This window comes from Mya arenaria, chromosome 15, assembly GCF_026914265.1.
Source record: "Mya arenaria isolate MELC-2E11 chromosome 15, ASM2691426v1".
In the NCBI taxonomy this organism is placed as follows: Eukaryota; Metazoa; Mollusca; class Bivalvia; order Myida; family Myidae; genus Mya; species Mya arenaria.
The window spans coordinates 15,792,325-15,936,503 of record NC_069136.1 but is presented as its reverse complement, the minus strand read 5'-3'; the positions used below and the strand labels follow the sequence as shown (position 1 = coordinate 15,936,503).

At 34.8% G+C, this 144,179-nt stretch overlaps 6 protein-coding genes across 9 annotated transcripts; 1 reads left to right on the top strand and 5 right to left on the bottom strand.

Annotated features, from left to right (window-relative positions):
- Positions 1 to 24,247: 24,247 nt before the first annotated feature.
- LOC128220146 (uncharacterized) lies at positions 24,248 to 29,442 on the bottom strand. Its single transcript, XM_052928424.1, has 3 exons — positions 29,367 to 29,442; positions 27,304 to 27,480; positions 24,248 to 24,767 (listed from the first exon to the last, which is right to left on the bottom strand). Exons 1-3 carry the CDS (start codon positions 29,383 to 29,385, stop codon positions 24,601 to 24,603), a joined length of 363 nt encoding a protein of 120 aa, XP_052784384.1. The 5' UTR covers positions 29,386 to 29,442; the 3' UTR covers positions 24,248 to 24,600.
- A 2,016-nt stretch (positions 29,443 to 31,458) lies between these two features.
- Positions 31,459 to 39,938, bottom strand: LOC128220144 (uncharacterized). 4 transcript variants are annotated; one of them, XM_052928418.1, is made up of 3 exons: positions 39,788 to 39,938; positions 32,920 to 33,099; positions 31,459 to 31,801 (listed from the first exon to the last, which is right to left on the bottom strand). In XM_052928418.1, exons 1-3 carry the CDS (start codon positions 39,849 to 39,851, stop codon positions 31,635 to 31,637), a joined length of 411 nt encoding a protein of 136 aa, XP_052784378.1. In that variant the 5' UTR covers positions 39,852 to 39,938; the 3' UTR covers positions 31,459 to 31,634. The 4 variants fall into 4 exon arrangements, with proteins under 4 accessions (XP_052784378.1, XP_052784381.1, XP_052784379.1 ...); XM_052928421.1 differs by lacking the exon at positions 39,788 to 39,938 and adding an exon at positions 37,468 to 37,624; XM_052928419.1 differs by lacking the exon at positions 39,788 to 39,938 and adding an exon at positions 37,104 to 37,327.
- A 752-nt stretch (positions 39,939 to 40,690) lies between these two features.
- Positions 40,691 to 41,800, bottom strand: LOC128219149 (uncharacterized). The gene has a single exon (XM_052926968.1). The coding sequence runs from the start codon at positions 41,798 to 41,800 to the stop codon at positions 40,691 to 40,693; it is 1,110 nt and encodes a 369-aa protein (XP_052782928.1).
- Positions 41,801 to 47,897: 6,097 nt separating this feature from the next.
- LOC128220145 (uncharacterized) lies at positions 47,898 to 55,312 on the bottom strand. Its single transcript, XM_052928423.1, has 3 exons — positions 55,189 to 55,312; positions 52,224 to 52,400; positions 47,898 to 48,446 (listed from the first exon to the last, which is right to left on the bottom strand). Exons 1-3 carry the CDS (start codon positions 55,247 to 55,249, stop codon positions 48,280 to 48,282), a joined length of 405 nt encoding a protein of 134 aa, XP_052784383.1. The 5' UTR covers positions 55,250 to 55,312; the 3' UTR covers positions 47,898 to 48,279.
- Positions 55,313 to 76,528: 21,216 nt separating this feature from the next.
- Positions 76,529 to 82,410, top strand: LOC128218903 (uncharacterized). The gene is made up of 4 exons (XM_052926669.1): positions 76,529 to 76,743; positions 77,795 to 77,934; positions 79,686 to 79,865; positions 81,703 to 82,410. The coding sequence occupies exons 1-4, from the start codon at positions 76,653 to 76,655 to the stop codon at positions 81,850 to 81,852; spliced, it is 561 nt and encodes a 186-aa protein (XP_052782629.1). The 5' UTR covers positions 76,529 to 76,652; the 3' UTR covers positions 81,853 to 82,410.
- Positions 82,411 to 99,581: 17,171 nt separating this feature from the next.
- On the bottom strand, positions 99,582 to 135,944 carry LOC128219853 (F-box-like/WD repeat-containing protein TBL1X). Its single transcript, XM_052927972.1, has 15 exons — positions 135,662 to 135,944; positions 134,965 to 135,066; positions 133,983 to 134,128; positions 131,126 to 131,276; positions 124,298 to 124,433; positions 122,744 to 122,882; positions 118,940 to 119,003; positions 117,188 to 117,285; positions 116,115 to 116,175; positions 115,226 to 115,347; positions 111,721 to 111,795; positions 110,003 to 110,130; positions 107,375 to 107,540; positions 105,887 to 105,988; positions 99,582 to 105,223 (listed from the first exon to the last, which is right to left on the bottom strand). The coding sequence occupies exons 2-15, from the start codon at positions 135,020 to 135,022 to the stop codon at positions 105,197 to 105,199; spliced, it is 1,473 nt and encodes a 490-aa protein (XP_052783932.1). The 5' UTR covers positions 135,023 to 135,066; positions 135,662 to 135,944; the 3' UTR covers positions 99,582 to 105,196.
- Positions 135,945 to 144,179: the final 8,235 nt, after the last annotated feature.

Sequence of the window (144,179 nt, the reverse complement as noted above, 5' to 3'; positions counted from 1 at the left end):
AAAACTAAGTATTTAAGATAAATTAAAAAAAAAACAACAACAGAGAAGCCAGGAAAATGTCACCGACCAGTGTGGACGGAATGAACTTTAACCAGAAAAACGTCACCGATCAGTGTGGGCAGAATGAACTTTAACCAGGAAAGCGTCACCGATCAGTGTGGACAGAACGAACTATAACCAGGAAAGCGTCACCGATCAGTGTGGGCAGAATGAACTTTAACCAGGAAAGCGTCACCGATCAGTGTGGACAGAACGAACTATAACCAGGAAAGCGTCACCGATCAGTGTGGGCAGAATGAACTTTAACCAGGAAAGCGTCACCGATCAGTGTGGACAGAACGTGCATCAGCATGAGATTTTTCGTGTTGGTTTAAAGCGGATTGTATGTAATAAGTTTTTCCACACACAGAGCAGTTTGATCCTTCATTGTTATGAATATTCATGTGTCTTTTCAGACTTGCTTTAAGAGTATATCTTTTTTCGCACATTGTACACTCAAAAGGTTTTTGATTTGTGGTCACAGTTACTTCTCCTATTTCCGTTATCTCCGTAACTGTGGGTCTTACAACCTGACTGGAAGTCTCGTCTCTTTCATCACGTTTTTCCTCTTGCACTTCAAAAGCAACCGCTTCAAATCTGTCAACAGTTTCTTCCTCATGTACTTCAATAACATTGTCAACACTTTCTTCCCCGAGTTCTTCAAAAACACTCTCTTCGATTCTATTTACTATTCCTTCATCCTGCACTTTATTTTAACTTTATTTCGTGAGCACTAAACAAATACCTGTTTCGTTTGCATTTACACTCTCTTCTTCATGCACTTCGTCTGCTACAACTGCAGATTCAGCTACCACCTGGGATAAAATTACATCTTGTACGTCAGGAAAGCTAAATTATTATTGTGGTCAGTTTCGTTTTCAGCCAATGGCTTGAATCCGCAGATGTTGAACCATAGATAGCAATAGCAGTTAAGTCCTGCTACTAGGATGACCGTTTTGCCTGATATTAAGGTAGTTCTGCATACTTGATACCAATACGATATAAAACGTTTTTAATCGTGTATACCCTTTCAAAGCACCACTGTATCCGAAGAAAATTTATCCAATTTAAAGGAAATAATTTTCCCCCACACTTATTTGAAAATACATTCTCTGTTACGTAAAATAAATGCGCTTAAATGTGTGATTCGATTTTATCTATGTTAAAATGCGCTCTATACTTAAGCAAACAAACCATTTCCAAAAACTGTTCCTTTGTATCTGGCGCTCTTGTATGATTAACTCGTATATCTGAAACAAGAAAATACTTAGTACAAAATATTTCCGATAACTACGGTGCTCCATGTGGGTCGTCATGGTATTGTGTTGTCGTGGTAACACAATGCAACAGGACAGCATTACAATGCGAAAGCCGGAGAAAAAGCTGGCATAGTATGACAACGATGACGATTCGATGACAAGATACCAAGATATAATGCACCAGTCAGTTGTAAACACGCCCCCCCCTAATTCTGGGGATAGCCGGGAGAAAGGGCCGTGTTTTTACTTTTCAGGTAGCCCCGTAGTGCCGGGTGACTGCGGTGGTTTTGTCTTCACGTCAAATTTAGCGGGATGTTGGCCTTATCTATGGTCCCTTGGGTGCGGGGGCATTTGGCGGGGGTTTTACCACCTCAGGGCGGAGACTTTGCCCGGGCTTGGTTGGACCGAAAGTCAAAGTCCCCGCTATTCCCCGGACCTGGGGGCGTGGTTACAACTACTGGTGCATAAATTGTTATTAATGTTATACTTAATGTTGCAGCATTTTGATTTGGTGGTATTATTTGTAGGAGCTTAACGCTGTCGGTTCGATTCACGAGGGGAGCGAATATTTTCATGTTAGTAAGCTAGCTTACGAAGGTCGGTTGTTTAACCCAGGCCCCGTGTTCACTAGGAAAAAATATGGATCAGGATCAAATGATTTGGATTTTATCTTCATTGCTATATGAAACTAAAATTAATCGTATCAGGCAAAGATAAAATGGTAGGTCTATATAAACAAATGATAGAAAGTGCAGATTCAAAAAGAAACAACCCTATTTTGAGATAAAATTGCTAGAACATGCTATTTCAGGTCTGTTTATTTAACTAAACATTGAAAACAAATCTGAGGATAAACAATGGAGAATGTTTTACTTTTTTAATTTTGGATCCTTTATATATAGGCCTTCTCTGTCACATATTAAACGATCAACGCAAAAATACGCTAACAAAGTAAAAACATATTAATTACTTTACTCGATACAGTGCTACGAGGGTACCTGTGCTAAAAAAAATCAATAGCAAAGAGGTATCCCGTGCCGCTGCAAAACCGAAAGTAGGTTTTTTTATGAATTTACCACATATTTAAGATTATTAATTGCCATCTGTATGAATATGTTATATAAATGAATACATGTCATATGTATGGGGTGTACATAACCAAACCCGTGGTTCATTTAAGCCCGCAGAAAATGCAAAGGCGGTGGGCGAGGCAAGACATATCGATATTGTTTAGCTTATTCTGGAGTTGCAGTAACTGAAAAATGGGCACATTACAAAAAAAGACATAGCTATAACATTCTAGTGTTCCGTAGTTTACTCCTTTAGCACATTACCTACCTCCTTTCACCAGTTGCAGGAGAATTTGATGGCTTCTTATCCATCCCCGATTTGTTTTCAGCAGAGAATGACCGGGGCTTGTGCAAAGAGGGTACCGTTTTAGTAGATTTCGCAAAGAGGGTACCGATATGGATATGCACCGTGATCTAACATCTGGAGTGTCTAACCGTTGTGTTGACGCGCGATCACCACCTCGGCAAAAACGATTGCAAAAGTGTAAGTTGGATTACTCTTGACATCCCTTTCTTATCTGTGTGGTCGTATAAATTCCCTTTTCATTACATTTTTGACAAACAAGGAAGAATTTTGTTAACCATAAAAGCCTGCAATTTTATTTTAATATTTGACCATTTTTTAACTATACCATTATTTTAAAAATGTACTTATAACATGATATATTACGTTATTATAAATGGGTATGATGCAACCTATTTATGTTAATATAAAGGACGCATTAATTTAAGACACTGAGGAATTTTGATTATCCTTATATGTAAATGTCGCAAGTTGTACAATTAACGACGGTGTTCATGCTGGTATATAAAGATACGTTTATCGTTCAAGAATGCGAGGTCCGGATGTATGTCAGGTTATATGTATACACAAGCAAAAACCGTATACTGCCAGTATTACTGGTATGCACGATCAAAAAACGTTACGGGAAATTACCTTGCGGTGGGCTACAGGATATATACTTAAGGTGTATTTCCTACGCCTGGCATATCGACTATCGACCTCCTTCTTTTTAGCATTTTGCACTGAAACTAATTTATGATTGATGTGAAACGTTCCCACGTTCATAGTGGTTTTGTGCGCTCATATACTGACACCAGTGGCACAGAGTGATGCGGAATAATATCACGATGCATTGCCAACTAGATATTACCTATCAATTGGTTACTTTACTATAGCCAATTCAGTTGTTTTTATTATTTATTTTGCTTGGTCAAAGTTTATCAAAATGATCATTGATTGGTCAATATGTATCCAATCATAACTATTCAATGACCAAATTATTTAGATTTGCAAATTAGCATAAATGCCCATATGAGAGATTTAGTAAGTTGGCTGCTGAGAATTGATCAAGTAAAGTCCTTTGATATTCTTCTGCAAGTTATAAATGATCGCTTGTGTCAGATAACCGCTTTACCTTATTATATAGCTTCTACTATGACTTGCTCCTGATAATCCCTTTGTTTGTCACGCACTTGAGCGTTCTGCCCTTTTCTATACATCGTATCTCATTTGTTTTCCCTTTCTCTACGCAGTCTACTACCTGTGAATCATACAATTGGAGTTCAATCATTGTATAAATTTTAGATTAATATGAATTTTATTGCACGATCCTTCATTACAAAGTGAATGGCTCCAAAGCTACTGCAAAAGACAATTGATGGAGATAGCAACCATTGTAAATGGAGACTATGTGCCACAGGGTTGGAGCTGCAATATGGTATCAGCTTGAACATGAAATACGAGAAAAGATCTTTGTAATGTTTTTATTTAAATTGTCCATTAGTGGCAATGGGGAACGGCATTACAAGCATGGTCATCATGTTTGCTTTTCAAACGAAGTTTATTTGGCAATGAAACATCTAAAAGTCATTTCTATTATGCATGTATATACAACTTTATTATGCCACCATGAGTTTTTCGGGGAAGCTAATTCACACGTATTTGCGTTTGTAACATGCTTTAAATAATGTTTAAGAGTTCGATAAGAGATCCAAATGTTTGGCCATGCAAGAAATCCTTTTTCCTACCCCAGATAAGTAGATCGAAATGTTTGGCCGTGCTGGAAATCCTTTTCTCCCACCTCAGATAAGTAGATCCAATAATTTAACCATGCTAGATATTCTTATCTTGCCCACGGGCGGAGATAAAATGCCCGTATGGAACTCCTTTTTAACGGTCGTCACATTATAATTACCTCCCTTGTTGAAGACTGTCGTCTGTGGCATCATGGAAACCTTGTCTTGTGGCAATATTTAGAACGCTAATTAATTATTTCTCGCTTCAAATGTCACTATAAAACAGTTTTCATGCATATTTCAAGAAATAATGCGTCACTCTCCTCGAAACTATTTCAAGATCGAATAGACTGTTAACATAACCCGAATCACTGCGCGCATATCCATGATAACCGCGTGCTATTACATATCCATACGCAATTATTTTCACAAAGCACAAAAGAGTTCCAGCAAAAAAAATACATTTTTACTTAATTTTGTTTAACTGAGGTGGGAGAAAAAGCATTTAACATAGCCGCTCGTGTAAGATAGTTTCATCCCGACCCTCGCGCAGGGTGTTTTGCGAAACCTCGTTTCCGCAAAACACCCTACGCTCGGGTCGGAATGAACCTATCTTACACTCTCGGCCATGGAAGATACTTATAATCTTGACCATGGGCAAAGTTAAAGAAGTACTTTTTATTGTCATAACGCAATTACCTCACTTGTTGAAAACTCTCGTCTGTAGCACCATGGAAACATTGTATTGTGGCAATATTTAAAATCAAAACAAATAATTTGGAACTTTAAGTTTCACTCTGCATTCAAGATATTATGCTGCACTCTCAGAACTATTTAATTAACGTTTTTAGTATTTGCATATTTTGTAAGTGTGCAAATCCATGACAAGTATAAATTATCACATATCTATTCGCGAATTATTTACACTACACACAAAAGAGATCCAGCAAAAACTAAATATTAAAATTGTATTTAGTTTCACTAATTTATGAGAAAAAGCATCTACCGTGGCGTCTCGGGTAAGATAGGCTAATAACAATTCTCGCGCGGGGTGTTCTGCGGTAAATTGGTAAACCTTGTTTGCCCTACGCTCGGGACGGGGTGAAAGTATATCTCTTAAACGACCGGCCATAAAAGATACTTATAATCTTGTCTACGGGCACCGATGAAAAAGTACCCATATGGAACTACTTTTTTCAATACTCACAAAAGAGTTCCAGCGAAATGGTTAAATTTATGTGTAACTGATGTTGACGAAAAAGCATCTACCATGACTGCCTTGAAAAGTAGGTTCATCATAGGCCTCGCGCAAGGTTGTTCGGTGTAAACGAGGTTTACCTCGTTTTCGAAAAAAAAACTACGCTCAGATTTGAATGAAACTATATTACAAATGGAATAACCTTAAACTTTTTTTGTTACAGAAATGTCATATCAATGTTATACAAAAGTATAAATGGTGTCGAAATTCGCCGTCACTATTTCGCTACATATATCATACAATGGAATCTGCATGGACAAGCCTGAAGAGCAGACAAACATTCAACTATGACCCTTCACGGTCACAATGTGTACGACTTTGCAGACATTCATTTAGGGACTCACAGCGCTCCACAAAAGGAGGAACATCTTTAAGGTTTAGAGACAAATCTCGTTTTAATAAATATGCATGTTTAAAAGTTACGTTACTGTACCGGGTTAGCTTGCGCAACGGTTTTACTCACACTAATTTGACCAATCGTTTAAATGATCGTTTAACTTGAATTGTAACTACTAGCATTTTACTATCGTATTATGCTCAATATCAATAAATTATTCATGCTACCGAAATATTATTCGAAATACTGTATCCCTGATAAGTTGTCAACTTCTTAATAAAAGTACATCTTTGATTAATTTCAACAAACCCTACTTTTTTAGTTAAATGTACTTGTATGTTATATTTTTCAACGTTGGCTTGAGGATCGATAAATACAATAGTTTTAGAAAAATAAACGCTTTAAAAATAACGATTTATCAAATTGATGACATTTTAGAAGAAAGCCTTTAGATGTTCATTGATCCTTAAAAAATTAAGTACAAATAAGTATATCAGTTTCATGAAATTCCACGGTTATATAGAAATAATAAGTGTTAGGGGGTTACTCTTGATAACGCTTTCTTATTAGTATCGTTGTATTAATTCCCTTTTCTTACACGTCATGTTTTGTTAGATAAGCAGGCATTCTTTTTTTTGTAGCCGTTTATAACCTGGAGCGTTAACTTAAACATGAAAGTCGTTTTTTTAGTAATATTCATTTATTTAAACTCTTTTAGTTATATCATGTTACATCACATTATAGTAAATGGCTACGATGCGAACTGGTTATATTGTAACAAAGCACGCATTCATTTTATACTCTTACTCAAGAGCTTTTATATGCCTAATATGTAAATATCGCACAGTTTTTAATGCATAACAGTGAACATGTAACTATATAAAGATACGTTTATCTCACAGGTATGCGAGGTCCGGATGGTAGTCAAATAATATGTATACTCGAGTGGTCTTACGTTATGCATTGGCAGGGGCTTGACGATCGTCTGATCCCGAGTCGCACCGCGGCGCAGCTCACACACCGGAAACGTTGACAAACGCATCTCACATCTGGAGTGTGTAAGCGGGGACCTAACCAATGACAACCGCTCCACGACCCGGTGTGTTGACACGTGATCTTCGAATCGGGCATGTGACGCCGCACGGCAGGTGATCTCAGAAGCGGGCCATCATCCCTCAATTAATGTATACAGTAATGCTACTCGCGATGGGCTACGGGATAAATACTTAAGGTGTATATCCTATATCTGGCGTATCTACGATCGACCTCCTTACTTTTCCCATTTTGACCTGAAACTAAATCAGGTTTCAGTTAAAATATACCCATCGTGGAATGATTCTGTGGCGGACGTTGCAAAGAACAGAACGATGCGAGATAATAGCAAGATTCATTGTCCACTCAAATAACACTGATCAATTCGTAACCTAGCTGCAATTCAATGCAACTGGTTATTATTATTGTTTTCAAAGTTAATGGTTGTTGATTAGTCCATATTTATCCAAAAGTTACTATTAATCAATTAAATCATTTAAGATTTAAAAACAACGATAACCTGAGGAGAAGTGGCTGCTGAAAACTGAGAAAGTTCAGCATACATTTGGCTATAGACTTTGTGGATTGGTCATATGCAGTCTGAAATATGCACCGTTCAGTCGTCATTTTAGGTTGTGTCACACTATTCTTTATTCTACAGCTTCTACCAAGACAGCACATGCTGCGGATACCTTTATTTCCTTTTCGCCCAATATTCTTTTCTTTATCGCCTTCCTGCTTTCCTATACCTTTATCTTTGTAGTCTTCTTTTTATATCTGTCAAAACTAAGTATTTAAGATAAATTTAAAAAAAAACAACAACAGAGAAGCCTGGAAAATGTCACCGACCAGTGTGGACGGAATGAACTTTAACCAGAAAAACGTCACCGATCAGTGTGGGCAGAATGAACTTTAACCAGGAAAACGTTACCGATCAGTGTGGACAGAATAAGCTATAAACAGAAAAACGTCACCGACCAGTGTGGTCAAAATAATCTACCACCAGGAAACGTCACCGCTCAGTGTGGGCAGAATAAGCTATAACCAGGTAAACGTCACCGATCAGTGTGGGCAGAATGAACTTTAACGAGGAAAACGTTACCGATCAGTGTGGACAGAATAAGCTATAAACAGAAAAACGACACCGACCAGCGTGGTCAAAATAATCTACCACCAGGTAAACGTCACCGACGAGTGTGGGCAGAATAAGCTATAACCAGGTAAACGTCACCGACGAGTGTGGGCAGAATAAGCTATAACCAGGTAAACGTCACCGATGAGTGTCGGCAGAATAAGCTATAACCAGGTAAACGTCACCGACGAGTGTCGGCAGAATAAGCTATAACCAGGTAAACGTCACCGACGAGTGTCGGCAGAATAAGCTATAACCAGGAATACACCGCCGTCAAACAAAAATAATAGCGGCATTGACCTAAGAACAACAACACATTTTATTCCTATTTATTGCTTAGGGAATTGTTCAAAACGATAAACAGTGTGAATTTTTCCCACTTCTTTGGACGATTTGTTGATTGCAGATTATCCTCTTCTTCTGTTTCTGAGCAATTTTAGATTCGGTGGATGTTTGACAGCATTGAGGCAGTATACCAAATTTCTGTCGCAGTGGCACCTCGCGAAAGAACAGTTTGATGTCACTCCGCCTGAAAGTTAAAACATGTTTTTTATGAAATATTTTGATGATGAACACAACTTATATTTCCGTCGAAAAACTGTATATACTAAGGTTTTATTATGTTCTGCTCCGTTTTATTAAGATTAGATGATTTCTTGAGTTTTAGTGAAATCAAAGAACATCAATAGACACCTACCAGTACCAATTGTTTTCCGGTTTTCCAAAGTTTGGCAATAACATAAGATAAGATATTACTTAAGACTCATAAACTTAGCCTTGGCTTTGGGCGTATCAGGCAACTGTAAACCCTAGTTGATGAGTTTGTTGTTGTGTGTAAGTAACGCTTTTCATGACTGCGTTCTTATTGTTTTAATATACTTCAAACCGTTTGATATTTGAACACATGAACAAGTGACAAATTGTATGCATAGTACCTGACAAAACATTCATATTCAACCACGAATGGGAATTTCATGGCCCTACGCATGTGGATTAATTTTCTGATAATTATACAATAGAGCTACAGCAATAAGTAAAAAAAAAATATATTCGACATTGCTCGAATTTTGAAATAAATAATTTGTATCTTTTTGTCTTGTCCTGCAAAATCCTCTATTTGGATTGATGTTGCATTTGGCATAGAATCAATTACTGTTGTATTTTAGTTTAAACTAGTTTTCAGCTTTTCCGTTGCCGTTGAAGAAACTAGCACTCGTGTTGTATTTTAGAGGCCAGGGTGCGACACGAACGAGCTCTAAGATGCGAGGGTGCGTACCTACACATCTCGATTACTTCCATTCAAAGTTGTTTTCATTAATGTTATAGAATATGTTTACCTCTAAGACACGTTACATGGCGCCCTTTTGTGAAAAACCTGTACGGCTGTGTGTACTGCAAACCAGGCATTAGGAACGTTAACAGCGGGCACGCCTTTCTGCTCGACACGCGGTAACATGAATCATGGAATTGGCAGCATCTGTACATGCGATGAAGGATGAATTCATTAGACGGGTACCAACAATCAGTAGACTATCTGTAATAATGTAAGGTCTAGATAGACCACTACCAATATTCACTAAAGCCCTTATGTCTAAGTTTGTGACTTAAGCTCAGAAAGGGAAGTATCAAATGTTTCAAAATAGCATCGATATCACTTTTGTGACAAAAGCTGCTAGCCTGATTATTCAATAGGGAATTGGTTCATATGTAGCCGCGCGGATTGCTGTAGAAAAGGTGGTTTTACCAAAAAAAAGAAAAAGGTTTATTTTTGTGTCATGAACCTCATATATTACAAAAATTCAAATTAATGTAAAATCTTGTGAATAATCTAAAAAGAAAGAAAACAAAATTGGCTGCTTTAAATTCGTATTTATATTTGTAAAAATATTCAAATGCGAAACTATTTGCATGGTTTGTGAATAAGGGCCTTGACTTTTTATCAGTTAGTTCCCCATTATTTGTGTTGCTTTAGAATAAATTATCTTCATAATATGGAGGAATAATGTTTTTCTGTATACACATTGGTGAATGGTCTTTAAACAGGTAAAACATCAATAATTTTGTATCCCGCCAAGCTGTTATGTTGAAAAAAATGAATTAAGCTTAAGATTGACTTAATGACTTAAGAAATTAGGACGAGCTATAACAAATGTACTCGTCTAAGTATTTATATTATAAATTATTTTTAAGGATCATTCAATGGATGCAGTTTACCGATTTTAGGAATCGAAATCAGGCCCCAATTTCTCGAAACTTAAGCTTAACAGAAGCTTATTTCAATTAGCCAAGTTACATACTTAAATTGAATTTTGATAAATGAAAAATGGTTTATTGTGATTATCATAGAGATAACTTCTATCTAAAATATAGAAACTCTTAAAGAAGTTAACATTATGCAATTCATTGAAAACCAAAAATAACGAGATTAGCTTGATCCTATTATAAGGGACATAAGAAGTTTCGAGAAATTGGGGCCAGGTATCGTGAGATCGACGTTTTGACATGACGCGTTTAAAGAATTGTCGGGATTACAGAATGGGACGTATGGTGTTTTGCGGTTTAAGATTAGTGCGGATCATAAGACTCCAACGTTAATGTGAATCTGAAAGCCAGTCGACAAACATTTGAAAATCTTAGTAAGGAGCGAAGGGGAAAAGATAATTATAGATGATTACGCAGAAACTGGAAATGTGTTATCTTAAAGCAAGGTGGACATTTTTTTTTCACAAAATAGCTAATTTCAGCAGAAAGACATTTATGTCAATGCTTTGAAAATGAAAAATGAGAGTATTTTATCTTCTTAGGAAATGGGGAATGTATATATTTCTATCATGATTAAATTTTGTACATTTAAAGATGTAATAGGATTCATCACCAAAGGCCTGTTTGAGCACAAGTGATATTATCTGTCATTACGTTCAATATCATTAAATCTAAAAAAAATAACTGCCTCATTTTACCAGATACTACAAATAGTCAAAATTTCTTCAGTCAACATCGGCTGCAAGTGAATATTTGCATTCGCAATATCCTCGCGGGATGAAAGCAATGTTCATTTATCCTAGTACATATATGTTTATCAGTTACTGTCATAAATCTAGCTATATGTATAAACTATCATACATCAACATTAATAGGAAAAGACAGGCGCTTATCGGTTACAGTTTGAGGCCACTCAAAATATGTTTTTATTCGATTTGAATTGCCTGTGAACAGTATTATAAAAAAATAAAATCAAGCTTGTAGAGCTAACAGCCTTTCAACGCCTTAAGCGCATTCATTAAGATTCTTAAATCAAATAGATCTGCCAAGTCTATGCCGCACCGTACACAAAAACATTTATCTTAGTGGCATTACACCAGCCAAAACCCTAAAGCCATTACTTGCCTTGCCTCTTCAGCAATCCGGGAATCAAATAGAATCTGGTATAACATACAAATACTTTATAAATGGGTAACTACTTATAAGTAATTCTGTTAATGAAAGGCGTTATTTTAGTTATGGTAGTTTGCTTGGTCAACAACATTTGGTTAATATCAATGAGAGAAAAGATGTTTGGGATGAAACTTTGAAGCGACAATAAAACTTATGCAAAAATATTAGACCTGCATTTAAACAACATTCCATGGTTCCATTTGAGATTGTGAATGTGTGTAAAATGTGGTAAAATGAATATATGTTCAGACGATCAAAAATAAAAGGATGTAAGGAAATACAGAAAGACATGGACAGTTAAACAGCATTTGGTATACAATAATTTGTTGAAGGTGGATTTTGTCCGGCATAATTATGTTAAGAAGCAAACTAGCACCTGTCATATCCATCTAGCGCAGGCCCGGGACCACTAACCCTGTACCCACAATAGTTTCCGTAGCCAAGTGCCATTTGTGCGGGCAGGTTGGTCGTCCGTGACAGCATCTCGAACATGCCAGGAAACAACATCTGCCCACCTTTTGATTTGAACAAAGATTTTGCATAGTTTTATTGATAATAATGATTGAAAATAAAGAAAATTTCATTTATGTGATTGACTAGAAGATGAATATAATTTTGTTCCTGAATGTAAATTGTATACTGATATAAGAAAATCGTACATGGATAAATATTAATATGCAAGACTTAATATGATTAAATTTATAGAATTATTCACCTCTCAAAATACTAATGTAAATAGAGTTGAGAAATATCTACTATAGCTATGACGGATAATATTTATATATTCCTATCGCTGTGTTGATGTTGTTCTATGGTACTGTGGTTGTTAAACCAATTTGTAACTGTGTGATTTGAAGATTGAATGATCATTGACAATGTTATCAGCATAAACGAATCTTAATGATTGTGTACGCTCTGAAATAAACTATAAACTCAATATTTATGAATATGTATACTACATCAGTCATATACGCTTATTAAATTTAAGGTCTATATTTCTAGAAAACTGTATGTATTAGACGAGGGACAACATTATTAAACAAAATTTGAACCTTAGATCTTTTATTTTAAATGAATGCCCTTGAAATAATGCAGTCCTACGAGAAAATGTTTCCTTTTTAACCTATACTCTAAGCTGTACTACGTACTATACATGTACATTATACAATTTAGTTGTTATAATGGTTATGGATACATTCCTACAGAGAAATAGATACATCCAAAGGTTTATAATTGCAGTCTTCGTCGAAAGTGAAATTTTCACGCACCAAAAGACCAGCTTATATCATACGAAAGGGACTCGTTCACATATTTTATGTTGTCAACGATGTTTTAAAAACTGTTTTTGGATTGAGTTCAGTTTTTATTTTTAAAGATACTTGTTGGAACACAATTTTGTATGTATAAGCATAAAATGTTTCAGTTTCAAAGAGCGTTGCAAACGCTTTTCTTTAAAATAGTGCATTTACGGTATTGTGCCAAAATAAATATTAACATGATTAACATATGGAATCATGCGTTTTCCTGACTTTTCACATTTTTTTTCGATGTTTGACCCTATCAAACATGAACGAGTCCCTATTAACCACGCCTAGAAAGATTGGATATCGAAAATTTGAAGACTGTACTACCTGCTTCTGGCAGGCAGAACAAGGTCAACAGCAACACTGCCCTCTAGAAAATAGATGGTAAAATGTATTAAGCATTTATGTGAGGTAAATATATATCGGAGGCATTTAAGATTCGATACACTTTATTAATGAATATATAACCATATCATTAATTGTGCACCGTAATAAGTAGTCTTTTACATTATCATTTAGAATATTTAAATCACGTTTCACATTTATGTTATGATATTAAATTCTACATTTGTCATGTATTCAATCACATATTGAAATGAGTTTTCATGTATACATATACGAAAGTGAAATAATATTCTTGTATTAACTTTGATAATTGCAATAGTACTTATTTCAGTTCAACCTTTATATGTCAATACTATTTGTCGCACACTGCATAGTTTAGTTGCAGTGTTAATATATTTATACGAAAACTTAACACAAAAATCTGTAAAGTTTACGTGTAATAAAATATGTACTGTATCAAGAATGAAACAGATGCTCGAAATTAGCATAATTTCTCTAATTATTTTCCAAAGAAGTATTAACCGTGAATCGGGCAAACGATGACATTTTATGATTTACATATATAAAGAGCCATTTTTGCGAAAATCTATTGAAGCAAGTAAAATAAGACTGTTGACAAAAAAAAACGCAGATTTTTATATATTTAAGTTCAAAAAATGATGTGTTAAGTATTTTCTTAAACCGTTAGTAGCGGTTTAGGCCATAAAACATTAATTTTCGAACGAAAACATGAAAATCTACGATCTGATTATTTGTCAGCAATCTTATATCATTGGTTTGTGGATATTAACGAACACATCTGCTCATTCCAAAACAAAAAATAAAAAAGTTGTGAAAGTTGTTATTCTGTGAGAGTGCAGCTTTGAATAAATGTTTTTTTTTCTGTTTTATTATATACGGACATAACAAATTTAATGAACCAACGCTGTTGTATAGACACTTACAAAGGATATTTATATAATGCTTCAATTTCTTTTTTATAATGTCGATAGTGACTTAAGTGTCTATAAATATTACAATTTCTTATTTTTATTGAAGTGCAGGTGCTCTGAATTAATGTATATGTTAAACTAAAATAATATATGTTTTTAATTTCTTCGGAAAATATCGCAACAACATACTGTTTAATCACACTGCGAACACAAAAATAATTCCTGTGTTAATAACTGAATGCCATATTTTTCAATATATGTATGAAAGTAATCTTGTAAAACGTGGAAATTGTTACATGTGTACTTAGATAACAAAAATAAAATTGATAGTAAAAAGCATACAAATACGGGTAATACGTATGCATATTTATTTTACATACTCACCATTTTAGGCCTTGTTTGTAACCAGAGTCATTTTCACAATGACGCTAAGTACAGAGGTACTGTTATTTGAACATAGTGTTGTATAACCATGGGTGAAATGGATTACTCTTCAAATTAAAATAAAACATACATCGATCTTTCAGGTGTCTCAAAACGATAGATCGTTTTTTATATAAAAATCAATTACAAAAATTAAGATGCATCTTGTTTCGTTGATCAATCAAGTCATCTAACGTACAATGTTCTAAAAAAAATTAAAAAGGCTCGACGTCAGTATTTAAAATTAATAACACGAATAAAAAATAGCCATGGTGATTAAATTAACTTTGATCAATCTCTGAACTAAAGTTCTTGTTTGATCTTTTTTCTTCCCTTTTGAACTACAATATGTATTGGTTTTGAATATCATTAAATTAGTCATAAAGCCACACCGTATTGATAGCTTCGATGGAGCTGCTGAGCCTATTTTTCAGAAAATGCCAAATAAGTACTAATAAATTATTGCATGGGTATTATGATCAAAACGTCTTTTATCAATACCATGTGCTCAATTTAGCAAATGTTTATTATCGACGAATATACGATAGTCATTTGTATTTTTTAGCACTCAGTTAAAGTCTTTATACACTAGCGTTTTCATCGTCCGTCGATTTCCACTAGTGGACTAGTATTCCGTTGAAACCGACGACAGCTCATCCGGTGCTTCAAAATAAAGTTTCAATTTATGCAAAGCAAATGATAAAACTGATGTTTCATTAATCTCAAACCGTAACATTATACAGTGTTCGAAACCGATTAAATACGAAACTAGTTTTTTACCAATAAAATGCCATAAATCAAACTTGCTTTAGGTAGGCACATTTTTTGTTTAATGAACCCTTGATCTCGGCTTTAAAGTTGATGAACACATGCCTGATGGAAAGGTTGGTTTCGTGTTCATTTGGTTATTTTTTATTGATCTACTTTACAATTAAATCTGCGTTTACAAATTATTCAATAACGTCGTTTTCTATTGATATATCATTTAGAAATGATGTTTAATTCTGAAATATTTCAAATTTTCCGGAAAAAAAATATTATTTTAGAGACGCGAAAAAAATATTATTATTTTGGACATTTTGTAATTTTCTAACCATTTTTATTTTCTATTTAGTATAATTAAACATGCAAGGATGATTTATATTGGCTAAACGAATTGTGAAATCGTGAAATGTTATATTAACATTGGAATAACATTTATCCTTAATGAGTCTCATTCTCTTCATTTTCAGTTGTTGGTAACAATGTTTGAATTCTTTGTTGAAATTAAGTTATTTTTATTTCCTTTTCAACAAACGCCAAACAGCAACTAGTTAGTGACTGGTTTATGAGATCGTACTGGAGACGGAAATGATTGATTTAAGCCTTTCGATTGTAAGTGTATGTACAGAAAAGTGTTGTTGAAAATTTAGAATTAGAGAATGGTACTATTTTGACTACTGAGTGATTTCGATTTATCTTTTGTGAAAATATTTTTCTTTTACCTAATTGACAAAAAGTGTAACAAAATAATGTAGTTTGTCGATTTCGAGGCGTATAAACAAAGTCCCGGAGGTCAATAACTCATTTCAATTTTTGAGCATGCCCAAAGCAATTCTACGCGACGTCGATGTAAGTTTGCGCGTTTGTTTGTAAACAAGAGCACGTTTTGACGCATTTCTCAGCAGCTATTTTACATTCTGATTGAAGAAGCTGAAACAAAGACGGGTATGTAATTAATGTTTTCTTTTACAGATTGAGTTATTGCGTTGTTTCGTCTATTTGTTGTAAACTGATGGCATGTGAGTACTAAACGTTCACCAGGTCTGACAACTGGCTTTCCTCCTGGCTCTCCATTTTTTCCCCTCTACAATTGCAGCTGCTGATCTACGGCCAATGTCGTTCGCGCCAACAACAAGCGCAATCGTCTGTATGGTATAAATAGACACAAGTTTGTCAGCAAACTTTGACTTTGAAAACATTCTTTTTCCGAATTAATTAAGGGCCGGCAGCGACGCAAAAGTGGTTGGGGAAGGTCAAAAACTAAAACGTTTAAAAATACATGTTTTATTAAACTTTGAGGAACGATCTTTTTTGGGAGTGAAACATTTATCCTTGGCGACATTGTTTTGGGTTTAGATAAGAGTTAAACAAATTTTATAAAAAAAGATTTTGGTCAAAAAAGCATTCACATTATTATCCTGGATGTACCAATTACCGTATTAAGCAATTATCCAATTGAATTTTGGCCAGGTAACATGCAAACTTCTTTAAATTTCACTGATATCTAAGAAAATTCATTTTGCCATCAGTAACAGTAAGTTTTGTATACCAGAAAACACCACTATCGATTTCTATTGCCTTTTGTTTACCGACCGTGGCCGCCATCTTGGATTTTTCAGTTACCAATTACCGGTGGAATGATGGGAAATGTAGCTACTGGATTAAACATCCAGTCAGTAAGCTAAAATTATTATGTCAGCAATGTTGGCAGGTCTGGGTATAGAATTGTAGTACACCTTGCAGAAATAAAGTATATATTTAACAAAATACCCCCCCCCCCCAATTGTTTGTTAGTGAAATCGTAGCTAACGCTTTGACAGTTTGTTCTGTCTAAATGTTAAATAATTAACATACATCTATTATTTGTTATTTGAACTTATGATGACGACCTATCATTAAAATACTCATTTTCTTCATTTATGACATGTTATATTTGTTTTCAGATTTCTGACCCTTTTCAGTCTTTACAATGCAGGAAATTGATATATGTTAAATAAACTGACAGTGTTATTAGTATAACTTTATAAACATGAAACCAATCACGTTTAAGAAAAGCATTTTAAGCTACTTGTCTAGAAAATAATTATGGTTGCCAAGCAAACTGATATACGTTTTTGCAAAACTGATTGCATTTAATTTGGTTTATAGTTAATTGAGCTTAATCAATTGAACCTTTTTTATAAAACTGAGACGATTTGTTTCTTACCAAAACTCTCGCTCTTTTCAATGTTCACCACATGAGTGGTTCGTTAACGCCCATTTTCTTTAGTCCACACCCTTTTTTATGTAAGCAAATGAGATTAAAATTGGGTTTCGAATAATTGTTAGTTTGGTTGTATTAGTGCATCTTTATTTAAATATAGTGTCATCTGTCGACACAGCGAGAAGTTAAAGTGATCGTTTTGTTTTTAAGATACATCATTGCCAATATGCCATAGCTTATTAAAGGGCAATGTATTGGCTATGACACTGCACTAGAGTCATTTCAATTAACAAAATCTAGGTCATTATCATTATTATTATTATTATTATTATTATTATTATTATTATTATTATTATTATTATTGTTGTTGTTGTTGTTGTTATTATTGTCAGTAATTGCTGAAATATTGCAAATAAAGACATTTTCAAGATATGACTGGTGTGTCTCATTGATATGATCCCTGACAATTGTAAAGTGAATAATACTATAGTCAACACATGTTTTGAGACTTTATTTTAAGGGTCAAAATATCTAGTTGAGGATGGAGAAAAGGTAACAAATAAATTAGCCTTGGATCTGTAGAATACATTTCTTCATATCAGAAACAGTTCAAGAATTGGTTTCTAGAAAAGTGCAAAAAGGTTGAATGGCCGGTTATAGAAAATTTTAAAAACTTGAAAACTTTTCTAGACCTTGCTGTTTTATAACCGGACATTAGCGTTCCTGTGATTTTAAGAAACATATTATTAAACCGCCCAGAAACTGTTGTTGTTTTTTAATTTCCCGTTGGGGTTTTGTTAATGTCTTTTGTCCCTTGTTGGCTTGCTGTTGTCTGTTTGGCATTTGTTTTTTGGCCCTTGTAGTATTGAATAACATATATCACAATAAAATTTTGTCTACTGGATAACGTGTACTTCCATTTGCATTGTCAACATTAATGAATAATAAGATACAGTGGTCACCCGCATAGAGCGTGCAAAGATTCAACATACAACTTAAAACAATACAGAAGAATACATTGATTGTTTGGATGTTTCTCGCTTTTCCATCCTCGTGGCTATTTGTTTGTTGTTTATTTCCTTCATAAAATTCCCAAAACTGGTCTTGGTCCATGATAAAGATTAAGTCAACTTTTAATGGTTATATAAGTTATGATGTGCTGATATATATGGGTAAAACAAGCAAAGCTCAATAAGTTGTCTCAATGAGTGTAAAAAGTACCGCAGATCACATATGTATTTTGAACAATCGACCCATGATATTATTTGATTTCATATAATTTGTGGGTTTTATAGTAATCATCTCATACCATTGGGGTGATAAAAGAATATACCAAATTAAGGAGCTAACAGACAGCATTCCGTGTTTATGACCTTGATGTTCAATATGTTACCAATGGTGTTTGTTTTTATTATGTTTGATATCTTACATATACCCATGTTCTTGTCGTGAATTCTGCACGCATTACCCCGGCAAAACTTTCAACAAAACAATTGTTGTTCCGTTTGTTAAGTAAAAACGTGAGGTCATACGAAATTGATTCTATATTTAGCGTCAGACTCCGATTTCAAACCCTTCCTAGGAAAACAAAGTATTTTAGACAAATACAATGAATATTATACTCTTTAATGAAAATGCCTTTGATTGTAGATTTCAACATTGAAATAAATACAAAATACATTTGCAGGTGATATATCTACAAAACGTGGAACTTTGCACTGTATATGGCATTATATAAATATCGCATGGCTTCCAGTGTGTCAGTACATATTGTTATACCTCACGTGACCTGCCCATGTTAAATTTGCATATACTTATCTTGTGCAATTCCATTATGCCACACACTGACAGTGCGGTATTGACCAGTTGACATGATACTGGCACGCGCGTCTCAAATTATTGTTTTGGTTTCCCAAGTCTGAGGTGGAAAACGCTTGATAAAATGTGTTGTCAATCTGTTAATTCAGGTGTTTGCATCTTTTCCAAACGAACTAATTACGGAATAAATTTATTTACCTTTAATGTTTTGCAATTGTGAAAGGACTTTTAGTAATTATGTTCAATGTAATAAAAATATTAATTGACTGAGATCAATCCAACTCTTAAAATGAATATTTATTTGCTACCTTAAGAATGCGGTAAATGTAGTTGTGTTTATTTTTTTATTCTGAATTTCTATCAATTTCGCGTGCCCTTTTTGCACTGACGCTTTCCAGACCCACTCAATTAAAAACTTGAAAGAAAATTTGTAACGATGTAAAACGTTTAGTTACGTTAGCTTCATCTGTAATCAATAACGGACTAATGACTTTCGAATCAAATAATTACTCTTTTGTTCAACAAGACATACATTTGTTTGACTCCGACCTATTTTGAGAGGACCGCCTGATTGTTGAACCGTTGAGTTCGTGAATGTATTAATTATCACAAAGAATGTTTTAATGGGAATTTGAAGATTCTAAACGACATGTTTTCGAAAATGAATTAACATCTTACCAATGTACAATTCATATCAATAAAAGTAATATATATATATATATATATATTTATATATATATATATATATATATATATATATATATATATATATATATATATATATATATATATATATATATATACATATTTCAACGAGTTCATAACTTTAATAGGAATAATTAAAAACAAAAAATATTTCATTAATATACTTATCAATAAAATTATAAGAACAGTTATTAAAATTTTATTTCTGAATGAAAAGTTCATTAAATATTTAAGAGTATTAAAAAAAACATTAAACTGAGTCCGATTATGTAAGAATTGTTGTTGTGTATGTTACTTTTTCTGTGTGCTGTTTTCCAAAGCAGTACTTAAAATGTTAGCAATATTGACACACATCATATTACTGGAAATTAAAATATAAATATATCAAATCATTTTCAATTACAAAAAAGGCAAAACAGTTCAATGTGAAAAGATAAAACACCTATAAATGGCACAATGTTTTTAAGTTTGATGGTATAAAAAAATGTGTACAGTAGATATATCGCTATTGATGAATGTTCACATTGGAACAGTTCGTTTAAAATATAAAAACAAAGCAAATACCTTTAGTAGCAGATAGCAGAAAAGATTTTATAAACCTGCACTTGATTTATCTAGAAAAAGTGAACTTTCTCTGTTCTTGGCACAAACATTGAATGAGAGCAATAAATCTCTAGAAAAGCTTATTACTTCGCTTACGTTAGAATTTGATTGTTGTTGTTTTTGTGGGTTTTTTTTGTTTTTCTGTGTGTTTTCTTTTACTCTGTAGGCAGGAGACATACCGCCAGATGATTCTAAACATAGAATCACTTTTTGAGACACATTGAATTGTTTCTATGTTAAACGTCAGGTTACAATTTTAAAACCTACCTTCTCAGCAGGAAACAAACAACAATTCTTACGCTACAATATGCCTTTGACTTGTCGATTTCCAATATTGAAAAGTAAATCATAAGGCTACCACCTACACGCTCGAAGACGCTAAACATACTACCCATTTTGCTTCGCCTTCGTTGATGCCGAAGATTTTATCCGACTCTCTCAAGAATGTTTGCAACGACCTTAAACACTTAGTAGCGTAAGCTTTATATGTAATCAATTACACTGTGATGGAATATTTCTCTCTTGTTTAACGAGCTATATATCTAATTCATTGCGTCCTGTTTTGTGAGCACCGCCTGATTGTTGAACCGTTGATTTCGTGAATGTATAATTCATCAGAAAGACTGTTTTAATGGGCATTTGTATATACTTAACAACATTTATACAGTAGATGTATCTCTGATAAGGTATTTCCACATAGGGAAAGTGGGTTTTAAGAATCAAAACAAAGCAAATACATTTGATAGCAGATATCACCATGAAATAAATATCATTAAGAAAGCATCCACCGTATACATTTGCAGGTAATAAATCTAGAAAAAAATGAAATTTGACTGCAAATGACTTATACATTGACTGAGAGCAATCAAGCACAGTGGTGATCACATGCACCCCTATGTACACTTACGCGGGTAGGATGAGCGCACCGCCTTACCTTTTAATGTCGAAAATGTTGTTGTTATTTGTTTATTTTGCCTTTTTTCTCAATGCTGGAGACTTATGTCACACCAAACTAATTTGTTTTATTTCATTTAAAAACCATATTTACTTTACAACGGTTGTAATGAAAGTTTTATAAACTTCGCACGATGCTGCGCGCGAGTTAGGTCTTGTGGTGGAGGAAAGTGGAGAATCCGGTGAAAACCCACTTGCACGGCTTGGTGACCATCAACCAAACTCAAATGCTCCCAGGCCGGGAATCGTACCTTGGTCGCCTTAGTGATATTCGAGTGCACAACCCACTGCGAAAACCGCAAAATTGCTCTTTGTTAAGCATTAGCTAGGTTATAATTTTAAAACATACCTGCTAAGCAGAAAGAACAAGAACTATTAAATCTTTACAACAAATACCTTTGTTAGCCGAATTCACTATTAAAATGAAAATCTTAAAGGCTGCAAGCATACCCGCCCGATGATGCAGAGAACATATCAGAATCAAATTTGCATGGTAATATAAATCGATGCTTAACCAGATTCACTCAATTAACAAGTTACAAAAAACGTTTTCAACTATTGTACACTCTTGGGTACATAGGTTTTACTTGTAAGGACTTATACAGTAATAACATTTGAATGCCGAGAGATATATGTTTGTGACTGCGTCCTATATTGAGATGAGCCTTTTAATTCAGGAACATACATAATTCACGACGGAGAATGGAGCCGTAGCATTCACGAAAATAATTGAGTAGTGGCGATCAATTTCGATGATAATATAATGCATTTTAGGAAATATCCATATTTTTTCCACTATGTGCATGGAATGTGCATTAATTAAATATTTCAATCGGTAACCTTTTTGTTGCTGAGAACAGCATCGCTAGGCCCTGAAAGGCGAAAAGGGTGTCGGGAATGAAAGATTGAAGGAGTGAAATTCACGAATCGACAGTCCAGAAACTATGTTCGACTTTCATGAACTAATGACACAATTCACAGCAATATTACAAAACACCGATTTATAGGTTTTAATAATATGTATTCCGTACACAGCATATTTGTTTAGCTAATTAAAACTTTTAAAAATACACAATTTACTTCTCGAGTTTGAACGCACCTCCTCCATTATAATCAGGGAAAGTACCGCTCGATATTCTCCATCGCGTTTTTTTTTCGCATCGCTTTTTCTCCATTACAATCAGGGAAAGTACCGCACGATTCTCCAACGTGTTTTTTTTTCGCAAATAATGTAATTATGTCATCAATGGCAAATGTGATATACGTAAATACATGTATGTAGTAGATGCATCTCTGTTGAGGAATTTCCACTCGCATAAGTTGGTTTCAAGGACCAAAAGAGAAAATCTTCAAAAGAGAAAATCTTTAAAAAGTCAAACTAAATGTATTTTTAACTTTCATCATTTGGCAGGAAAGATGTTTTGATAGCTGAGCGAATATTACAAAATATTATATTTTTCAAATATTGGCTAAAAACCAGTTTTATTTTCAAAATAATAGCAAAGTGTAACAATACTAGTAATGGGTCCATGTGTCAAAGTATTTGACCTTATCCTAGTAACTATGTCATAATCATCTGTAATGATTGTAACTTTATTAAGAAATATATTCGCCTTTTGTAATCGGGAAGTGAATTTAAGTCTGTAATTTTTACTATTTTATTAAATTATATTTTTTTTTTTTGAAAATATACCACCAAGAACCAAGATGATTTGTTGATTGGATAATCTGGAACATATTGACTCAAAAACATATTTTTATTTAGCAGGATTTTTCCGTAAACATGCAAATGACATTTTAACAAATGTCTAACAAAAAACATTTCTTCGAAAATCTGCTTCACTACATATTAATTAAAGGATGCATGTGGAGATTATGAGTTACTTTTGGAAAAGACTGTACATCAAAACTTAACGAAATAAATTTTGAATCGTTATAAGTATGCCCTTCCCATCCTCTTTGTATTGGGGAATTCCCTTAATAATATGATAAAATGACATTGAAAATAAATATATGTAAAGTAAATGATCTGTTTTGCAAAAGTATTGGGGTCAAAGATAGAACAGTCTATTTTAAAGGCAGAAAGGTTCTTACCGTTGTTTTGACTCTACATCCTAAAGAGAGACACACCTATCTTCACTTCCTGTCTTGATTTAAATGTTAGTTCGTCTTGAATTAAATCCCGAATAGTTCGCAAAATGTTATGCCAAGACAATTCCCTTGTGGGCTCTTATTGTTGTTTTTGTGTTTTTGTAATGCAAATGTTTATATGTTGATGTTTTGTTAAGATACATTCGACATTTTCATGAGTTTTTTGCTTTAGGTTTCAAAACATTTTATAGGAATAAACAGGCATACAATGAACTTTTGAATGGCCAGTATTTTATGATAAGTATTATGATTTTGTTACACAGATGTATTCTTACACGCAGGTAATTTCAGTACATCTAAATCAAAGTTTAACAACACCTGAATTTCACCTAATTATTGGTCTACCCTTAATATAAAAAGGTAAATACCTTTTATTTTAATTGAAATCTGTTTGGAAAGTAAAAAAGTAATAAAGTTACTGTTAAAAATGGTATTTAGCAATATAACAAAACACTACTTATTATATATTCAAAGTTAGAAACGGCAGAAAGGAAATACCAAATGTCTATTTCATACGTTGCTTAATTACAATAAAAAAACAAACTAATGAAATTGTTCTGGGCCAGTTTTCAACATTTATTTTATTCTTATCCTTAAACATGCCTCAGTGATTCCATTCAACCAGGCCAATCAAAACACTTAGTTTCTAGTTTCTTATATTTTAGTTCAATCTTAGTTGCTTAATGAATATGATCCCAGCTGAAGTTCATACTAAACAAAATATTTGAACGTGAGTGTCATTTGATGTTCAGAACATTTGACTAACAATTTTTGCATTTGGATTATTATACTCAATTTTTCTGTCATTCGAGCGTAGGTTCAACTGGTGAAATTTTGGATGTCGAGTTTTGCGTGATTCAATAGGTAATTGTCGATAGTTTGATCTTCGCCTTTCGGAACCTTTCCAGTAATGGTGTTCAGCAATAGAAGTTCAAAGTCTGGACGTGTGCATCGACCCACAGTGCTGGATCTGGACACCGTAGACCCTTTAAAAAGAATGTACAGTTACTAGAATGTGGCAGTCCTGACATTTGCACCGACCAACACTACTGGATCTGGACACCGTAGACCATTGAAAATTATATATGTACACTTAGTAAAAGCTTCTAGTCCTGACACTTCCGCCGACCCACAGTACTGGATCTAAACAGCGTAGATCCTTTGAAAATATATGAACAGTTAGTAAATGATCCAAGACCTGACACTGGCACCGACCCACAATACTGCATCTAGACAGTGTGGACCCTTTTAAAAATTGAATGTACAGTTAGTAAAAGCTCCAGATCTTGAAAAGTGCATGGAAGCACTTTGATCGATCTGGACTGTAGAGCCTTTTAAAACATGAATGTACAGTTAGTATAAGCTCAAGTCTTGACGAGTGAATGGCCTCACTTATTATGCATCTTGACTGGGTAGACCCTTTAAAAACTGAATAACCAATAAGTAAAACCTCTTAGTCTTGACGCGTGTATCGACACTTAGTGTTTTACCTAGAATATGTTAACCCTATTAAGTCAAGACGAATTTTTATGCAAGACATCAAAGACGCGGCTGAATATGTTTAAGTCTTAATATATATGTTTGCTATCATAATGACAGTAAACATACGTTTAAATATTCCAACAATTGTTGACATTCCGAATAAACACGGACATAGCCGAACTATGACGGTTTAATCAAATTTCTAGATCGTAGTTTGTTTTAAATCGTATGAATTACGCTTTGAACTTTCATTTTATATCAGTTAAATTTAAATTGTGTTAATTTCGTTATTGCGACTTATATTTGTCAGTAAAATCGTGTAAAAAAAGCTTTGTACTTCCGTTTTATATCACTTAAATTTAAAATAGTCAATTAATATCGTGTTAAGGCACTTATATTTGTTATCAAATGCATAATTTAAACTATTATTCACAATATGCCCGTAAATTCTCTCAGGCTTATTTACTACCACAGCGTGTATATAAATCGTTTTCATAGAAAGTAAATTTCTAAAATAACGAACTCGTATGACCGGCGACCAGTCAATACAAAAACACAGAGAATAACTTTTTTCAATTTCCTGTTTTAAACATTAGGCTTATTCGTTTTATATGACGTTTTGGAAGTTTTACACGCATCAAAACGGTTATTGACGACAAATTTCAAGTTGAATAAGAGTTGATTTCATTAACAAATCTTTTTTTTCTAAAATTTATCCGTATACACTTCCCCATTGACAATTGCAAACATGTATCCCTATAGACGCGGCCTCCAGGCCATGTCTAATGAATGTATAGGTAAAGCTTGAAGTCTTGACACGTGCATTGGACCACTGAGCTGGCTTTGGACTTTGTAGACCCTTTTAAATTGATTGTACAGTTGATGTTTCGAATGTTCAAATACCAAAGCTCGACGTCCAGACAGTTCTTGATCTGGACAGTGTATAGAAGCGAATGTAACCTACTGAGTTTTCTTCAAATTCGCCTATTTGCTACAAACATAACAGCCAGTTATATAAAAGCGAGTCAGATAGGTTTTAAATAAGTTATATATGAAAATAGTTTACACTGAACAAAATCTCGTTGATTTTGTTTTACTTTTTTCTGGTCATTGTGTCTTTGACAAGTTTATACCAATGTATGTAAAGATATCCAACTTAGCTTAATGAATTTGAATTTGAAGGACAGATGACTAGTCTAACCTTTAAAAATAATGTAATTATTGCTATTTTTTAAAACAGACCTTTGATTAAAAAGACATCTTGATGTTCGACACAAGTTAACAAATTATGTTCCATTTTCAAAACAGGAGTTGGAAATAATCTCATATTTTTCCAGATTACCTCCCTTTTAATTGAGTAATGACTTTCTTTCAAATGGTAAAGGCCAAGACAGATAACTTTTCACACATTATATAAAATAAATAACATAACATGGGCAAGTTTTTTTGAACGTAGAATATCATATTTCACACCAATATCAATGTTGTTAAAAGAACATGCTCAAAAGCAATTATAGTGAGTGCTATCTTTTGCACATGTAAACTTCGACAATAAAATACATACACATAGGGTCATTTTCTAAAAAGTTTACCTAAAATACCAATTTGCGCGTTTACTCAGTCTATATGAATATGCTGAATATGCTTTCTTTCGTTTTCAAATGTACTTAGAGCAAAGTGTGGCTTTATACGTTAAACAGACATATGACTTTTCATATACCATAATCTATTATGATCATCTAATCATAGGTCGTATTACAGACATTTGAGTCAAATATGAACGGAGTGCAATCAACCTATTTTACTTGCAACTTTTCATTTCACATTGCTTCAACTGACCAACAAAGTTGTTAGTTTTTAATTTTAGTATTGCAACATCTTTGAAATATCAATTCCAGAAGGTGTACACACGATACGTGCGTTGGCAAGATTGCGCCATCTTCCATAACTATACTAGATATATTTAGTAGAATGTCATTCATCATAAGTTATATCTGATAACAATATTGAGTCAATAGAATTTCAATGTCATGTAATTACCATGGTATTCCTTTATGGTAAAGCCTTTATAGCCAAGGACTGATGGCAATTTGGTACTCTGCTCGCTAGCCTTCTGCACTATGGCGTCATAATTGTCGTCATTTGAGTGAACAACGAACACGGGATCGGGCATTCCCGAAAACACATTGAGTGTCACTTCGACAGTTTTCGGCGAGCCTGGAGAAAATGAAATATGTGGGCACTATAAGAATCATATCAGCACAAGAAGACTCTTATTACATTCGAATAAGAGTGTGATAATTTGGATTTCTTTACAAAAGTTCATTTTCGATTTAGTTTTAAAGAACAGCCTTTCAAGAGTCAAACATACATCCTTTGCAACCTGTTTTGATGCAATAAGGGGTTGAGATAATTTAACGAACGACGATTTGATCAAAGTTTGGCTCAAAAGGCATTTAAAAAAATTAGTAAATATTTTCTTTCTGGCTAAAATTGTAAATATATTTCTTAAAATAAAAACAATATGAAATCAAAGTTACAAGACATTGTCGATTGGATGGACTTGGACATTTAGACGCAACAACATAATCATTTTACTAAAGAGACTTTTCCAAACGAGCGCAAATGTTTTGTGAGCTAAAATCTGATAACATATTCGATTGTTAAATGTGCCCAATGGCTTTTAAACGTATACATTTTGCAAAGAATGTATGTATTATGTTTGCTAAATATTGAACCTCAATACAAAATTAAAAAAAATGACATTTTGAAACATTTTACGTTTTATTCCTTAAATTCAACTCCTTAACACGATTTTAATTTAATGAATAAAACACTTGCAATCTAATAGGCAAAACAATATTAATTGAAGCATTGTTTAAGGTAACATTAAATTTAAAAGCATTCTAGTTATTTTGAACGAGGTGATGGTTTTCGTAACACAATAAATGCAATTGGAATAAAGCTGTGTTCTAAAGTCCCTAGCATTCAAAAACATGTGGATCTTTACATTTATAACTTTCAAACTTATAATTTATTAGGCGAAATCAAGTAAAGATCGGTTATTTCAGGTATTTTAATTAAAGGAACTCGCTCATGCTTTCGTAGAACGAAATACTTTTGTATGACTAAATAAAGTGTGGCAAATTATAAGGAGTGTAAAAACTAAGATACTGACGGCTTGAACGCTTTAAGATACGTTGATATATGCTTAATAGTGTCTTTTAAGTCCACTATTTTGAATGGCGTTAGTAACGCGATTCAATAAAAGGCGTAAAGCTTAAGTTATCCTTATGTTTGTGTATGAGTCCTTGTGGGCGTGCGGTTTGGATGTCAGTTTTCTAATTTTGCCTTGACTGTACCTCTTAAACCCGAATGCGTTTGTTACATTAAGTGTATTTTCTTATGCAATTTCGGTAATAAAGAGTAAAAAAAAATGATTACAGATGCTTTAGTTGTAAAGCAAAAATTGTGTCACAACATGAGCGAGTCCCTTTAAAATATAATACTTAAAAGTTGTCATTATGTCGTAAATGTTACATTTTGGCTCGTACTAGCAAAGTTACGTTTTAATGCAAATAACTGATAGTGTAATGTTTGAAATGGGCTTTAATGCAAGGTCATGTTATTAAGACTTGTCCAAAGTACATCATCCATAATAATTACCTTTCTTTAAACATCATGTCAATCTGTATATACAGCAGCTATATAATTATATGTTTTTCATTAAATTATGTTTGTTTCTAAATTAATTTTGGTCAAAATGTACATATGTTGAGACCAACGCGTTCAATACATATCTAAACCAACACGTTCAATACATATCTGTTTTTTTCCGATCTAGTTTACTACTATTACTGCAACGCGTTCAGTAAAGATGTTTGCGGCGAACGTTTGCTGTTTGGTTTCCCGCTTAACGTGTATGCGCTGCGTTGCAACAGAGATACAAAACAAAACGTTTGCGAGCGTTTTGTAAACGCTCGCCTTACGGGACGCACTGCTGGTATTGTGCATCAAATAAGCATGAAAACAGCTTATGTTTTGTAGTTATTAAACGGTCCTCAGGCTCAACATTAAACAATGCGTACGGTCCTTAACCTTACCTGCTAAGCCCAAAGTCATAATGATAAATCGTTGCAGGTCACTTCCTTTTTCCTTGGCAGTTATTTTCTATACGCCATTTTTAAGCATATGTGTGTGACTCAGTCGGAACGAAAGCTAACTGATATTTCAGATACAGTAATTTCTTACGCATTTATTTCCCTTCAACAAAACTCGTATGTAAATAGCTGAATACAATACCTACTTTGTAAAACCATTATAAGGGTTCGAAATCAGATCCCCTCCTGTCTGCAAAACTCCGTCCGATCCTCCCCGAGTTCCACAACATTTTGAAAATGCTTAAATGCTTCGTTTTTCTCAAGATCTCAAAGATTAGTTAGACTAGTTTAGGTTGAAGCAAGTTCCAGAAAAAGTTTATCAGAACAGTTTAAGAACAGGCCTATTAACGAAGTTCTCGAAGGGTTTGCTTTTGATGTCTTCGTTCCTTGATGGTTGCCCAGTGTCTGTTTGGCTTTGAATTGTGATCCTTGTAACATTTAATTACATGAATCACAGTAAGGTTTTGTCTTATGGATTTCGTGTAGTTCTATTTGCATTGATGTTATGAATGAGATAATGTGATTAACCGCTTAGATTCAATACTTTCGTTTCGCAAATTAAAACTGTTGTTGCGCTGTTCGTTCCTCTTGGCCATATGTTTTGATGCTGTTGTTGTTGTTGTTGTTGTTGTTGTTGTTTTGACATAAACTTACCAAACTTGGACTGGTATTTTATTTTAATCAAGAAAATAAAGAATACACGTGATGACATTTCATTTAATTAAATCGACTTGGAAAATAAAAAAATATTCGTTGTGACATTATATGACCTTTGAATTTTATCGTTCACAGCTCATATAGTTTTGTGGATACACGATTTATACCAAGCGGATGAGCTATCAGAGGAAATTCCCAACCTCAACATGTAACCAAAGATCATTGTTTTAATATATGTGCTATATATCCTGCATCATTGTCTTTGTCAAAACTGCACACATTACTTCGCCAAAACTTTCAACGCAAGAGTTGTTGTTCAATTTGGGATGGGTGAAATATTTGGACATATAAAATTAATTTTGTTTTAAGTATGAGGGTCCAAATTTCAAAAACTACTTAGCCGGAAGGGATAAACAACAAACAATAGAAATAGTAAAATGGATTCTTATACTCCTAACGATAAATGCCTTTGGTAGCCGATTTCCCGATTGAAATAAATATCTTAAAGTCTGCAAACATTGGCCGATAAAGCTTAAAAAAAGACTCAGTTTTGCATGGCATTCTCTTGCACTTACGCTTCACCAGATTCACTTAATTAGAATCTTGAAGGAAAGTTTGAAACGAAATTAGACACTTTGTTGCGTAATCTTAAGCTGTATTCACTCACGTGGTAATGACACTCGGTAAAAGTAATAACATTTTATTCTAATTACCAGAAATATATGTACTAGTATGTTACTGCGCACTATTTAAGAGGATCTTCTAATTGTTTAAGAAAAAACTATGCCTTACAAAACATGTTTTAATTGACATTGGGATATAGGTAACTACATGTATATAGTAGATGTTTTTTTAATTTTAAAACATGAGGCCAATATGCAAAATCTCAAGACACCTAATGACATCAAAAATGCTGCAAAGAATACAAGTGTTATGTTGACTTCTTCTCTTGAAAGTTAATGTGTTTAGAACTAAATAACAATACTGTTTGGAACGCTTGAATTATGGCCTTCCCATCCACTTTGTGTTAAGGACCCTTCACGATACGCTTAAAAAGCATGGAAAGTAAACATTGTAGAGAAAGAACGGCAGTGTGTTTCAACTTTAATGGGGTCTTGCGTACTGAATCCACCAAAACATCCCTTATGTTCTATACATTTGTTTGGCATTTAAATGTTATTGCAGTATGTTGTACAAAAATGTTTCTTTTCTAAACAATATAATTCTGATTTCAGCATAAACTTTAGACATTTAAAAAAACTCGTCTATAGTACAGCTTATTTAAGAGGTAAAAAGGGTTGTTGCCTTGTTAAACTCTTCATCCAGACCCGTATCCTTCATTTTAAGTGGTCCCAACTTTAAATAAACTAACATTGTCTTTTTATAAACAGTTTAATAACAATCAAACAAAAAAAACATCCGAGTTAGAATTAATGAAACGTTAAAGCGCAGTAGAGTACAATTCTCATGCAGTGCTTAACTAGGGTAAAAAAGTGTTCTAACAATTTTTGTTCCATTTCCTTTATTGACTTGTCTTTCATTCGATCGTAAGTCCTAACTGGCACATTTGTCTATGTCAGATTTTGCGTAGTTCAGCAAGCTATCGCTGATTGGTTGGTCATCGCCTTTCGGTACCTTTCCAGTAATGGAGTTCAGCAATAAAAGCTCGAAGTCCACACGTGTGCATCGACCTACAGTGCTGACTCTGGACACTTCAGACTCTAAACGAATAAACAGTTAATAGAAAGTAGTAGTCTAGACGCGTACATCAACCCACATTACATGATCTCGACATTGTAAACCCCTTAAAAAGAAATGTTCTGTTACAAAGAGGTTGATGTTTAGACGCGTGCATCAACCCGCAGTGCTGGATCTGGACAGTGTTAACCTAAAAAGAAATGTTCTGCTACTAACAGATCAATGTCAAAACGTGTGTATCAACCCACAGGTCTGGATCTGGAAAGTGTAGACCCTTTAAAAATGAATAAACAGTTACAAGAAAGTTGGAGTTTAGACGCGTGCATCAACCCACAGTGCTAGATCTATTCTGTAAAGATCATTAAAAAAGGAATGTTCAGTTCTAGAACGTCGAAGTCTAGACGCTTGCATCAACCACAGTTCTGGATCTGGACCGTGTAAACCATATCAAAAGGAATGTTTGGCTACTAGAAGTGGAAGTCTTGACGCGTGCGTTGACCCTCAGTGCTAGATTTGGACTGTGTAAATTCCTTAAAAAGAAGTGTACAGTCACTAGAAGATCGCAGCCTTGACGTGTACATCAACTCACATTACTGGATCTGGGCAGTGTAAACCTTTTAAAAAGGAACGTTTTGTTACTAGAAGGTCGAAGACTATACGCGTGCATAACCCTCAGTGCTTGATCCAGCCTGTGAAGACCCTGAAATAGGAATGTACAGTTAGTAAAGGCTGACGAACCTTATGTGTTGGAATTAGACAATGTATAAATGCACAAAAACTACAAAAACAGAGTCGACACAAAATGCTGGTTTTGGGCAATGTAAATCCTATTAAAAGTAATAATCAGTTAATAAAACCTCTGGATTATCACAACTGTCTTTGAATATATGTGCACATGAACAAATTCAGAGACAATGTTGTCAATAAAATTTCATACACTGAGTAAGTATGCCAATTGGTAGCCAAGGCAATACCGTTCATTTCAAAAAATAAATAAAAACAGCGAACGCATGATACGTGCATTGATAGAGTGAGCCATGTTCCATAACTATACTTTAATCATCTAGTTAAATGTTATCATCACGTGTGAAATATTGAAATAAAACTAAAGTCAATATAATTTTCATGCTCATGTCATCACCATGAAATTCCTTAATGGTGAAGCCTTTATAGCCAAGAACTGATGGCCAATCTGTTGTACTCTGCTCGCTAGCTTTCTGCACTATGACGTCATAATTGTTGTCATTTGGATGAAGAACGAAAACCGGGTCGCGCCTCCCGGAAAACACATGGAGTTCCACTTCGACAGTTGTCGGCGGACCTGAAGTGAATTATCATTGTGCAACATGATGAACATATAATAAAACACAAGACGGTCTTAACATCATTTTCAGTGGTAAATGTTCTTTTGGAAAAAATAAACACAATTTGTTTTGTTTTTGTTTTTGTATTTAAATAATGTTTTATTTAGTTTTGAGAAAGTGTGAAACATGCATCTTTTGCATAACATGTAATAAGTACAGTGTGTGTATATCACGTGATAAATTGCGTCATAAATGCTTCGTCGAAAGGTTAAAGTTTGCTTCGAATGAAGATTTCTTCAGCATTTTCAATGAGATATAGGACAGTCTACGCGGCTTATAGAGCCCCGCCTTCGGTATTTTACCAGAGTTTGATTGAGAGTTAAAATTCTGAAAACACTTCGACAAACCTTTTCGCAAAACCGCCGCCTGATGAAGCAATGCCAAATGAAACATTATTTTGAAAACAGGTCAGTCGAAGTGTCGAAGTGTTTGGGGATACTAATCGCCTACTCAAACTCCGATAATAAAACGAAGCCGAGGCATAGATTTGTTTTATTTAAAATGTTAAAAAATGTTTGTTATATGTATTCAATCGAAGCAAGATGTTGCCTACCGACGTAGCATTTATAAGTATTTATCACATCGTATACACACACTGAAGTAGTCAAGTACATTTTACGAAAGAACATTTCATCAGATTTTGGTTAAAAAACACGTACAGAAAAGTATGTCCACACTTAAAACATGTCTATGTGTAAAAATGATCAATACTACCTAACAAATAATGTAGTGGGTATATATATTCAAATAAGAAAAATGTTCATTAAACTAGTAAAACCAGCGAACTTAATTTACTTCCACGTTACATAAAAATGTAAATGTGTTCCTGAAAGTGACACTCGTATTTGAAGTCAATACATGCACATGTATAACTAACATAAATTTTAAGTGATAAACCTTTAACTTCTTACTAAATAATGCATTTATGTAAATATTTATTACTGATAACAAGATTGTAATCTTGTAATTAATAGCTGAAAACGCATAATTATTAAATGACTGGTAGGTCCTTAAAGATTTACAGTGATCAACTATCGTCTTATAAGATAGAAATATCGTGTTTTCTGCACCATTCTTTCAAATCAAACACAGAATACTTTATAAGAACAAGACCTTTTGATATTTATTCAACCTTTTCGGAAAATTAAAACAAATGTATTTATTATGATGTACATCTTATTTGGGAGTAATTGTGCATCCTTAATATAAGAGCAATCAAGTTTCTATTATTGAAACCAAGACGTGAAAGCCTATAGTTTTCCTGTCCAGTTTGATTATACTACTGCTACTACTATTACTGCTACTGCTACTTCTACTACTACAACTACTACAACTACTACTACTACTACTACTACTACTACTACTACTACTACTACTACTACTACTACTACAGCTACTGCTGCTGCTGCTGCTGCTACTGCTACTGCTACTGCTGCTGCTGCTACTGCTGCTGCTGCTGCTACTCCTACTCCTGCTACTGCTACTGTTACTGCTGCTGCTGCTGCTGCTGCTACTACTACTACTACTGCTACTGCTACTACTACAACTATTACTACTACTACAACTACTACAACTACTACAACTACTACTACTACTAGCTACTACTATTACTTCTACTACTACTACTGCTACTGCTACTGCTACTACTACTACTGCTGCTACTACTACTACTACTACTACTACTACTACTACTACTACTACTACTACTACTACTACTACTACTACTACTACTACTACTTCTTTTTCTTCTATTTCTACTACTACTATAGTCCAAATAATTGTACGTTGGCGGATTTTTTTTAGATTTTTGATATGGCAAATCCTTCACGTACAAATTGTTTAGTATCAAAAGTGGGTAGTTGTTCCGATCAGGATTCCGGGTTAAAGCATATAGAGTCGATAAAATATCATAAAAACAAGAAATATTACCAGATAATGTTATTTTATATTAGTTCCGTACACACAAAATAAATATCCAACTTATAATTATGAGTTTGACGGCTTTTTTTCATTTCATTCTGTCAAAACAGAACGATATATACATGAAGGGCACCTGCAAGGCTTCAGGGCACAGTTTTAAATCTCTCGGAACATTTCGGCCATGGCCGAGTTGTTACGATTGTATAACGAGGTCTATCTCGAAGCTTTGTCGGAGGAGGCCGAGTTATTACGATTGTATCGAGTTGTTCCCCTTCGCATAATTGTTTTCTGTGTCAGTCAACTTTCGTTTTATTCGAAAGGTAAACAACTAGTTTTAATGCATTAAATGCTTGTTTAGTGCAAAATAACATTTCACTTACATGGTAAAATATGAATATAACTCTTTATGATCAATTTCAACCATAAAATACTTCACTTAAAACAATTTCAATATTTTTAAAACACCCCCGTTTTTTGCACATTCCCGTTTAGACGTTAGGGATTGGAAGAATCCCGTATAACACGTCTATTATTTTAGACTAACTACTACTACTACTCACCACCACCACCACTACCATCACCATCACCATCAAAATTACTATGAAGCGACCTTTGCTTAAAACAGTGTTTTCCTGTTAGGATATGATTATTTTGTCAGATCTATATATAGTATACTTATACAGGAACACGTAATTGTAAACAAGGAAACCTGAAAATAGCTAAGCAGTCATTTAACAGACGTTATGCTCAAGACAACCCATTGTGTACGGCCCCTAAACTTACCTTCTGGGCCCAAAGGCATATTGATCACGTATTTCGTTTTTTATCCTGATTGATATACTAGTAGGTCACTTTTGTTTTCTATAACAAGTATGTTATGTACGCCATATTTAAACATAATTATGCGTGTGACTCAGTCAAAACGAAAGACAACTAAAATTTCAGATACTGTTATTTCACATGCATTCCTTCCCTTTATCGAAACTCGATGCAGAATACAGAACTTATTATGAATGTGTTTTTAAAGAGGCACAATAAAATTCATACTTCATGAGATGTAATCAGTGTTTTTGCTGTTTTATTTGTTTTGTTGTTGAGTTATGCATTATGATGTAAAGTCATATAACTTGAATGATCAAAATAAAAAATATTTGTTTTGTACAGATAAAATATATAAGCGATATTTTGGCACCTTTTTAATATGGTGTTTGCGGACACGTAGCTATTAATTTAAGAAATATATAAAGGCTTATATTTGTTATATCTTTCAACTCTTAAATATAGAATAATCAATTTAAGATTGCAAGGGTCAGTGACAGTTACTTGAGGAGGTGGTTAAACCTTGATGCTACAGATTGTCTATTTGGAACGGTGAGTGAAAACACTCAGTAATTCGCTTACTTTATGGTTTTTTTTTACCGATTTGCAGAAAATGAGTTACTATAAAGCTCATGTTATGCTTGATTACTTCGCCCATTATATGAGAACATCTCGAATGGCATGGTTTTAGTTCAAACGTCGTGATTCGTTGATATAATTTATGTGTCATGGATCTGTTCTATCTTACTTTGATATGGTAGAAACTCATAATTTGTTGGTTGTATTTTCCCTATGTTTTGTTATTTTTGTACATGTTTGCATCAGTTTCCTTGTCCTTACGATGTAATCTAATACACTGTTTATATTACCCATTATACGCAGTCATATGTGGTTATACATAACCAAAACATGATTACTGTTTTGATCAATCTAAAATAACGTCCGATTGTGTGTAATATTAAATTAAAAATATATGATATTATTATTAATTCATTCTCACCATTTAAATTTCAGAAACAATAAAATCAAATGAATCTATCGTATAATATGCTATGTGTTAAAATAGTTGCATGCCATATACATGTTTTTTGTATGTATATGTGTTATCATGACTATAAGCTTGTTATGCTTAAGTCTAATATAAAATATTCTGTTCTGTTTAAAATTCATAGAACAAATTATTAAGCGTTACAATTTTGAATAATTGTACATATATACTCACTTCCTGTCCAGCATACGTGCATCAACAAGCAAACAAACAAAACACTTTTCATAAACGCCATTTTAGCTGTTCGTCATAATCACCACCACCATCAATAAAATAATAATAATAATAATAATAATAAACGAAAATGTGTGATATTTTTATCACAGCTATGTATATTATTTTTTATGCAATAACTATGCGGCGACCATTGCATAAAGCAGTGTTTTCCTGTTATGACATGATTATTTTGTTAGATCTATATATAGCATACTTATACAGGAACACGTAATTGTAAACAAGGAAACCTGAAAATAGATAAGCAGTCATTTAACAGACGTTATGCTTAAGATAACCCATTGTGAACGGCCCCTTAACTTACCTTCTGGGCCCAAAGGCATAATGATCACGTATTTCGTTTTTTATCCTGATTGATATACTAGTAGGTCACTTTTGTTTTCAATAACAAATATGTTACATACGCCATATTTAAACATAATCATGCGTGTGACTCAGTCAAACCGAAAGACAACTCAAATTTCAGATACTGTTATTTCACATGCATTTCATTCCCTTTATCGAAACTCGTGAACGATTGATAACTTCGCCCATTATATTAGAAACGTCTTGAATGGTATAGTTTTAGTTCAAACTTCGTGACTCGTTGATATAATTTATGTGTCATGGATGTTTTCTACCTTATTTTGATAGGATAGAAACTCATAATTTGTTGGTTATATTTTCCCTACGTTTTGTTATTTTTGTACATGTTTACATCATTTTCCTTGTCCTTACGATGTAATTAAATGCACTTTTATTACCCATTATACGCAGTCATATGTGGTTATATACATAACCAATACATGATTACTGTTTTGATCAATCTAAAATAACGTCCGATTGTATGTAATAAATTATTTAATTAAAAATATATGATATGATATAATATAAATTCATTCTCACCATTGAAATCTCTGACAGAAACAATAAAATCAAATGAATCTATCGTATAATATGCTATGTGTTAAAATTGTTGCTTGCCATAGACATGTTTTTTTGTATGTATATGTGTTATCATGACTATAAGCTTGTTATGCTTAAGTCTAATATAAAATATTCTGTTCTGTTTAAAATTCAGAGAACAAATTATTAAGCGTTACAACTTTGAATAATTGTTTATCACATGCTACACCTTGTTTCCGGTTTAATATAACCATCACGTATTTTTTTTATATTACACATGTGTAATATAACATTGCTCTTCATCTATTGGTCAGAAAATATATCGCTCCGCATTTATATAAAAAGTTAATTAGCAAAAAGGAACTGCTAATTGGTAATATTCCTGTATACCAAACAATCAATTCTTATTTTATTTCTATAATAAATATTTGTTTTGTTAGAGTAGTTGAATTTCTTTCTAAATATTAAGAGGATAACAAAGTATGTCGTCTTGATATCTTGAAAAAGCAAATTTAAAAGCGTCCAAAATTTAGTTTATTTTAACCGAAAATGAACATAAACATTATTCCGTCACATCTACTAGATGACGTCATGATGTTTATGTTCACTTCCGGTATAACAGAAAGAAAGATTTCGTTAAAATTAAAGTGTTTACAGTGTGATTTTTACTGGATATCATCTGAGAATGCATTCTTAAATAAACGGAATTAAAACGATCGGGTATATACGTATGCTGTTTTAAATAAATCCTGGTACTACATTCCTGCAATGCATGTAGCGCGGGAAATGACAACACTTGGTGATATTCGGCTCATCAGCCTCGCAGGTAAAACAGGTAGGGTTTTTTTGCCATTTAATACCGAAAAAAGCATGTGATAAAAAGAATCTGACACTCGTTGTCATTTAATACGAATTTTTATTAAACTCGTCTAGGAAAACTGTTAGTAAGCTCGCCAAAGGCTCGCTAACTAACAGTTTTCCTGAACTCGTTTAATAAAAATTGGTATTAAATGACAACTCATGTCAGATCCTCTATACATTATATAAATGTTGCATGGCTTCCAGTGTGACAGTACATATTGTAAACAGGAGGGAAATACTGTTACCCGAGGCGAAGCCATGCAATATTTATTTTATTATACCGAACAGTTACGTTTATATACATATATAAGATTTTTTGTCATTACACAACTTTCAAATTTATTCAATTTATTCTGTAATTATTGTTTGTTTACATTATTAGCTGTAATTTTGTTGCAAATGACGTTTAGAAATAATGCAAACACCGGTTGTAACCAGATTAACAACACATTTTAATAAGCGCTTACCACCTCAGCCTTGGAAAACCAAAAAATGCCTATTTTTAGACCTTTTTGTACTGTTCGAATCTTTATAGACTCAACTAATGTATTTTTATCAGCCTCCGTATGAGAGGCAAAAGGTTAAGAATTCAGTTTCCACTGCCTCTGATGTCCTGACAAAAATAATATTTATTTTTTTCATATCGTAGTTGATAACTTGAACGGTTTTGTTATGCAATTTTATTTATTGTGCGGGCATCAGCTCTTACTATTAATGCGGCCATTAAAAATTCTAAAGCGCACGCGCATTTTTTCTGCTCATGTGATATTTCTTTGCCAGTCAACATTACCGGGCAATATTAAAAAATATTGACCGCTCGGGTATAGGGAACTTAGCATAGAGAATTTAAGTGAGGTATAATAAAATTATATACTCACTTCCTCCTGTCCAGCATACTTGCATCAACAAGCAAACAAACAAAACACTTTTCATAAATGCCATTTTAGCTTTCGCGTACTTAGTTATTTCCGCAGTTCATCCGTAAATTTATGTTTGCTGTTGGAATAGTATATCTACTTTATAACTGTTATGAGATAGTGTACTCAACCACTTCAAGATGTTAGTTAAGAAATTAAAGGGATATTATAGGACATTTAATATGTTTTATTATTTAACATTTCTACAAAAGTTGCTATTTGTTATTAAACAGAGATTGCAAAACACGATGCGAACGTTCACGTGTACGTACACTGTCTCGCTTACTTGTACATGTACGTTTACTTATACGCTTACTTGTAAGTGTATTCGTAAATGTTCTTGAAATTATTTTTATAAGTATACTTGTTAGTGTACTTGTAAGTGTACTTGTACGTGTACTTGTAAGTGTACTTGTACGTGTACTTGTAAGTGTATTTGTTAGTGTACTTTTAAGTGTACTTGTAAGTGTACTTGTAAGTGTACTTGTTAGTAAATTTGTAAGTGTACTTGTACGTGTACTTGTAAGTGTACTTGAAAGTGTATTTGTTAGTGTACTTGTACGTGAATTTGTACGTGTACTTGTAAGTGTACTTGTAGGCGTAATTTTTAGTGTACTTGGCAATTAACTTGTTAGTGCACGTGTAAGTGTACTTGTTAGTGCACTTGTTAGTGCTCGTGTAAGTGTACTTGTACGTGTACTTATACGTGTACTTGTAAGTGTACTTGTAAGTGTAGTTGTACGTGTACTTGTACGTGTACTTGTATGTGTACTTGGTAGTGTACTTTTACGTGTACTTGTACATGTACTTTTACGTGTACTTGTACGTGTACTTGTAAGTGTACTTGTTAGTGCACTTGTAAGTTTACTTGCTAGTGTACATATTAATGTACTTGTACATGTTCTTGTAAGTGTACCTGTTAGTGTACTTGGAAGTGTACTTGTAAGTGTACCTGTTAGTGTACTTGGTAGTGCACTTGTTAGTGTACTTTTTAGTGTACTTGCTAGTGTACTTGCTAGTGTACTTGTAAGTGTACCTGTTTATGTACTTGGTAGTGTACTTGTAAGTGTACCTGTTAGTGTACTTGGTAGTGTACTTGTAAGTGTACCTGTTAGTGTACTTGGTAGTGCACTTGTTAGTGTACTTGTCAGTGTACTTGCTAGTGTACTTGCTAGTGTACTTGTAAGTATACCTGTTAGTGTACTTGGTAGTGTACTTGTAAGTGTACCTGCTAGTGTACTTGGTAGTGTACTTGTAAGAGTACCTGTTAGTGAACTTGATAGCGTACTTGTAAGTGTACCAGTTAGTGGACTTGGTAGTGTACTTGTAAGTATACCTGTTAGTGTACTTGGTAGTGTACTTGTAAGTGTACCTGTTAGTGTACTTGGTAGTGTACCTGTTAGTGTACTTGTAAGTGTACCTGTTAGTGTACTTGGTAGTATACTTGTAAGTATACCTGTTAGTGTACTTGGTAGTGTACTTGTAAGTGTACCTGTTAGTGTACTTGGTAGTGTACTTGTTAGTGTACTTGTAAGTGTACCTGTAAGTGTATTTGGTAGTGTACTTGTAAGTGTACCTGTTAGTGTACTTGTAAGTGTACCTGTTAGTGTACTTGGTAGTGTGCTTGTAAGTGTACCTGTTAGTGTACTTGGTAGTGTGCTTGTAAGTGTACCTGTTAGTGTACATGGTAGTGTACTTGTAAGTGTACCTGTTAGTGTACTTGGTAGTGTCCTTGGTAGTGTACTTGGTAGTGTACTTGTAAGTGTACCTGTTAGTGTACTTGGTAGTGTACTTGTAAGTGTACATGTTAGTGTACTTGGTAGTGTGCTTGAAAGTGTACCTGTTAGTGTACTTGGTTGTGTGCTTGTTAGTGTACTTGATAGTGTACATGTTAGTGTACTTGTTAGTGTACTTGGTAGTGTATTTGTTGGTGTTCATATTAGTGTACTTGGTAGTGTATTTGTTGGTGTTCATATTAGTGTACATGTAAGTGTACTAGATCTTGTTAGTGTACATGTTAGTGTACCTGTACTTGTACGTGTTAGTGTACTTGTAAGTGTACGTGTTAGTGTACTTGTAGGTATATTTGTACGTGTACATGTATGTGTACTTGTATGTGTATTTGTACGTGTACTTGTATGTGAACTTATATGTGCACTTGTACGTGTACTTATTAATGTAGCTGTAAGTGCATTTGTGAGTGTAGTTGTACTTGTAGTTGTAAATATATTTGTTAGTGTACATGTATGTGTAGTTGTGAATATTATTTTAAGTACAATCGTTAAGGTACTTGTACGTGTATTTGTCAGTGTACTTGCACAAAAAATTAACCCAACCGTACCTTAACCCGTAATGGGCGGATTATTCAGAACTTTGATAAAGTTATCAACGTTGTTAACTATGAATTCTTTACTGCTCTAAAAGTTTAAATGGATACACTTGTGGACTATGGAGGCTATTCGTTGCCAAAAGTCCAGACGTTTATGTGTGTATTTTAGGTTTGTAACATTGATGATTTACCAATTTACATTTTACAACCGCCAACTCATCGGTTGTATGTTTACATTTTACACTGCACATTTTCATTTTTCATTGTACCAATTGGAGTTTTATTCTCGTTGCATCTATTCAACAGACGATTCAGTCGTGTTTATAAAGTTGTGTATGTTAACCACACGTCATTCTGTGAAAGTCACATGCCGTGTTTTACATTGCGGTGTGTAGTAGACAAATTTCAGTTCGAAGTTCTACAAAGTACATTGTTAGGCGGTGACTTTTCATTCGCAGTTAAACATATTTACGAGATGAATTTAATTTTATTTATTGATAGCTCCGCCTTAACCATGTTTTAACTCCGCCTTAACCATGTCTTAACTCCTCCTTACGTCTTTCGGAAATTTCCGCTATCACTCGGCTCTATTTAAACCAATTATGGATACTTTGGACCATGGACATTGCGAACGTTATTATGGACATTACGAATCATCTATATTATGACATTATGGACTATGATTTAGAAACAGGATGGATTATAAATTATTTCATGTCGAAATAATATATGATATAACAACATGTTTTTGTCTATATAATAGTAATTAATACGCACATATACCATAAAATGAGATGTATGCAAAATGATACTTGACTCAAACACAGCAAAATGTAAGTCATTAGCATTAAATTATACTTCAAGAATGAAAAGTCCCATTGTCTTATTTTTCTTTTAAAGCTGCACTCTCATAGATTGACCGTGTTGACAACTATTCTATTTTGTCTTGAAACGAGCCATTTTTTTGCGAAAATCCATGGAAACCAGTTGTATAAGACTGCTGACAAAAGATCAGATACAGTTTTTCAGTTTTACATTCGCAAATTGATGTTTTATGGCTAAAAGTGATACTAAAGTAACGTTTTAAGAAAAATGAAAAATGTCGGCAGTTTTCCAAACAATTTAGATCTGTTTTATTGTGAGTAATCTTATTATTTGTATAGAAAGCATTGCTGCCAAAATCAGCCGAGTCTGGGACAAAAAAAGGTTGTTAAAACTGTCAATCTGTGAGAGTGCAGCTTTAAATTACTATAAACACTATTTTAAATTCTACCATTAGAAGACACGTTCTTGCCTTTTTGCAATGTTTAAGATTGCAAGTAATATAAGAGCATCTAAAATTTACGAAGAAAAAAATCTAAATTTTCATTAAGTTGAAATTATTCACTAAGATGCCCCAGAGGTTTCTTACCTTGTAGCTGGAACTGTATGGATAAAAGATACACTTAGATTACAACTTCATATAACTCGTACATTATACTGTAACGAATATTATTTTATAGGTAATTAATAAAGTATTTTAATGATGAAGTCAATTCATTGCTAATAAACAATTATTACTTGCTGCTACCTTTTATACCCCACCCACACTCAACAGTCAGGGCTTTTTTTTTACATTTAGGTGAAGCGGACCTAGCCCTTTTTGAGGGGAAAAATCGCGCGTTTGTTTTTCTAATCTAAGACTCACGATATCTATTTTTTCATGTTCTTGAAATCCCCCACTTGATTGTTATGGTTCACAGTGGCAGATCCCGTAATTCATAACTGGGGGACACAAGTGGGTTGGAGGGCTGTTCTTCCATCCACATGGATATTTTGTTTCAAAGATGTATTGAAATTACACGTTTACACCATACATGCTTATTAAGATAGTAAATGTATAACATCAGACAAAACTAGGTGGATATCATTATGATGTCCATCAAAAGTTTTGTGGGTTTGCTGGAGCAGGTTTTGAACAGGGACTTGCGTTAGAGGGGCGTTACTTAGGGGCACAACTTTTTGGACATGATCCCTCGAGTGGGCATGACATTAATATGTTTAAAATGTGGGAAGTGGGGTTTAGGGGTACTCCCCCTAGAATATTTTAAATATTTTTAGTCTGAATTGGTGCATTTATGGCGTAATTAAGTATTTCTTTTTGAGAAATATTGACAAAAAATTAACCTTTAAGTTTACTTGCGGGCCAACTGGGGGGGGGGGGACACAGGCCCAACAGCTCCCCCCCCCCCCCCCCCCCCCACACACACACACTGAACGACTCGCCCATGGTCCACTTGTTAATTAAATAAATGAACATTTTTTGCTTGTTTGGGTATTTAAGTAAAAAAACAACTGACAGTGGCAGTATAAATCTGAGTCCGTGAGCCCAGCTCAGATACACCCAACTGCAATCGACTAAATAATATGGTGATTATAACCCATTTAGGAACATTGATCGTCAAAATAAAATAAAAGATGAAGTTAATTTTAGTTTTTATTGTGAAATAAAGAGAGAGTACTCGGACTTACAACCGGGAATTTACAGGAGGTAGGCGAAGATGTTATCTCCCTTGCTTGATTCGACGGAAATAAACGAAATAAAATCTGATTCGTTAGCTCCGCCCAATCACCTTCGTTTGTTCCGGTGACATTTACCATATAAGGAATAGGCGAAATCGTCTATCCTTGTAATTCTGAACTTGTCAATTGACTTTCGTAAACCTTGACTTGTTGGACTGCAAATGTTCATTTTACGAATGCGAGTGTCGACTGTAGGATTGCAGTTTTACATATGCATGATTCGGCTTTCTAAATTACATCATCATATTGTTAAAGGCAAGTAATACGATCTATGTTTTAGTGAGTTTATACAGGGTCGATCTGACAAATATACATTTTGACTACTATAATGACAAATGACAAATCAATACGGAAAAACTGACGAATATAAACAACAAATAGCACGTCTACATTGACAAATGTAAGAGATATTTAGTACGATTAAGAAGCACATTGTGGGAATTACGCGTCTGGACATTTGGCAACGAATAGCCTCCATAGTGGACTGCATCATTTTTAAGAAGATTTGGGACTAATATTTCAACTCTACCTTTTTTATTTAAATTCAAATTAAATGAGCGTATCATCAAATAGTTAACGTTAAAATTAAACAATGATCTCGTTAATCACATTGTAGAGTTTACCAAAGTTTTGAAAAATCAGCTAAATATATGATATGTTTTAAACAGGATTCTGGTTTATATTGGAACCCGATAGGCGACCTCGTATGCTTGAAAAAAAAAGGCTATAACCTAGAAAGATTGTGAAAATGTGAAAACCCATTGGTAAATGCAAATCAAACATTTCTGCCATTTATCGAAAATAAGAAAAAAAATCTTTAAATGGTTCCATAAAATAAGATTATAGCTTATTTTCCCAGCTTACGAGGTCGTAATTCGGCTGTAATGCACCAGTATCTAAAACTAGAATATCGTAAATGCGTTATCAATTGCCATTCAAGTGTAAATAGTTATTTCTTGTAAGCACGTTTAAGTTTGCAAATTTCACATGATAAAGGGGGACAAGTCTGTCAAACAAGCTCTACCAAAACTAAATCATAACTAAATCTTTGAAATGCACACTAGTTTACAATAGCATTGCATAGTAACTATAACTGTGTTGCATGTTAACATTAAGTATACACGACTTGACCTTTAAACCGCTCCCAGCGCACACCAAGGGTTCCGTTCTGTAATGCATTTCTGTTCATCGAAACAATCCCGTACTTACGACATATACGTTAAATCCTTATTATAACATGCCTACGTGCGTTTCCCATTTTAGATAGACTACGTGCGTTTCCCATTTTAGATAGACTACGTGCGTTTCCCATTTTAGATAGACTACGTGCGTTTCCCATTTTAGATAGACTACGTGCGTTTCCCATTTTAGATAGACTACGTGCGTTTCCCTTATGAAAATGCCAATGTGTGTTTGCCAAATTTGAGATACTTCAGAAAAAGCATTTTTGTACAAATTGCATCGCACAAAATATTCATAAAACAAATAAAAACCATTATTGAGCAATTAAAATGAATACATTTGAAAACAATGTGGCTTTTTGTCTAAAGCTATGACATTTTAACACTAGCTACGTGCGTTTGTATTCCTGTACAATATTTTTTATAGAAGTGTTCTCGGAAACTTTGCAGACATGAATGGTGACCAATACACCGATCGAAAGACAAAACAATGCATTCATTTTTGCGCTTTGTCACTTGAACGAACTCTCGCGTATAACAAAAATATCGATAAGAATCTTACCTGGATTGACGATCAATCGAGTCAAAATACTACTGGCGTTTGCATTTGTGGTCACGTGATTTTTGTTCATCACCGGTGAGGATCCAGCGTCATGGATATATTGAGCAGAAACTAATTTTTTAGTTAATTTACCACGACCTTGACTATAGACAATTCAAAGCCTTTATCAAATTTCTAATGACTCGAGTAGAAGTCACATAAAAATATAGTTGTACGTAGCAACAAGGAAAACCTTTTAACAGTTTGTTACAGAATTTTGAGTATTAAACGACACTTATTAACATAATATATACTTGTTTACGATTTTAGAAAAATATAAAACATTTGCAGGTTCGAATCATACCATGTTGTTTTGTTGTAAAATGAGATGATTTAAAAATAAAAAGAGAAATGATATGTGGCATGATAACACTATTCACCTAAGAGTTGTATGCCTCTTCAAATGTCATAATTTTACCACGCTCGCAAACTTTTCGAAAACATTAATCACATATTACAACTTGAATACAGTTTGACGGGGATCATATAACTCCACCAGTAGGTGAGTAGGTTATCCTTGATCATTTGCTGAGCCATTCGGAACACCTTGGCCATTTTTATCGAAAACAACCTCGGATGTATTTGGACGGTTTACATACTCAAAAAGAGGTACGTTTAAGTCCGCTGCAAGTAAATCGCGTAGTAATTTTATTTAGCAGTTAAACTTTATGACTTAACTCTCGGGAATCGTTATTATGTTTGCAATAATTAACTTCACTAGCAATCAGTTTAACCTTTGGTCAATAAATACAACTCTGAAACACTACATTTAATAAATGATATAATTTAAATATTTACGAACTACTTCAACTGATGTACCGGCATACATTCGAGGTTGTTTTCGATAAAAATGGCCGAGGAGTTCCGAATGTTGTTGAGCACTTTCATGCATATATAAAAATACCGGTTTAATGTACAATATCAGGGTCACAGTCAGAGTTTTAGAAAACGTCCAAACTGTATCTAGAATGGTTTGACGAATACCATGAATAGACGATGACCTCCTTTATTATTTTTATTTTTATTCTAGATAATTTTGACTTTTATGCAGTAAGTTGGGCAAAGAGTAAGTTTGTTTATTTCAAACAATTTCATTCTGATTTTAGCATACACATTAGACGTGAAAAGAGAGTAGTCTCTTTTAGAGGTTAAAGGGTTCTTGCCTTTGTTAAAATCTTAATCCTATGGAAATTGGAGACAAACATACTTAATATAGAAAGAAAATACGTATCCTTTATTTTCACTGATATCTGTTAAAAATTTACTGTACATAACACAATCATGGTTTAAGAATATTGTATCGAATATTTATTTTTAATTTAAGATTTGAAACGGTAGAAATAAACTAATGCTGCAAGTATGCTGAATACATGTTTAACCAAATCGAACGTAATAGAGTTGGTTTTAGCATATTGTATTTAGCAATATAATTCAAATACGTATTCTATATAAAAGATTTGGAACGGTAGAAATAAACTAATGCAGAATTTATGCTGAGCATTAGCAATTATTGAGTTGGTTATAGCATATTCTACTAAGCAATATAGTTCAAATACGTATTCCACATAAAATATTTGTAAAGGTAGAAATAAACTGACATAGATTCTCTCAATATAAAGTTTATTATAATTAAACAATGAGCAACTGAATATCTCCTTGATATTAATGAAAACTTTAAATTATATGAGGTTAAACTCTCATAAAATAGTATACTAAGGTTTAGAAAAACGATTTTGAAGTTCCTTTTTGTATTTGTTTGTCTCTGTTTTGAGCATTAGTTCTAACTGGCACAGTTTTCGATGTCGGATCTTGCGTAGTTCAGCAGGCTATCGCTGATTGGTTGGTCATCGCCTTTCGGGACCTTTCCAGTTATGGAGTTCAGCAATAGAAGTTCGAAGTCCGGACGCGTGCATCGACCCACAGTGCTGGTTCTGGACAGTGTTAACCCTTTCAAAAAGAATGTACAGTTACTAGAATGTGGCCGTCTGGACGCGTGCATCGACCCACAGTGCTGGTTCTGGACAGTGTTGACCCTTTCAAAAAGAATGTACAGTTACTAGAATGTGGCCGTCTGGACGCGTGCATCGACCCACAGTGCTGGTTCTGGACAGTGTTAACCCTTTCAAAAAGAATGTACAGTTACTAGAATGTGGCAGTCTTGACGTCTACATCGACCAACAGTGCTGGTTCTGGACACTGTAGACCCTTTCAAAAAGAATGTACAGTTACTAGAATGTGGTAGTCTTGACGTCTACATCGACCAACAGTGCTGGTTCTGGACAGTGTAGACCCTTTCAAAAAGAATGTACAGTTACTAGAATGTGGCAGTCTTGACGCGTGCATCGACCCACAGTGCTGGTTTTGGACAGCGTAGACCCTTTCAAAAAGAATGTACAGAAACTAGAATGTGGCAGTCTTGACGCTCTTGACGCGTGCATCGACCCACAGTGCTGGTTTTGGACAGCGTAGACCCTTTCAAAAAGAATGTACAGAAACTAGAATGTGGCAGTCTTGACGCGTGCATCGACCCACAGTGCTGGTTTTGGACAGCGTTGACCCTTTCAAAAAGAATGTACAGTTACTAAAATGTGGCAGTACGGACGCGTGCATCGACCTACAGTGCTGGAACTGGTCAGTGTAAACCCTTTCAAAAAGAATGTACAGTTACAAAAATGTGGCAGTACGGACGCGTGCATCGACCTACAGTGCTGGAACTGGTCAGTGGAAACCCTTTCAAAAAGAATGTACAGTTACTAAAATATGGCAGTACGGACGCGTGCATCGGCCCACAGTGCTGGAACTTGTCAGTGTAAACCCTTTCAAAAAGAATGTACAGTTACTAAAATGTGGCAGTACGGACGGGTGCATCGACCTACAGTGCTGGAACTGGTCAGTGTAAACCCTTTCAAAAAGAATGTACAGTTACTAAAATGTGGCAGTACGGACGGGTGCATCGACCTACAGTGCTGGAACTGGTCAGTGGAAACCCCTTTAAAAAGAATGTACAGTTACTAAAATATGGCAGCTGGTTCTGGTCAGTGTAGACCCTTTGAAAGAGAATGTACAGTTACTAGAATGTGGCAGTACGGACGCGTGCATCGACCCACAGTGCTGGTTCTGGACAGTGTAGACCTTTTCAAAAAGAATGTACAGTTACTAGAATGTGGCAGTCTTGACGTCTACATCGACCAACAGTGCTGGTTCTGGACAGTGTAGACCCTTTCAAAAAGAATGTACAGTTACTAGAATGTGGTAGTCTTGACGTCTACATCGACCAACAGTGCTGGTTCTGGACAGTGTAGACCCTTTCAAAAAGAATGTACAGTTACTAGAATGTGGTAGTCTTGACGTCTACATCGACCAACAGTGCTGGTTCTGGACAGTGTAGACCCTTTCAAAAAGAATGTATAGTTACTAGAATGTGGCAGTCTTGACGTGTACATCGACCAACAGTGCTGGTTCTGGACAGTGTTGACCCTTTCAAAAAGAGTGTACAGTTACTAGAATGTGGCAGTCTTGACGTCTACATCGACCAACAGTGCTGGTTCTGGACAGTGTAGACCCTTTCAAAAAGAATGTACATTTACTAGAATGTGGTAGTCTTGACGTCTACATCGACCAACAGTGCTGGTTCTGGACAGTGTAGACCCTTTCAAAAAGAATGTATAGTTACTAGAATGTGGCAGTCTTGACGTGTACATCGACCAACAGTGCTGGTTCTGGACAGTGTAGACCCTTTCAAAAAGAATGTATAGTTACTAGAATGTGGCAGTTTTGACGTGTACATCGACCCACAGTACTGGTTCTGGACAGTGTTGACCCTTTCAAAAAGAATGTACAGTTACTAGAATGTGGCAATCTTGACCCGTGCATTAACCCTCAGTGCCTGATATGGACAGTGCAGAACCTTAAAAAAATGAAAGTATAATTAGTAAAGGCTTACAAAGCTGATGTCTGTCTCGACCCACACGGATGGAACTAGACATTGTTAATCCTTTTAAAAAATGTACAAATCATAGAAGGTTAAAGTTGTGACGTAGGTATAGACACACAGAGCTAGATATGGAAAAAATGAACAGTAAGTAAACGCACGAAATCTTTCCAAGTAATCGATACACAGGCTGATATCAAAGCACTTATCAAACGTTGGATGTTTCAAATTGATATTTCTGAGATATATAGAGAATACTAGGTTAGTGCCGTGGATAGAGGACGTTTATCTGGCAAGGCGGAGGAATTTATCTGCGAGTGATTGTTGAGGTCGGTTGTTGGCTGACTACTGATAAGACGCTGAAACATTATTTGTGCTTTTCCTCTAACATTTCAGAATAAAAATGTCCGTTTTCGCGGTCACATGACCAACTGATTGTAGATAAACATACCGTTGCCTACTATTTAAAATGTTGGTCCCTCAATCGACTTTTGCATCGCTGCCAACCCTTAAATATATTTTGAATTATAAGAACATGACCAAAATCACCTACTGCGGTACAATTATTAGTGATAATATTAAGACCAAGAATGTTTTACAGACCGCTTTTTGAGCTCACCCGATTTCGGGGCGTAGCCACAACTATACATATTCGCTCGATATGTCAGAATGGGTACAAACATAGTGTCAAGCATTCTTTGTAATTAAAGCGAACAAACGGCCTTTCATATTATTTGATACCAAAAACTACTTTTTTGGTCTGCAGCTAACTGCTGTTGTTTTTTTGCATCAGCCCAACAAAAGGGAGGAGTAAAAATTAGACCCATATAATTTTACCTAAAAGTACATACATTTACATGTTGACCTTTGTATAACCAAGTTTCATGAATTTTCAACGGGAGCCCGTTTCGAAGTACAATATTTTTTGTTTTTAAAGGGACTGTACACCAGACTGGCATCAAGTTTTTTCTGTAACGAATCTCAGGTTAATTATTTAATAAAATGTTTTACTCTTTGATATCATTATTGTAGAAAAAATACCAAAATGTAAAAAAAAAAATGAGTCGGAGACCGGGTTCGAACCGATGTCGCTAAAATTGCATTCCAGTTTTGTATCCACTGTGCTACGAAGGCTTACCCAAACGGTTGGAATATTTAAGCTATATACCTAACTTGGTAATATCACATGATAAAATCGACTAGCCCTATACGCATAAGGAATTAATTCTACTAGGTAGACATACCTAGTAATCTTTAATGGAGAAATACGAAAAAACTGCGAAAAAAATTTAATAGTAAACGTATGTGGTACTTCAGTTAGTAAGTTTCAATGCATTGTACACATCGATAACAAGTTTATGTCAGTTTTCGACAATTTTCTTCTTTTTTTCGCTATTTCATCATACGGAGTACAACCCCTTTAAAGTCAAAAATCTTTACCAAGTAATTACACTAATCCGATATACCGTTTTAGATGCAACTGCAATTTATTCGCGGTTTCTGAAGAAAAATAATCGCTTATAAAAAAGACATTCCGATCTACCTACCTACCTCTTTATTTTTAATTTTTGAGTTTTAGGGCATGGCACCGGGAAAAATCTGATTGTTTTTAAGGCTTTATCTTGTTTAATTTAAAAAATAAATAGGAGACAGCGAACGTATGATACTTGCGCTGATAAGAGTGCGCCATATTCAATAACTAGAATCATCTAGTAGAATGTCATATATAATATCATAGGTGATATTTAGTATGGATATGAGTCAATATCAATTTTTCAAGCTTATGAAAGTACCATGATATTCCATAATGGTAAAGCCTTTATAGCCCATGACTGGTGGCAAATCGGTACTCTGCTGGCCAGCGTTCAGCACTATGACGTCATAGTTGTCGTCATTTGGTTGTAGAACGACATCAGGGTCGGGCCTTCCAGAAAACACATTGAGTGTCACTTCGACAGTTGTCGGTGGACCTGGAGAAAATAAGATATCTTACAATAAGAGATTCATAAAAGCACAAGAGGGTTTCCATTACATTTGAAAGAATATATGTTAAAAAAAGTCATGTTTTGAGTTTTGAATAATAATCAATCTTAAGAGGAAAACATCATCATTATCAACATTGTCGTCGTCGTCTTCATCATCATGACCATCATGATCACATCATCATCATCATCATCATCATCATCATCATCATCATCATCATCATCATCATCATCATCAGTACTACTACTGCTGCTACTGCTACACGCACTGCTACTGCTACTACTGCTACTGCTTCTACTACTAGTACTACACTTACTACTACTACCACTACTACATTTATTATTACTACAACCACTACTGCTACTGCTACGGCGACTACTCTGCCATTGCCCCCGCCATCGCCACCGCAATCACCACCACCTTAACCACCATCACCACCACCACCACCACTTCTACTTCTGCTTCTAATAGTGAATCTGACAACAGCTTTGATTTTTGTACAAAATAAACGGCCATCTGGCTCAATATTAAACATTTTGTACGGACCTCAAACTTACCTGCTGAGTTCAAAACCATTATGAGCACGCATATCTTTATATCCAGCTCAATACGAATTGTTTTGCATACAATCTAAGTACCAGGAAGTCACTTTCGTTTCCGTAATGTACCAGTCAATTGTAACCACGCCCCCCCCCCCCCCAAGGTCCGGGGTAATACCGGGGATAGCCGGGGAAATGGACCCTGTGTTTAACTTTCAGGTGGCCCCGCAGTGCCGGGTGAATGCGGTGATTTTGTCTTCGCTTTAAATATAGCGGGGAATGGGCCTTAGCTAGGGTCCCTGTGGTGCGGGGGCATTTGGTGGGGATTTTACCAACCATCTGTTCGTCCCCACAGGCCGGGGATTTTAGCCGGGGTTGGCTGGACCGTATGTCAAAGTCCCCGCTATTCCCCGGACCTGGGGGGGGGGGGGGGGGGTACAATTGACTGGTGCATAACAGTTATGTTCTATGCGCCATATTTAGACATAAACGTGTGAATCAGACTAAACGAAAATGCAACTCATATTCCCGATACATTTACATCAAATGCATTTCTTTCCCTTTATTTAAATAAACTTTGTAAAACACTTCAAATAATTGCTTCGGACAACCGTCTTGCAACCGTCCATGACAACCTGAGATCATTGGGGAATGACTTTAACCTCCCATAAAGTGTTCATAATAGTTTTAAATAACTGAAACTAGACAAGAGTATGTTTATTGATGACTTCTTGGGTACCGGCTTGGAACTGGTTGTTTATCTATAACTACTGGGACACGGTCTTGGAACTGATAGTCTATTTATAACTTCTGGGGTACCGTGTTGGAACTGATGTCTATTGGGGTACTGTCATGTGAACTGCATATGACCTCTACGGTCCATGCCTCTTGGCCTCTCGTAACCTTGTTGTTTTGAGAATATCACAAATGAATCAGTCTGGTATTAAACGTCTTTACGAAGGCATCGCATCCTTGTGTTTCCAAGTAATAATAACTATGACAGGTACAGCCTTGGAACTGACTGTCTATTAATAACTATTGGGGTACTGCCATGGGAACTGTATATGACCTCTACGGTCCATGCCACTTGGCCTCTCGTAACCTTGTTGTTCTGAGAATATCATAAATAAATCAGTCTGGTATTAAACGTCTTTAGGAATGCATCGCCTCCTTATGTTACTCAGTAATGATAACTATGACAGGTACAGCCTTGGAACTGACTGTCTATTAATAAGTACTGGGGTACCGCTTTGGAACATATTGTCTAATAATACCTACTGAGGTAAAGCCTTGGAACCGATTTTCTCCCACCTCTGATAAGTAGATCCAAGTATTCCATACGGGCATTTTATCTTTGCCCGTGGGCAAGATAAGAATTTCTAGCATGGTTAAATGTTTGGATCTACTTATCTGAGGTGGGAGAAATTGCTTTCTCGCTTGTTCCACGTTTCCACCGCGACCATCACTGATCGTGTGCCGCTTCTACTACGTTGTCACCACGTTGTACAATACCCTACTATATTTGTAGACAGACTTAATAGACTGCTCCACGATGTCGCCGCGCTCTTGCCGACCACACTTCGTTCTCTTTACGATCATTGCACGTTGCGTTTATAAACGAAGTTCAATTATTCGCCGATTGCACTACGATGTTATTACGATAATTAAGATTTTGCGACGATGTTTCCATGATACTCCTACGCTTATGCCGTTCTTACTTCGTTCTTACATAGCCTGAACCCCGATTCATTTAAGTCCGCTCCTGCTACGCTTGTTTAAAACATGTCCAAAATGAGCGTGGCGGGGTCGTGGAGCTTCACGATCTTCGCGGTTTTACTACGACACTACCACGATCATGAAAACCCTCTTCCGATCTGCCACGATGAAACTAAGACTGGTTACGACTCGGTTCCAAGTTTACATATCGTGGTACTGTGTGACGGGGTATTTTATTTACTGGTGTTATCGCCTTTGAATGTCGGTGAAAACACTCAGAATTTCACTTGATTAATGGGTGAAGATGTATCAATCGAAGCAAAATTAACCTAACGAAATTATACAACAGGAAGATGAATTATAAAAAATAAAATATTGATTTTGATGAGAAAAAGATCCCTTTACTCTTGTTATAGAAAATCAGTCATATAATGTAACTGCTAAGCAAAGAAGTATGAAAAATATTCTAATTTAAAATTGGAAGCGTTAGAACTTTGGATGAGTGTACACATATACTCACTTTCTGTCCAGCATACGTGTATCAACAAGCAAATAAACCAAACACTTTTCATAAACGCCATTTCAACTTGTTTGTACTTTAGTGTGTCCTTATAATTATGTTTAATGTCGGTATTGTGTATATATAAGCGTTATCAGATAATGTACTCAAACCACTTCATAATGTCAGATGAAAAGTTAAAGGGATATTATAGGACTATTCATATCATTAATTTCTTTACAAGTCTACAAAGGTGGCCAATTGTAATACTAAAGAGATTGACAAACACAATGTGTACGTTTTGTAAATATACATGTTCCAGTCTATGTACTTGTTAGTGCACTTAATAGTGCACTTGTTCTTAAACTTAAAGTGTACGTGTTAATTTACTTGTAAGTTTACTCATTCGTAGACCTGTACGTGTTCGTAAACGTGTACTTGTTCTTAAATTTGAAAGTGTACGTGTTAGTTTACTTGTAAGTTTACTCATCCGTGGACCTGTACGTGTTCGTAAACGTGTACTTGTTCTTAAATTTGAAAGTGTACGTGTTAGTTTACTTGTAAGTTTACTCATGCGTGGACCTGTACGTGTTCGTAAACGTGTACTTGTTCTTAAATTTGAAAGTGTACGTGTTAATTTACTTGTAAGTTTACTCATGCGTGGACCTGTACGTGTTCCTAAACGTGTACTTGTTCTTAAATTTGAAAGTGTACGTGTTAGTTTACTTGTAAGTTTACTCATGCGTGGACCTGTACGTGTTCGTAAACGTGTACTTGTTCTTAAATTTGAAAGTGTACGTGTTAATTTACTTGTAAGTTTACTCATTCGTAGACCTGTACGTGTTCCTAAACGTGTACTTGTTCATTAATTTGAAAGTGTACGTGTTAGTTTACTTGTAAGTTTACTCATGCGTGGACCTGTACGTGTTCGTAAACGTGTACTTGTTCATTAATTTGAAAGTGTACGTGTTAGTTTACTTGTAAGTTTACTCATGCGTGGACCTGTACGTGTTCCTAAACGTGTACTTGTTCATTAATTTGAAAGTGTACGTGTTAGTTTACTTGTAAGTTTACTCGTACGTGGACTTGTACGTGTTCGTAAATGTGTTCATGTACGTGACCTTGTAAGTGTACTTGTACGTGTACATACAATTGAACTTATTAAGGAAAGTGTACTTATATGTAAACTTGTAGTGTACATGTACGTGAACTAGTTAGTGTACGTGTACGTATTATTGTACGTGCAGTTGAACGTGTACTTGTAAAATGCGATTTTCCATGTACTTGAACGTGTACGTGTAAGTGTACTTATACGTGTACGTGTTAGTGTACTTTAACGTGTACTTGAACGTGTACGTTTTAGTATACTTATACATGTACTTGTAAGTGTAATTGTTCGTGTTGTTGTAGATGTTCTTGTACGTGTACTTGTACGAGCACATGTACTTATAAGTGTGTTTGTTAGTGTATTTATACATGTACTTGTATGAGCACTTGTTGGTGTACTTGTACATGTGTTTTAGTGTACATTCACTTGTACTCGTTCGTTTTCTTTGTTCGTGTAGTTAGTTGTTCGTATTGATATCCGATTGATATCCGTACCTTTAAACGTTTGCGCAATTTCTCTATGAGCTTGTGATTGTAGCGCTCGTGTTTTATCACCTTGAGAGAAAACTCGGTCACCTCATGATAACGTGTAGACTGTTTACATTGAAGAAAAAAAAAACATGATGACGATCCTGCATATGATATGCACTTTTGAGTCAGAGTACAGTAAGAACATATAATGTGAAAGCTGAATGGTTAAGAAGGTTGGAGCGGGCGACCCTTCTCTCAGTCATAAAGACTTTCGAGGTGTTTGAGAGCAATTTCCTGACTGCATGTACCAACACTCAGTCTCGCTACAATGCCTGTAAATTGTAATGTGAGGTTACTTAGTGCGGACATAGCTGATGAAGGATATAAGCACTGTTTGAGCATGGATATGAATATGAATGTTTCGACGATTAATAATATCGATGAATTATTCTTTTGCTATTATAAGGTCTCCAAATTGTGCACTGGTTACAAACAATCTACAATATACAACATGTCAAGCAAATCATCTCCTCAGCACTACTTAACTGAAGACGAAAAACTACAAGCAATGGCAGAAGACTATTTGCGAGGTGCAGCAGAACATGAAGAACATAAAGATGTGTCAACTGTAACATCGTCTAAAGACGAAAAACAGCAATTGCCCGATTTGCATTGGGGGGTACTATCCAGGTTGCAAGAAGGCACACTGCTGTATTTGCGATGTTTTTTTTTTGGTTTTTTCCGATACCGATGAATGTGATAGCTTCGAGAGCGGTTCTGTTGAAGACATTGAAACCGAAAAAAGTGAAATTGAACTTAAAAATATCGAGCCTTGTATGGATGTGAGCATGGATGAGAAAGAATTCAGCGCAGTTAAAGTAAACGCAGACGTTCTTACTCCACCTGCTAGCCCGATAAGGAAGAAGTTCAAGGCATGGGAAGGAAAAGATGAAGCTACAGCTATTGTCCTTTCAGATGACGACGATATCGAGAATGAGAATTTTAGCGATGATCTTGAAAATTCTTCGCCGGCTTCCCCTTTGGATCATGACCAAATTGCAAAAATAATTGAACAAATATACAAGATTCAGGAGTCCAAATATGAGGCAGACCAGATCCGGAGGTGCGTTGAAATGTACAGAAAGATCAAGTATTGTGAGACGGAAGAAGCGAGGACAGCACTGAGAAACAGTTCAAACGATTATGCTGAACCTGAGATTCTAAACGATTTCCTGTTGAAGCTGTTAGGCTATATGTGGGAAACGATAAAACCGTACTTATAAACATTGAACCTATGGATCTTCAAAATTAAGATCCTGGGGACTCTGAGTATCAGGACTTTGGAGACATTTAGAGTGTTATGATGTTTCAAGTTTTTGTAGATAACGATTCAATTGTAAAATAAACATGAAAAAAAAATGAAATATTCTTTGTCTTGTGTTTTCGTAAATGTGTAAAACGCAGCAAACATAGACAGTAGTTTATTGTAAACAAAACATTTGAATTACATAAACTGAATGAAATCGGCTTGACCCTATAGTGAAATATTTTTGAAACCTTTTAAATGGCTCACAACAACGGTCCAAAACAATATATTTCGTACGATAAGAGACTCGGAAAACGTTTCAGAGCTGGTCATTGGTGCGGTGGCTACAGTAACATTGACTATCTCTTGCTCGTTATGAAACAATGTGCATTTGAACATTTTGCCTGCCTTTGGTGTTTCGAAAAAATACAAAGCTGTTTGTCCACATTGTTGGATAAACCATCCGGTACAAAAAAATTAATAGAAGAAACAGAAAACGTTACTACAAAAGATTGGGTGAAATAAACAATAGTAACTCAGAAGGAAAAGATTATCTGGCTAGAATCAAGCAAAGCGCAAGAGAACAGTTTAAGCACAACGTACTGAGATTTGCGTTCTTAAGACTTAATGTATTACATTAGGACCACGGTTTTTGAATATATCTTGCTAATTCTTGCTGAAATCAACAAATGTCAAACAAATCGCATCATGACAAACAATTGTATTGAGAACTGCCAGTTTGACGACTGTAAGTTTTTTAAATTGAATTATTATTACTGTTTTACGAAGTTGAGGACTGCCAGTGCGACGACTGTAAGTTGTACTACACAGAGCAAAAAGAGATGCTGATAAATTGTACATCGAACTTAAGTGCTAAGAGGAAAACGGAGAACTCTGAGCTGGCCAGCGATGTGAGCAATGTAAAAAACAGACCACCAGCCATAAAGACTTCTGACAACATAAAATAAACATACAAACGAATGCTTTGAAATTGTTGATTATTGTATTTCGTAATATTCACTTGTAAGTGGCAAAGTAAAGTCATTCATGAAAAATCTTGAGTGTTTTCGTTGAATAGTTCCATACAGGTGGCTTCGTCTAAGGATTGCAGGTTGTCTGTTTGAGATTTCAAGCGCAAAACTTCGTCTTCCAATTCCGTGTTATTTTGCTTAAGCTGATTGTTTTCCGCGGTCAGCTGTGACAGATTCAATTCGACTGTATTGAAGTTATGCAAATGTTCTAACTCAGTTGTTAAACGAGTTATTTCATATTGTTGCGCTGTGTTACTTTGGTTATGCCGATCGTTCACTCTGGTCAAACTAAACACCTTTTGTTGTAGTGCGCCACATTTCTTGCGATACTCAGTCGTTGCTAGTTTGTTTTGCAGAAATGTTTTCTCGATATTGTCAAGTATCGAGACGATGTCTTTGAACGTAGACTCGTGCTTGTTATCACCAATACATAGTCTCGCTACGAAGCCGGTAATTTGTAAATTAAGGATGCTTATGTCCGTCATATTTCTATTGTAAGCGATCACTGTCAGTTTTTTTCGACTTATATGATGCAATGCGATATACTAGTGAATTATTTTTTTCATATAAGGGCTGAAAATTTGGTACTTTTCATACACAATCTAAAACAATAATGTCCAGTCAAGCATCGACACAGCAAACAACGCCTTGTGAGAACACCAGTGAAAAAGAGCACATGCAAGAAAACATGTCGAGTGAATCTTCTTCTCAGCAACCCATGGATAATATCAATGAAGATGAAAAAATAATAGAAATGGCAGAAGATTTTTTGCGAGATGTTGAAATCGAGTCTATGCAAGATGACAACCCAGACGGCGCAGTTTGTAATATGAGAAATTGCTACGTTTGTGACGGTTACTGTTATGATAGTGATAATTTTGAGGACATTGACACCGTAGACGAAGACGTTAAAATTGACGAAATTGAACCAAGCATTTTTTGTGAGCGAAAAAAAGAATTGACATTAGTTCTCATACGCTCAAACATTTATGATACTTCATTAAGTGCTTTCCAAATTAAAAGGTTCAACCAATTGTTTGATGTTTTAACATTGAATAAGTGCGTTGAAATTCATTTTGATTGTTTATTAAATCTCGATTGAAAACAATAGAAGCATAGTAACATAGTAGCAAGCACTGTACTTAGCACTGTAGATTCCATGGTTCATGGCTGAAAATAATCCAATGAGTTGAACGAATAAAGTTAATATAAAAAGCTTATTTTTTCTTCTCATGTCATACTTGTCAAAACCTACTGACCAAGTAAACGCATTATGGGTTTCAATCAGAGTATGCTTGAGGAAGCTATTCAGAAGGTCTTCGTGTGATACAACACCGAAAGAACTTGACAATGTGCAGAGTCACACGTGTCCGAGACTGTCCGTGTTTAATATGCTTCAACAAGGGGGTGCTGAGAAAGCAGAACAGAAAGCCCCAAGCCATCTGTGTCCCGAACTGTACCCCTGTTTGGTGTGTTTGATACAAGAGGACTCGAGTGTTGACAGAACTTGCCAAACTGAACTTGTTGCAGAGCAGCCATCAAACTATCAAGAGCTTGAAAGAAATGAGAACCATCAGGCACTTCGCCAGTTCTTCGCCAGGCGTGGGAGACAATTTGTCCCAAAACGGTGTTGATAATATATTGAATGAATTAACAGATAATGAATGCTAACAAAATAAAATGTATGAACTGTTCGTGTATAGTAATTAAGTTGGAATCACTTAAGCTTCAAGAACAACTATGCTTGCTCATAGTTATCAAACGAATAATGGTCATATAGTCATATATATGTGCAAATCGCTACGCATAACTCCTCAAAGATACACAGAATGTATCGTAAAATGCTACAAAGTACGATACTTAAGCAAAATAAAACATAAAATAGAGTAAAGCAATCACAGAATAATGTTACGATTTTCAGTACAAAATTGACCGTTTAGCAGCAGCTCTCAGCTGATTATAATTATAAGGGAAAGTGTTGCCTGCCGTATTCACTTGTATACGGTTGAACCCATGTAAACAATACTCTTTTTGTGTAAAATTTTGGGATATTTTCTGTGTTTGAAGGTACGACTTTGGTAGTTATAGTTTCTATAATGTTTTCGTGATTGAATCATGTCGGGTTTATGCATATACAAGAGATATAAATGATTTTACGAGGTTTTAAACATTTCCAATTTCAGAAAATATTTCTACTTTCGATTTCGTTTTTCTGAAAATGAACACAACAAACATTTTATTTTTTCCTAATGTTTAATATCATAAAACGATACTAATACAGTACATAATACATAATTAAGATAATTTCAATTATTTTTTTATGAGTTTATTTTCGTAAAAATGAATTATTTGAATAAAAAAAATAATGCAATTCATGGAATGATATGACGTGTATGTATGACGTCATATTGCAGAATTCTCGCTGTTCGCTGGTCGGCCATTTTGAAAAAAAAAATGGTGAAGGTTGTATTTCCAGCTTTCTTGCGGTAATTATGACATGCATGTTTAATTTTTTTTGCGAAATTGTGTCTAAATATATGATGCATCATATTGCCAATAAGTTTTGTCGATGAATGTATCGAATTACATAAAAACTTCTCAGTCAAAAGAAATTGGTCCCAGCTCGTTTCACAGTGACTTGGAGGGAATGTGCTGAATTTTGACCTCTACAAAATTTAGTGACATTTTACCTAAAATAAACCTAAAATATATATATATTTCTCCAGATTCATCAAAGGGGTCACTCATACCAACTATCTAGCATAAATAACTATGAATTACGGCACTTTTACAAAGTCAGAAAATCTCGATTTGTCTTAATAGAGTAAAGTGAAACAACTCCAATTTCATCGAAATGGGACAGCTGAGAAAAACATGCCTACTAAAGCACCAAAACGAAAAGTTGCAACAAAAACATGCAGCCAACATGCAGATAAACCTTAAATACGACGGGGCGGACGTTTTTTGGTTCAACTGAATTATTCATGAAGCAGACGTGGTAGCCGAATTCGGGGAAGAAGTAATAGTGTAACGTAACCAAACCTGCATTTGTTTTTGTGTTTTTTTAATTTACCCATTATCTCGCGAGTAAAGGCTGTTTTGTTCGTTTATTAATGAAAGGTAATTGATGAAATATTAGTAAGGTTGATTGTATTATTAAATACAATATTTAAAAAAAAAATAGACTGGTTTATTATCATTAATACAACGCAAGTCTGTGTTGAGATTTTTTTGGGATATTTTCAGAAACTTTATCAAATTTCTCCAACTAGATGCATGTTCAGGTGAGAATAGTGGTTGCAATTGAAAGATTGAAGGTTTATCTGCATGTTGGCTGCATGTTTTTGTTGCAACTTTTCGTTTGGGTGCTTTAGTAGGCATGTTTTTCTTAGCTGTCCCATTTCGAAGAAATTGGAGTTGTTTCACTTTACTCTATTTAGACAAATCGAGATTTTCTGACTTTGTAAAAGTGCCGTAATTCATAGTTATTTATGCTAGATAGTTGGTATGAGTGACCCCTTTGATGAATCTGGAGAACTATATATATATTTTAGGTTTATTTTAGGTAAAATGTCACTAAATTTTGTAGAGGTCAAAATTCAGCACATTCCCTCCAAGTCACTGTGTTTAGCTCATGCAAGATTTGTTTGAAAAAAATGTTGAAAATTATTTTTTAAACCAGAGACAGCAGTTCAGATGCAGTCGTCCTGTGTGTAAAAAACCTGCTCATCAAAATGGTTGAAGGCAGTATCCAAGAAAGTACGTTTACAAGTAAGTTAAACCACTCAAAATTCATTCCATGAATTGAACTGTCCTATCATAATCTCAGTGCTTAGTCTGTTTGATCTCATAACAGTCTGCATTCGAATGGAAGGTTTCATAAATATGAAACAAGCTGAAATATGCCTTGAATAATTGCAAAATTTATAAACTGATAGGTTTTCTAATAACAGACAATGTGTTTGATTTATTATATTGAACTGCTATTAGATAAATTTTCAGTTTGTGTTTGACATCTACATTCATCTACCAATGCCATAAATGCACAATTTCGTTCCTGTTGTGTATTATTAAGAAATGTTGGAAACATTATACCCCCTGCACGTAAACAGTTTATCTGTTTCTGTTTGTATGTAGGAAGTACTTTGTTTTCAGGATTCAGGACCTCAGCGAAGCCGACCTCAGCTGAGCCGACCTCATCAGCGAAGCCGACCTCAGCTGAGCGGACCTCATCAGCGAAGCCGACCTCAGCAAAGCCGACCTTACCGAAGAAGCTGACCTTTACAGCATAGTGTGGCACCGACGATGAGACCGATATCACCCATAAAGAATGTCACTTCCCAGAACGAACAGAACGGACAGATTCCTGTGGACATTTCAGAACCAATCGACTGGGTTTGCCTGATGGCAGATCTGTCTGAACTAAGAAAATAAAAGCGGATAACAAGTCATGGAAATAATGGATCTCATGTGGGTGGGGATCTCCAGGAACTGTTTAAGTTGTTGGTGTAAATAACACTTTGTTACTTGATTACTTGACAAATCCCATGTAAATATGTTCTCTTTCAGCTTTTATTTTGGGAAATAAAATTTTAAAAAAACAAACAAACAAATATACTTCGATAGAAACTCTATCAAAATGTCAAACACAAAAACATAAAAATCACTTAATTGCTATTGCAATTGTGAGCTCATATGTAGATAAGATAGTAAAACGGTTTTGTAAAATTTTAAGCATCACTCGAACACTACCCGTTCTGATCGTTCTGATTCACACAGTTATAAATGCTGTATACAACCGCAATACGCTAGTTAGCTCAAATGTCTAACATTGGTTAGCAATGCGCTAGTTTTCTGAAGATTACGAATGCATGTTCTTTAATAATGTACATGCTTTTTGAGCATTTCAAACCAATAAAAAACACACAGCAGTGACTGTACTATTCACTTACTATGGCAAAACGATATACTGACATCGTTGGGTTTGCTGGACTACAGTACAATGATTATTCTAAAAGGTTCTGTTGGGAATGCCAATTGTGTTGTGCTGGAGTCTTTACCGTAGAACCTTGTGAACGACATGAGCTTTTGAACATTTCCCCTCCAGCTGGCTACTGCCGAAACTGTTATAAATAAAAATGTGTGGTACTGTAATGATTGTAAGGCTGATGGAACGCCACCAAAAGTGCGAATGAGAAACTATTGTTTGTCATGCTTCTTCCATCGATTTGACAATCTTGCAATCTTGGCCGGCTAACCCGACGTGATTGAAATAAAATCAGCAAGATATTTCAATTCCGCCGCCTGAAGTCCTGATGAAAAACAATTGTTTGAAATGTTACTTCAACAATTCAAATCTTGGCCGGCTAACCCGATGAAGTTGAAATAAAATCAGCAAGATATTTCATGTTTAATTTTTCAATTTATAATTTGCCCCACTCGTCCCTCGTGGGACTAAATACACTCAGTACCGATATTGGGTTGTATTAGATTATAACGTGTCTTCACTATAATCAAATTATGACGTAATGGGAGGATTGTTCAGATCGATGTTTAAGATGAAATCTATACTGCTCTAGAAGTTAAATGGATACACTTGTGATCTGCTGTATTTCTGTAATTGAGATTTGTAATTTGTAACTGATTTTTTCAGCTGTACTTGATTAGTTCAAATATGTGAGCGCATCATTAAATAGTTCACGTTTAAAATTTAACAACGCTTTCGTTAATCACATTGTTAACTGATGAGTTGTTAACCTGCAATCCTGGTACTTATTGAACGCTTATAAGCGATCATATAAGCTGAAAATGTAGGTAATAATTGTATTCAAACGCCTTGGAAAATGCAATCATCATAAATAATAGTTTTATAATAGTTCGTTTGTATAGAAAGGCAATTATTCAAAAAAGACAATTCTCAAACTGCTTAATCTATTTGAAAGTCCATATATTTTATCTAATTTTTTATTGGCTTAATATCGTTTAGGCCAAAAAATAAAGTTCTTTGTTTCCACTAACATCTAAAAAATAGATTATAGATGCCGTTTTTGTGTCAATTACGTGAAAATCGAGGTGAGGTCCATACGCGATAAATACAAAAACACAAAGACGGGGATTTATGTTTAACATAGGTCTATGTATTGTATTAAATGTAAATATTCTCATGAAAATGCATGTACACTTACAAACGACATATCGAAGCAATACAAAAGGTAAACATATACCTTGATCCAATTTTAACAGTTAAAGGACTAGACAGCTAATGGTCCTAAACTCGGCAAATACAGTATTTCCTCAAAACAAACTTAAAATTGTCAATAAGAGTTAGTACGAGGCCAACAATACATCACTTTCCATGGTTAAAATAATAATTTCGTCGTTGTTTCGGCTGAGTTTACACGTTTGGAAAACAACTCATAATGGTGACTCAGTTTATTGTGTGTATATTTTGCATGTGAAAGTCACGTGATTAGTGCAGATACATATACCGGCGCTAGTTTACTGGTATTTACGTGGTAGACAAACCCAGTAAATTTCAAATTTGAAATATACGCAAACACTGAATAAGATACATGTGTTGTGGGCGATGTGATAAATCAGTAAGTAAGATTCAATGCGTTGTACACAACGATATCGATTGTATTTAATAGTTTGACAATTTTCTTTTTTTTTCTTGCAATTTCATCATCTGGTGTTTAGTCGCTTTAAAGGACAATGAATTACGAGCATTTACAGCAATTACCTTGGTTATAGCAACCGCAAAGATTGTTCAAGCTTGAATTAAAATAGTTCCAGCATAAGTTATTCAAAAATGTGGGTTTTTTTATTCAAACGGGCTTAAACAAATGATATACGCTGAATTTATGCACGTAAACACACGCAATATAGACAAAAAATCATTAATAGTGCAGTTCAAGTAGTTTGTTGACGAGCGACTGTTAGATAACACTGATGAGGTAGTTTAGGGCGGACTGAACCATAAACGATGTGTCATTGCGGTCGATGATAATTACCGTCAATAATACCTAGACCTACCGGTGCATGTAAACATACCACACAGGTCAACGCATGCGTATTGAAACAAGATGTAAAATTTAAAGTCGTTTAAACTAATGTACGACGTAATGTGGCGAATTGGGTAAATTTGTCAATTCGGGCGAATTTTGACAGAAACTGTTTGAAAATGTGTTACATAATTCGAAATATAACGAAAGGTAAACGTAGGGGAATTTAGCAGGTTAGTGGTCTAGTGGTAACACACTTGACTATCAATACACTGACCGTTGGTTCGATTCCCCGCCGCACCACTTTACAATACTAATTGTCTTCCAGGTGGGACGTTAAATGGGGTCCCGTGTGACAGTGCTATATAGTGCTATACAGTAGCACACGTTAAAGAACCAGGGTACCTCTAACCAGGGTAAAATCATGTCTGTGTTTTAAGCTCCAAACTCCTTATAGGACTAAGAAGCTTATCGGAGCACCCGCCGAATGAGCAAGGCCCGAGTGCTAATAAAAGTAAGCTTACACACCACCACGACGTAGGATTTCATATGTAACAACTGTGGCAAATGTAACAATTGATGATAAATATATTACAAAGTGTTTAACAACATCGCATATATTTGTACATTTATTGGTATTATATTGTTGATATTTAGTTTGATGTTAAATTTGTGACAAATAGTATTACATTTAAAACAAGAAAACTTGCGGTTTTACAAATGCCACAGCCTTGGGAACATTTGTCGCAAGATAACGTTTAACATTTGTGACAATATCGTGTCATTTATTTTAATTGTAGTATTTGTTTTAAATTGTGTAACATTTGTCCAAAGAAGAGTAACATTTGTCACAGACGTTACATTTGCGAATCGTACATACGGCTTCGTGGAAAAGAGCTCTCTACATCAATGGAAGCGACACAACTTCGAAATAGATATTACCACAGTATTTTAAATGGTAATATTATAATATATGGTAAATAATGTTAATTATCTTAAAGCTGCACTCTCACAGATATACCATTTTTACAACTTTTTTTTAATTTTTGTCTTGGAAAGTGCATTTTTTGCGTAAACATCTGCAAACCAATGATAAAAAGTTGTTGACAAAAGTCAGATCGTAGATTTTTATATTTCCGTTCGGAAATTAATGTTTTATGGCTTAAACCGTTACTAACGGTTTATTAAAAACGCATAAAACATCAATTTTTGAACTTATATATAAAAATCTGCGATCTGATTTGTTTATATATTATGTATAGCTATCTTATATAACTGTTTTCATGTTTTTTTCGCAAAAATGGGCTCGTTCCAAGACAAAAAATAAAAAAGTAAGTCATGCGATATATTAAAATCATACCGAACACCTATCAAATAAATCTGCGGTCACGCGTTTTAGCCCAACAACAGGTGCATATTTATACATATTCCATGTGTTGGAAAAATACATGAATCATATTAAAAATGTATCATAAGTGATTTGTGATATATACATATATACATTATCCGGTCGAACCTCGTTGGCTCGAGCTTGCATGGTTCGAATTCCTCGTTGGCTCAAATGGGTGCAAAGGACCGATTTCTTTATTCTAAAGGTAAGCATTCCCGCTTGGCTCGAAATTTACGAGGCTCGAGATATTTTCGTAGGTCCATGAACGTTCGAGCCATCGGGGTAAGACTGTATGTACTACTGTTATAAATTGTTTTATTAAACATTATCCAGTATTTCATTTTAATAGCTACACTGATATGAAGTCCTTTGTCCTATAATTCAATAAGTGCGAGTCTGTTAAAACAATGTGTTTATGTTCGTTTAACTGTTCGGAAAGTTTTACAAACAAAATACAAATCAAATATGTTTTTTCCAAAAAAAAATTCTTAATTCCAAGTATATTCCAATCTCGTATGCTGATAATAATGTGGTTGTTTTAACCAGTGCATATTCATATTAAAAGGTAAGCATTTCATTTTGATAAATACGAGACTAACGGAAGACCAAATATACGTATATGCTTAATAGAATGCGGTTGTTTTTAAATCATTGCATTTTGAAAGGTAAGCATTCCATTTTGATAAACACGAGCCTCATAGGAGACCTGCAAATACCTCGACGCGGAAAAACAAATACTTGGAAAAGACGTGAACAGCATTTAAACATATCAGTGTATTTCTAGAAACATTTTGCAGAGGAATTTTCGACAAAAAGTTTTTTTGAATTTGAATAATGTATAATTACAATTTTCTTCCAAAACTTTTGTTATTATGTCGAACATTAATAGAAAAAATATACCAAATTCGAAATACCCCCGGGGAAATGAGGTTTGGCATTATGACAAAAAAATACCCACGGGGCAAAATTGCCAAATTCCAAACATAAGGCAATTTTGCCCCAGAGGATAACTGGGTATTTGCGGGGTTTTTTATATATATAATTGTCCCGCGGGTAAATTTCGTCAAATAAACGGGGTATTAGACGATATACATTATACAAATCTGAGTCAATTTTTATATGGTTGGTCATTGTGGTCTGTCAAGTTCTGTTTTTGCACAAACGCTTGAAATTTTCACGGAAATAAAATGCACAGTTTAAATCAAACAAATATTTCATATGCAAAATAATGATGTATTTCGTCCCTCTTTGCTTAGATTGCAAATTTATGTGCCGTTTTGACAGCTTCGTTACGTTGTTCAGGTGCAAACATAATTAACATACATATCCATTAAACATATAAGGTAAGCCATCCATCATTAGGACGCAACGATGTGTAAGTGTAGTTTATATATAATCATCAAGGTTCGTTCTATGTTTAATTCATATTAATTAACCATTATATCATCTAGGTTTGGAATACAACCTACATTTTCAGCCAATGAAATTGCAGGCAAGCATTAAGTAGTAGATTTAATCATTAAGAATTTCAACTTTCGCGCGTGTTTTAAGGTCCGCCTACTGCCACTCGTCCTATACACACTCCCTGGGTCGGATTTTGCGTCGACAATGTATCAGCCAATGAGGTTGTATTCTAAGTCAGTTAAATAACACGATGTGAATGCTTAATGGTTAAGAAGGACTCGTTTGTTACGCTCACTCCGCCCATTCTTAATCATAATGAATTCACTTCATGTCGTCTAACTATTACATAGTACCACCGTTATGACGCTGTTATTATGATATGATATAAGTAAGTAAGTAAGTTGTTTATTATAGTGACATGTGCATAACACAAATGATATTCACAATACAAATACATATGATGATAACATATTAACATTTCTCAAGCATTGGTACATATATATTAACATATATAAGTATGTAAGTCGCGGTGTTGTTTCTCTTTAGGAAATAGTGTGTACTATTAAATATATATATATTAAAGGGGGACACAAATAACAATATTTTGCTATGATCATTTCGCAATGTGTTGTTTCTTGAATAACATGATGTCTATATGAAAAAGCTATTGGTAAAAAATTCAAAATATAATCATACTTGACGTATTGTAACTATAAAATTACACTTTACTGTTAGCATTTTTTTGTATGAATGATGTATGAATTACCTTAACGCTGATTACCAATGCTGTCAAGTTCAGATGACGAACTGAATTCTTTGAAAATAAACAGTGAAACTTGGAAACACTGATTAAGCAACGAATTCATGCAGTTTGTGGTAGATGTTTTATAAACAAGTGAAGCATTGTTGCTTGGCATATCAAACTGATGACGAAAACATTATTACAGCCATGAACTATTCAAACCAGGAACTTACTGATCTGAGAATTTTTGTTCATAAAAGTTGAAGAATATGTGTCTCTCAGTACACCCTTCAAAAATTTGTATTTACAGAAGATATGTTTTATATTTATTGTGCACGCAAACCTCAAAATAAAAACATTATGTTAATGCTTGCAAATTCGAAAAATACGGTTACAATTACATACTTAGTATTTACCTTCTAATTAATCACAACATATCAGAATACTTAATCAGAAAGACAATAATATGCTTTGTTAAGCCTTCGTGTCTCCGGTAACTATTTTAAGATTTTATTGCATGACTAAAGAACGTAAAATGACATGAAACTTAGACTTATAGATAGCGACATTTTATTTCATTCGAATAACAGTGATACTTGATAAACATACTATTATTTTATAAAAGTTAAAGTGACACTCTTATTCAAAATCAATACATACATATGTATAACAAACATAAATTTTGAGTGATACACCTTTAACTACTTACTAAATAATGCATAAATGGAGTTTTTTTTTACTTTTACTGATAACAAGATTGTAACAGTGTATTTAATAGCTGAAAACGCTCAGATATAATAAATGATTGGTGAATGCTAAAAGATTTGCTGTGATTCTCTATCCTCTCATAAGGTAGAATACCGTGTTTTCTGCACCGTTCTTTCAAATTAAACGCGTTATTTTCATATGAACCATTGTTTTGGACATCAATTAATCCTATTGGATATTATATCAAAACAAATGTATTAGTTGTGGTAATTCTTATTTGGGAGTAACAGTGCATTTATAAATAATCAGTTTAAACTATAAAGTTAACTATGAACGATAAGCCATATGATTAAAGATAACTCCAGTGGTGGCTCGAGGAAAACACAATCGTTAAACATTATCAAAACGTTTAATTCACTGAGGTTTTTCAATGACACGTTTAGAATCGTTGATACCTTTCTACTTCTTATAAAGTGGACATATACTTATGAAAATTGTATGTGCATACAGTCGAACCCAATTGGCTCGACTCGCTTGGCTCGAATTCCTCAATGGCTCGAAGTGTATGTAAAGGACCGAATTCTTTACACTTAAGGAAAGCAATCCCGCTTGGCTCGAACTTTTCGAGACTCGAGATATTTTCGAGCCAACGAGGTTCGACTATTTATACTAGCGTTTTAAGTGTTGAGGTATCACTTAAAGGTTAATACTAGTATTTTGTGTGTCTATAGCTCATTTGAAAGTCAACTGGGGGTAGCACATGCCCTTGTGCCCCCGCTATACCCCCACTGAACTCTGTTCAGAGGCCTAACAGACAATAAAAACCAAATTGCATTAATTCTGAAGTGACTACTCAGTGTTGCATGCATTTATTATTTTTAATTAACACATGACAGTGAATTAAAGCATGGTTATACCATTCAGGTGCGTAGATGAAATCCACATGATTCTGACAAAAAAAAATCAGCCAAAGTTGCAGTATGAGTACTTGACTACATGATCCTAAAACTGACCATTTCCAGTACTAAATAAAGCACCGTAGAACGCCCAGAATGCACCAGATCTTACAAATACAGCAATTAAACACTTATATTAAATAATTCATCAATCATTACAAAAACACGCAAAGTCTGAAAACACACATCAGCAATTTCAAAATGCAACAGATATTCATAGTAAAACTACGATAATTTCTTTTTCAAAAGTGGTAAACCTAACGCTGCGTATCTATTAATGATCTTACGAAAAATGTTTTTCAAATTCAGTTTACGCCCAAAACGGGGTTACGCCTAAGCACTAGCGAATCCAGGGGAGGGGCGTATCCGGCACGCGCCCCTTCGCCCTAAAATCGTCCAAGTTTTTATTTCCATATAGGAGAAAAGAGATTAAAATAAGCACGTAATGCATCTATTCGGACCAGAAGTTGTTGGGTTGTTTTTTGGGGTGTGTGTGGGGGGGGGGGCGGGGGGGGGGGCGTCGGGGGTATCCCAAAACCTCCCTACCAACACTTTGAACAAAAGGAATTTCGGGTTTGAGGGAAGGTTGCAAGTCAAAATGTTATGTCCATAACGCACGCCCCCTCTAACGTCAAATCCTTGTACCGCCCCTGCTAAGGGTTTATCAGATCAACGACCGTTCGACTAAATATCGGAAGATTATTAATTTCAATTCAATATTCAAGTGCGTGTCATAAAGAATTGACATTTTTAGCTCGACTAATCGAGGAATTAGGAGAGCTATACTACTCACCCAAGCGTCGGCGTCGGCGTCCGCGTCACCCCTTGGTTAAGCACACATATGTAAATATCTCAGCAACTACTTGAGGTATTGCATTGAGACTTTATACAATGGTACTCAACCATCCAACCTACTTAATTAACCAAGTTAGATAACTCTAGTTTGCATTTAATGCAAAAAATAGGCCTTTATTTTTTGACTTAGAAAATCTGGTTAAGGTTTAGCGTGCAAGCACACATAGGTTAATATCTCAGCAACTACTTGAGGTATTGCTTTGAGACTTGATACAATGGTACTCAACCATCCAACTTACTAAATTAATCAAGTAATATAACTCCAGTTTGCACTTAATGCAAAATAATTGCCCTTTATTATTCGACTTAGAAATGCTGGTTTAGGTTTTGCATTTAACCACATTTAAGTCAATATCTCAACAAATATATCATGTATTGCATTGAAACTTTAGATATGTTTTCCCAACTATATAACCTACTAAATTAATGAAGTATGGTTACTCTTTTTTGAATATAATGCAAATAATGGGCCTTTTATTATTTGACTTAGAAATTCTGGTTAAGGTTTTGCATGTAAGCACACATAGCTTAATATCTCAGCAACTACTGGATGTATTGCAACTACTGGATGTATTGCATTGAGACTTTATAAAATGGTAGTCAACCGTCCAATCTACTTAAATAACCAAATAAGATAACTCTAGTTTGCATTAAATTCAAAAAATGGCCCCTTTTTTATTCGACATAGAAATTCTGGTTAAGGGTTTGCATGTAACCACTTTTAAGTCAATACCTCAGCGAATACATCATGTATTGCATTGAAACTTTACACACAGGCTCCCAACCATTTAACCTTCTTACTTAATCAAGTAAGATAACTCTGGTTAAGGTCTTGCATGTAAGCACACATAGGATAATATCTCAGCAACTACTTGATGTATTGCATTGAGACTTTATACAATGGTATTCAACCACCCAACCTTATTGAATAACCAAGTTAGATAACTGTTTTTTTTGGCAAATAATGGCCCTTTATTATCACACTTCTGGTTAAAATTTTGCATGTAACCACATTTATGTTAATATCTCCGCACATCATTTATTGCATTGAAATCTTACAGTGGTCCATGCATGTTTCGCCAAAACTTTTCAATCCTTACACTGAAAAGCAGCGGAATAGTCGAGTGCGCTGTCTCTGTGACAGCTCTTGTTTACAAACAAAATCAAATCAACTTTGCCTACACTGACTACGAAAATTGGTTTCAAAATAGCTGTTCTCAAATATCGGTTCCAAAAGGCGATCGTACAATAAGTACGTTACTAAGGATGCCTCGAACGGGCTTATGACCTTTACTGGAACGGCCAAGGCAGAAAATATATACATTAAAATATCGTTATTAATAAATGCTCGAGTTACCCAAACAAACATTTTAACCTAAATATTTTCTTGTTGCACTTTTTTGGCGTTTCCTGTGTGAAACAAAACATTAATTGTAAGAAATGGACGTTAACATTACGAACACGGGAATAACGCCTTATATTGACGTGTTTCTGTGTCTGTATTGACACGAACGCCTACAAAGAGGCGTCAGGGCAAGAAGTAGACTGGCCACCTTTAAAAGATTTTGAAACATATTCTACTACTGTAACTTCTACTGCTGCTAATCTACTGCTACTTCTTTTTTGCTGCTGCTGCTGCTACTGCTACCACTACCACTACTACTACTACTACTACTACTACTACTACTACTACTACTACTACTACTACTACTACTTCTACTACTACTGCTACCACTAACTTGGGTTTTTTTTCAAAGTTTGCTCTTATTATGTTGCCAATGTACACCACAAGAAGTGTATCACTTATTTGTGTGCTTGTAGATTTAAAGAAACAGTTGAGATTGGCCTATGTCACTTAAACGAGATAAACACCAATACTTAAAACAGCCTTCATCTATATCACTTAAACGAGATAAACACCAAGACCTTAAACAGCTCCATCTATATCACTTAAACGAGATAAGCACCAAGACTTTAAACAGCCTTCAACTATGTCACCCAAACGAGATAAACACCAAGACTTAAACATCCTTCACCTATGTCACCCAAACGAGGTAAACACCAAGACTTAAAACAACCTTCACCTATGTCAATTAAACGAGATAAACACCAAGACTTAAAACAGCCTTCGTCTATGTCACTTAAACGAGATTAATACCAAGACTTAAAACAGCCTTCGCCTATGTCACTTAAACGAGATAAACACCAAGACTTAAAACAGCTTTCACCTATGGCACTTAAACGAGATAAACACCAAGACTTAAAACAACCTTCACCTTCATTAAACGAGATAAACACCTGGACTTAAAACAGCCTTCGCCTTTGTCACTTAAACGAGATAAACAACAAGGCTTAAAACAGTCTTCACCTATGTCACTTAAACGAAGTACACATGATTATTGGACTCTTTATATGAAGACATGTTACAATAGACTAACACCCCCCCCCCCCGCATTCCAGTTAAGTAGATCCAAATATTGGGTCATGCTGTTATTTCTTATGTTGCCCTTAACTTCCCCCATTCCTGATAAGTAGATCCAAATATTTGGCCATGCTGTTTTTTCTTATGTTGCCCTTAACTTCCCCCATTCCCGATAAGTAGATCCAAATATTTGGCCATGCTGTTATTTCTTATGTTGCCCTTAACTTCCCCCATTCCTGATAAGTAGATCCAAATATTTGGCCATGCTGTTATTTCTTATGTTGCCCTTAACTTCCCCCATTCCCGATAAGTAGATCCAAATATTTGGCCATGCTGTTATTTCTTATGTTGCCCTTAACTTCCCCCATTCCTGATAAGTAGATCCAAATATTTGGCCATGCTGTTATTTCTTATGTTGCCCTTAACTTCCCCCATTCCTGATAAGTAGATCCAAATATTTGGCCATGCTGTTATTTCTTATGTTGCCTTTAACTTCCCCCATTCCTGATAAGTAGATCCAAATATTTGGCCATGCTGTTTTTCTTATCTTGCCCACGGGCAAAGATAAAAAATACCCGTTTGTAAACAATATATTATTATTAATCTAATTTAATTGTATTTATAACTCAATTTAACAATTTATGCTGCCAATCAATTAAAATAAACGCCTGGAAAATTAAATTTTAAATGTAATACTAGTAAACAGTTTCTTCAAGTCTTGTATTCTTCATATATTACTAGATACTTATGTATAATTAAGTACTGGTTGAAAATAGTTAACAATAATAATATCTTGTTAAGTGTTGTATATCTACAAGCTGATAGTTATAAAGGATATTCCAGTTGGGTTACCAATGTTAAAAAACTTCTTAATAATTATGGCTTTACACATTATTCGTTAATGTACAAAATGTAAACGTAAACGCATTTATTCACGAATTTACATGTAGAGTTATAGAAACATTTAAGCAGAAATGGCATGGTTTATTAGCTAATAGCTCTGTTCTTGACATGCATAAGGTATTTAAAAAGCATTCCAGTATGAAGAATATCTGAATATATTACCAAGGAAATACCGACTTTATATTTGTAGATTACGATTATCTGTACATTCATTAAGAATACAAACTGGACGATATGCCAGAAATAATATTCCGCGTAATGAACGCTACTGTATGTGTTGTAACCATCTTGATATTGAAGATGAATACCAATTTGTATGTATATGCCCATGTTATTTAGTTATATGACAGAAATACATAAAACGTCATTATTATGTTCGCCCCTCCGTGTTTAAATATCATCAACTATTAAACTCTGTTAATAAATTTGAGCTTATTAAGCTTTGTAAACACGTTTAGGAATCACTTTGTATCCGACACTGTATTCTAAATAATGATACATAATTCTGTTCATCCTCTTTTACAACCTGTTCCTGAAGATGTTACACTACTGCGTTTGCATATTTATACCTTATAGTAGTTAATTTCAATTGCCTCAAGCTCCTGTAACACAAATATTTGTTCAACTTTAAAACTTACCTTGTACATACACATGACTTATTTAAGTGAAGTATTATGTGGTTAGACGATGTTCGTTAGTATAAGTCTTAATAAAATGTCTGTTCTGTTCTGTTCTGTTCTTTTGTGCGGTGTGAAACGTCCTTCGCCGTACTCATGTTTAATTATTTATTTAATTCAGGTAAAACATGTTAAATGTCATAAAATTACATATAACCGGCTGCCAATCTATTTCTTCTGCTCAGTTGGCATTAACATACGTCGTACGGTTGACCAGCTGTATTTGTCAAACAATACATTTGCATACTTGTTAAGACAATGACGCGGTAATTAATCATACAATCACCACCATACGTATATATGTATACATGGTTTGTCACTCTGTAGATTTTTTGCCTCATTAATTACAGACTTAATTGGTATGTTTGCCGACGTCCTTTTAACATATGAATGCGCATCTTTGGTTAGATAGTAATTAGTGCTCAGATAAAGCTCCGTAACGTAATACACCTTAACAACGTTCGACGTTAATAACGTTTTACATTATACGTACGCTTGTGCGGAGTGAGATGGCTATGGCAGGTGGTTGTAAATCTTTAATTTTGCTCGTGGGCTTATCAGCTGGAATACTAGCAGCTCTGGGACAACATGTTCACCACGGTAAGTTTTAGTTTAAATGATTTAGTTTAAATACGTACTGATTTGGAACATGCTTTGCCAATAGTCTGTAATTCTATGTTTTTCCATATGTGACTTTTATACTCATTTAAGTCAATTAAATTTACGATACATGCACAAATTACCTCCTTATAGCTGCACTTTCACAGATTGACCATTTTTACAACTTTTTTATTTTTTGTCTTGGAAAGAGCATTTTTTTGCGTAAATATCTGCAAACCAATGATAAAAGATTGCTGACAAAAAATCAGATTGTACATGTTCATATTCCCGTTCGAAAATTAATGTTTTATGGCTCTAACCGTTGCTAACGGTTTAAGAAAAATGCATAAAAACTTCATTTTTATAACATAAATATATAAATTTAAAAGTTGTTAAAATGGTCAATCTGTCAGAGTGCAGCTTTAGTAATAAATTTATGGAAAATATTAGTTACTGATTGTAAACGTGCATTTCATAGCTGAAAACGCAAAACTATTAAATGATTGGTGAGTGCTAAAAGATTTACTGCAGCCAACTATCGTCTCATAAGGTAGAAATACCATGTTTTCTGCATCTTTCTTTTAAATTAAATTCGATATCCTACAAAAAAGTCATGCCTACCTACTGACCCTACTGATATGAAAATTTAGTTTAAGCATATTTATTTTACAACGATTGTGAAACAAGTTATTACAACATTATATTAATCACTCTCGTTGGCCCGATTTTACGCGAGATGGTGCTCTTGTGTTGTGGGGAAACCCGGAGAAAACCCACTTGTCCGGCTTGGTGACCACGAACCAAACTTACATGCGCCCGAGCAGGGAATCGAACCCGGCTCGCCTAGGTGAGAAGCGAGTGCGCTAATCACTGCGCTAACCGGACAACCATTGATATGAAAATGTAAGGGAAATAAAGAACTGTTTTGCCTAAATGATGAGATTACCGACTTGGGATAGTCGGTGACACTCTTCTGGAACTAATTATTACTATATTAAATGTACATAGTGGGTGTGTAATTTTTAAAGGTGTTTTATCATATCTTTTTCAGACGTAAAAGGCCATGACGAATACAATATCACTGTTTCAACTCTCTCCGGCAATGCCGCCGAGCCAACATGGATAATTGATGGAGAAAGCAAGCTGCCCGATGTCAAAAAACTTGGCAATGCCATAAAAGCTTATGTGCATGTATGTATATCAGTGTGTGTGTGTGTACAACGTGATAAATCACGTCATATATGCTAGGTCGGAAGGCAACATTTTGCTTAAAATGAAGACTTAAATCAAAAATAACTTTTCTTTTACAACACCATTTTATATGACGCAATTTATCACGTGGTATACACACACTATATATTGTGGTGATGTCGAGTTATTTAAAGCTGCACTCTCACGGATAGAACGTTTTAACAACATTTTTATTTATATTTTGGCTCATATTTTGCGAAAATACATGGCAACAAGTGCAATAAGACTGCTGACAATAATCAGATAGTAGGTTTTCATATTTATGTTTAAAAATTGATGTTTTATGCATTTTTCTAAAGTTGTCAAAAAGCTTAATCTATGAGAGTTCAGCTTTAATATAAGCAGCTGGTCAATAATTTTTGATCTTGTTTAAACTGCGTTTGAAGCCGCATTTGTATTAATAGTTAATAGATTGCAATAGTTTTGTAGCGACAAGGAGGATGAAAGTTGGGTAGTTTTATTAGGTGTACGCTCCTCATCCAAGAGGTCATGGGTAGGTGTACGCTCCTCATCCAAGAGGTCATGGGTAGGTGTACGCTCCTCATCCAAGAGATCATGGGTAGGTGTACGCTCCTCATCCAAGAGGTCATGGGTAGGTGTACGCTCCTCATCCAAGAGGTCATGGGTAGGTGTACGTTCCTCATCCAAGAGGTCATGGGTAGGTGTACGCTCCTCATCCAAGAGGTCATGGGTAGGTGTACGCTCCTCATCCAAGAGGTCATGGGTAGGTGTACGCTCCTCATCCAAGAGGTCATGGGTAGGTGTACGCTCCTCATCCAAGAGGTCATGGGTAGGTGTACGCTCCTCATCCAAGAGGTCATGGGTAGGAGACCACCCGGGTGTACTCATTCGGAACTCCTCGGCCATTTTTATCGAAAACAACCTCGGATGTTTGCCGGTACATCAGTTAAAGTAGTTTGTATTTTTTTAATTATATCATTAATAATTGTAGTGATTTAGAGTTGTATTATTGATCTAAGTTTAAATTGATTGCCAGTGAAGTAAATTAATGTAAACATCATTAAGATTCCCAAGAGTTAAGTCATAAAGTTTAATTGCTAAATATAATTACTACGCGATCTGCTTGTAGCGGACTTAAACTTACCACTTTTTGAGTATGTGAACCGTCCAAATACATCCGAGGTTGTTTTCGATAAAAATGATCGAGGAGAATCGAGTGGGGAGTACTTTTTCCTTATCTCTTACTGATAACAAGATTGTAACCGTATATTTAATAGTTGAAAACTCAAAAATATTAAATGATTGGTGAATGCTAAAAGATTTACTGTGATCTACTATCATCTCATAAGGTAGAACTACCGTGTTTTCTGCACCTTTCTTTCAAATTAAACTCGTTATCCTTCATAATAATCATTGTTTTTAACATTTAATCATCCTTTTATTGTGTATAATGACATTAAGTTCCCATATATTTCAATAAAGACGTGTGTCTTCATGGCTCTTTTAAAAGAAGCATTCGTGTCACAGTCCCTTATTCCTCATGTTGTTCCTTTTTATGTAACTTTTAGCCGAACCCATTTGTTTTATTGTGTAATGTGTGTTTCTTGATGTTAACACACGAGAACAATAAAAAAATATGACTCTTATATATGTTTACTTCGTAATAACGGTGTATAAACGTTTAATAGCCTTATCACATTCATGTTAACGTTACTGCTGATGCATTTCAGGAACAGATGGACAAGGCGCATTCAACAGGTGGCGGGCACCATGCCGGAGGTTGCGGGGGTGAAAAGGACACTCTTCCGTCTTTTCCTTCTGTCAATGGTTACCGCGGCATGGATGTCGCACACTATGTGAACGGGAAATGCATACACATATGGCGCATCATGAAGTGTGATAACATTGCCGTAAGTTTGTCTCAATCGCAAATTCTCGGTATTTTCCGTATTCATTCGGAAATGGACGTCCAATGTAATAGTCAGATTTGGTGGAATCGTACCTTCTTCAACATTGATACATACTGCCTGATAAGCAATATTTTTTATCAAAGAATCCATTAATACCATTGATAAATAGGATATAGTATGCTAGTCGGTTGATCTGTGTGGTTGAATTACTTTGAATTGCCAGTGTCAAGTTAATATCGAACGATAGCGAGGGTCGACAACCATCCCCGGCAATCTTCGGGACAGACCTTGTTAGTAGGCTTCAAGATAAATTATACGAATTTGTAACAAGAAATAAAATGATGCATAGCTTCAAGTCGGCGCAATAAAATAAGAAGAAAAACGTGCATGTAGATAACCAAAAAAGGTTTATTATTTCAATGATAACATGTTGGGTATACATATGTTCGAAGGACATTATGGTTGATAACATTGTTAAAATATTGCTGCTCAGAATTATAGATGTTCTGGTTTTCCCAAGCTAATCCTCCGGTTCAAATGAAATTATATAAAAAATATCATTGGTCTAATACATGAAATTCAATAGCATAAAATTCACATTTTGTTTGTACCGTCATGGGAAAACCCAGTTATGTGAATTCCGGGCTTTATATATTGTATTTGTTTTTGGAACACATTTTACTCTTATGAGTAAATAGAACGGGGATAAAAAAATACTAAGCATTAAGAGGGAATTATGTGGAATTCACTCTTTTGAATAACATTTTCAAAACAAACAATTAAGCTCAATGTTAATTCTTCAAAACTCTTTTTTGCTGCTCGCCAAGGGAGATTACTGGGTAGGAGGTTTAGAAACATAAAGGATATTGTAATAGTACCGTGTAATCTTTATCTATTTGGAGGAAAGTTAGTATTTAAAATCAAAATTTTCAAAAATGATAATCAGGGTTATTATAATTTAAGGTTTCATTATCAATTATAGTGTAAATGTTTTATTAAACACACATAATTTCACATTTTATCGCGCAACATGGAACATATTAAATGCAGTGTTCTTCAATTTATGAACTGGTCCCTTAGTTGGAGTAAATATCTTGAGTGATACAAATATTGTCGGCGCCCAGAAGGGGAATAGTGAGGGAGCCTACGATTTATTCAATTATCTTTAAGCTAATAAATCCCATTCGATAACGTAAGTAATGTTCTGAGTGAAGGATTTGGATTCTTGTCTTAATGACGATTTGGAGAAACTTGCAATAAGATTAAGATTAAAAGAAAAACAACTTGATATTTCTCCCGCCACGATGTACAATTTTTAAGACCCGTATTATTTCCGAGGTCATATATGTATGATTATAGCCGAGGTGTTCCGATTTCGAGGGTCGAGTGCGATGTATCTTAAGTGACACGGTTTCCGCAAAATACCCTGCAATCGCGTTGGGATGATCCTATCACACGTTCTCGGCTATTGAATATACTTTTAATATTTTCGTTTGATACGGCATTTATCGAAGTTATTGTTTTAATGTTGAGAGCTTGAAAGTGTTGCGTTCTACTCATTTTGATATATTCTATTTATTTGAAACAACTCGGCCATTTTCCGTCAAAAACAACCGCGTAATTGTACTTGACGTTTAACTGCTAATTTGAAATTACTACGCGATCTACGTGCAGCATAGTTAAATAAAAAGATTTCTTACATTGTAAACCGTCCATATACATTTTAATTTGTTAACGATGGAAAATGACCGAGGTGTTACGAATGTATTATATTATGTTTCAATCATAAAATTGTTGAGTGTTTCTTGTATTTGAATATTCTATTTTTTTATTCCAGCTTGAGTATTATATCATAAATCTGACCGCCGGAAACGAGATGTCTGCTGCACGAAAGAGGGAAGCCTTTCAAAAGTTAAGGGTCTGCCTAGCTAAGAAAAAAGCGGCCACCAAAGCAGAGTCTAACACAAAGCCGGCGGCTAAACCATAACACTTTCTCACAAAACGTTTGCATCCAGTTGTACGAAACTGGTTTGGCTAATTAGCCAAAATATTTATTGATTGGTCAATATTTTTCTTTTGATTTTATGTGTAAACTAGCCCAAGTTTAACCCTAAAGATTACTGAACCATTTGTTAGCAAGTGAGTGAAGGTTCCTTGGCGATTAATTTCAAGACATGCTTTAAAATTGATACATGTACAAAAGCTACACTTTTAGATTTCATGTTTCTGATATGGTTAACAAATTTAGAGTAAAGCTTTGTCAATGGTAAACTACCCATAACTCAGTTTGAATATTGCTTATACTGCTTTTCATAGTCAGATTCGACAGCAATTAGTAACATGCTGGTAAATTCAAAAATTATATGTGGGTAATTAGCATTTTAGGGGGGGGGGGGGATATCATTAAAATAATTGGTTCTTAATTATTTGATGGCAAAATGTGATATGTTGGATAATTATGTTGTGTTTTTTTAAGAATAAAGATACTTGTATGCACTATGTGTTTATAGTTCACCACTTGCTATGCGTCCAATCGGCTCCCAGAATTATATATATATAATATGTTACATATATATATATATGTTTTTTTACGTCTTATCCATGTACATACAGTTCAAATTTTATACAATTTGCATGTACACAGCCATTCTATTTAAGAATTATAAGAGACGGACTTGCAACCAGTCTGGTATATAATCACATGTGCATAGTTACAAACACTAAAACTATAAAACAGTTGCTAATTTCTTGAAAACAGCAGTTTTTAAGATCATAATACATTCACCAATTAGTGCATGTCATTAGCAATAAAAATCATGAGCTAAAACTTAAAAGGCATTGACTAAGAGCAAAATAAAAGGCTAAAATTGAAGTTGTGTGTGCAACACTTACCTATTACTTTTATTATATAAAACATTATTTCTACATTTAAGTATTTGACAGCAGGTTTTTGCAAGTAATATTATTACATAGGGTTCTGGGTGAGCAAAAAGAAACTTAAATTTGTCTATATCTGGCATATCATTTAAATTAACAAATAGACTTTGAGCATGATCACATAATGGTGACCTATAGACCCAACGGGTCGGGTGCAAATGTTTGCGTATATGATCACATAATGGTGACCTATTGACCCAACGGGTCGGGTGCAAATGTTTGCGTATATGATCACATAATGGTGACCTATTGACCCAACGGGTCGGGTGCAAATGTTTGCGTATATGATCACATAATGGTGACCTATTGACCCAACGGGTCGGGTGCAAATGTTTGTATATATGATCACATAATGGTGACCTATTGTTTTTAACTGATCTGTCTTTAATTTAAAACAAAAACAACAACATGCGATTTCGGTACAGAATAAAAAACTATTAACCTGTATACATGTGTTTTTCTTTTAATTAATAGCTAATAGCCAAACGTTCCCCAATTAAAAAACGTCTTTTCTCATGGACAAATTACAGACAGATTTGTAAGAGCTACAAAGTTTTAACAGTTTTGATATTAATACCTATGTCGAAATAAATTGAAGTGACACTCGTTTTTAAAATTAATACATACATATGTATAACAAACATAAAATTTTCGGTGTATTAAATCAATTGTATCAATTGTGGTAAATCTTACTTGAGAGTAAGAGAGTATCTTAAAAGTCCCCAAGATATCTAAACGGTATTTTGTAGTTATTTACTTTAAAACAACACAGCATCTTAGCTTTTTACTTTTCGTTTTTAATTTGTGTTTAAAATGTCAATCCTGTTTCTGAATTTGCCCTTCTGTATTGTAAATTTCACCTCATTATTTTGTATTGCCAAGGGGGACGAAAAGATGTAACACATGCATAAAAATATAATAAATATTCGTCGAAATTCTCAAAAAAATGCGTTTCATTATCACACCCACTTTTAAACACAGTGTTGAATGTTTTTAGAAATATTTGGTAAAATAATATCAGTTTTAGGTACACATAATGTGAACAAAATTGCCACACAGATAAAAGGAAAGAAAACTTCTTTGATGTTAATATAAATACATGATAATACTCTTTACTATATAAAATATATGTTGACATACAGAGCAAAAGACAGTGACTTTTTGTTTTTGCAAAGTTGAGAGTTAAAAACAAAATATGTGACAAACCAAAATATTTGGATAATGACTATGGCAGCATGAAACTTCAGACAAATATAACTAGAGCCATCACTGGATGTGATACGGGCCCCGAATGATAGCAGCTTTATAACCGAGAATGTGAACACAATTGATATGTAAATACCATTGAGACGCTATTCAACTTATTCAATGTTATCCAATGTTGGCCAACGGCAGAAATACACTTTACCATGTTTGTAAACGACAAGACTATTTTTGGAGCAAAGCATCAAAGACACCGCGAACGTTTTTGAAACACGGTTTATAGTTCGCGTACAGTACAATCAAGTTAACACTATACGATCAGTACATGTAAACCATTTTAGAATTATGAACCAATAAATGTTAACAATATGCAAACAAATGGCCATTTTGGAGTATATATAAAATCATAGAAGTGGAAACTATAATACAGTTTATCAAAACACAACGTAACAAACAAACAAAACATCATTATTCATCAAGTTTGACTGATAAACCTTTAACTACTTTCTTAATAATGCATTTATGGAAAATATTAAATACTTACTAATTACAAGATTGTAACCGTGTAGTTAAATGCATCTTTAAAAAGTTTAGAGAATTAGGACCAGACTCAAGAAAAATATGTTAGGGGTGTTGCATAACTACATGTTTGGTAGAATAGAAAGTGAAGTTGTGCCTGCCACTATGACTGGAACACAATCTGACAAACAATCCTAACATTGACACTTACACATAAAAGTTGACCTGACCATTCAGTGTCTAAATGACCTACATGCTAAGGAAGCTACAAAGCTATATTATCTGCTATTAACTTTAAAAAGACAAACTAAAGACTAGTTTTAAATACTGGTAAGATTTATCTACACAGACAAAAAATAACAAAAATAGTGCTCAGACAAGAGCAAACTCCATCAAAAGTGGCAAAATGACGTCCATAACAAGATGTAATTTCGAAATTGAGTATCAGCATTGTCAAGAGAAATTTTGCCAATGAGTTCAATTTCATTTCATGTTGAAAATATAGCAAGACAAACTAAGATACTCAATATCAATTTCTCATTTCATATTATTATGTCCACTTAAAATTTACAGTCTAAACAATTTTGTCGACGTCCTGTCACAAATAAGTGTAATTTTTATGCAGCATATTTTATATGCGAGTGCGCCTGGTGACGGCGGCATCTCATGTGGATAATTAAAGTCATTTTTCACTTTTTTGTTGGCACGGAATGATCTGGAAATACCATGTTCAGTGCTCGTTTTGCGTATTTTTATGCAACATATTTTATATGCTAGTGTGCCTGGAGACGGCGGCATCCCATGTGGAGCATTATGTAAGTCATTTCTTACTTATTTATTTATTTTTTTGTTGGCACGGAATGATCTGGAAATACCATGTTCAGCGCTCGTTTTGCGTTTCTTCCTTGAATATGCTATTTATGATGACAACCAATCAATCAAGTTCAGTACCATAATGGGCAATCTTTTGTTGAACATTGTGAATTATAAAAACCTAAATATCAACATTGTGTTTAACCTAAAGTATTATTAACGTTCATGTTTCGGTGTTTTTTCCATGTTTGTACAAACATCAATCCAATTTAATTGCTTTTATAAACTATTCACAAAACCGTGGCAATTTACCATCGCCCGACACTCATTTAATGAAACTAACGCCTGGACAGTTTAACTTTCGCGCCAATATATCACGTGACTACACAAAGGGCGAAACTAGTGGGTCAACTTAGCGTTCGCTCCATTTTCTGTACTGGACATAAAGTGGACCCCTAGCAGAGAGTCGGAGGCGTCGTTATATATATTCGTGAAGGAATCCGCGCCATGGAACAAACAGAGCTCCATGTAAAGAGATTCGAGGCCCTTTGGGTTGAACTTCATGTTAACCGGCGTAAACTTCTCATTGGTGGAATATACCGCCCTCCAGCCTCAAACAACACCCAATGGCTTAACATGAAACAAAATCTAGACGGAGCCTTTAATGGCAATTATAACGATATATTTGTGAACGGCGATTTTAACATAAACATCGTTCAATTTGCAACAAACAAGATGAGCATGCTGATTGCTTCCAACGAAGCGGAGCAGCTTATCAATTATCAATTTCCCCCTACCCACTTACTGAGCAATCGAATGCTCTCATTGATCTCATGTTTGTGTTCTAGTTATGTGGCCGACCAATTTATCCCAGATCTTGATCGCTTCCATTGTCCTATAGTAACCGTAATTAAATTTACAAAACCATCGCAGCCATGTAGCATTTAAGACAGTCACATCAGCTGCATTACAGAGCATACCAAACAAAGAAGTAAATATATATTCGACATTACGATGTTTTTTGGATGAACAATGAAATAAGAAAAAAATATCAGAAAACGTAATAAAATACATCAACCGGCTAAAGTATTAAACGACGAAGAAACGTTAGTAATTAAGAAATTAGAAACGAAACGACATCTTTAATTCGAACATCATAGGCTGACTTCCAGAATAAACTAATTAACTAAATGAACACAGACACTATAATAGCTAAGAAGTGGTTCAAACTGGCAAAACAGCTCACAAACAAACATAAATCATCAAGTATCCCAAAACTGATTGAAAACGTCATGGACGCAAATACAGATGAAGCCAAAACATCTTTCATAAACACCTTCTTGTGCTAACAGTCCAACCTTGATAGTACTTGTAATGATCCTCCAGAATAACCAACTACCAACTCCTCACTGCTATCAATTGCTATTACGATACAACATGTAAATGACGTTTTATCTCTTATTCCTTAAATCCTTCCAATGCCAGCGGTTCATATCTAGAGACAGTTCGAGGTTCCAGAAAGATGGAGCACACGAATTAGCTGAATCACTTTTTAACTTCTACAACAAACTACTTCACCGTTCAGTTTTTCCTATCTCCTGGAAACTTGCAAATGGTGCACCAATCTTCAAAAAGGCGGATCCCCCCAACCATCGTCCTTTCTCACTTCTCAGTTGCGTCGTAAAACTCATGGCACTCTGTGTCCAAAATATGTGTACTACTTTGTGACAAACAATATTCTTACAAAAATGCAATCTGGCTTCATCAAAGGCGACTCCACAGTGAACCAGCTCACGTATCTCTACGATGACAATTGTAGAGCATTGGACGATTCAATTTGTCAAAACCAAATGAATTCCTTTTAACTTGATCGTCAACGTACGCGCAAACGGTACACTTCTTTAACCACTTCATTATATTTGTCCAACTACGCTTAGAATTCGTCGTGGATATATTTTAGATCTGCCCTTGTTTCAGGTAGTTCTGGTAAGGGTATGCATGACAGTGGTGTTATGTATATAGAGAACATATAAAGAGAAAATGCACATTTGAACGAAAGTAAATTGATACTTACTATTTATGGCAAGGTTTGCAAACTTATAAAAGCACACCATCGCCGAGTGTTTGTTTGCTGAAATATATCCCAACGTGATTATAGCATTACTTGAAGCATTTGTCTACTGAATAGATAAATAAACCGTAGTAATATGCAACAAAAGATACGTCATTCGGAACTCCTCGGCCATTTTTTCAAAAACAACCTCGGATGTATATGGACGGTTTACATACTTAAAAAGTGGTACGTTTAAGTCCGCTGCAAATAGATCGCGTAGTAATCTTATTTAGTAGTTAAAATTTATGACTTAACTCTTGGGAATCGTAATTATGTTTGCAATAATACACTTCACTGGCAATCAATTTAAACTGAGAGCAATAAATACAACTCTTAAACACTACATTTAATTAATGCTTTTATTAAAAAAAATACGGACTACTTCAACAGATGTACCGGCATACATCCGAGGTTGTTTTTGAAAAAAATGGCCGAGGAGTTCCGAATGAAGATACGTTTCCAACAATTAAAATATTTCGTCTAGATTCTACCGCCTTTGAATGGTAATCTCATTATTTTGGATGGTTAGAAAATAAACTTTTGGAAATATCTTTTTTCTTACATCGTGTATAACAAGCTCATTACTGACGTTTGCTTAAATAAGGTTTTGTGTCTTTATTTTCATTCGAAATAATATAAGCCGTTTGAAACACATTGCAATACAATATCGTTTTCTTCCCTAGACACCATCAAGGTACAGCAATGAAGACAGCGGTATTGTTTCTGGCTTTGCTGCCATTCGTGTTCTCGGCTCATGTTGTGCAGGACAGATTCATGGCAGATACGATAGTAAGACCATGCACTTTTGCTATTACTTTTAAGCACCGGCAAGCGCACATGTTTTAAGCTCCGTGAGCAAAACAACACACCTTTTTGTTAAGCTTCTATTCGATAACGATCCATACCGCTGTCAAACAGTCACCTGATAACAATAGAATAACGGAGTAAAAGGTAAGCGTCGAATGACACTGAGCAATCATTTTGCTGATTGACACTGTGCCGCTGGTATCAAAATGATTGCTCTTTTTTTGATGAGTTTACAATAAATAAACCAATTCCAGGGCGACATTAAACAAAAGTGTCGTGCTTTTCCCTAATATTTTTTTTTCACAGTGAGGGTCCAACAAGGGATTCAGAAACTTTTGGTCAATCTTTCAAAATGTGGACCTCAAGCCAGTAAAGAGTCGTCCCCTGGCATGAGAGTATAAGTATCATGTGTTTCCGGTTCGGAGATAAAACCCGACCGGAGGGCACGCGAGTAAGCCGGTAACGAGGTTTGCCGAATAACCCGCCACGCAGCGTACCCGAGGGTCGGATTTTTCCATCCGGACAGGAAAAACATGATTGATATTTTTTCTTGCATTTCTAAATTTATCAATTCGTGGAAAAATTGACGTAGAAAACGCACTTTTGTACATTTCATCAAAAATGCGCGCTACGTTATTTACTGACGTCATAAAGTGCAGTAATTTTAAATCAATATTGGCGTCAAATAGTTCTTCTTAAAATCGCGTTTTTTACAATTATTTATTTTAAATTTTAATTATAAGTCTTGCTTACTTATATAGTTATATAGTTGATTGGACTTTATTGAAATGACATAATAAAATTTTCATAAACCATACAATAAAAGAAATTAGAAATGGCGCGTTGTTGCGCATGACTCATCGTACATGGGGGATGTACGACGGTTTTTTTTTTCAGTACTGATCACATGACCGGAAAACACGTCCGGTAAAATTATTTTGAAAGATTCCAAACACTCAAAATCTGACAGTTCCGACAATGCCAATGCGGATTGTTTTTAGGAGGTGCATTGTCTATTATATATGAGTTTTATGGGGTTAATATCGAAATTGCATTGAGTATGTTTTTTTGTGTGTTTTTTTTGTTTGTAAAAGGTTGCTAAATTATGATGACTTACAAGGTTGACAATTAATTAAAATATAAAAAACAGAGTCGCCTAATGGTTTAATGTATAATAGCTTAATCAATTACATCAATTTAAACATTTTAGCGCATTACGCTTTTGTGATCATACGTCATCCATCGTGCGATATGGTTTGTTTGTTTTTTGCCTTAAAAACTTCTTTACCTTAAACCACTAATACTTTACTTGAGTAGTCATCTATATTTCCGTTCATTACTTATGTTCTTAACGTTAAAGCTACAAAATAGGCCATTCGAATATTTGTACAGTTTTTTTAAAATCTTTCGGGCTGTTTTTTGTTTGTTTTTAGTCGTGTAGCTTTATACGTATCTGTACGTTTATAGTTTTTGAAACACATATCAATAGTTTCTTTGTATGCTTTTGACTTCGTCTTTTTGACCTACTTTCTCAGTTTTGATGACCATGTTGTGTATAAATTGTGTAGGCTAATTGTGTATCAGTTACCAACAAATTCAATATACCAGATTACGGACCTATTTGGCAAAATGTTTTACTTCCTTGGTTTTGAAGCCACAGCAATAAACACCAAGACATTTCAACTGCAAAAAAATGACCTAATCATAACAGATACGGCTTAAGTTGCACAGTTGCATGTTATACTAGCAATTTTCAAAATCTCGAGAAAAAAGAGTGAATTGTTTACTCAAGTGAGCGATTTATGACAGTCTGGTTATGCATGTATAATTGACAAAGCGTTGTGTAGCTACTCATCAATATATATTGCATGCAGTTATTTGAATGTAGATCTTGTTCTACGTACCATTACCTAATTTCTTAGTCCTAGATTTGGCCAAGCAGCTCCTTGGTCAGTTCGGTACAGACGAAACCGAGGCGCAATGTGAGGCCTCATTTTGTCCTGAGCTTGTCAGCAAAATTGAAGGACACAACCCCCTCATCACAGGCCTGGTTTGTGGTGCTGTTTGCAAAGAGTGAGTTTAATTATTGCATTACCTAACGCTCTATTAAATAACTAAGCAAACTTACTAAGTTATACTACCGGACACATTTCTAATTGATAAAGAAGGATTTTAGATTTGAACATATCTTTAAAAAGGAGGAAACCTTAGGTAAAATTAAAATAGAGGAAAGGTTTATGAAACCTCATTCTAACTTGTAAGGAATTCGTAGTTCTCATAGCAATATGTATTTTTTGCTTGAATCTTTCCATAGTATCCGATGGACTATTTGTAAGATATAAGCACGATAAAGATAGGATAAAACGTTGTGTAATAATAACGTTCTTTAACGTTGTTTAATAATAAAAAAACACATGGTTTCCACGAAAGAGTTCGTGCACCCAAGCGCAAGTTTGTGTTTACTGTGAAATCATTAATGTTCGTGGGGCATTAATGTTCGTGGTTTTCGTGGGTAGGGTGATCCACGAATTTAAGATCCCACGAAATATAGACCCTTTATTCACTTTTTCAACTGATATGTTATGTACATTTTACTATTGATCATTGTTTTGTTAATACAGTATATCTTCCTTGAACAAATAATAAACCAAATCAATTAAATGTGTTTTTATGAACCAAATGACAGAAGCACGTGTTTAAACGTGTGCTGTTAATAAAAATCTCCAGGTTTACAAGATGTCCGTGATGAGTGTCGGTACTCGATCTTTTTATTTAATGAAATAATTAATCGATTACATTGGAGGTTACTGAGTACAAAGTACAAAACAACGCGTTCAATATATTTATTAAACAAAAACGTGTGAATGAATATTAAAATGATCTTGTTTACTCAAATATACGCACCTTTTCGGTGCAAAATTCTTAATTGGTATTCAATGGCTTCCCCTATCTGTATTTATGATTAGGGTACATCTTCTTTTATGACCTTAATTCCCAATCAAATCGATAATTGACATGGGTAAATGCACTAATTGGCATCTCGTACCACTTTCGTGTGTGTCATAAACCGTGTGACGTAGAAGACGGAAATCAAGGGCCAGCGCGTGCAGATTATGCAGACGATCGCATATTCAAATTTTCTTATTCAAAAATGAAAAACCACGAATTCAAGTACCCACGAAATTGTATTATTTCGGCAAACCACGAAATTTCATGCCAACGAATATAAATGATTTCACAGCATTAGTTTTGTTTGATTACCGGTCTTTGATACCTTAACACCTCCATTCTTTTGCCACATGTGCTACTCTCATCATTTATATTAATGCAATCAGTATTGGTACTACCCGAATTAAAAAAAAACAACACACTTTTAGCTGGTAGGTCTCGAATTTAGACGTTAACACTAACAGCACGGTAGACGTAGGCATTTTAACAGCATAAAACTAAACTAAAAGCTTTAAAGCATTATTTCCATCCTGCTGTATTTGTTGACATTCTTTGCATTTAATACTTATCAGTTAAAGTACCGGTGACAGTGGATGCATTTAACATCTCTTTTTGTCGCTGTTTTCGCAAAAGGAAACCATATTCAATGATATTTCACCTTTGCCTTATAGGTATTTCCTATATGGAACATGATAAATACTATATAAGTTAGTTGTTTTGTGTGATCGTTTGACTTAAAGATGCACTCTTACTTCGACATAAGATTTACCACAATTAATACTGTTGTTTTAATATTTCAAAAAGGATGAATATATGTCGAAAATGATGGTTCTTATAAACGGATACCAAGTTTAATTTGACAGAAAGTGCATAAAAACACGGTATTATTACATTGTCAGACAATAGAAGATCACAGAAAATCTTTAAGCATTCACCAATCATTTAATATTTTTTGAATTTCCAGCTATTAAATACACGGTTACAATCTTATTATCAGTAATTAATATTTTCCATAAATATATTATTTAGTAAGAAGTTAAAGGTTTATCAGTCAAAATGTATGTTTGTTATACATGTGTATGTATTGATTCTGAATAAGATTGTCACTTTAAGCAGTTTAAGGCTACATTGCATTCGACCAGCCATGTCTCGTTCTATATAGACTTGGCGCAAGTAACAAGTGATACAACCAACCAGATTAACCGACTAATAACATAGGATTATCAGTTGTTTTGTTCACGGATCTTAGTGTTTGGTTCCGATGCGTTGTAATGTTAGAAACCCAGCGTTCAATATGCTGAAACGAAAAATACATTAAATGTGCTCACGATTTTTTCCAATTGAATTGACATTGGTTTTCTTAAATATAAGCATAACTGAAAGAAACACTTTGTTGAACTTTTGTTGTAAGATAAAAATTATTTCACACGTGATAAAAAATGCTCTCTGTTATTTTTCGGTGTAATAAGCCGCGATCTTACACCGATATTCAAGAAACATCCGCTATTTATTATTACTTTATGAACCAATAACTCCCATAGGCTTATGAACGAAACAGAGGACATTCTACTTTAGCTGTCGAATGATTGATGTTGATCGATTGTTGATTGAACTATAAATTATCATTGTACGTAATATCTAAACTTTTGTAGGGCTCAAGTTCTTGCACAACAGAATTCGCAAATGTGGCCCTATACAGCAGATCCATGGCCCCATACAGCAGATCCATGGCCCTTTACAGCAGATCCATGGCCCCATACAGCAGATCCATGGCCCCATACAGCAGATCCATGGCCCCATACAGCAGATCCATGGCCCTTTACAGCAGATCCATGGCCCCATACAGCAGATCCATGGCCATTTACAACAACTCGATCGCCCTTTACAGTAGATCCATGGATCATTACAAATACAGGGAAATAGAGGTCCACATCGGCTCAGCAAATCTATTTCTATGCTATTTAATAAAGTTTCGACAATCGATGTATTGTTCTTACAGCTAAGATGGAATACGGTATATAATGCAACTGAAGTGCTGATTAATTTCTATATATTTCAGACTCATGTTTTTATTTCACATACCATTTTATAACATGCACAGTTCAGCAATTTCCTGATTCAGGCCCCATCTAGACCCACCACAAAGAAACGTTTTAACTATTTACGTTCATTAGATTTCAACATCAATATGAATTTAAAAGAAATTGGAAGAATCTTAAATATATCTGTTGAGAACTCGAGGGGAACAGAAAAGCTTAGATAATTAGGCTCAATATTACAGTTGTCTTCCCCGTCGACCGGATGTTAATACAGATGGAAAGAGTGCTTGTGTTCAATTATCAATATTTATTTGAAGTTGAATGAAAGAGACGAAATAGACGCTCATTTTGCATGGAATTTAACATATTTGACACTGTTTTGCAAAAATTGATAGTTTCCATTGTAAATAATGGAAAAAGCATAGCCTGTGGAAGTCTTAAATTAGTTGTTTGTTGTTTCGGCCATATTCCATCGAAAACTACCTCGGATGTCTATGGACGGTTTGTAATGTCAGAACTCTTTTTACATTTTCTACCCTGCAAGTAGATTGCGTAGTAATTTTAATTTAGCAATTAAATTTATGACTTTACTCTTGGGAATCTTAATTACTTAAGCAGTAATGCAAGTCACTGATACTCAATTTAAGCTTAGTAATACAACATAAATGTTAAAATACTATACTTAACTACTACTATTACTACTTTAAAATTATATGAACTACTTCTACTGATGTACCGGCATACATCCTCAGGTTGTTTTCAATTGAAAATGGCCGAAGAGTTCCGAATGATGTTTTCTTGTGATTAAATTGTGTATGTTGGATTGTTATACAGAAGCCAGTTGCTTGTATTTCAATTTGGACTGTTTGAAAATTATAAGCCAGGTTAGTGTCTTTATGAAACATATATTTAAAACAACTGTGGTCTTAGGTCATTATGCTCAAGACCACAGCAGTTATCTGCCCCCCCCCCCCTTCGTTAAAAGATCCGGATGTCCGGATGTTAATACAGAAATTGGTGTTCGCATATATTTGTTGGCAAATGACAATCGAGGATTCACCCTCTCAACTACCGCTCCATATCATGTAGAGCAGATCTGACGGTGAATATAAACATTAATTTACGTAGAGAGTATTTTGTCGATGATTTAGATCGCTCTGCCCTTTGCGCATGCGCGAAGTAAGTATGATTGACAGTTAAGGGTGCCGTTTTTTGGAAGCAGTTGAAGCTTACGTCATAAACTTGAATTTGAAATTGATGTGTATTCCGCTGTCAAATCGTATTGACGTCTATTCAGTGCACAATCAAAATATTTTTGTTGCAATATTCAAAAGACAAATATCTCATTTACGTTTCTTCCTTTATTATGCTCTTTCTAATAAACTACCAATCAATCAAAGTCAGTACCAAAATATGCAATCTTTTGTTGATCATTTTATAAAACAAACTTAACGAGGTCATCCCAGTAAAGTTTTGTACGATGCAAACGAACCTAGGTGATTCTAACAACCTACATATCATCATTTTTTATGATATTAACCTTCATGTTACGGTGCTTTTGCATTTTTGGTACAATCGTCAATCCATTTTATTTGTTTTTATAAAATGTTAACAACGCCGCGACAATTTACCATCACCCGACACTCATTTAATGTAACGCCTGTGCAGTTTAACTTTCGCGCCAAAATTACACGTGACTACAGAAAGGGCGGAGGTAGTAGGTCAACTTAGTTCGAACACCAAATAAGTTAAGAGTTCATTTTGGCGATCTACAGAAAATGGTACGAGCTTTCCTGGCCTGCGGCCTCGCTGCGCTAGCTTCATTTTTAGCAGATCGTCAAAATGAACTCATACGAGGAGTGCTTGTGTTCAAGTATCAATATTTTATTAAAGTTGAATGCAAGAAAAGAAACGGGTGCTCCTTTTGCATAGAACTTGACATAATGTGACACTGTATTGCAAAAAAAAGTTTCCAGTGTAAATAATTGAAAAACATTGCCTGGGAAACACTGTCAGTTGGTTGTTTCACGGTAGCCTTATTCCGTCTTGACCTGAGGGTCAAGTATTCAGTCAGGTCAAGTATTTTCACTCAACTTTGTGAGACGCTGAATTGGTCAACGTTATGTTTTCTTGTGATTAAATTTTGTGTCTTGGATCACTTTCGGTTTAAGGCATGGGCGCACCCGGCGCCCCCCCCCCCTCTTAAATTGTTCAAGTTTAACTTTTTATATCAATATCCGAGGAACAATAAGAAAATAATGCACTTGAATGCAATATTTCAGACTAAAATGTCTCAATCTTTTCTTTGGGACGACTTCAAACCCCAATTAACACATTTAAACATGTATTGTTTGTATTTTATGCGAAGTGAGCATATCGTTCTCGGTTGTGCTTCATAAGCGCCCCTCCAACGCAAAATCCTGAACCCGCCCCAGTGGCTTGTTCTAAAGCAGCCAGTTGCAGCCATTTTTTCACTTTGGGCTGTTTTAAAGTGAAAAGCCAGGTGAGTGTCTATATGAAAGACAAAAAAATTGTGTTAAAATTTTGAAATATAGTATTCAAACTTTATTGTCTGGCCTTGTGATAGCAGACTTGTTATGGGAGGTCACTTTGTAGAAGAATGATCAAAATTATATTATAGTTATCTCCCTGGACCATATACAAGTGGTATGGTATAAACCATGTCTGACAAATGTTTTTGTTTTTAATCAATTAAGTTTCATAATTTCTATGATTATGTTAAGAGGTCAATTTTGACGATCTGGCCGAGGTACGCCCGATATATTTTCTATCGATCGTCACAATTGGACTATAACTTAGTGGTGTTTGCTGGTGCATTCGTTAGAAATCGATTTACATACATGTATACATACGTGAAATTATTAATGACTGAAATTTAGAAAAATCATCGATTGTCATTGGCCCTCACAAAAATGCAAACACCAAGAATACAAGGTAAGGTACAATTTATTACTAACACTAGTTTAACAAGTTAGCCCTGATGTAAAAATAGACTAAATTTTCTCTTACGAAACTATTTTAGTGCATCTTACGTTACGTAAAATTAATTAACAGCAAATTTGAAAAATCCTCAACTGCCATTGGCTCACGCAATAATTCAAATACAAATGTACACTATATTGCAGGTCACATCTTATCAAACCTCACACGAGACGTGGATTTCATTTGATAGTATTTGCGTTTTCACCCGTTTGGGGTCCCCCTGAAAATTCCCCTATTGGTCACCATTGATCTAGTTTTTGCCAAAGTATAGTCTGTTCATGTGTCTTGTGAACACGTCATCAATGATACTAAAGTCTATTTCAGTTACTAACACTAACATTCTGGAATGCGCGCTAACACGTGAATGTTACTTTATATAACGGGCTATTCCATTGGCGGGTTTTAATTACATATACTTATACATGATCACATGTACCGCCGCCTACTGCGTACATGTTGTGGCGTTTATCTATGTCATGTCAAGACGGGAGATCAATAAGAGATTTCTGCACGCTAAAGGTACACTTAGGGGGAGTTTAATTCGCATTATTCATTTTATTATTTATACGTTTCTTCAATAAAACAGAAAACATGCCTTGAGTTATTCTTGTCTGTTTTTAGTACTGTGCATCGAGGAAACTAAATTTCTTTTTTGTCTGGGATGACAAAGAAGGTCTTACACAAAGCCGCAAGCATGGGAGCAATCGATCTTATTTTTTAAACGACCGATTTAAGTAAACAATCCCGTTAGGGGCCCCGCGTTTTATCTAGGCATGTTTTAATTTGATCTATAGTCAGTTTCTTTAACAACTATAAGCGACGTCTCTCCTTTTGGAGCCTCAACATCTATAGCTTGTTTCACTGTAAAACATTGCACACTCCGTTTAAGAATGTACGCAAACTTTCGTGAAAACGATTCTAGACTGTATTGTTGTATTGAACTAAAATACCCCTTACATTTCAATATTTATGCTGCTGGCATGGAGCCCGATGGTAATATTATATATAATAAAAAATATACGGTAAGAGTATCAAATAAACGGCTTTAAATGTTAAATTAGTTAACATATTGTTAAAAAAATGTTAAGAGCTATGTAAAAAATTGTTTTACTTTTCCGAAATATAATCGCTATTAAAAATAAATACCTTTAGATTTGAATTGACAAATTTCGGTTAAAGTTAGTAAAAACTAGTCGTTGTTTAGTGTAAGTGCGTAAAATAACACAGTCGGGGACAAACTTTAAAACAAAATGCAGCCAACATAAATTGCATTGCCTGGGCCCTAGATTATGAACAGGTTCAAGTCTTGAGATCTTTATTGGTCACAATTACTGTCTCTGGTGTCATGGACGATGGGTTGACACCAATATTGAATACCAGCCCAGGATGCACTTTCTGTTAAGAAAAAACTCCCAAAGATGATCTTAAACCAGAATACAAACAGGTCTTAAATACTTGGCCCCAATTTTCTCGAACACTCTGGTATCACTTATAACAATATCAAGCTAATCTCACTATTTTTGTTGTATAATGTATTGTGCAATTTTCTTTTAAAGAATTTTAAGACTTTTAAAGGAAAGTATTTTTATGTCTGGGTTTTCGAAATCGAGTTTAAACAAGTAAATTAGCTATTTAAATATGAGACTTACACCTGTTACACATAAAATATGTCAAGGACTTGGGGCCTGGTATCGTCAGCTACAGATTTTAATATCTCTGATGTTCAAAATCATGGCCTCGCTGGTTTCTTCACTGCTGTTATTCATTTCTTTAGAAATTTAATAAAAAATGATGCCACAAATATTTTCTCATAATCTCACTAGAAAACAGATCATAAAGCTTCAATACTTGCTGCATATTACAATAACATTAAAGGGACTAAACGCTAGATGATACAATTGAAATAAAAAAAGAAAAATGCCAATAGCTTACATAACATTAACATCGTTGTGTACAACGCATTGAATTTTACTTACTGATGTAAGACATCGCTAACGGCACATGTACCTTTCGCAGTTTTCACGCAGTTTTCCAATTCGAAATTTACTGGGGTTGTCTGCCACGTAAATCCAAGAAGGTTTAACAATAGCTTCTGATATCTGTACTCATAAACAATGATTTAAACTAAGAAATCATTATGTGCTATTTCTAAACCCCTTTAAGTCCCTTTTATTTTAGAGGATCTTATTTCTTATTTGTTCAGACCTACAACGTCGAAGCCAAAGTCAACTCTAACAATGATGCAATGGCTATGACACAGTGTTCTCAAGAGGCCTTCCAGCCAAAATGGACAGTTCAAATGGCAATTGGGTTGATTCAAATTTGGAAAAAAAACTAGCGCTGTCACAGGTGTGACGAATACCCCCTTATGTAGCCTGGACACAGGAATGGCATACTATTTCTTTGTAAAGAGACCATATTTCCTAGGTTACCGAACACTGCCACTGTACACTGTCCACTTATCATGCTTGACCAAAGTGTGTTGTTTAATTAAAATCCATTGAGTTATTAAGAAGTTGCACTGCCCACAGAAAAAAATGGCAATGGGTGAAAAGTTAGCTGAATAGAGTTGTGGTTCCTGTACCCTGCACTTCCTCTCATTGTGCTTCACCATTGTATGAAGTTTAATTGAATTCCATCCAGTAGTTTTATGTTTTGCTCCAAACAAGGGAAAGTAACAATGGGCAATAACTCAGTGAAAAGTTAAAACAGGGTTAAGGTTATTGTATACTGCACCTCCTCTCATTGTGCTTTAGCAAATAATGAAGATTCATTACATTCCATTGCTTAGTTTTCAAGTTATGCTGCAGACAAGGAAAAGAAACAATGGGAAATTACTGTAATAAGCTAAATTAGTTATAATTCTTGCATACTGCACTTCTTCTCATTATATTCTATCACTGTATGTAGTTTTATTGAATTATTTCAAGTAGTTATGAAGTGATACTCCAGACAAGAAAAAGTAACTAAGGGCATAAACTCTGTAATTAGTTTAAATTGAGTTATGGTTCCTGTACACTGCACTTCCTCTTACAGTGCTTTACTTGTGTATGAAGTATCATTTAATTCCATTCAGTAGTTTCCAGGTTATGCTCAGGACAAGGAATATTGCAACGAACTGACCTGCTGGCCACAGGTTGTCTCCAATATAGCCCCTTTAAACCTTGTTTTATCAAGGGTATAATAAGTGAATATTAAGTAGAATAAGTAGTAGCTGGTCGGTTACTTTACTATTATAGACAGTGCAGTCGAACTTATTGGGAACACCGTGACAATACCTCAACTTGTTTTTCCTCGAAGAACGGATGCGGTTAAAAAAACTCAAGACTGAAACACTGTTCTGTAGACTGTTTTATTCAGTTTTTGCTAGCAGACAATATAATCAGATGACATGTTCCAGAGCGGAACAAACGCCTGATAGCATTCACATTATCAACAAACATGAAATAATAACCACTAACAATGACAAAATGATGAAGAAAAATCCTTGATGGAGCTTTTAAAGGTAAATGCCTAAATATTTTTTTTGATTTTAATACATTATATGTTTAACTCATTTTACAGAAATGATTTCATGTTTTTTTTGTTTTTTTTATCATTTAAGTTGAATGTGTTAAACATGATAATGTGTCAACTTATATTGTGCCCATTTAATGACTTTTTTCAGCTGCTGTTAAAGCTGCACTCTCACATATTAAACGTTTTGACAACTTTTTTATTTGTTGTCTTAAAAGGAGCAAATTTTTGCGAAAATCCCTGGAAACCAGTTAAATAAGACGGCTTACAAAATATTAGATCGAAGATTTTTATAATTAAGTTCAAAATTCAATGTTTAATGCATTTTTCTTAAACCGTTAGTAACGGTTTAAGCCATAAAACACTAGTTTTCGAACGGAAATAAGAAAATCTACGTTCTGATTTTTTGTCAGCAATCTAATATCATTGGTTTGCAGATATTCACGCAAAAAATTGCACTTTCCAAGTCAAAAAATAAAAAAGTTGTAAAAATGGTATATCTGTGAGAGTGCAGCTTTAATCGGTCACTGATACAACACCTTACATAGAGTTGTGTCCCTTTAATGACATTTTTTAGCTGTTGTAAATCAGTCACTGATACAACACCTAACATAGAGTTGTGTTCCTTTAAAACACATGGTACCGGTCATTTATGGTCAGTCAGTGGTGTTGAAATAACAATTGAAACTTATTACCAAAAAAAATATTTTTAAAATAAGAAGTCAATTATTTTTTATTCATTTCCAATACTACTTCTACCTGTATTAAAAACAGGTCCTTATAACTGGTATATTTTTTTTTATTTCTTGGCTGAAACATTAGGAAGCAGCTGTGAAATATGGACCGTCAGAAATTACAATTCTCATGATTTTTTCCCTATGACTGTGACTTCCCAACATTTAATTACAACTGCTTATTATATATAGATAATACTATATAGTGATAAAGCAAAGGCATTATAATACAGCCTAAAACAAGAAAACAAGATTTCGCAGAGGGAATGCCAACGACCATCTGTTTAATTGTTTCATAATGTGAAATAAGGGGTATAATCTGACAATTCTTAAGTCAAGAGTTATGGGCCTTGACACTGCTATACATATGCAACATATATTTGGCAACATATGTACCAAGTTTCATTTTAATATCTTAAACAGTTTTATGAGCTATGACCAAAATTAACCTTCACATTCCCAAAACCCTAGCTGACAACAACACCATGACAACGACAATACCTCGACTTTATTTTCATCAGAAAGCAGATGAGCTGAAATTTAGCTGCCTTTAAACACTCATTTGCAAACAAATGGAAAAAGCACTTGTTTTTCACTTTCAGGCCTGGATTCCAGGCAAATAAATGTGCCACACTTTTAAGTATGAAGGGTTCAATTTTTACAGCTTTTAACATTGATAAATTGCAAATAAAGAAAACACTAACCCGTACGAATATTTAATAATTATATAAAATAAGTCTACCAATTCTTTTTTTCAACATCAGTTTTTGTATTTAAAGCTTTACTAAAAATATATTAAACTACAAGTGTCAAGAATTATAACTTAATAAAGAATTGTTTTCGTTGGTTGATATAAATAATCAATTTGCACACATCCATCACTAATTAAGGCTGATTGTTGAAGACTTTGTTAAAGCTAATAACATTGTTAACATCATCGTTGTTAACTTTCAATTCTGTTCTGCTCTAGAAGTATAATGTTAATGCTTAGGATCTGCATTTTTTTTATCAAGATTTGAGACAACTGTTACAGCTGTACCTATTTATTTAAATACAGTAAAACTGCGATCGCTCGAGGTCGCCAGGGACCGAGCCAAAACCTCGAGGGAACCGATGTTTCGAACGACCCGATTTTCAATTTTTCCAGTTTGATCTGAAATATCTTTCAGTGTATTTTAAGTTTGAAGTCGTCAAACAGACTGTTTACTAAGACACCGATTATGTGTTTCGTTGTGGAAATCGCTAATATGTTCAAAGGTTGACGTAAACTAAATGTAAAACGCAAAAGAAAAAACAATAAATGAATAAATAGAAATGTTTATTTTAACAAAAAAGCACATTTTCGTAACAAGCAACATTTGAATGACAGTACACATTGTGGCATTAGTCAGATTTAAGTTTCGCAAAATCAAGGATTGTTGATTGTCGCATCTTGTCGGTTTCGCGAAACTGTTCAATCGTAATGTGACGTGACAGCGTACAGAGCGTCTGAAGATCACGGTCAGCATCGGCAGTGAATTCAAAGAACCTTCTGACCACATCTAAAGCGTTAACTTCTCGTAACTTCTCCTAATTATCATCTCAAATGCCCATATCAACAAATATCGGTCATGCGTTAACAGTGAAAAACGGTTTTTCACACCTTATCAAATTGCCTTTCAACTGTCATTGCAATTTTTACAACTTGCGAAAATGTTAACACCTAGCAATTGTTTATTTATTTTGGAACACGCGTTCGGGAAAAAGTGTGAAATTATGTCCTCGAGGGAGCCATAAGGTTTTGTGCACGATTTGTGTACTTGGGACCGAGGATATTGCTCGACTGCTCGACATAATTAGGTTTCGATGCAGCGTGGGTATATTTTATATGAAAATAGAAGGAAAAAAGTTCGGGACCAAGCTCCGACCTCGAGGGAACGCCGGTTCTCGAACGACGGCTTGTTTGAGGGAACGCAGTTTCACTGTATATATGAACATATAATTTACATTTAAAAGATAACAAAGATGTTATTAATCCGGTTGTTAACTTTGATAAGTTCTGAATAATTGGCTTAGTGTTTGTTGAATTTTACAGCAGTACATGTTATTGTTTTTGGTAACAAAAACTATTGCACCAAATCAGGGGTCATTAAAAGTTACATTTTGGAAAAATCACAAGCCCAACTTTTTATACTAGTTTTCTATAAAAAACAACAATTAGCCCTGTTTTCATAAAAGTCACATTTTGAGCAATTCAAGCTAACATTCCACAAGCGCATGCTTGTGCTAAATTGTCCACTGTTTAGGCCTAAAAAATACATTTGGTTCAGGTTACCTGACCCATCCTACGAAATAGGCGCTGACCCTAGTTTTTATAGTCAGATGGTAAAAAAAGTTTGTTTTAATATGTACCGGTAGTTTAAAACCTTTGAAGCTTTATACAGAAGATCAGGTTATCACCTCCAATAATGACAATTACGTTTTTATATAAAGTGAATTAAAACAACAAACAAGGCGCCTAACTATCCTACAAACTTTGGAAAAGGATGTCACCCTAACCAAACCATTTTGTTTTTGTTGGCCTTAATATGAAAATAAGTCTATAATATAGTAAAAGAAATTGCAAATGGTCTTAACCACCACAAAAATGTAGGAATAACAGCAGATGCCTTTAAACAACCTCAAAAAATCTGTTATAGCTGCATCTCTGATCAGTTATGATATCAAGTAAGTCAATCCAACTATTTTTTGTTCCAAATATTTTTTGTGTTTACAACTACTTCTCAATATCTTACTTTTAAAACTTGTTCACGTCTGTGACATGAAGTTACCAAAATTATTTCCAATAACAAACTTAATTCTGTTTTGTGAAATCAGGATCAGATAGAGTTAACCTTAAAAGTTTAAAGGGTTTTAACCCAGGCCTAAAAAAAAATAATTGTTTGGTTAGGGTTACATCCTTTTCAAAAATAGGTAGGGTAGGTAGGCTTCTTTTTTTTTTTTTTTTTTTTTTTATTTTTTTTTTTTATTAGGCTTTATATTAGAATGTCATTTTCATCATTGGAGATTGGTGTTAAAGTTCTCTTCTATATAAGCATTTAAGGTTTTAAACAACATATTGAAAAGCAAAAAAAATTAAAAAAAAATTAAGTTTTTCATTTTTTTTTTTCAAACTGACTATAAAAATGGTAGGGTCGGCGCCTATTCTGTAGGTAGGGTCGGGTAACCCGAACCAATTGTATTTTTTGTTAGGCCCCATAACAATTAAGATTTTAAAAAAATTTAGCCTCAGCAGATATAAAAAGCCGTGGAATTTCATTCATCCCTCAGACATACTGCCCTAGTCTTCTTATTTGGTACAAGCATGAAAATACAGCCACATACATTTATCTATATACACAACACTTGAAAGAACTATGCTTTAACTTTAACTCCTCAAAACAATAGTGTCATATATAAGTTCAAATTCGTATAAATATTTATCAAAGGACTTCTATACCGCACCAATAAGCTTTGTTTCCTCTTAATAAATCTGTAACAACACCGGCAATGGACAAATTCAACAAATCACTGATGTTGCATCCACTGCCAGACTATGTCCTCTTTAAATTTGCTGAATGGTGTCTTCGATTTTGGGTGCTTAATGACAATTCTTATGTTACTATTGATGTTGCTGCAAATGTAGGCATTCATGTTAATGCAATCTTATATGGATGTCGCAGTCACCGAGACATTGATGTTGCTGTCCTTATAACATCTTTATAACATTAAACTGATGTTAGTAATATGTCATAATGTTACATTGATGTTGCAGTCACCATAACATTGATGTTGCAGTCTTTATAACATTAAACTGATGTTAGTACACTGTCATAATGTTACATGGATGTTGCAGTCACCATTACATTGATGTTGCAGTCTTTATAACATTGAACTGATGTTACCGCAATGTCATCATGTTGTATTGATGTTGCTATCATCATGTTGACATCAACGCTGCGGTCATGGCAACATTGAAAGGATGTTACTGCAAGTTATATTGATGTCTTTGCCATCATGTTGAACTTGATATTGCTGTTATAAATGCATTGAACTGATTTTACTGCAATGTTATATTGCTGGTGCTATTAGCATGTAACTATCGACTTTGCATTTATTATAACATAAAACTGATGATACTTAAATGTAATATTGATGTTTCTGTAATCATGCTGACTTTGATGTTGCTGTCACATTAACATTAAACTGATGTTGCTGCATTGTTAAATCCATGTTAACTTACTCATTCTCCCAAGCAACAGTACTGTTAGTCATATTACAACAATATTACAGTAATACATCATTAAAGCCAACCAGATTAAAAGCACACAACTGCCTTGCTAAACCCTAATGCTGTACACAACTGTTCTTGGTATGTCCTCCGGGAGTTTCTGACGAGATTTCAACATTCTTGAAGAAATGGTACACTAACATGGAAACTTAACATTTTCCTCACTGATACCATTTCACAAAATTCATAATCCATTTCATAAATGTGGCACAATAAATCCAGAGATCTTACACAGACGGGAGTTTTTCTTGACTCATCCACCATTTCCATTCGCTTATATTTTTTTCAAAGTATAAGCGTGACACAGTGGCACATTCACGACCGACACTATTCTTACAATCCGTTTTTCTAGGATGTTCACAAACATTCACCATCTTGGAAGAAACAATTCATTTTCTTAGATCCAGCACAAAAACCTGGAATAAATTATAAACACAATCAATACAAGTTTATAAATCATCTAATTTAAAAATAAATATATTTTTCCAATATAAATTGATACCATGTAAATACCCTTGTAAACTAGTTACATCTAAAATAAAGATTCTACGGAGACAAATTAATATAATGTATCACTTATGAAGCCATCCTGAAATTGGGCAATTGTTACATTTTCACCAACATGAAATGCCAAGAGACTTCAAACTTGAGCAATATTAATGTTTGCCTAGATATATCAAGATGAACTTGGTGCTACCACAATGGTTATTCAAAGTTTTAAACTCATCAGACTCAGTCAAAAATGTTCAGTCATAAAACAAGCTCCACTCTGAATATCAAGCAGTTGTTGTCTTTCTACTGCTACTCAACCCTACCATTACACAGCAATACTTAGAACAGTTTGAACTAATTTACTTCAGACAAATGTAAGCTGATATGAATCACTATTCCGAGTCAAAACCATAAATGTTGTCCTTTTTGAAAGGTCAAGTGGGTCCCTCTGGTAGGGCACTAACCCATGACCCCTTGAGTGACAGGCAGACACCTTTACCACTAGACAACGACCCTACTTTGCCCACTCGAACACCTTTACCACTTGACCACTCTCACCCCATCTTCACTAGACCAATTATGCTTACCGAGCCGTCCGAGGCACTGGCCCCTACTTTGTCCCCTCGATGGTTCCAGCAGACTTCAAATATTCCGCCAGTCCCTCGGTAACTGTGCACCAACGCACCTGACTGAAAAACATACATTTACCTAGACAGATGGGAAGCTTGACCATTTGATTCACATAATAAAATTATTGGACAAGTCATTTTTTGCCAAAATTGCCTTTTCTTCAACATTTATTATTTTTTTTCTTTCTAATGAAAAGTCCATTTCTTTCTTCCTCAGGGCAAAAATAGCAGTCATATTTATCTTGCCCATCACCTTCATTAATAAAACTTAATTAATCAACAACTTTTCGCAATGTCTGCACATTATTTCTTCTCAGAAATGAAGAGCTTTAAATGTATGTCTTGAAGCCAGTGACATGGCATTTCCATGAAACATGTGGTCTAAACATGGTATATATTTTAAATGAGCTAGGCAGCGCTATTGTTATGAAAACTTAGAGATTGCTTTTAGGAAAATGCACTTGTCTCCCCCATTGTGGGGTCGTAGCTAAAAAATAATCAGTAATGGATATGAAATAAGTACATCTGGACTTGAGATGAACCACCAGTGACCTTGAAGTCTGGCTTATCTCAAAATCAATAGGGTTCATCTACTAGTCATGTCACCAACTAGCATATACCAAACATGAAGTTCCTGGGTGCAAACGTACTTTAGTTATTGAGCAGAAAATATTTTTAAGCTCAAGGCCACAGCCAACATACCATTTTACACCTGAAGGTCACTGCAACCTTGACCTTTGACATACTGGTTTCAAAATCAATAGAGTTCATCTACAAGTCATGACCAACTAGCATGTATACCAAGCATGAAGTTCCTGGGTGCAAGCATTCTTAAGTTATTGAGCGGATACCATTTTTAAGCTGAAGGTCACAGCCAACATATGGTTTTACACCTGAAGGTCACTGCAACCTTAACCTCATCTACTGATCTCAAATTCAAAAGTGGTCATTTACTAATCATCACCAACTAGCTTACCAAGCATGAAGTTCCTGGATGCAAGCATTCTTTATTTATTGAGCAGAAGCCATTTTTACGCTAAAGGTCACAGCCAAAATATCGTTGTACAACTGAAGGTAACTGCAACCTTGACCTACTGATCTCAAAATCAATAGGGGTCATTCACTAGTCATGACCAATTCACATACCAAGTTTGAATTTCCTAGACCCAAAGAATCTTCAGTTATAAAGCGGAAAGTGTTTTTTCACCTCAAAGTCACCACGACCTTGACCTTTGACCAACTGATCAATGAACAGGGAGACATTAATACAGAAATACAATCCTTTGACCAACCTGTTTTGGTTTACAGAACATAATTGACTTCACCAGGGGACTGTGACAATAATTTTAGATGTAAACTGAACTTGTCTTCCAGGAGTAGTAGCAGGTATTTTTCTATACATGTATGTATATTAAACTAAGATCTTTTAATGAAACAGGTACTTACGCTGACATTCCATATATGAACACACTTGTCGAAGGACCCGCTAGCCAGGTACTTTCCGTCAGGTGAAAAAGCGACACTATATACCGGCTCCTGGTGCTTTGTGAGCGTGTGTAAACATGTGCCACGTTCTACCTCCCATAGACGCACTGTCGAGTCAAAGGACGCACTGCAACATGGCAAACAAATGTTATGGTTTCAAATGTTGGCAATAGTATTAACATACACAAAATTCTCTCTCTATATATATATTTGTTTTGTTCTCATGTCACACATCTAATATTTTGAGTGCCGACTGTTGATATCAGATGTGTGAACTGTTGATATCAGGTGTGTGAACTGCTGATATCTGGAATGTGAACTGTTGATATATGGAATGTGAACTGTTGATATCTGAGTGTGGACTGTTGAAATCAGGTGTGTGAACTGTTGATATCTGGAATGTGAACTGTTGATATCTGGAATGTGAACTGCTGATATCTGGAATGTAAACTGCTGATATCAGGAGCCGATTTCTTGAAACTACTTAAGTCTACTTAAGTCTGTTTTAACACGATTAAGCTTAGCTCACTTTTTTTGTTCTTCCTTAGTTTGTGAAATATTTGCTTTTTTTCAATGTTTTGACTATATATTGAAGGAAGCTGACTGATAATCCCAAAAAACACTGTTTTATTAATCAAAATCAGGTTTAAGGAAGAATTTACAAAATAAGCTACTTAAGTCTGTGAAAATTAAGAAGTTTTGAGAAATAAGGGCCTGGTGTGTAACCTTTCAGGACTTATTTCATTGATCTGAGCAACATCTCTGACATTTCAATTTAATGACAGCAATTTACTTTCATCTCACTGTAGTGTTACATTTTCTGATGTTAGAGGAATGAATAATAGGTTCATGTGTTTATCTAGAATCAGTGATACAATCAGGCCATTAGAGAAAATAGAAATGATGGAAACATTGGAAATCGTATCTCCTCTTTACTTAGTAAAACAAACAACTGAAATTTCTACATGTATTTTTAGCTTGCTGGTTGGTTTTAAAGCTGCACTCTCACATATTGAATGTTTTGACAATCTTTTTTTGTCTTGGAGCGAGCCAATATATGCGAAAATGCAAGTAAACCATTCGTATAAGACTGCTGACAAAAAATTAGTCACATATTTTTCCATTTAAGTTCAAAAATTGATGTTTTATGCATTTTTCTTAACCCGTTAGTAACGCCTTAAGCCATAAAACATTAGTTTTCACACTGAAATATAAAAATCTGCAATATAATATTTTGTTAGCAGTCTTTAATCACTAGTTTGCACTTATTCATGCAAAAACTTGCTCATTCCAAGACAAAAAATAAAAAAGTTACCTTTAAAGAACTTTTGCCAGGGAGGTCAACACACATACCTCTGGGGTTAATATTTGTCAAGTATACTAAAAGCTTTTAGACATAATTTACAAGATTACAGAGAAAATCACATAAATGAAAGGGACCATTGTAAATGACACGAAGATTCTTTTAAACAAGCTGACTGGAAGAAAATTCCAATGCTGTCCTTCATTTTCTCCCAGATGGTTAGAAAGCTGCAGATCAACAAAAGATCTTATCTAAGCAGAGCATACATATGTCAATGTTCGTTCTTTGTCTTGATCAGCCTATGAGCACAACTTGGCAATATTATTTCAGCCAGAGTTATCAGACTTTTGTACATCGTCTCTTCCAACATGTGTACCAAGTTTCATAGAATATCTTGGGAACAGGTCAATGAATTATGGTACAGGGCCAGTATTCAATATTGATCTTATCCTTAGAATTGCCTTAGTGATTCCATTCAGCCTATTGGTTGGCTAAATATACAGGCCAATCAAAACACTTAGTTTTTAATCTAAATTTTAAGTCCAATCTAAGTTGCTCATTGAATACAGCCCCAGGTTAAAGTTTTTGCATGCAGATGATGACAAAACCAAGGCTATGACAATACCTGTTTTTAATTATGAATAAAAAGACAAGCTATAATTTGACCTCAACAGTTTCAGGGATGTGACTGACATGGCAGTTGAACGGCTGAACCCATTTCAAGATTGAGGGCTGTGGGGCATTTGGAAAACCTCGGCCTTTTTTTCATCGAGAACAACCTAGGATGTATGCTAGTATATCAGTAGAAGTAGTTTGTTAAAATTTAGATTTAATAATTAATTGTAGTGTTTCAACATGTATTTTTTATTTCTTCAAGATAAAATTGATTGCCAGTAAAGTGTATTATTGCATACATAATAAAGATTCTTAAGAGTAACGTCATTAAGTTTAACTGCTGTATTGAAATTACTATGCCTTCTACTTGCAGCGTAGTTAAAACTGTAAAGATTACTGACATAGTGAACCGTCCTTATTCATCTGAGGTTGTTTGCAATTGAAAATAGCCAATGTATTTACATTACAATGGGGTTTGCTCTAGGCGGCCTAATCCTATGAGGTGAAGCAACCTGCCCTGAGCTGAAACAGGCTTTCTTAAACGCTTCTCTGAGGGCTAACCTTACTTCAATTCTGAACCAAAATGGGGTTTCAATCTTTACAACAATAAATAAACAACCAGAAGCAAGCAATCCAATTTTTTTTTTAATCAAGCTTCAAATCTGACATACCTAGCAAGTATTAGTGGAGCGTTAGGGTTGTCTGTCCCTGCGCCAGTGGGGGACCACTTAATCGTGTATATTTCCTTGCTGTGAGCCTGCAGATCATGTACACATGTGTCCTGTTTCATACTCCAGATCTGTAAAACACATGAAAATCTGTAAAATGTTAGAAGCACAACAGATAAATTTCCAACCTTATGTTCACAATCAGAAACACAAGACTATGGTTGTAATTACCATAGGCATTTATACACCGCTTTTGCCAATTAAAATTGAAATTTGATATACCATAAAAAAAAAACTTTCATTAACTGTACCGTATAACAAAAAATTGTAGTTTTTATTAACCGTTAAACCTTTAAAGCTTTTGAAACTGTGAAACGAATACATCATAATAAGGTCATTTAAGATTTAAAAGTGTCTGTTGTTGTTTTTTCAGTCATAAAAGGGGGTATTACTTGGCCAATCATTAAGGCCCAAGTGGTGTGCCTTACTGTAGATGTGCAACATGTAAGTTTCATTTAAATATTTTGTATGTTTTGCATACCAACAAGATCGCAAACCTTGATACCAAAGCTATGACAATATCTCAACTTTTTTTCTTACAAATAACAAATAAGATAAAAAAAAATACAGCACAAGGGGGCCCGCTTCTGTAAGCATTGCAGCCACTATGGATGAAAAAAAACTCCTGCCTACTTCAATTAAAATGAAAAAAAAACTTTTACAGAGAAAACAATTGCATGATTTCTACCAATTATGGAGGATCTAATTAGGTTTATCACGACATCGCATGATTAAATAAGGCACAAAAAATTATATAGATTAACTTCCACGGCCAAGGACTCGTTACATAAAATCCGTCTTCATAAACATCACATTTCTGCAGTAACATGTTGTTTAACATTTGGTACAGAGATTCTTCATAAAATTCATCAGAAAAAGTCGTGTGCATAAATCATGAAGACATGTTTTGACTCAGTTTTGTGTCTCTATAAAATAAACATTCATTTTGTTCTATTATAGAAGTAACAAGACCAATGTAAATATTTTAAAACTAAATGAACATGTTACATAACACAACAGTTTTATAGAATGAAAATCATATTTTCTATATTAAAGCAGTTTTTTTTATCATGTAAAACACATGCTTTTTTAAAAACATTGTACTATTTGGCGGTTATGACCAATACTAAACATTTACAATGCTCGAAGCATGGATAGAAAACAGGGACCGGTTCCTATAAGATGCCTTAGCCGTAAAACTTATCCAAGATGTTGCTGCTTTAGACTGCTCAAGGGCACCTGTCAACTTACAGGCAGAATAAATGTTCTTACAAATTCTTAAAGGTCATGTTTTCTTTTATGTACCTTAAAAGGTCATATATACCTTTACATTCCTTCAATGTCATAAATTATATTCCTTGACATACCTTGACATACCTTCAGGTCATGTTTACCTTGACACACCTTCAATGTCATGTTAACCTAGACATACCTTCAATGTCATGTTGACCTTGATATACCTTCAATGTCATAAATTATATTCCTTGACATACCTTCAAGGTCATGTTTACCTTGACATACCTTCAAGGTCATGTTTACCTTGACATACCTTCAATGACATGTTAACCTTTATGTACCTTCAAGGTCATGTTTACTTTTATGTACCTTCAAGGTCATGTTTACCTTTATGTACCTTCAAGATCACATATACCTTAACATACCTTCAATGTCATGTCATCGGAGCAGGAAGCTAGTAGATTTCCCTGAGGGTCCCATTTAATGGCATTCACCTCATTCTGAAAAATATATATAAAAAAATTAAACATAATGAAAAGCAACTGTACAGTGTGTTTTCTTTTGAATGAACAAGCCCAAACTCTTTCACTGGTAATTGGTATAAAAAACAACAACAAGCCCTTCTTTGAAATCCAGAATTTGAGAAAGCCTGTTAATCATTTCCATATGTACAGGGGCCGTATTCAAGAAGCATCTTAGTGGATAATTTCAACTTAGTGAGAATTTCATTATTTGTGACATTGATTACATTAAATACCCGCTACTTTTCATCAGATTTATTCATATGCACATATTGTTTAGACCATTTTCTTGCTTATTTTCATATTTTTAGTGTACAAACATTTTTCATTTTCTTAAAATTCAAATTAGAAAAAAGGCAATTTTTCACTAAGTTGAAAATTTGATACTAAGATGCTTATTGAATACGGCCCCAGGGCTGGCAAGATTTGGCATTTCGACCAATTGGGTGTTTGTATACTATATATCACGAAAATACTTAAGTCAAATCTCAAACTCAATCTCAACTCATTTTACCATATAATACAAAATTTATTGGAAACAAGAATATGTTTTCACATTTTTTTAAAAACGCATTCTTTCATTGAATATGTTGATCAAAACCTTTAGTCTAGATTCCAATTGAAAACTCTTTTATAGCCAAAAGTGTACTTGAGTACAATTCATTGCCTTTTAACAATTACTAAAGTATATTTTATGCTCTAGAATAAGATTTCTTTGAAATATTGTCAAAATCTTTTAATAACACATTCTATGAGAAAATAGGTTTACAAAAAGTATGAAAACATGCAAGATTTTGAATAATACGATGCTTCTATGTGGTAAATTGAGTTGAGATTGAGATTTGACTTAAAAGTATTTTTGTGATATTGGGGCCAGGACTTTTTCTAGGCATTTTTTGGATCTGAGAACAGTAGCTAATCTGATAGCATGGTATAAATAATGAACCTATTCTGTTAAAATAAAGTCAATCATGTATAACCATAATATTGACAGAAGTGGCACATTAAATCTCACCCCTGCCCTCAAAAAGGGTAAAACAAACTCACTCGCAAACCAGGATCAAGCTTGCATTGGAGAATAGAAAGAACCCTAAATAGTCATATTTTGGTTTCTGTACTGACTTTTGAAAGAACTTTCCTCACATACTTATCACTCCCTACGTCTGTTAAGTTTGTTAACAGGTCCTCAAAAGGCTTGCCTTAGATTGCTAGATGTGCTAAATGATCTCGGGTTTCTTGTAAGTTGGTAATGAAATGACTTAACCAAGTGTTAATTTCACCTCACACGTTTTGACGCATTTGTATAACCACTCAATAGAACATAGGGACACACATTGCTTTTGTAACAGTGTGAAGACACAAGAGCTGTTGCAGGAAAGAGCACTAAATAATACGCCACTTTGTTTTAGAAATGAATATGATAATGATGTTATATGTGAGTGTCAAAAGCAATAAAAAAGTCATATTAAAAAGTAACAGGAAACGCCACAATGCAACCAAACCAGGTTTTCAATAATTGACATATAGATAAGAACTGTAGCCTTCGTTGTGAGATGCAGTTTCTATTGTTTTGTTTTTCTATTGTTATTAACAATGATCAAGTGCATAATTTGTATTTCAAGTAAAATGGCATTATGTAACCTCATTGTGTGATGGTCCTGAACAACTGTGAACTGAAAGAAGAGTATTTGAATTTAGTGAAAATGCCAACTTGTCCTTAAAATTTAACCAGACCCACACTGGTGGGCAAGTAGTATAGTTTCCTTATCTTTAATAGTCAAGCTTAGAACAAAAGCACCAAACACTGATACCCATGCTCATTTCACACTAAGAGGGATAAGTGAACACTAATTTCAGCGAGAGATATGTTTTTTTTACTTCTTTTAAGGGAGGTATAAAAAATAATTTTCAGGCTTTCAAGCTTTAAAGTTAAAGGTGTGAATCACAAACATAAATATGCTGACCATATACTTCTAGAAAGACATAACGAAGCACCAATGTAACAAGAATGAAAACCTAATGAACATCGGACATTCAGAACAGAGAGTTTTGTTAAACGAATTGATCATGTAATGACCAATTTAAACAGTACTTTAATGGATAGCTGCAAGCATGTATTTTGTTTAATTGTATCTCCTGTGATCTACCATGTGTTTTAACCAATTACAGGCATCTGCCAATGAATAGATATTATTTGGACTTCGGCGGAAAAACAGTTGGTTATGTCAGTTATTGGTTATCTTGACACATTAAAAGGGGAATGACAAACAAGGTTTGTGTGCACATGTTTTACTTATTTAGCCATTTTGGACCGTAATTAAAACAAAATGAAGAAACAAGGAACAACTTTTAAGCCATTTCTTGTTACTAAAATCGCTCAGACATGGTCAAAATCGATCTAAACGGCAAGTTGTTAGACGTTAAAAGGCCCTGATTTTACTGTAGATTATACATATATTAGGATATATATATATATATAACATGCAGTGAGGGAGGGTAAAACCTCTAAAAACCCTGCTTTGTAACCAGGAAAAGAAAAAAAACTGAAACAATGTATTCCATTTCCATTAATAAGATCTTGAGAACACAGGCAATGATTTAAACCAAATTCTGGGAGGAATAACTGCGTACTATTTATCGAAATTTGAAAAGCTTCATTTAATTCATCTGAAGCCATAGTAAAATATTCTATCAGAAAGTCAAGAAGATCTTGTTTGGTAGTCTATTATACAAGTAGGGTTTTCGATGTTAAATGTACTCTTAACATTAGTTTCGAAAATGCACTACAGCTTAAGGCAAAGCCAACATGTTTTAAATATCAAAAAAAGAAGCTCTCTGTGAACTAAACAATTTTGAGTTGTCAAATAATAATTTACATAATATACATATATATATATATATAATATATATATGTAATCATATTTTATAATACTGTGTTACAAAGTGGTGCTTTCTGCATGGAAGCTTTAGAGGTATTCGCACATGTTTTTGTAAAGCACACTCTTTATATATGACGAAAAAATAATTATGAGTTTTAAAACTAAGATACCAAAGCTGGAACCCTTCAGCAAATGATGCTTTTTGCTCAAATATCGTCTTTGAAGACCAAAATTTTCATTAGCATAAACAACGCAATTGGTCACTTAATTATGGCTTTGCTGTTTCATGATTGCATGATTCTTGACTTTACCGGCGTGGGTTCGCGATATCATAAGAGTAAAATAATTACAAAAGTGTTCTGAGATGCTTTACAGGGAAAACTAATTTTTGGTCCAAAAACATGAGTGAGTACCTATAACCTTGCCTCAAACAGATGCATAGTTTTCCTACAACATGCCTTACACAGTGCCACACGGGGGAAATGGTAATGCAACTGGCCCAAGGCCAAGGGCCCCGAGTCTCCACTTACTGTATGTCCCTGGAATGTTTTGATAGGTCGGTCACAGCCGAGTCTGTTGACTTGGATGCACTGATCCGTGGAACACGATGCAAAACTCTCGTTCGTCTGCCAGTCTACATCTAGGGCCGGAGCTGGACAGATAAGATGAAAACATGTTAGACATGGTACTACCAGTTTACTTAAATGTTCACATACACTGAGTACAAGTTAGGACTTAACCAGGTTTTAAAATGGACAGGATGCAGATTATATTTTGCTGTGAAGAACTTGAACATTATGAATTTGAAAGAAATGTTCAAGAATTGTGTTAATTTTAATTAATTAATATGTGGTGTTAACTGCGAAATCTGTAAAGTTTGTATGGATTTATAACTATATTACACTTATAATTCAAACAAAAGAAATATTTTATTATTTTGAGCATTTAATTCTATGATAGCAGAATGTGGTATACTTACTGATTACCAGGAGTGCAAAAGGGCGCTATAAAAAAGGACAGGGTGTAGAACCCTTCCATAACTCTTAAGCTTAAACCCCTAGTACAAGACAGAACTCGTTTTTGCTTGCCAATATCATTATGGGAGCATCGTAAGATTTCATTTTAATTCTACCTGAAGTCCTTCAACAAGAGCCCTGCCGGGTCCCTGAATGCCAATGCTCGTCTGTTCTTGCTTTGGCAGTCAAAAAAGGGACATTTGCAACTCAAATAATATTAAAGCCAAAGTTATGAGCCTTGATATATGTATGCATTATGCATAATGTCTCTGGCAACATGTGTACCAAGTTTCATTTGAATATCTTCAACAGTTTTTGAGCTATGGGCAATGTTAAAGTTTTGGCATGACAACAATGAATATAATTTGACTTTTTTTAATACCAGCTAAGAATTTCAGTTTACCTGAATGAAATGAGAACTGTTGATGACATCGGCCTGAACTGGCATCCCATATAATAGTGGTCTGAAATTACAACATATCTATTTTTACAACCCTGAAAGTCTAAGGAAAAACCCCAAGATATTTCAATGAACCATATACATCTCATTTTCCTGAATTATCACATAAAAAAATTACAAGTTCAGCTTATTTGGAAATGATTGGGAAAGACATGCGATTTGCCAATAGAATTAAAAAATATCGCATAGAATTTGCAACTGATGTGATCTTCTGCACACCAATTTTTGCAAAGTCTGATGGATCTTTTAGTTTGAATGTTTACACTGTAAATAGAGCTGCTTAAAAAAGTTTCAGACTGGTTTACAATTTTGAGTCACAGACAATCCTTGATTGATAACATCTGTTACACTGTCTTACAAATCTCTTCTCTGTCAACCAGATACACTTTGCAATAACCATTTCAAAGCAAGCAATATGACATTTCATTTGACAATTGTTGCTGGAATTCTGACCAGGTTAATATTCGATATTGATGTCACACACTAGTGAAAAACTGTCCATTTTTCCCAACATTTTATAATATTTTCCCAATTTGATAAATGTGCATCACATTAATGAATAAAGAAGCACAGAATTTTTTGTAATATAAACAAAATCTTTACAATACTTACTCTTTTACAATATAATGTATGCATAAAAAAGTTAAAACATGTATATTTGCCATTATATTAGCTTTTTGGGCCTGATTTTGTATCTTTCCCAAAGGCGACATTTTTTCAACCTTATTCACTTTTACACCATTTCAGTCGAAAATCCCTATGTCAAACTCTGTTATTTCGATATACAGGTCAAACTTTTTTCAATATTTGGGATTGACAAAGCGAGTATCAATTTGACAGTAGTTATTCAAAGCTGTCTTTGACAACATGGTTCCATGCAGCTACTCCACTCACTCCCTTTGTGATAGAAATTATACATTTGCGCTGAAGACCTTGTGTATAACTTTAAAAAACTTTGGGTGTGGGCGGAGTTACTTCTACATATTTCACAATACCATAAGAATAAATGCACTTACCTTATCTACCCCAGCACTAAGTATAAAGTTTCCACGTTTATTCCACTTTAATGCAAATATGGGACCCTTGTGTTGACCTAGTGTATTTATAAGCTGACCTGAAATTAAAAGATTCTTTTGGTATTACCGGTGTTATACATTATCTAATCCATAAAACTGCACCGTCAGAAATATACAGGTCTAGAAATGGCAATTCAAATAAGAACTTTCTTGTCGCTGGCTGGAGTATAAATTAAGAACTTTAAACAATTAAGTCAGACTATTTTTCTTTCAATAGCAAATGAACTTAAAATTAACTGTTAAAATCAAATCACTTTAATAGGCCTAAAGAAAACACATTTGGTTTGAGTAACTCGACACTACCTATGGAATAGACGCTGACCCTACCGTCTTTATTGTCAGTTGGTCAACAAAATATAATATTAAAAATATTAAGCCTGTGTTTTAATACATTGTTTACAATTTTTAAAGCTTTATACAGAAGATAACTTAACACAATACTCCAATGATGACAATAACATTCTTATTTAAAGGGGCTGTACTCCGTATGATGAAACAGCCAAACAAAAAAGAGAACGGTCAAAAACTGACATAAACTTGGCATCCAGGGCTTTTTCTGCCCATTTTGGGAAAAAGACACTAGACATTTTGGTAAATTTTGCGTCGTGAAAATGCCGAAATTGGGAAATTTTACAGTTTAAAGAAAAAGTTGTCTAGTCTCCTGCGAATTAGGAAATTATTTAATATTAGTTTATGTTCCCTTCAAAAGACCCACAATGGCTGAAATATCAATCCTTGTGGTGTAAAAATCTATTGCAATAGATCATGACAGATAATATTTCATATTTCAGATCTCTGAAAGTGATGAAAATCAATGATTTCTGAGTTCAATTGCCAAAAAAAAAAAATTCACATGGCATAATTTATTAGGATGCTGAAAATGAACCAGTAAAAGGTTAAAGGAATTTCTAAAAAAAAATTTTTTGGGATTGGGTTGTTTTTCTGAAGATTGGGAAAAATATCTTATAAATTTTGCTTTGGGAATGGGTCCGATAGTCGGACCCGTGGGTACTATAGAAAAAGCCCTGGCATCGGTGTTTACAATGCATTGAAACTTAATAACTGAAGTACCACATAGTTAACAATTAATTATTTTTCGCATTTTTTTTCCTATTTTTCCATTAAAAAAGATTACTAGGTATGTCTACCTGGTAGAATTCATTCCTTATGCGTGATTGGCTAGTCGATGTTATCATGTGATATGACCATGTTAGGTCAATATAGCTTAAATATTCCATCCGTTCAGGGTAAGCCTTCGAAGCACAGTGGATACCACACTGAACTGCAATTTTGGCGACACAGGTTCGAACCCGGTCTCCGACTCTATTTTTTTTTACAATTTGGGATGTTTTTTACACTTATGATATCAAAGAGTAAAACATTTTATTAAATAAATGTCCTGAAATTCATAACAGAAAAAAACATTTTTTTGGTGCCAATCTGGTGAACAGTCCCTTCAAAGCCTACTAAAAAAAAAAAAAATACTTGTTTTTGACAAGGATAGAACCCTAACCAAACCATTTTTGATTTTTGGCCTTATCAGATGCAAGAATTTCTTATGGGATTATACTGACCTAGCCTTTACATAAAACCTACAACCAGTGAAAGTTTTGTTATACTATCAAAAACTGCAATACACGTTTCTTATTTATTTAACAAGTGCTCATATCAGTAGGACTGTGGTAAACTTACCATCTGTACTCCATAACCTGGCATAGCCATCATATGATCCCGTAGCAAGAAATGTGCCGTCAAACTGCAAATATATACATGTTCTTTTTAAATTTTTTATTCAATGCAGTGGTCAAAATTAACATAAGCCCTGCAATGGTAAAATGGCTTCCGGGCTTGCTCAAATTCTGTATATAGCAGGGCTTGTTAAAAAATTTGATGCCAAGTATTAGTATAAGAATTCGGGCTTGTTCATCCAAAAGTCCAATTTCGATGACTGTCAATGATCTTTAATGTTTTTTAAGTTATAAACAAAACCATAAAAATTGTCGTAATTTTCAAGAATACAAAGGGCCATTATCTGACAATATAAAAGCATTGGTGATGAAACTGGTCACAAAAGAACGTATTGTTTCTGTGAGAAAGCTTAGAAAGTATTAACTTGATATCTTGAACAGCATTCTATAATATTTCAATACCACAAAATGACATTATAAAAAAAAAAAAATGAGAGATAAGTGTGGACATTTTACGGGGGCCGTTATTAACTCAATTTGAAATATCTGACATTTTTCTATAATAACCTGATATATCTGACATTTCTATATAATAGGAGAGCAACAAACAACACATTAAAAGCTTATAATTTTTGTTTAATTCATTGCTAAAAACGGAATAAGGTTAATTTAATGCCAAATATAGCATAATTAGGGTAATTACCTTGTTTTGAACTAACAAGGCTGCACGTACTGAAGTAGTTTCTGAGAAAACCATAATTTATCTACGCTCATCAAGATTAATGCTCTTATAAATAACACAACTAAGATGGCTAATCACTGGTCTAAAAGGCAGACATTACAATCTTTTACTTAGAAAAAGTATTTTCTAAGCATCATTATTATTATGAGTGCTGTTGGGTAAACATCAACACTGCTCTTTAAAGTTTTTTTTAAGATAACTTTAACACCATTCTCCAATAATGACTATTATATTCTTATATAAAGCCTTTATAAATATTTTTTTAATTTATTTTTAAAAAGCTTACCTACTTGACCAGTTTTTAAAAAAGGCTGTAACCAAAGTGAAACAATTTTTGGGGGGCCTTATTTACGAGTTGAAAGAGGGTACACAATCTGAACAATTATTTAAGCCAGAGTTATGGGCCTTGCTGTACATGTGAGTATTTTCCCTGGCAACATGTGTACCAATATCTTGTATGTTTTTTTGAGTAATGAATGGCCAAGATTAAAGTTTTTCACAACAACGCTGACCACATCATTAGTAACCTCGACTACGTTTTGCTAAAAAACACAAATGAGAGGACAAGTCTGTAGAACTCTGGTTCTATTTCTTTTTCTATCGTCTAGAATTAAGACCCAGGTCCCAATTTCTTGAAACTTCTTAAGCTTAACAGGCTTAAGCAGCTTATTTCAATAAGGCAAAGTCATTCTTTAATTGGCATAAAAACACTTAAAGAAGTAAATATTATGCAAATTATTGAAAGACAAAAATAGTTAGCTTAGCCTAATCCTGTTATAAGGGACTAATGAAGTTTCATGAAATTGGGGCCTGGGCTCTAGATGAGGTTTTGGGTCTGAGGATATTTAACTCCCAGATTTGTTTACAAAAACTATGTTAAGGCCCAAAAAAGTAAACAGAGAGTATTGACTATTCATTTAAATGCAAAGAGTTCTATAACATATTTACCAATTTTAAACATTTCAACAGTGAGTTTCCAAAGAAACAAAAAAAACATCTTTTTTTAAGTTATCATATCATTCAAAGAAGATGCTTAACCGTTGCCAAAGATATGACAAATCGCCCACACACTGATATAACCTTAGAATCAAAAAACGTTTAGTATTGTTAAAGAGAAGTAATTGCTGCCTCAAATTGGCTATGCTGCACGCATCAAAATTTAATCCATTAATACCATACTCCCCAATATGCATGCTGGTGCGATTAAATACCCAAATGTTCAAATTTCAGTAAGTTTATCCTAATTATTAACTACGTTTGAACACAACTATGAAACCAATCATGACCTCTGAAGGCCAAAAAATGCATTTGTCTGTCAAGCCACAAGTATTTAGTTTAATGCCAAGTAGAATTTTGCAAAAGGGGCATAACTCTAGTTTTACTAATGTGATGCATCTGATATAAATACTGAATTCATTGACTGAACCAAAAATAAAGCTTTTAATTTTTTAATGTAAAAGGGGAGTAACTCTGGAGTTACAGAGATGATTTATCCAACTTATCAAACTTGACCTGGACATTCTGACCTCAAATCATGTCACCAAGTTCAGAGTGCAAAATTAACCTGTTTAACATAGTGGCTAATGATACTACAGACTAGTGATTTCTTGTAACCCGAGCCAGATTTCTGTAGCACAACAGATAACAAAAAAACATGGGGCATCTTGATGAGAAATTAAGATTGTTAAAGACAAGAAAAGATATGAAAACTGTACAATACCTTATTTTATTCAGTTAGAGATCTATGCAAGTAAGCCCACTGTATCAAAAAAAGTATTTACAGTCTGAAATATGATTTCTGTCAAAATTATTATTTTCAAACAGTATAGTATTGCTCAGCAAGGGAGATTACTGCATCAGAAAACATCTGTATCGTTGAGAAATTAACCGGAAGTCGGTAAACAGTGTCGAGGTAAAAATCAACCTGATAAATTTTTTTTTATCAAAAGCCCAATGATTTCATCGCAAGACAGCTATCTTAAAGGATTTTTCAAAGCCCATGTAACTTTCTATCACCTCGAGTGATCTGGATACAGTTAATTTTGCACACTGCAAGTTTTGTCATGACCACGACATAATGCCCGACAAATATACGTTTTATCACCATTAGATAATAAATACTAATGTTATTATCAGCACATAGTTTATCTGACACTCAAACCCTAATCTGTGATGTGGATGATGAGTTCAAATTAATTTCTCTTGGCTTAAAATTGGATCACACAGTCAAGCTCTGATGATTATGATAACATTTTATCGCCCGTTCTATACTTAGATATGAAAAACAAGTCCTATATTTAGATATGAAAAACACATCACTTTTCCTCTTTTGTGGTTAATGATTCATATTAAATTTGTACTATAATAATTTCTGTGGGAAGAACACAATCCATCATGACCTCGACACGTGTTTGTTATTTCATATTTTTTACTCTACATACCATAATAAAATCTGTGAAACATGAGTTTGAGTCAGTAACCTAGTTTCTGAATAGCATAGTGATATTGTTTTCCGGAAATTTCTCGGCCTTTACCTTTCAGGGAAAGTTTCCAAGTTTTTTGGAAAAATAAAAAAAAATGCCTTTGATGCAAAGAACAACACATCCAAAGTAGAAAAAAAATCAGTGGGAGTTTCCAGTTCATTTTTTGAACAATGTTCTAATGGGGGACAGTATTCTTTGAAACTGCCTTCCTGGGGTGGGTTGTGGTTATGTTCGAATGGAAGAGCCCTAATATAAATATACATGTTAAAACGGTTTAATATACCCATTATACAGTGTTATATCTTTATTTAGTGAAGACCTTTTCTATTTTATCGAGAAATATTTCAGTACTGACATAATTTTTATGGCAATAATAGTAAAAAAAACTTTTTTAGAACATTTACGACAATATTTATTTTATCCAACATTAACACATATTTTGCGAAATTATATAATTTAGGAACTGTGAACCCATTAACTTGTGAAAAAGCTGTGAATATTCAACCCTCGTGAAATATAAGCGCTATGTTATCAAGTTACAACGAAGAGAAAAAACTTTTTTTTTTCATAATAAACTTCTTACATTCCAGTCGAGGGAGGTGACGTCTTTATTGCTGGGAACCTCCGTGCCACCCTTCTGAATGCAGTGTCGCAACACGAGCTGGTTCGCGCTTCCCGTTGTATCGTTCATATTCCAGATACGAGCTGTTGAGTCGCCAGACCTGTTGGATGCATACACAAACATGTAGAATTGTTCTATTATCGTACATTCAATGATCTTGTTTTGATCAAATTACAAATGAGAAACGTCATGTTACAGATAGTTATGTAAATGTCAAACATTCAACTTTTGAGTGTAATAGCATTAATTCCGATGATAGGGTAAAAACCTTGTCTGACAATTTTATTTTCAAGAGAATAATTTACAAAGTGGAAATGCAGTTTAAACATATATACAGAGTTTTCGACAGGGTTATATTTACAAACTGTTGAGGTGTTTCGAAACATAAATAAAACATTTAACATAGAACTCAAATTGTGTTTCCTTAAATAACATAAATCCAAACAACTTAATTTTCTTTCTAGGAATACAAAAACATCTTTTCAACATCAATATTTTCTGCAATTACATCTATTTATTTTAAATAATTTAATTATTAAACTAATACATTCAGATTAGACTACTTGAATTGTCCTTCAATTATTAAAATGTGGGGTTACTACCAGGACGTACCAAGCAACATTAAAATACAGAAGGTTCAACCATAGGTTTTCGGGGCCCTTTTTGGTGCCGAAATATGGCCCCATTCCCTTGCTGATTTTTTTTTTACTTTTCTACTGCCCAGGTAAAAAAATCCCCTTAAGAGAATCCTTTTTTTCTTTATTTTAAGGGGCATCAACCTCTTCACATTTAGGAATTGTAGCAATAATTATAGTGCCATTCATGAATTCTACCATAGGTTTGTTGAATAAAAGGGTTGAAAACAAGCACGGCAATAACCCAGAGATAATATTCTTGATTTAAGTGCACCCTAACAATCGTCTGCCTCAGCTGCACTGCATAAACAAATTAAATGCATTTCTCCAGCCAGGATATATGTAATGGGTGCATGGTGCTAGTTCAGAAGGGCACTATTGGTGTGCATTGATTGAGACTTGATCAGACACTTGCTAGGGCCAATGTTCAATTCACATTGTGTATGTGTTGTAACTAATCTCAATACTGTAAGTTTGTGATGAATTATCCAATATCTTAGCTGTTATCTTTACTAAAGTGTCAAAATATGTATATTTATGATTTTAACACTTATTTCTGGAAACTGACTCTGTCAAACAGAGGCACAGTGCAGCGAGGTGTAGTAAAAAGGTAGCAGGGTGGCAAAAAAAAGGGCAACTCTGCTATTTAGGCTTACCTGGAGCACTGAATTGATAGATCATACATACAAGAATGTACAGCAGTTGTGAGCTAACTCATTATGCTGATTGTTCAGAACTTTGTTAAAGACAACAACTTTGTTAACATCATCTTTGTTAGCAACAATATTGTTAACAACAATGCTTTTAACAACATTATTTACTTCAACAAAATTCTGAACAATGGCCCATTGTAATTTGGTCCCCCATGCATGAATCTTACCCAGACGCCAGGAGATCATTGACGGGATTCCATGCACAAATGAACACCTCCGACTCGTGCCCCCGTAGTACCGTGGCCTTGCTACTCGGTATCTCCACCCCTCCATCAACTTCCATACGCTCTCCAGTATGATTGGCTGGAAGAATGTTTAACAAATGTGAAACAAGTTATTACAACCTTTAATATATTCATCACTCTCATAATATGGCAAGATGTTATGCAAGTCAGAGCTAGACTATAATATACTTTGATTATAACCTACATTTCAAGTAAATGAAATCGCCTATCAGCCTACAGTAAGTTTCAAACTCAATCGGTAAGATTTATAGTTTTTTCAAATTATCAGACATGACATATTTTTTCGTTCCCCTCCTTCTTAAAACAGGTTACAATTTTAATTCATTTAAAACAACTTAGGCAAAATCTAAATGACTAAGAATGGCACACTCTGCCCTCCTTAATCATTAAGATTTTACCTAGTTAAATAAGCTTCAACTATTTAATACATAAATTTCTTTGATAGCCTGAATAGGTATAGCCAGTTTTCTGGGTAAAAAAATAGTCCCAGTATCCAACTTCAAATATTAAAGTAAACATGTCCGCCTCTCAACCAAGAGGCTGGGTGTTTGAGCCAAACATGGAAAATGTTCAAATGGCCTCTGTGAAATGGTAGATTTCTGCCCAAGAAACAGTTCTACACTCGGAGTAATTGTTTCGACTAAAGTTTATATGTGAAAATCCATATGCAGGATTAATTCTGATTTACTTTGGTGTTCGAAATTACATTTTGTCCAATCATGAAAAGGATGGCGGTATTATTTTTAAATCTGCCTCACATTTATTTACATAAATAGGCAGTCAGCTGGCCTGATTTCAGGCCTAATTTAACTTGAATCAGGTGAATCGTGGGGATTAAAACAGAGGCTAGTCAGAAGACAACATAAAATCCCTAAACACCAAGTAATGGTTAAAGACTTTTATTATGTACTTACAAAAATAAATGGTTTGATGCGACACATTTGCATATAACCATTTATTTTGTGCTAGTATGATCAATACTAACAATCATTATGATGTTAGTGGTCTACAATATATTGTGTAAACTACCCACTAACTGGGCCAGCCACTGTTTATATTTACTGCTTCACCTGATTAATATCAAAAACAGCTGTCTGCTGATATACTGAAATAAAAGTATCAGAACACTTCAGAAATACTGCCTTCACATTAGACAAAATATAATTTTAATCACTAACATAACTAAATTTGAGAAAGTCTCGAAAGGAACTTAAGTTTGATCAATTTATTTATTGGTTTCAATAAGTGGGTTATTTAACAGTTGGATCATGTGCAAAGGCTAGGAGAGAATGAAGCAATCATAATGATTAGATTAATTTTTGCTTCATTAAATAATTGATTTGGCAGTACGATGCACCAGGCTAATGCAGACTAAATCTATAAATTAATTAAGCAAAATTTAATATCTAATATTCCATAGTTACTGGCTAAATATGTATTCAACGAATCATGCTAAAACATATTGAGTGTATTATAACATTAACGTTAATTGTCTTCAGTAATAAAGACTTTTCTTAGACCAATAAATCTATGAAAACGTGAAAACCTATTTAAAAAACACAATTACTTTTGTACTTATCTATAAAGGCTAAAAACTAGGATAGTTATATCATATCTTAAATGCAGTTCAAAAAACTTGCATCGGAGTATATTTTTTTGTCCCTGCTGAACTTATGACAGGATAATAGATAACAAACTATTTATATTTATTTAACCTGGAGGTCATAACATGTCTTCCCTATAACTTACAAGTCAATGAACTCTGCTTTTCATTTATCAGAATGCTGATTCCCCCTTAAAAATACATGAAATGGACTGTACCAGGATATTGTATATAATTAATGACCCACCTAGATTATATATATGCATGTTCATATTGACAAAGTGCATTACAACGATAAAATCAATACTTCAAAACCACAAACTTTGATTTTTTTTAATAATTACTCCATCAATGTTTACTAAATGTTATTATTATATATAGTTCATTTTACCTTATCGAATCAATCATACATAAAAAAACAATATTTTCATATTTTCCCCTTTATTGCCCCAGAAAAACATGTTCAACCCCCTTTGGGAGCCTCTAAAGAAAAACACAAAATCAGCAATATGGCGGTCATATCAGCTTTGACCTTCACATTCCAAATGCACACTGGTAAACATGAACTTTGTAAGCCATGTGGGCATTTTATCTTGCCTCATTATTCATGATTCAGCCCAGGACAGAAAGCAATTAGACCGCAAACTATTTTCTCCATTCCGGTCTATAGTCTGTTTCAGACAGAATAATTGGATTTTCGGGCGTGTTTTATTGATCAATGGGCAAACAGCCAACTGAGTGGAGTGTTTATGACTATTTTGTCCTCCGTCTGCTCCAACGACCACTTTAACATAGTACTGAACATAAGGCCAAACAAATAAAATTGTTTTTTTCCAATTCAATTAAAAAAGGACTTTAATTCCCCCCCCCCCCCCACCGACCCCTTGATTAGTAAAAAAAAAAAAAAAATTAGTTAGCAAAAATATGTGTCTGCTGGCAATAAATAAATTAGGGTCGGGTGCAAAAAAAAACAGTGGGACACTGAAAACAAACTTTCTTTGTTTTGATACGACTTATATTTTGAATGCAGTTGCACATGACATTTTATGTCTTTGTAATAAGGGAGTGTATGGGAAATGAACATTAAGAACAAATAACGCTGTTAAGTGCTTGAAGTTAAATTTCACTTACATGACTTTTTTTATCAAGCGGCAACAACCAATAATTTATACTTAATGTAATTAGAGTTCAGTCTCCTTTCTTAGCCAATAGGATCACCAGATGGATTCTGTTTAATCGATTAGATGGATACCGATGACAAAAAACGCCCAAATACCATATCATCATTAGTTGGTTTTAATTGTAATTTGTAGAGCGGTTTGCGCATGCGCCAGCTGGCTATTTAGAAGACAGACATTTAGATGTGAAACACTAAGTTATTATAATCAGGGGCGGACCAAGGATATGACGTTGGAGGGGGCAGGAATTAGGGGCAGGAACCTTTTGATTTGCACCCCTCCCTCAGAACCGAAATTCATTTGGTTTATGGAGGTTTGGCAGGGTAGTTATGGGGTACTCCATGAAAAAATTTAACAATTTCTAGTCCAAAATAGAACATGTTGGGCATATTTTATTACTTTTTTCTCTTATATTGAAAGAAAAACAAAAAAATTGGACACATTTAAGGGGGAGTGATTTAACAGAACGCTTTAAGTTTATGACTTTAAGGGGGGGGGGGATTTAATAGAACACTTAAAGTTCATACCATACATTGTACACACACCCGCCCACCATCTTGGCAGGTTTTCATTAAAATAAGCTTTAATTCAACACCTTAATATACAGCATGGTTTACGGTACTTTGTTGTCCTGTCGTGCCCTGCGGTGGTTACTGGTAACTAGGGCTCTTAAACATTGATCATAAATCTGTACAAACATGACAGTATTGAATTGAAATGATTTAATAATCTCAGACAACTGAAGAAGACCTATTTAGCTTCCTTACTCCTCTACCCCCCAAACAGAGCACATCAATATTCAGATTCAGAAATATGATCAGCTGAGACACAGTAATAGTTTAAAGATTATCATACCAATATGGCATGAAGGAAATATTGATTGCAAATTTATGAAATATTCCTAAAGTCTGTTTCAAAATATCAGCAACATCTGTAGTATGGTAATTTTTAAAAAAATATAATACAAGTAAAATGTTTTTATTTATCATAAATTTATACAAATTTCTTTGCTATTGACTGTTAAAAAAACCTGTAAAATTTAAATAGCAGGATTTCATTGTCTTATGCCATTTCCAAGGTCATTTTAGGGCTCTGTGCTTATCAACGCACGAATCGTAAGATCACTTTTTATATTCAATGTATCTGAGTAGTTCTACCCTCTATTTCGAAAATAAAAAGCTCTATTGGTCTGACAGTTAAGGCAAAGTGTATTATGTTTTTAAAAGTAAAACCCTTCAATTTAAAGGGTTCCACTAATAAATATTTAACTGAAATTCTTAAGTTGTTTACAATAAAGTCAAACCCCGTTGGCTCAAACTCACTTGGCCCGATTTCCTTGTTGGCTCAAATTGGATGTAAAGAACCTATTTTTTAATACTGAAGGTAATGCACCAGTCAATTGTAACCATGGCCCCCCTTCAGGTCCGGGGAATAGCTGGGACTTTTACTTTCAGTCCAGCCAACACCGGGTAAAATCCCCGCCCTGCGGGAACGAACAGATGGTAAAATCCCCACCAAATGCCCCCGCACCCCAGAGACCCTAGGTAAGGACCATTCCCAGCTATATTTTGTGCGAAGACAAAACCACCGCATTCACCCGGCACTGCGGGGCCACCTGAAAGGTAAAAACACGGCCAATTTCCCCGGCTATCCCCAGTATATCCCCGGACCGGGGGGTGGGGGGGGGAGTACAATTGAATGGTGCATAAGCATCTCTGCTTGGCTCGGATTCCCCGATGCTCAAGGTATTTTCACTGGTCCCTGGGACTTTGAGCCAATTGGGTTCGACTTTAATGTATGTTGTCCTACAATCGTTAATAATATGACCTTATAGACTTAAAGATAAAAAATGACCTGCAACTGCAAATTGTGAGCAAAGTGCTACAAGTCTCATATAAATGCTTGCAATCATCACGGCATTTGAAAATCATGATTTCTCCTATCCTACAGGTGATAAATTTAGACTTTGATGAACAGGCTTGAAGTCGTACACAGAGTACTCAGTATGAACATTAAAGGGACTTGATTATGTTTTTGTAATAAGCACTTTTTTATGTATGACGAAAAAAAAGTGTGGCAAATCATTAGGAGTGTTAAAACCAAGATACCAAAACCTGGAATTCTTCAGCAAATGTTTACATTTGCTCCAATATCATCTTTGAAGACCACAATTTTCATTAGCTTTAATTACAGCTATGAGCGATTCATTCTTGCGTGATTGGTTGATTGACATAATCATAATTGTTAAAATGTCAAAATATCCATCACTTTTGTAAAGGTCCTGGTGGCTTTGTGGTTAAGGTGTCTACCGGTATATTCTATTTTTATCATGACTCTACCGGCATGGGTTGGCTACCCACTTTTCCAAAGTACGTTTTCATACTTTAATTGTGTGTTTTTTTCTGGAGTTTTGATGTCATATCTAGTAAAATAATGATTAAGTAAGTGTTTTCAGATGCATTACCGGGAAAACTAATTTTTGGTCCAAAAACCTGAGCGTGTCCCTTTAAGAAGCCCTACTATATAGTAATATAGAAATTGAGCAAGCCTAGAATTCTATCTACCAGTACAGCGCTTGCAGGCTTTTGCTAGACAAAGTGGTATTCAGTAAAACTGCAGAAGAACACTCTTACATAAGCATTTGACATCTTTTCAAAATTACAAGACATTTTAAAAATAAAGTTAGTTAACCTTGTAACCTTGTATTGGTTTTTTGAATTTGCCCTTATCCAATCAGACAGCAATATTGAAATAAACTATACATTCATAACCTCTTCGAGGTTAAACAATATGAATGCTTTCTCGACACAACAGGCAAGATACAATTGATTTGGAAGAAAGTTCATTGAAGGAATGTTTAAGTATTGCAGTCCATCGGTGTATGAAAAAATTTGAACAGTGCACAATTAGTAAAGTCAAAAGGAGATCCATTCCCTTACCAATTGTTTTCATACAAAGAGGAATTTTAATTCTTAAATATTCAATGTTTATATTCACACTCATTATCACTAAATTTTCTCTTTGAAAATCCAACAACAATGTTGATAATAACTCTTCCAAGTCAATCGGGAGTAGGATAAATTTGACTGTTTTATCAGTCATCGAAATTAGAATTTTGGATGAACAAGCCCAAATTCTTATACTATTGCTTGGCATCAATTTTTTTAACAAGCCCTGCTATATAAATTTCAGATTTTGAGCAAGCCCGGAAGACATTTTACCAGTGCAGGGCTTGCAGGCTTGTGCTAATTTCAACCACTGTTTTATAACAGTGACATCACTTCTTTCATCGAAATCAAATACATTACCTCCATAAAACATCAATTGACCCATCACAAGCATTCTTTTTGCATACTTTCAGACATATTAGTGAAGATGTCCATTGGAATATGAATGCAATTGGAGGGATAAGCGTTCATTCATCTAAGTACTATAGGAGTGTTGCATAGGTGGTTTTAACTCTTTATATAAGGTGAGATTTCCTTTCATTGCCATATTACAAAATAGCCCCATCACAAAGGCAGCTTTAACCTTGCCTCAAGGAATTATGACAGGCTTTCTTGTACTACACACCATGATTGTGCTGTTTCTCAAACTAAAATTGGGCTGAAATTGGGCCCCAATTTCAATTCCAAAAAGAACTCTTTTTTAACAAAAGTGGGAGCAAATTTCAAAATTAGAATATCTACATATATAATCATCTAACATTATTTCACTCCATGATATACTCAATGGACATATTTACAAATCAATTCCTGTTTGAGGTATATTTAACATTAATTAGAAGTCTCAATTAGCACTGTTATAAACCCCATTTCTAGCAATATTTAAGTTATCATTGTTTTAAAAATCTAGCTTTTTCACAATTTGTCCGGGATCTATTCAAACAAAGGTTAGAACAAAAAGCCACACCGCATAGGAGTTGGCGACGAGGTGCAAACAGAATAAGACACGTGTCCCTGGCCATACCTGTTGTAGTCGTGGTCTCCTCGCCATTTGTGTTTGCTGGCTCTGTCTTGACCTGGGCGGTCTTCGTCTGGGCCTGCTTCCGCTGCTCTACTGTGTCCGGCAACACAGCATCAATCAATGACAGAGACTCGATCGGCCGTTCTGTTCCATCCTGAAGAAGAAATCAAATTTATTTTGGTTATTTTAATAACAATTACCCAGAATACCTGACTTTTAAACCATGCAGGCTCTGGTACACCCAAGAGAGTTATCTTTGTCTGCCGGATTCTTTTTACCTAAATTACGTTATGTATTAGAAGTTAATTCACAATTTTTGAAATGGGGGCCTTTTAGATTAAAAAACACGCAATATTTTGACTTAAGTTGGTTAAATTCCAATCTAGCCTGACAATAAAGAAAATCGCTTTAAAAAAGACAGAAAAGATAGAAGACTTAATATAGTTTGTTTCTTTCAGAATATTTTGACCTAAATTGGTTATTCCAATCCAGCTTGTAAATGAAGAAAATACTTGACAGAAAAGATAAAAGACTTAAGAAAGTTTGTTTCTTTAAGAATACATCATCTCTCCCATGCAATAATGGTTTTGGGGGTCTATTTATCGTCACAATTTGGATTTTTTTGTATAATATATATATATATATGTATATATATATATATATATATATATATATATTGCAGCATTGGCAATTAGGCTGATTTCGACCACAAATTGGTCAGAAAAAAAAAACATACTGGTATTTAATGGTTTTATGGTTAACATTCAGTACATCTACATATTTACATGTAGTATTGTAGTACTTTTTCAAAGATGTATTTTTCATCAAGCAGTAAATGCCCTTTTCAACACCTGCAATAGTTGAAATTCTTAATGATTATGCCTAGTACTTGCCTTTCTGCAAATTCATTGGCTGAAAAATAAAGGTTTTATTGACAGCATTCTTAGTGCACTTCTGAAGTTCCTTTTAAAACAAACATGATTTATCAGATTATGGAAGCCAGAAAAATTTCAACAAACCTTATTCATCCAGACAATATTTCAGAAACTGAAAGGAGAGGATAACTAAAAAGTACCGATGACATCTGAACATTACTGACATGTTTTCAACTTTTCAAACTCCTGATGTTCTAGATTGAACAAAACAAAATATATTTGTATGTTATAATTTGGCAATGATTGAGAATTTTATTCTGTTTCGGGTAACATCCACAAAATTACTAGGTTAAGTTAAGATATAAGGGATTTTATATATATTTTTTCGTAAATACAGTTAAGTATAATGAACATGCCCACAACATTTTTTAATGTATTTAAAACTGTTACATGTCATGTTTAAACCGCACAGTGTCCGATTCTGAAAGTGCGATTTAAACTTGACAGACGTATTTCCACAGCCAATCAAATCAGGCCTTACAAGTGAATGTCTTGATCGGTTGATATTGAATGGGCACTTTCAACTTATTGAGTTTAGTTCATTATTATTAACTTTCTCTGAAAGCAGAAAAGAGGTGGTGGGCGGAGATGAAAATCTAGCAATTAACTTAATGTTACCTAACAAGATTGATGCAATGCAAACACTACTCTGTTCTTTTTCTAATCAAACAATAGGGCACAACTAAGCAAGTAAACTGAAGTCAGAGTTATGAGGCTTGTGTATTGTATCAGGCAACACATGTACCAAATTTCATGTGAGCATCTTGAATGATTTTTGATTTATGACCAAGGTCATAAACTTTTTGCACGATGATGCTAACGCCTATGTTGACGACCTTTAACTTTTCACATTACCTTGATAGTTTTACTTAAAAAAAAACAGACTTAAAACTATGCATATTACCGTATTACTGATAATAGGTGTACATCATGTAGAAATATTCATGTGAAGATCATGAACACTTGGATGGCCAAAGGATAAGGTTTTGGCAGGTCAGTTCAAATATGGTTTGAGCCAGTTTTTAGGAATTAATAGGGGAAGAAAGGGGGAAGGGTAAAGTAATTAATGAAATAAGAATGAAAAGGGCACATTGTATCAGGCTGTTTATAACTTATTATATTATTTTACAAAAATGTGTTTTATTGTAGTAGTTTTAGGTGTCATATAACATTGTAAGGGTTGTAGGTGGGTGCAGCATCCTTCCCCTTTAAGAAGCACCCCTCCCCCTGATGAAGACCAGAATGTCCACCCTTATGCCTTCTTAAAATTCAATACCTAAGGTAAATGTTTCCTTTGTTTTGTTTAAAGGTTTATTACATGATTTATATCAATACAAAACAAACTTTACATTATTGGCAGCTGAAACCCTAATTTACTTGATTTCAATTCTGGGAGATTTATTCCTTACATTCTCTGCCAAATTCATTATGTTCAATTTATTCACAGTGCTTGACAATATGCTCTCTTTCTCCAGTGGCACCCTGTGCCTCTTCTGAAGCACCTAGTCTCTGTTCTCTACAAAACCTGGCTTAAACAGTCAATATCAGGGTTCAATACTAAATGGAAACAGGGAGTCTGAGACTTCAATACTAGGGATATCTTACTTTTAACAAGACAGTATGTCAAAGGAAGATAGAACAAAATACCCTTCCTTGAATCTACATGGAATAGAAGTGTTCTTGTCAGCTTCTTGAAACTTCTTGTTCAAAATTAAAACAAGATAAAAAGTTTTGAATTCAATTAAAAAAAATATTTTTTTTTGTTAACTTTATCTTTTTTTCTTATAATGAATTTTCTCTCGAAATGCTGTACTCATTGATTTTTATTCAGAGTCCTAACATTGGAAATAGAGTTGTCAAACATACCCCAAAGCATAAACGGTTAGTGTCTATTTAACTGACTACGGACAATGTCTGTGACGCACCTCTCCAATACTTATCTCCGCCTCTGTGTACTGCAGGCCCTTCTGAATGATGCTTAATAGTGCAGCTGGTGGGACCAGCGCACCATTGATGTTTGACTGACTGATGTGAGACTCGATACCAAATGTATACGCCGAGTGCACAAAGCCTGAAACCAAAGCCAGACAATGAAATATAAGCAAAGTGCATATACGTAAACACTGCTCTAGAAGTCCCGTGTCTTACCCGGATATCTATTTTCAGTAAAAAATATTTGTTTCCTTCATTTGCTCACAAATCTTTAAATGCGAATCATAAATGAATTTAATAACACAATGATATTTGTTATGTATCATATGATTACAGATATATTCCAAATTCTGGGCATGGGTATATCATTTTCATTCTAATTGATTAGCTTTATTTAAAACCTTAAAAACAACAACTAGAAAATTTAGAGAGGTAACTTGTGAAATTTTATCAATGAAAAGATGCAGCTGTGTTTAAAGGCATGTGTGGAATGTGCTTTTTCAGATTCATTCACAGTCACAGAAATTTAGATTTCAAAGCTCTAGTCTGAATTTCTAAATTCTAATGAAAAATACCTTAAATCGCACTAATCTGACAAAATATAAAGGATAAGAAAATTGAGTTTACTAGCCAAAAATATTTTTTTAATAGGTTTATACCTTCAGGCTTGATCACTGCATATTGTTTAAAATGTTAATATTACTCAGTGTTCTCAATAAGAACCGGCTGCCGGCCAAAATGGACAGTTCAAATGGCAATAGGGCCGGTTCAAATTTGAAAAAAAAGAAAAGAATTTTCAGTAGAATAAGTAGAAGCTGGTCGGTTACTTTACTATTTGAGACGGTTCAACCGAAACTTATTGAGAACCCTGTTACTATTACTTATACAATTTGATTATTTCTAATAAAAGCCAAAAATTAATGTAGACATTTGGCAGTTTGTCCAAAAGACTAATTTCAATGACTGTTCTCTCACCAGACTCCTGCAAATATCTATACACCAGGAAATTCACTTCATCGCTGCCAAAACTCATAATTCTCGTTTAGTTGAACAGTCCAGTAACATCAAAGCATATGTCTGAAAAGAACATACATGCAATCATATAAAGCAGCGGTATTACAACTTCCACATTTTCAGATATGTTATCCGGTTACAGATGAGCTGTTCTTTATGTGGATTTTTTTCCAGGATATCTGATATCGGTTAATTTACAGAACAGTTCCCTTTGGCTCTATAAATTTACACATCAGTTCAATCTGTTAATGAATGTTAGTATCATTTACAATGTACAGACAATTTGAACATTGTGAACAATTCTACCTATGTATCAGCGAGTGTGGGAAATCAATACACACTTTTCATATCATGTGACACTGATAGAAACAGACTATAAATATCTGATAATGATAGTGGTAGCGTGAAATGAAACAGACTATAAAAGAAAAAAAGCTGTTACTAAAATACAATAATGCAGAACTTATCTATTATTCATCCAAATCTAAATTACAATCAGTTATATCAATGATCATCTCCTTTCCACTAAGTCTTTACTATTTAACTTCATGTTTTACCACTTAACAAAATGGCAAAAATATATAAAACATCAACCAATTCAAACAAATAATATGAATGTAATCAATAGTTTACGCTACCAACCACAAACAGAACTCACCATTAATGTAAGAGATGAATATCCCAAACGAATTGTCAAAAACACTTAAATTCTTTGAAAAAAATGTCTACTAATAAAAAGGTCACGAATATCCATGACAAAAATTTAGACCGTCAAAAAGTACAAACATATTAGATAGTCAGAGACGACAATGGTGTTGTCTCCAATAAGAAACAAACTTAAGTCGTATACAAGCAGAATTCTACCAAGAAACTCTATATTTAATCCAAATTCAAACAAATAATATCTTCAAAATTTCTCCTTCCTTCTCACCGGTTTACGATAACCGAAGCACAGCATAAATCCGCGGACTATTTTTTGTAGTTTTGAAAACCAATTTTTGAAATACATGCACATGAGAGGGACTTCAAATATCGTATTTTATAAAATTATTTATATAGTTTCATACTTCAAAAAACAATGTGATGGTTTTAAGGACAAAAATACTACGCGCATGAAAAATGATCTATTCTCAACATGAGACGTCACTGGGGTTTTTACGAAAACAAGATTTATAATGCCAGACCTGTTAAATCAATGAATGGCTATTTTCAAGATTTAAACCCACTTAAATCAATTACAAAAATAAAGATAAACTCGTTTGCAAAAATGATTTTTAAACAACAACACTGTAAATCAGTACTTTTGTTGATTTTTATCCCACCTCCCTTTAAGCGCCTCATTGCAGCGGTAGAACGAGGTCAAGTCGATCACATTTATATTTGAGGCAAAAGAGGTCAAGTAGGATACTGTTCAATAAGCATTCAATAAGACAAATAACAATATATTTCAAAATTCATATGTTTTAGAACATATAGGGGTGGTTCTTATAAATACAGGCAAAATTAGTCAACCTGGTGGGCACAAGTACCTGACAAATGAATCGCCTTTACCCATAGAATAAATGGATTGATAACCGCTTACAATGAACCAACACGCTGGGGAAATATATACTCGGAACAGCTCTTATAAATGCGTTCATATTTAAATTTGTGCATATTTTGAAGTGTGTGTGTGTGTGTGGGGGGGGGGGGGGGGGGGAGAGAGTGGAAAATATAAATATACAATTATTGATAATGAAAGCTCTCAACCATTGAATATCAACTAGTGGGTTTAAGTGTGAGGGTGCGGTGCCCGGTAACTCCAAAATGATTGTCCAAGTAAATATCGAAGACCCCCCCCCCTTTACTCGTCTAAGTTTACTTTGAATGTCAATATTGGAAGAAAAGTAATAAAATACGCTGCACTATAACGGACTGGAACTTGTTATTTTTTTATAGGGGAGCACCACCATACCCCGCTGCCAATATTTTAAACCAAATTCATTCTGGTTCTGAGGAAGGGGCGAAAGTCAAAAGGTTTCGCCCCTAAGTTGTGCCCCCTCTAACGTCAAATTCTGGATCCGCCCCTTGGTTTTCCGTACCATAACTACCTATATGAGAGTATATCACTATACTAGGAAGTTTTGAATATTAAATGGTCAAATTCTAACATGTTCACTCAAAAAATGCACACCTTTTAGGAAATAACGAACAAAAATCTACACTACGGCAAACAAAGTTCGGTTTATTGATAGTACTTGATAACCCCTTTCTACTTATCATCATGTTTAGTTACATATATTTGTTATTTTATCTGATAGCAATGAGTTGTGTACGAGTTCTGCCCCGTTTTGAGTCAAACAATATATGGAGTCCGTGCATTTGGCCAAATAAGGACTTTGGTTGGCCTTTTACGGCGACCACAAGGAGGCGATGTGACCTCTAAAGGCCGGGTTCTGAAATAAAGGGGAAAACGAGGCACCACCATACCAAGCAATGGTCATCTTTAGGTTGGCTTGACCAATACTGAATACAAGGTCTAGGACAGCACATATGAGTAAATACGCACATTGTCCTACTTTTGGTGGCCGGAACGGTCTCAAACGGGTGGTGTGACCCCTCAGGTGAAGGTCAGGCTGGTATGTAGGAGACATCTAGAACTGGTCCCTAGCACCGCACAATAACGGCCATCGTGTGGTAAGCTTGACTAAATCTGACACACCCTTTTCCCAAAAAAATAGATAAATAAATAATAATAATAATAAAAAAATAAAAATAATAAAAAATATATGAAAATAAAAATAATAATAATGACTAGGACCCCGTATTAGGGAAAGACAAGGACATTGACCTTATTTTAGTGGCCGGTATGACATGAAGGAGCATGTCTTGTGACCGCCGTCCTCCAGGGGACACATAGGGCTGTTACTATTACAAATACAATAACACCCTGGTAACACCCAATACGGCGACCAGCGACTGAGATTAGCTTGACCAAAATTTACCAACAATGTCCAGGACCCGGTATTTGGATAAAACAAGCACATTGACCTAATTTGACTGATCGGTACAGTTGGAATGAAGGGGTGTGACCCCTGGAGACCGGATACTGGAATGTGGGGAATATCCAGGGTCACGTGTCCGCTAGCGCCACCCAATTTCGCCCATCTTTGGGTCGGCTTAACGAAAATTGACCCCAACGTCTTAGACACGGTATTTTGATAAGAATACTGACCTAAAGTAGGCACACTGAGTTCATGTTCTACACCTCTTTAATACGGAGTCCTATAAGGGTCATCGCGATCACTACCATTGCCTTAACAGTCCCCCCCCCCCAAAAAAAAAAGGACGCGAAATTTGTTTACGTTCTCGCATCCCCTTTTCTTTAAAATGTGTAGAGCTTTGTGAAGGAAAAGTATTGTGTTTCAAGCCAGTAACAAAAAAGTAGTGATAATAATAGGAGGAATTTTTTGAAAAAGTAGGGTAAAATAGAGATATTAAGAGCAAAAAGTAGGGATAGTAGGGCTCTTTACTTACCTTTTTGGATGCAAATAAATGACTTCTAAACCTACTCTTCAATTGTGATGTATAATGTAGTTATCTTTGCTTAGAAACCAATGCTGTAAGAGAGATTCGGCCACAGGATGAGGAGACGAACCTTGAAATGGTGTCTCTGACTTGTCAACATGCACAACTCATTTTCATCATAAAATCCATCTTGCAGGACTGGAGACCTACAGCACCAAACTAATCCTACAAAAAAACTAGAAATGGCTTCTTATTATAATCTAGATTTAGACTCTTTCAATCAATGCAGTTAGTAAAAACTTTTCTATTATTTCTCGAACTATTTTTACAAAAGGTAGGGATAGTAGGGCTTTTTCAAGAAAAAGTAGGAGCCTAACAAAGAAGTAGGGAAAAGTAGATAAAAAGGGTAAAGAAGGGCCCGCTTGAAAGCCTGCGTACGTTTAAATTGGGGGCAGTGCTAACTCCCTTGATATGGATGTTATATTTGGCAACTATGGTGTAACTGCTGGGGAAGTATGTGGAACACCTGTTAGACTGCCAAGGTTAGCGATGAGTACATCTAATTTCAGGCAAAGGAATTTGTATATTTATTGTATTAATATTATTATTTTTCTTTTTGAGTAAAAACATCAGTGTTCTCCTAAACAGTAATGTTGGTCAAACGTAATATGTAATAGCAGTGTTTTTATGAAATCCTGGTTAGAGTCTTTATCATGCCTGAATTGCTAGCCCGTATTTTGCCATAATGACCTATTGCCTTTGTTTAGCAACCATCACTCTATATTTCTGTCAGTCTACCATTTACAAATGTACAAATTATTTTCAAGGTCAATTCCACGTACGTTGTGGATCCTCAGTCAGCTGCGATGCAGGCGGAGGAGGACACGTCGCTATCTACTTCACTGAAGAATAGATGGATAACGGGGACATACTGGTGGGTCCGCAACCAGCTCCGATACAGGCGTAGGAGGACACATCGTTACCTACTTCACTGAAGAATAGATGAATAACGGGGACATACTGGTGGGTCCGCAACCAGCTCCGATACAGGCGTAGGAGGACGCATCATTATCTACTTCACTGAAGACTAGATGAATAACGGGGACATACTGGTGGGTCCGCAACCAGCTCCGATACAGGCGTAGGAGGACACATCGCTATCTACTTCACTGAAGAATAGATAAATAACGGGGACATACTGGTGGGTCCGCAACCAGCTCCGATACAGGCGTAGGAGGACACATCGCTATCTACTTCACTGAAGAATAGATGAATAACGGAGACATACTGGTGGGTCCGCAACCAGCTCCGATACAGGCGTAGGAGGACACATCGCTATCTACTTCACTGAAGAATAGATGAATAACGGGGACATACTGGTGGGTCCGCAACCAGCTCCGATACAGGCGTAGGAGGACACATCGCTATCTACTTCACTGAAGAATAGATGAATAACGGGGACATACTGGTGGGTCCGCAACCAGCTCCGATACAGGCGTAGGAGGACACATCGCTATCTACTTCACTGAAGAATAGATGAATAACGGGGACATACTGGTGGGTCCGCAACCAGCTCCGATACAGGCGTAGGAGGACGCATCGCTATCTACTTCACTGAAGAATAGATGAATAACGGGGACATACTGGTGGGTCCGCAACCAGCTCCGATACAGGCGTAGGAGGACGCATCGCTATCTACTTCACTGGACACATCGTTATGTACTTCACTGAAGAATAGATGAATAACGGGGACATACTGGTGGGTCCGCAACCAGCTCCGATACAGGCGTAGGAGGACGCATCGCTATCTACTTCACTGAAGAATAGATGAATAACGGGGACATACTGGTGGGTCCGCAACCAGCTCCGATACAGGCGTAGGAGGACGCATCGCTATCTACTTCACTGGACACTTCGTTATCTACTTCACTGAAGAATAGATGAATAACGGGGACATACTGGTGGGTCCGCAACCAGCTCCGATACAGGCGTAGGAGGACACATCGCTATCTACTTCACTGAAGAATAGATGAATAACGGGGACATACTGGTAGGTCCGCAACCAGCTCCGATACAGGCGTAGGAGGACACATCGCTATCTACTTCACTGAAGAATAGATGAATAACGGGGACATACTGGTAGGTCCGCAACCAGCTCCGATACAGGCGTAGGAGGACGCATCGCTATCTACTTCACTGGACACTTCGTTATCTACTTCACTGAAGAATAGATGAATAACGGGGACATACTGGTGGGTCCGCAACCAGCTCCGATACAGGCGTAGGAGGACGCATCGTTATCTGCTTCACTGAAGAATAGATGAATAACGGGGACATACTGGTGGGCCCGCAACCAGCTCCGATACAGGCGTAGGAAGACGCATCGCTATCTACTTCACTGAAGAATAGATGAATAACGGGGACATACTGGTGGGTCCGCAACCAGCACCGATACAGGCGTAGGAGGACGCATCGCTATCTACTTCACTGAAGAATAGATGAATAACGGGGACATACTGGTGGGTCCGCAACCAGCTCCGATACAGGCGTAGGAGGACGCATCGCTATCTACTTCACTGAAGAATAGATGAATAACGGGGACATACTGGTGGGTCCGCAACCAGCTCCGATACAGGCGTAGGAGGACGCATCGTTAACTACTTTACTGATGGACGTGTAAATACATACTGGTGGGTCTGCAACTAGTCTTGAGTTCCTTCTCCTAACGCTATCGTTATCGGTACATTATGGAATATCAGTAAGCAGGGAACCAGACTAGGTCCGCAACCAACTCCGATGCAGGCGGTGGAGGATACATCGTTATCATCCTCGCTGATTGATAGGTGGATAATGGGGACATACTGGTGGGACCGCAACCTGCTCCGATGCAGGCGATTGGCGATACATCGCAATCTACTTCACTGATGGATATGTGGAATACGGGGACAAACAGGTTATGGAGGAGCCACTACCAACGTGGCAATTGCGCCTCTGGTGTCGTCAACATACTACGAGAGTGATATAGAAGGCTTAAGTCTGTAAACTGAAACTTAATAATTATATTACTACTTTGATGGTTCATGAAACGCAAACTGAAAAGTTTTAAATTGCTTGGATATCAGGAAATCCACTCCGTTTGGGCCATTGAAAAACGACTGAAAGTTTATTGAAGGAACTAGTACACTATAGGTTAATACCAAGTTTTTTTTTTAATAATGTTTAACTCATTTGAGTATGTACATATATATCATTTACATTAGCCTTTATAAAAAATAGCTACGTTACCACAAATTCCCCAGTTCAAAAAGCGCAAAATTATCGATACTATTTTTTATCAGAAATCACACGTTTCGTTTGCTTTTATCTATAAAGTTAAATTAGCTAAACCAGATAATGCATTAGGATTAATAAAGAAATTGGGCTAAACCTTTGTCGCGCGCCTTTAAAGCCATGCATGTACCTACATTCACATTTAAACCCTTGCGAAAAGCCTTCAGGCTAAAAACTGAACCTTTCTTTTATCTGACAAGTTTATTGATAGTGTATATCTAATGAAACCCGATATTGGCTGAGGACGTTTTGACTATTTGTTGTATGTAAAGTAAGTAAGGGTCTTTTAGTCAACACATTTTCACTTTCTGCCTAATTATCTATAATTAAGTATTCCCCTCAGTTCATCACCAAAGTTTATTTAAGATTATTATGCTTGCATTCAAATTCACATTTACGTTTCAATCTTATAAACGTATTTGAATAAAGTGGTCTTACAATTCGCACTTTTTCAAACCGAATAAATCCACACGTCACATTTTGTAACCCCGGGGCAATAATTCTTTTAACATTTCATGTCAAAAAGTAGATCTCACGATACATACAGCTTAAAAATATTTTAAAAAAAATCACCATATAATGTAGATATATAAGTTTATATTCAAGAAAGTGCATGTTTTTCTTCTTCTTTTATATGTATATCAATAATTTCAAAATACAGTGTCAATTTACCAATTTCCAGTAAACATCGAGTGATGCTTATATTGCTGGCTAGAGTTTGTGGCCAAGATAACATCAATACAGATTATGGAGATACATGTACATTTGTAAAAGTTTCTTTAGCAAATTATATTGGATCTGTGCTAAATTTCATCAGACAGAAAGGCAGATTTAACTGTTATGGCACACTGCCTGGAAATTGAATGTCGTTCATAGACTGTCTCAGTGTCAGCTAAACAATAAATGTCTCGGCATCACACTGCTTTGTTAACATTTTTTGACATTTAAGTAGTCTGAAGTTTGTATGGAATAATTTACTCTAAGGAAGGGTGATACATTTTTGAATGAAAAAGGCTGTTCCTATAATTATATGACATCAAAATAAATATTCATCAGTTTCTTACTTTAAATTGTGTATGTGAAAACCAGTTTAATGGCGTTTAAATGTTTATCTCTCACGCCATGCTATGCAGGGGTAGACATGCCGTTTTTAGCGTGGATATCTCTCGGTCTGACCGTCCATTCACTGTCCGGTCGTGCGTCCGTCCAACTGACACCCTTTCGTGTCCACCTGTTTCTCTTAAACACCTTGAATGATTTTCAGTGAAACTCGGGCCAAATGCTCCCTACATCGTGAACCAACATTCCAAGCGTGCAGGCTCAAAGCCAAGGTTAAAGTTCAAGGTCAACTGTTTGAGCAATATATTTTGTGCCCGCTCCGTATCTTCTAGACCCCTTAATAGATGATCATGAAACTCGGCTAAAAAGTTTACCAAATCAAGCTGACTTGCAGAACCCACAATACATGCACACCGACTCAACGTCAACGTCACCGTTAAAGGTCATATGTTTATACCATAAATTTCGTGTCCGTTCCATATCTCATAGACGCATGGACGAATTTCATGAAGCTCGGGTCAAATGTTCATACCGTCAAGGCGACGTACATAATTTACATTAGGGGCGCGGCTGTCGATGGTTCGAGTAATAAATTTCATATATAATGCATAACGCCTAATTCCCTTAAAGCTGCACTCTCACATATTGACACTTTTTTTTTACTTTTTTCCCTCTTTTTTTGTCTAAGAATCAGCTTAATTTGGCATCAATGATTTTATTTGAGTTATATAACATATCTCACAATATAACGAACGTAATTAAATATGAAAAAAACTGCAATCTGATTTACGTCAGTAGTCTGTACCACTGATTTACAGACATAAATTTACGTAAAAATGGCTAATTCCAATACAAAAAGTTGTCTGAACGGTCAATCTGTGTGAGTGCAGCTTTTAAGAATTTTCATGAAAATTGCAGTAAATATTCACCTTTTTTTGACAACGGGAAGAACACGCATTCCAGTCAAGCCATCTCATAGTCACCCTTGCTGTTCAGTGGGTATAAACTATAACAATTTCAAGTCAGATTTTGCTGACTACCGTGAGAATATGATTGCCAAGGGAATAGGGTAATTCAGTACACGGTGAATAAAAAAAAACAACTGTGAAAATGTCTGTGAGTGACACTGTCATATCCACTCTGTCTCTACGTATAAAAAATTGATGAATGAAACAGATGAAAAGATATTAATAAATTTAGCGATGTTTATTAAGATTATACTGGACAATTTTATAAATACACCAAGCTAATTAGCACTTACCTAAATTTTACTAAAAATT

Excerpts from the sequence above, each read along its gene's own strand:
- LOC128219853 (XM_052927972.1), bottom strand. The coding sequence starts at position 135,022 with ATGAGTTTTGGCAGCGATGAAGTGAATTTCCTGGTGTATAGATATTTG. Across the intron at positions 111,796-115,225 it reads AAACATTCCAGGGACATACA|AATGAGGTGAATGCCATTAA; the intron begins GTAAGTGGAGAC and ends TATATTTTTCAG. Across the intron at positions 110,131-111,720 it reads CCGATGACATGACATTGAAG|ATCTGGAGTATGAAACAGGA; the intron begins GTATGTTAAGGT and ends TGTGTTTTACAG.
- LOC128220146 (XM_052928424.1), bottom strand. Across the intron at positions 24,768-27,303 it reads TACCATAAAGGAATACCATG|GGTCTACGGTGTCCAGATCC; the intron begins GTAATTACATGA and ends TTCTTTTTAAAG.
- LOC128219149 (XM_052926968.1), bottom strand. The coding sequence starts at position 41,800 with ATGAACACCAACAAATACACTACCAAGTACACTAATATGAACACCAAC.
- LOC128218903 (XM_052926669.1), top strand. The coding sequence starts at position 76,653 with ATGGCTATGGCAGGTGGTTGTAAATCTTTAATTTTGCTCGTGGGCTTA. Across the intron at positions 76,744-77,794 it reads GGGACAACATGTTCACCACG|ACGTAAAAGGCCATGACGAA; the intron begins GTAAGTTTTAGT and ends TATCTTTTTCAG. Across the intron at positions 77,935-79,685 it reads CCATAAAAGCTTATGTGCAT|GAACAGATGGACAAGGCGCA; the intron begins GTATGTATATCA and ends GATGCATTTCAG.
- LOC128220145 (XM_052928423.1), bottom strand. The coding sequence starts at position 55,249 with ATGGCGTTTATGAAAAGTGTTTGGTTTATTTGCTTGTTGATACACGTA. Across the intron at positions 52,401-55,188 it reads ACACGTATGCTGGACAGAAA|GTCCACCGACAACTGTCGAA; the intron begins GTGAGTATATGT and ends TATTTTCTCCAG. Across the intron at positions 48,447-52,223 it reads TACCATTATGGAATATCATG|GGTTAACACTGTCCAGAACC; the intron begins GTACTTTCATAA and ends TCTTTTTGAAAG.
- LOC128220144 (XM_052928418.1), bottom strand. The coding sequence starts at position 39,851 with ATGGCATTTATGAAAAGTGTTTTGTTTGTTTGCTTGTTGATGCAAGTA. Across the intron at positions 33,100-39,787 it reads AGTATGCTGGACAGGAGGAA|GTCCGCCGACAACTGTCGAA; the intron begins GTGAGTATATAA and ends AATTCACTTCAG. Across the intron at positions 31,802-32,919 it reads CACCATTAAGGAATTTCATG|AGTCTGAAGTGTCCAGAGTC; the intron begins GTGATGACATGA and ends TTATTCGTTTAG.